We start from the raw sequence: 144,179 nt of genomic DNA on the forward strand, positions 1-144,179 counted from the left end.
TCAAGGGGTGCCAAGCATACCAGGATGGGGGCTCAAGGGGTGCCATGCATACCAGGATGGGGGCTCAAGGGGGTGCCATGCATACCAGGATGGGGGCTCAAGGGGTGCCATGCATACCAGGATGGGGGATGAGGGGTGCCATGTATACCAGGATGGGGGCTCAAGGGGTGCCATGCATACCAGGTTGGGGGATGAGGGGTTCCATGCACACCAGGATGGGAGCTCAGAGAGTGCCATGCACACCAGGATGGGGGCTCAAGGGGTGCCATACATACCAGGATGGGGTATCAAGGGGTACCATGCATACCAGGATGGGGGCTCAAGGGGGTGCCATGCATACCAGGATGGGGAATCAAGGGGTGTCATGAATACCAAGATGGGGTATAAAAGGGGTGCCATGCATACCAGGATGGGGGATCAAGGGGACCCATGCATACCAGGATGGGATGGGGGCCACTTATACCAGGAAGGAGGGGCCATACATACCAGGATGGAGGATATTAACAGAATTGGAGGACATTACCCCAATACCAGTGTCAGCAGCAGACCCCCTCCCCCATAAGAGGGCATCATGACCACATTTTTTGCTTAAAATTGTTTTCCCTAATTTCCTCCATTAAAACCTAGGTGTGTCTTATGATGCAGTGCGTCTTATAGTCCGAAAAATATGGTAAATATATATATATATATATATATATATATATATATATATATATATATATATATATATATATATATATATATAAATATAAAACAGGGCAATAAAGAATCAACAATAAGACAAAAATTTCCTTCCTTAGATTTTTTAGTGTCTAATGGGTGGGAAAAGCCTGGAAAGGTTTAGATTTTTTGCATATGAGAAAATGGATGCCACACTGATAGTAAAAATGAACACAGATCAAAAAATGTATAAAAATTGGATCCAGTAGGCTGATGAAAAATGGCCCAGGTTATGCTACAAGTGTCTGCTCAGCGGGAGCCGCCTATGGGGTGGGAGCCTTCAGGTATTTCGGTATCCTCCACAGACTGAGTCCAGGCTCTTCTCCTCTGCACAGCAGGTAATGGGGATGAAGTGACCGCGGGCAAGGCCGCGCATTGGTATCTATAATCTGGCCCAGCAAGATCCCCACACACAGACTCTATCTTGATAACCGTATCTTTACTCGTATACATTTTTAACAGCAAAGAAAAAACAATAAATGACAACAGTAAATATGCACAGTAATAACGTGTACTGATAAGCTGACCCTCACTGTCCCTACTCACACGTTACCAGTCCTTTACTCCAGAAGGATGTGTCCCCCGTCGCAGGCCTTTGCAGGAAGGCGTCCCAGCCGGAGAAAAAAACAGGAACAACAAATTACGCTGAAAGGAGGGAATACTTCGGCCTCTCGCCAGAGGTCCCGCTTACAGTCTCTCTGATCCGGATAGAAGCTCTGGTGGGTCCCCTTATGTAGTCCACACTCCAGTAGCAGGGAGTGTAACAGCTGAATCCCTCAGCAGTGAAGAAGCTGGGGAAGACCCCGAGGATATGGTGTCAGGTAAAAGAAATCCCGTTGAGAGTCTCTCCTGCGCCACACACGAGGGCCTGCACACCGTCCTGGCTCTTTTCACAGCCCACAGCAAACTCCTCGCGCGCTTTTTTTCTGCTTCCCACTTTGGTCACGTGACTCTCTAGGGCCAGACACAGGAGGCTCAGTCTTTTTCTCTGTCATCACACCCTGCGCAGGTGCAACCTCTGGCCACAAGGTGGCAACATCATCCTGTGTAATCACTTCTGTAACAGGCTCTATATCAATTATCACCGAACAGCCAGAGCCGGCCAGCTCACTACAGGGTCACCGCATGCTCGTTTACCTGGTTGGAGACAGGCTCTGCACTTGGACCTCATCATTCAGATAATTTTGACATGATGTATTAATTTGAAATAATACTTTGATCCTTTTTCAATCAATTCAAGTCAAGTTTTCCCACAGTTACAGTAATGTGTATGGCCACCTGCAGCCAGCAGCTACATAGCTATTTTTTTCTTTCCCAGAACTTTGTATTTCGTTCTATGCGCCATTTATCTCATGTGACGCTCCAGGTCCTCCCCTCCCTCTGACACAGCAGTAGAATTACCAGCAAGATAAAATTCTATTTACTGGCAGCTGCCACGAGGGGGAGCTCAAATCACTGCACTATGTCCATCTCCCAATAATAACACTTTCGTATCCAGTGAGCTCCCCCTACTGGCGGCAGAGAGGATTTTAATTTGATCTGCAACACGTATTTCACAGACATTTAGACTGCGTGTTATACACACAGACACATAAAACTCTCCACAGGACGACATACATACATTCCTATTACCAGCCTATGAGGACATGTTCACACAACCAAGAAAGAAACACAGGAAATTCCATCACTAGCGAAGGCAGAAGCTCTCCAGCTCACGTGACTTATAACTGGTCACATGATCATGACGTAATCGCAGGTCCTATCGCTCACAAGGATGCACTCTAGTATAGCTGAAGCTTCCAGGATCCAACATGGCGGCGTCCACAGTTCATCTCTCACATGCGGCTTTATCTGTGAACCGGTGCCCGCACTGTGTGAGCTGGAGCCGGGGTGGTGTGCTGGCATGTGGGACTTGTCACTGTGTGGTATTGTACAGCCCTCAGGTAAGCGCTATGGGACTCAAGTCTGCAGCTGACAGCATGGTGCTCGTGGAGGAGGAGAACCAGGTGACAGGTCCAGGATACAGAGCCTCCTCGCACCAGGGTAGACGACAGGAGCCTGGGCACACACCAGGGTGGAGGACAGAAGCCTGGGCACACACCAGGGTAGACGATAGAAGCCTGTGCATACACCAGGGTGGAGGACAGGAGCCTGGGCACGCACCAGAAGAGGACAGGAGCCTGGGCACGCACCAGGGTGGAAGAGGACAGGAGCCTGGGCACGCACCAGGGTGGAAGAGGACAGGAGCCTGGGCACGCACCAGGGTGGAAGAGGACAGGAGCCTGGGCACGCACCAGGGTGGAAGAGGACAGGAGCCTGGGCACGCACCAGGGTGGAAGAGGACAGGAGCCTGGGCACGCACCAGGGTGGAAGAGGACAGGAGCCTGGGCACGCACCAGGGTGGAAGAGGACAGGAGCCTGGGCACGCACCAGGGTGGAAGAGGACAGGAGCCTGGGCACGCACCAGGGTGGAAGAGGACAGGAGCCTGGGCACGCACCAGGGTGGAAGAGGACAGGAGCCTGGGCACGCACCAGGGTGGAAGAGGACAGGAGCCTGGGCACGCACCAGGGTGGAAGAGGACAGGAGCCTGGGCACGCACCAGGGTGGAAGAGGACAGGAGCCTGGGCACGCACCAGGGTGGAAGAGGACAGGAGCCTGGGCACGCACCAGGGTGGAAGAGGACAGGAGCCTGGGCACGCACCAGGGTGGAAGAGGACAGGAGCCTGGGCACACACCAGGGTAGACGATAGAAGCCTGTGCATACACCAGGGTGGAGGACAGGAGCCTGGGCACACACCAGGGTGGAAGAGGACAGGAGCCTGGGCACGCACCAGGGTGGAAGAGGACAGGAGCCTGGGCACGCACCAGGGTGGAAGAGGACAGGAGCCTGGGCACGCACCAGGGTGGAAGAGGACAGGAGCCTGGGCACGCACCAGGGTGGAAGAGGACAGGAGCCTGGGCACGCACCAGGGTGGAAGAGGACAGGAGCCTGGGCACGCACCAGGGTGGAAGAGGACAGGAGCCTGGGCACGCACCAGGGTGGAAGAGGACAGGAGCCTGGGCACGCACCAGGGTGGAAGAGGACAGGAGCCTGGGCACGCACCAGGGTGGAAGAGGACAGGAGCCTGGGCACGCACCAGGGTGGAAGAGGACAGGAGCCTGGGCACGCACCAGGGTGGAAGAGGACAGGAGCCTGGGCACGCACCAGGGTGGAAGAGGACAGGAGCCTGGGCACGCACCAGGGTGGAAGAGGACAGGAGCCTGGGCACGCACCAGGGTGGAAGAGGACAGGAGCCTGGGCACGCACCAGGGTGGAAGAGGACAGGAGCCTGGGCACGCACCAGGGTGGAAGAGGACAGGAGCCTGGGCACGCACCAGGGTGGAAGAGGACAGGAGCCTGGGCACGCACCAGGGTGGAAGAGGACAGGAGCCTGGGCACGCACCAGGGTGGAAGAGGACAGGAGCCTGGGCACGCACCAGGGTGGAAGAGGACAGGAGCCTGGGCACGCACCAGGGTGGAAGAGGACAGGAGCCTGGGCACGCACCAGGGTGGAAGAGGACAGGAGCCTGGGCACGCACCAGGGTGGAAGAGGACAGGAGCCTGGGCACGCACCAGGGTAGGAGATGGCATTAGCCTGGGCACGCACCAGGGTAGGAGATGGCATTAGCCTGGGCACGCACCAGGGTAGGAGATGGCATTAGCCTGGGCACGCACCAGGGTAGGAGATGGCAGTAGCCTGGGCACGCACCAGGGTAGGAGATGGCAGTAGCCTGGGCATACAGTGTAGATGACAGGACAGGAGCCTGGGCACGCTCCCGGGTAGATGGCAGGAGCTTTGGCACGCTCCCGGGTAGATGGCAGGAGCCTGGGCAAACGCACGGGTAGGTGATGATTGATATAGAGCTCAGACCTGTGGATCCCATTATTTCAGTGTGATCGGTGAAGATCTAATCAGATGTGTTATGGATCCTGGATATACCGAAGAGCCAAGAGATATTATGCGGGAATCTCTGAGTTCGGTGGCAGATCCCTGGGTGCTATTGTTTCCTTTGTACAAAGTTTTGTGACCATTTAGTAGAATTGTATATTTAATTACAGATCTGTTTAATAAATCCTGAGCTCCTTTTAATTCACAGGATGTGTGTCATTAGAAAATGAGGACCTATTGATTAAAGGGGTATTCCCATCTCCAAGATCTATCCCAATATGTAGTAGGAAATTAGCAAATACCTCAAATTAGAAATGTAGTATATTTCTCCTGATTTGCATTATTACTTACACCATGTGCAGGCATTACAGTAGCTTAGGTATCCATGGTTACAACCACTAACAACAAACTAACTCACTATATGAGTGGTCGTAACCATGGATACCTAAGCTACTGCAATGCCCTACACATGGCATAAGTTACATAGCGAATCAGAAGAACTATACTACATTTCTAATTGAAGGTATTTGCTAATAGAATTATTATTACACCTACTACATATTGGAATAGGATCTTGGAGATGGGAATACCCCTTTAAATCGGATTTTTGTGTTACGTTTTTTGTTTTGTTTTACATTGCACAATCTGTACTAAAAATAATAATAATAAAAAAAAAATCTTTCATTTTTCTCACTGGCCACTGGGGCTATTTTAGACATTAACACTAGACTCATTGTGCTTCACCACAAATCTTACTCTAAACAGAGACTGGAGTAAAATTTTTGGCTTAAGATATGCCACAACTCGACATAATCTATTTCAGTTGGTGTCACCAAGCATTTTGATGGAGCTGGCCAAAACTGTTATCTAAACGACAAAAGTCACAACATTTTTAAAGTGTCTTAATGTAAACACTTTGATGAATCACTGTCTAAATTCCTTCTGTTTCAGGAAATAACACATGTACATAGCCACAATGGTCTGATCCTGAACCTGTCTTTTGTATTGAAGTATCTAATGAGCCTGTGGAAAGGTAATTGTGAAGAGAGGGGGAGCAGGTCAGCTGTGACATTGGTTGTTGTGTGATCGGTGGATCCTGTTATTTGCTGTGACGCACAAGTCTAAAAAAGCCCAAATGGCCAGTGGGAAAAATGCAAGATTACCGTACTAATTTTTTTATGATAAACATTGTAATATGGAAAAAATATTTTTGCAGAACTCTTTGTAAAACACATGCAATACAAAAATGTGAGTTAATAATAATCTTTTTATTTATATAGCGCCAACATTTTCCGCAGCGCTTTACAATTCACAGACATTATGGGCACTCTCGCCATTGGGGCTCCCAGTCTACATTCCCTATCAGTATGTCTTTGGCGTGTGGGAGGAAACCGGAGAACCCGGAGGAAACCCACGCAAACACGGGGAGAACATACAAACTCCTTGCAGATGTTGTCCTTGGTGGGATTTGAACCCAGGACCCCAGCGCTGCAAGGCTGCTGTGCTAACCACTGAGCCACCGTGCTGCCTAAACATTATGTAATTTTCTGATTATAAACTCTCTTTAATATTTATGTGTTATAATTTCAGAAAAAGACAGTGATATCTACACTTAATGGACACACTGAGCGGGTCAACTGTGTGCAGTGGATTCAGAAACCTGACTGCAGTAAGTACTTGCATAATGCAGACTATCCTTTTTTTTTTTTTTTTTTTTACTCTTTTCTTTACAGCTGAAATGAAGGTATGCTAATACAGTTATATGAAAAAGTTTGGGCACCCCTATTAATCTTAAGCTTAATGTTTTATAAAAATTGGTGTTTTGTAACAGCTATTTCAGTTTGATATATGTAATAACTGTTGGATACAGTAATGTTTCTGCCTTGAAATGAGGTTTATTGTACTAACAGAAAATGTGCAATCTGCATTCAAGCAAAATTTGACAGGTGCATAAGTATGGGCACCTCACCAGAAAAGTGACATTAATATTTAGTAGATCCTCCTTTTGCAAAAATAACAGCCTCTAGTCGCTTCCTGTAGCTTTTTTACGGAGTTCCTGGATCCTGGATGAAGGTAATTTTGACCATTCGTCTTTATAAAACAATTCCAGTTCAGTAAAGTTTGATGGTCGCCGAGCATGGACTTTCCTCTTCAAATGATCCCACAGATGTTCAATGATATTCAGGTCTGGGGACTGGGATGGCCATTCCAGAACATTGTAATTGTTCCTCTGCATGAATGCCTGAGTAGATTTGGAGCGGTGTTTTGGATCATTGTCTTGCTGAAAGATCCATCCCCTGCGTAACTTCAACTTTGTCACTGATTCTTGAACATTATTGTCAAGAATCTGCTGATACTGAGTGGAATCCATGCGTCCCTCAACTTTAACAAGATTCCCGGTGCCGGCATTGGCCACACAGCCCCAAAGCATGATGAAACCTCCACCAAATTTTACTGTGGGTAGCAAGTGTTTTTCTTGGAATGCTGTGTTTTTTTGCCGCCATGCATAATGCCTTTTTGTATGACCAAACAACTCAATCTTGGTTTCATCAGTCCACAGGACCTTCTTCCAAAAAGAAATTGGCTTCTCCAAATGTGCTTTTGCATACCTCAGCCGACTCTGTTTGTGGCGTGCTGGCAGAAACGGCTTCTTTCGCATCACTCTCCCATACAGCTTCTCCTTGTGCAAAGTGCGTTGTATAGTTGACCGATGCACAGTGACACCATCTGCAGCAAGTTGATGCTGCAGCTCTCTGGAGGTGGTCTGAGGATTGTCCTTGACTGATCTCACCATTCTTCTTCTCTGCCTTTCTGATGTTTTTCTTTGCCTGCCAATTTCTGGCCTTAACAAGAACTGTCCCTGTGTTCTTCCATTTCCTTACTATGTTCCTCACGGTGGAAACTGACAGGTTAAATCTCTGAGACAGCTTTTTGTATCCTTCCCCTGAACAACTATGTTGAATAATCTTTGTTTTCAGATCATTTGACAGTTGTTTTGAGGAGCCCATGATGCCACTCTTCAGAGGAGATTCAAACAGGAGAACAACTTGCAAGTGGCCACTTTAAGTAGCTTTTCTCATGATTTCATACACCTGGCTATGAAGTTCAAAGCTCAATGATGTTACAAAACCAAAAAAAGTGCTTTAGTAAGTCAGTAAAAAGTAGGTAGGAGTATTTAAAACAAGAAAATGATAAGTGTGCCCATACTTATGCACCTGTCAAATTTTGTTTGAATGCAGATTGCACCTTTTCTGTTAGTACAATAAACCTCATTTCAAAGCAGAAACATTACTGTGTCCAACAGTTATTACATATATCAAACTGAAATAGCTGTTGCAAAAACACCAATTTTTATAAAACATTAAGCTTAAGATTAATAGGGGTGCCCAAACTTTTTCATATAACTGTATATACCACTCTGATGCTAAATTAAGTCTTATGGATACATTTGCGCCAGGAGACTTAGTTGGTGTATACACCAAACTTAAAGGGTTTCTATGCTTTCAAGTAACTTTTCAGAATAAGCTTTCCTCTATGTGACAATGACACTATTATTTTCCGTTATATGACTTGTATCCTGCATGATTACTAGCTTTCCCCTCTGCATGCTTTTTATATCTAATTTGCAATCCACTCTGATCTGTTGGAGGAGACTAGCTGCTATGATGTCTCCCATACACAGCACACAGATGGATTCCTGCTCTTCCTTTTTTTTAGCACACAGAAACAAGCAGCAGCATGGATGACATTATAATGCAGCTGAATCCAATGAATCTAGCTCTGTGATGAGTTAAAAGACTTGTTAGATAGCTCAGCAGAATCTTTGTCTTTCTCTGCTTGTGTCCACTCCCTGCTCCTCTCTCATCATTCCCTCTTCATAGAGTATAATAGGCTGTGTAACATAACCCCACAGTGAACTGGCAGTACTTGTCAGAGCAAGATGGATATGAGCTGCGTTTCAGAGTGGATGACAAGTTCAGGAGACGGGGAGGAGGAAAAGAAATGACTAGTAAGTGGGAAAACAAGCTGTTTTCTCTGATAAGATACATTACTAAAGGCCCCGTCACACTTAGCGATGTTGCAACGATCCCGACAACGATACGACCTGTCAGGGATCGTTGCTGCGTCTCTATGTGGTCGCTGGTGAGCTGTCAAACAGGCAGGCTCACCAACGATCAGGGGAGCAGCGACATCGTGGAAAGAATCTTTCCACGATGTCCTGCTCCTGGTTACGAGCCTGCTGAAGCATGAGCAGGCTGGTAACTATGGTAAACATCAGGTTACTAGGGGCACACGCGCTCCTAGTAACCCGTTGTTTATCATGGTTACCACTGCTACAGTGAGCGGGAGGTTACCGCTCACTTTAGCAGGCTTGTAACCATGATAAACAGCGGGTTACTAAGTGCGCGTGTGCCCCTAGTAACCCGATGTTTACCATAGTTACCAGCCTGATCGCTGCTCCCGCTGGTCACACACAGCGATATGTGCTGACCAGCGGGAGAGCAACGACCAAAAAATGGTCCAGGACACTTTGCAGCGATCAGCGACCTCACAGCAGGGGCCTGATCGCTGCAAAGTGTCACACATAGCGACATCGCTGGTGAGGTCGCTGTTGCGTCACCAAAACCGTGACACAGCAGCGATCTCGCTATGTGAGACGGGGGCTTAAGTTTCTTATATTCACCGATACTATTGATTCATGCAAAGTTTGTTGTAAGTATAGTTCCTTACCCCTTCATCCCTATGCGATTTCCTGTTTTTTGTTTTTTTTTGTTTTCGTTTTTTCCTCCTCTTCTTCCAAGAACCTTAACTTTTATATTTTTCCTTCAATATAGCCGTATCAAGCCTTGTTTTTTTGCAGGAGGAGTTGTACTTTTAAATGACACCATAGTGTACTGGAAAGAGGGGGAAAAAATTCTGAGTGCGTCGAAATTGCAAAAAAAAAAAGTGCAATTCCACAATTGTTTTTTAGGTTTTTATTTACCATGTTCACTATATGGTAAATTGACCTGGCAATATGATTCTCCAGGTCATTATGAGTATACAGATACCAAACATGCAGTTTTATATTTTAAGTGGTGAAAAAATAATTGTAAATTCGTGAGAATTTTTTTTTTTTCTTTTTTCTTCATTTTTTTGGGATATCTGGCTCTGTGAGGGCTTATTTTTTGTGCCCAGAGCTGACGTTTTTACTGATACCATTTTGGGAAAGATACAATGTTTTCATTGCTTTTTACTGCAGTGTTGCCGCGGCCAAAAAAACTAATTCTGGCGTTTTGATTTTTTTTTCGTTACACGGTTTACCGATCAGATTAATTTACATTCTATTTGATAGATTGGACTTTTATGAATGCAGCAATAACATTTTGTGTATTTTTTTGTTTTATTTATAATGAGACAAAAAAAGAGGTGATTTGAACTTTTGTGTTTTTTTTTTTCATATTTTTAAAACCTTTTTTTCTATTCACTTTTTACTGTATTTAAAAGTCCCCTTAGGGTCTCATGATTGACAGCCATGGGCTGACTTCCACAGGAGGATCATAATGACAGGCACAGGGGTCTTCAGCAAACCTCCGGCTGTCATGACAACCCATCTGCACCCCACAATTGAGTCACAGGCGCATCGGTGGGATCTTGAAACGACCCCCTGCTGGCGATGTTAAACGTTGCTGTCAAAGATTGACATCGTCATTTAACAGGCCTGCTAATGGCCGCGGGCCCGCATCAAAGTCAGGGACACTACTTTTGATGTACATGTACGTCAAGAGTCGTGATGGGGTTAAGATTTCAGATGAAATGATGTGCGCACTGTACTTAATTTATAATTTTGGGAATAACCCTTTATCAACTAAACATAGGATAGGGAATAACTTATTGGTCCTATTGCTATGACCCCCACAATCTTGAGAATGGGGCTTAGGATGCTCGGTCCATTCATTCCCTGTGGAACTGACTTAGAAAGCCGAGTGCAGCTCTTGGCTATTTCCCATACAAAATGATTGGTGATAACTTAGTATTTTGGAAATAACCCTTTGTTTGTAATACTAATCTGTCTTTGTTGTATTACGTTTACACTTAGAGCAGAGCAGCCTAGCAGGTTTACCATCTAATGGGTTGTTTTGTCAGGGCAGCCTCTGTGTTTTTGTCCTGTAAAGGAGGGCATTGTTCAGGGCCCTCTTTAAGCCAGAGCGGAGGACAGCTCATTAGCTCTCCCTGACTGACCAGAGAAATTCATCAATTACAGAATAGACCGTAGTGATAACAATCCATTTAGTTTTGTGTAGCTGAACCTTCTACATCACCTACATCACACAAATTACGACCAATATCTATTGTGTCAGTCATGTAACCAGGCTTAAATAGTGAGTGTCTCTAATGTCTGCCCTGTTGTATTCTTAGGTCCTGAAACAGAGCTTGTTTCTGGGGGGTCTGATAAGAAGGTGATTATTTGGAGGACACGTGACTATCAGGTATGTAGAATTTTGAATACTATAATGATGAATAGGATAATATCATATTATATGTGGCTGTGTACTACATGCTATAAATTATGGGAGTATTAGACATCACTGAGGAGTATTGTGATCTAGTCTCTAGGCTACAGATCAAAGGACTTTAAAGGTGACTCCTGATATATGCAACAATTCATAGTGCGACAGAATATCTTATTGAAGAGAGAGGGGAAAAGTTTCATGTCTGCTCCTTATTGATAAGTAACACCATCATCCTTTTCTTAAAAAGAACTTCTGCAGCTGCTTTACTGGTGCACATTATTGTACACACTGCTCCAGCTGAACAACCATTTCTTGAAGAGATTTTCCACTCCTATAGTATTGATGACCTTTACTCGGGGACAGCACGGTGGCTCAGTGGTTAGCACAGTAGCTTTGCAGCTCTGGGGTCCTGGGTTCAAATCCCACCAAGGGCAACATCTGCAAGGAGTTTGTATGTTCTTCCCATGTTTGCGTGGGTTTCCCCCAGGTCCACCGGTTTCCCCTCTGTTGTTTTACTGCAGCACCCCAGTTTTAGGCCTCCTGCTGCCCATGAATATAGTAGGTCCCGGCGGCCCCCACAGTAGTAGTGATTCAGATGGTGGCAGTCACGTGTTGTATCCAGCTGCTTCTTCTGGAAGTGTTGAGCACACGATCAGATACAGGCAGCAGAATCTACTGGGGTAGTCACAATAAATGGAGCTTTGTATAAAAGCATTCAAACATTCCTCTTCTTCGGGAAGAGATAAGCAACGTCTATGAAATGACATTTTTCTCTGTATAATCATTGTGTTCTGAGTGCAGAACGGTATGTTCATACAATATCATTTCCAGAAATGTCAATGCAGAACTTGCAAATAACATTTATTATAGATCCTACAGAAGAAAGGCCAAGATACAAAAGTAGCAATTTATGAAGAATACAAAATCTTCAATAATAATTTTTATTTATATAGCACCAACATATTCTACAGCACTTTACAATTTATAGGATACTTGAACATACAAGAGTTCTACTGATACCAAGAGGAATGAGGGCTTTGCTGAATACGAGAGACACAAAAGGTAAAAATAAAGTGCTTATAATATAAGGTCCATCCATCAACATAAGAAATAAGGTATTCAAATAACTGTGAATGAGTGACCAGCCAGTATCTGTAGAAGTACAGGTAAAAATAGCTATCGAATGCATGGAACAGAGAACAGGGAGTAGTTAGATTAATGAGGAGAGGTGATAAACAAGTCTAAAGAAATGTGTGTTAGGGCTCACTTGAAACTGTGGATACTGGGAGTTTATCGAATTGTTCAGGGTAATGCATTCCAGAAAACTGGTGCAGCACAAGAGATGTCCTGGAGATGGGAGTGGGAAGTTCGGATTATAGAGGATGTTAGTCTTAGGTCATGAGGAGAATGAAGGGCATGGGTAGGCTGCTTGACCAAGATTAGAGAGAAGATGTAGGGTGGTGCAGAACTTTGGAGAGCTTTGTGGGTGAACGTGATAAGTTTATATTGGATTATGTGGCGGCTGGGCAACTAGTGCCACGACTGGCACAGGGTAGAAGCTTCAGTGTAGCGGTTGGTCAGAAATATGATCCTGTTTGCTGAATTCAGGCTATATTGCATAGGAAAAAGTTTAATAGAGAGAGACCGATCAGTAGAGAGTTGCAGTAGTGCAGATAAGAATGAATCAGAATAACAGTAAGATGTTTTGCAGAGTCAAATGTAAGGATAAGTAGAATTCAAGCGATGTTTTGAGGTCCAGGTGACATGAGTGAACAAGTTTTTTTTACTCTTTATTAAATATAGCAAAATAAACTTAAAAATGCATCACACGGTGGGTGAGAAAGGGACGTTGCATAAAGATCACACACATATACAGTGGCATGTAAAAGTTTGGGTACCCCTCGTCAAAATACTGTTACTCACATGTAAAGCGCCATGGAATAAATGGTGCTATAATAATAAGAATTGTGAAAAGTTAAGCAAGTTGAAGCTGAAATGATCTCTAAAAGGCCTAAAGTTAAAAATTACACATTTCCTTTGTATTTTAGGCAGAAAAAAAAATGGGCCGATGCAAAAATTTTGGCACCCTTGGAGATTTGTGTGCTCAGATAACATTGACCAAGGTTTCAGACCTTAACAGGTTAATTAGGTTTATGACTTGTTCACTATCATCGTTAAGAAAGGCCAGGTGATGCAAATCTTCCAGCTTTAAAAAAACCCAGCCTCATCTAACCTTGCACCAAAAAAACAGCAGCCATGGGTTCTTCTAAGCCGCTGCCTAGCACTCAGAAAATGGTGGATGCCCACAAAGCAGGAAAAGGCTATAAGACGATAGCAAAGCGTTTTCAAGTTGCCCTTTCCTCAGTTAGAAGTGTAATTAAGAAGTGGCAGTTAACAGGAACAGTGGGGGTCAAGATAAGGTCTGCAAGACTAAGCAAAATTTCAGTGAGAGCTGCTCGTAGGATTCCTAGAGAGGAAAATCAAAACCCTCGCTTGACTGTAAAAGACCTTCAGAAAGATTTAGCAGACTCTGGATTTGTGGTACGTTGTTCTATTGTTCAGAGACACCTGCACAAATATGACCTTCATGGAAGAGTCATCAGAAGAAAACTTCTCCTGCATCCTCACCATAAAATTCAGCATCAGAAGTATGCAAAAGAACATCTAAACAAGCCTGTTGCATTTTGGAAACAAGTCCTGTGGACCGATGAGGTTAAAATAGAACTCTGGCCACAATGATCAAACGTTTGTGTGGATAAAAAAGGGCACAGAGTTTCAGGAAAAGAACATCTCACCAACCATTAAGCATCGGGTGGATCAATCATGCTTTGATGTTGTTTTGCAGCCAATTGCACGGGGAACATTTCACAGATAGAGGAAAGAATGAATTCAATGCAATTTCAACAAATTCTTGATGCAAACCTAACACCATCTGTAAAAGCTGACTGTCACTGAGTTACCGCAACAGAGAGGTTCCAGAGAACTGCAGCATTCTGGGCATAGTTCACACACACTGGGCTGAAGCTCCTCTCCAGTTTATTAACTTACTGCTTTTTGCCAGTAATGCGGGATTTAATCTGGGTTGCTGGGTTTTTCTGAGATTCTGGTCTCTCAGCTGATTTGGGTTAACTACTCTTCCCTTCTATATAGACTCAGCTCTGACTTCCTGGAGTGTCAGTGATCAGTTTTTCTGCCTGACTTGGAGAGTGAAGGGGGAGCGTTGTGTATAGGAGCTTGGAGGTTTACTTAGCTATCGTGGTTGCTGTTTTGCTGCATGTTTACCTGCTTTGCCTCCTTTTTGGTTTCCCCTCCTTAACTCCCTTTTGTTTCCTCTGTGGCTGAGTGAGCATTTTGTGTGACTGCTATTTCTGCTACCCTGTCTGTATTTCCCTGTCTTGTCACCGTATCTATATTTTGTTCTGTCTTCCTCCCTAGGGTTCACTGTAAGGGCCTGCGCCTGAGTTAAGGAGACGCTGGCGACTCAGGCCTCCTCACCATCAGAGGTACCCCTGATATAAGGCAAAGTCAGGGCCCCCCAGTGTGGCAGGGATAGGTGCAGGTCCCAACACTCAGCCATTTCCCGGTTTCGCTGTTTACAGCGTGACACTGAATTTGAAAATAGGATGGCTTCTACAGATGGATAATGATCCTAAACACACGTCAAAATCCACAATAAACTCTCTTAAAAGGCGCAAGCTAAAGGTTTTACAATGGCCCTCACAGTTCCCTGATCTTGACATCATTGAAAATCTATGGCTAGACCTCAAAATAGCAGTGCATGCAAGAAGACCCAGGAATCTCACAGAACTGGAAGAATTTTCCAAGGAAGAATGGACGAAAATCCCTCAAACAACAATTAAAAGACTCTTGTCTGGCTACAAAAAGCGTTTACAAGCTGTGATACTTTGAAAAAGGGAAGTTACTTACTAGGTACTAACCCTGCAGAGTGCCCAAACTTTTGCATCTGCCAGTTTTCCTTTTTGGATTTTTTTTTTAAAATGAAGAAAAGATGAAAATACATATATGTATTTTTTTGCCTAAAATATTAAGGAAATTTGTCGTCTTAAACTTTAGGCCTTTTAAAGATCATTTCATCAACTTGCTTAACTTTTCACAATAACAGTAATTTTGACCAAGGGTGCTCAAACTTTTACATGCCACTGCATTGCATGTATTTTCAGCAGCACCAATTGAGAAACCATATAATATGGTGTCACATGAATGAAGCCATATGATAGAAAAAACAAAAACACTTGTGCCTTCCAGAGGTAGACTCTAGTAGCTTCAGGTGATCAAAGAAGGGTCCTGTGTGGTCACACGTAAACGTAGAACATCTAAAAGAAGCTTCATCGTTACTGATATTTACCAGGTCCCTAACCTCATTCCAATATGTGTATTGGTCATTTTGTTATTACTGTTAATTTGGCGGGGGTGATCCATATTTATCTATTCAATGTGCTCACCGTTGTAAGAGCGGTTTTCTGTGGTCCAAAAGGGGATGTTCTCCAGCACCAAAGGAAAGTAGTTTTAAAATTTAGCCTTTAATCATATAGGATTAAAAAATGGCAGAATCTGCCCATTAAAACAAAACCATTACATTTTGAGTAGAAAAACCCTTGATCATAGTTGGTCATAGCAGATATGATAAATGTTTTTTCTACCTGAAAGGCGTAAATATTGTTTTGTTTTTTTTTTAAATATGTGCATATTTGCCAATTGTTTTTTTAATCCTATATGATTTGAAGCTCAGTTTTAACTACTTTCCTTTGGAGCCGGAGCACATTACCTTTTGGCCCTTTTGAGAGCTATTTGACCTGGAAGCCAGACCAGTGCATACTCCACGCAACACACCCAGACCATAGACTGTCTACCATGGAAGTCTCCTGGGATACTTATCTCTAACACAAGAGTAGTGAGCTGAATTGACACTTTTTTTCTATATTTTGTATATATCTAAAAGTGGTTTTCTACTTTATTCTTTACTTTATTCTTTTAAATAAAGGTATATTTACCCAAAAAATAGGCTTGACAAAGGTCACAACCGAAACATTGCCACACCATATGGGCGAATAAAGTCCACGTTTTTTTCACCAAAGCCTTTTAGGAGTGCTGCCTGCCTTTTTTGCTTATATTGCCTAACAAATGGATATTTTTGTGGGGGCCTTGCACCCGGATTTAGAATATATGGTGCCGTTCCACTTTTTTGCTATATTTACCAAAATACATCATATAATTGAAAAATTGAAGTAACACCTGTAATTAGGTGGATACCAGTTAAAATAATAAGCTAAGAGCAATAGTATTAGAGCTGTAGTGAGAGTTATACAGGAAGGGCAGGGTAAAATAAATTATTGGCCAAAGAGTCCTGTTAAGATAAACCTGCCCTGGAGTCCACTCTTGCTGGATCGCAGCCTCGTGTGCATTTTGGCACAGCTGATAAGTACCTGTTGATACGTTTGATGTTGGAAAGCTCTAAAAGAATACGACAAATGCATTGTCAATTGAGAATGAGTAAAGTGACAAGTAATTGAAACAAATGAACAGATAATGCCACCATAAAAAGAAAGGTTACATCTTAGTGCTTACGTCCTAGTAATAGTAGTTTGTGACTTAGGTAATACCCTAGTGGGAGAAGAATGATCTGTTATTGTGAATGTGGTAATTTTTACTACGATCCTAGTGATCTTGGCAATAATCCTAATAACATTAATGAGTAAACTATGCAAAGAAGTAGTTTCACTTGTCTGAAGTGAGTTTTTCAAAACCTTGTTAGTTTAAAAAAAATGCTGTTTGAATTGTAATGTAGATTTTTTTCATTAAATCAATAAAAAACATATTTTAAAAGGCATTTGAAGTGGATTTTTAAGTGGATCAGCCTCATATTTCACATAAAAGAATTCCTTTTACACTTACCCTAGGGGTATGTTCACACAGAGTTTCTTTTGCGTCGATATCTCAGTTTGAAAAATCCACTTTAAAAAAAAAAAAAAAATACATCGAAAAATCAGTATTGATGTCAGTAGCAAGCTTGTTCAAACAACATTTTAGGTTGTTTTTTTATGTGGAATTTGGAACAGAATATACTCTTGTGAACATAACTTGATGGTAGGTGTCCACTTTTCTGAAGTAATTTGCTCCTTTTTATCTGACTTTATTATTTGCGCCTGATACTCTATACGTTTTTGCGCCACTTTTTAAGTCCCCTTTTTTTTTTTTTTCTTTTTTTTTTTCTTCTGTATTTTTGCTTATCCTGATGTTTCAGACAGATTAATGAAGTGTGACTTGTACTAAATTATGCATCTTTAGCACATCTCACTCCAGTTTCCCCCCTGGAGTAAGATTTCTGGGGGAGTTCTCAGTTTAGTGTGTTCTTGCGTCTTTTTAAAGGATTTGCGTCTTTTATTGTGGCAAAATGTGCAAAAACTGGTTAAAGACAAAAATAAAGAGCAATTTTTTTGTATTTTTTACCAAATTCATGAACCCCATGTGCCATTGAAGAATTTATTACAAAAAAATGTCTTTGAATGCCACAAGATAAAAAAAAAAATAAAAAAAAATAAAAGTGACTGCAATAAATCGCAAATGATGAATTGTTTTTTTTTAATTTAGTGGGTGCTTTGTTCTTAAATCAGCGTTCATTGGTAACATCCGCTTTCCTTCTTTCCAGCTTGTGCACCGTGAAGTACTGGATGGTCACACTGAGGCCGTGTGTGCAGTTCATGCTGTGTATTGGCCTTCAGACTCTGAGCATGATCTTCTTGTGGCCTCGGCCTCATCAGACTGCACTGTTAGAATATGGCGAAGAAATGGGTCAACAAGTAAGTCACATTAATCAGCTTGTGCTTAACGTTATTCTTTTTCATGAAATTTACTCTTGTAGAGAAGTAATCCGGACATATAAACTACTACATAATGGGAGATGGTGGTAAAGTAGAGTGGCATCATATAGGCAGATAGACAATTAGGGTAGAAATACAAATAGTAGATTCTTAGAATAAAATAACTTAAACAAAACAAAAGTTGTCAGAGTTGTTTGCATTCCATACTTCTACAATATAATAATGGGAAAAACAAAGCAGAGTCCTCATCAGGCCACCTTTGCAGGTTCCTTAGCTCGTGTACACTGTATGTAGTGAGATCATATAGGCTAGAATAAAATCTGCTGCACTTAGATCAGGTGGTAGGTGAGTCTTTAATTTTCTGAATTGCTTTTTGTCTGAATGACCGGCTTGTGCCTCTGTGTATTTATATGAGGATACGGCGATGCATTATCTATGCACTTTCCTGACCTTATATACTTGTATTCTGAAAAGTGCACATACTGGACTCTAACATTCTGTATGTTGTCTTTTCATATGAATGTTAAAGGGGTTTTCCCGTGAACAGAAGCTGATTTTAATCAATAGATCTTGGAATGATAATAAGTTCCACAATTTAATGTATTTAAATAAAATGTTCCTGTGCTGAGATCTATAAATGTGCCCCTGCTGTGTACTGTGTAATGGCCGTGTCTTACTGTGCAGGAACATGGTCTGATCATACCACATCTCCTGGATAGGGGAGGAGAAAAAGAGGATAAAGACATTACAGCAGGGGATCACAGCTGATTCTTTCTTTGACGTAAAACATTGTTTAAAAACAGGCAGGGAAATGTTTTACCTCACAGAAATAATCAGCTGTGATCCCCAGCTGTAATGTCTGTATACTCTATTGCTTCCTCCCCTGCCCAGGAGATGTGCTATGACCAGACCATGTTGCTGTACGGTCAGACACAGCCATTACACAGTACACAGCAGGGGCACATTTATAAGATTATCTCAGCACAGGAACATTTTATTTAAACACATCCAATTGTGGAATTTATTATTATTCCAAGATTGACTGATTAAATTAACTTTCATTTGTGGGAAAACCCCTTTTAAGTTAGTATTTCTCTAAACAATTTATTTGTGCTTTATGTTTGTACTTTTTTTTTTTATATATATATATATATATATATATATATATATATATATATATATATATATATATATATATATATATATATATATATATATATATATATATATATATATATATATATATATATATATATAAAAAATTCATATAGCCAAGAGTGTAACACCCCAAACATGTAGATTTACTGTGTAATTGCCAGCCCACTATGTGCTTCTGTCTTCTGTAATTGTTTCTTACATTACAACTTTGAATATACCAAATAAAATGTAGTAGGAGCAACAGAAAAAATGTCCCTTCTCCCTCCTTATACCTTATCACTAAACTGTCTGTGTAACTATTGCTTTCAGTATATTCCGTAGCTTACTCTCAAAGCAGCAGTAAACGGAATTATAGTTTTTGATAGAGGATTAGGATGGGGCTATGCGGTGACTTTTCACAGCGAAACAGCTCTCACAACCAAATGTTGCTATGTGGCATTGCTTCAGCGCAGTGTAACGCAGGTGAATGGAATCCATTGCGATCCCTAGGGTACTGCGACAAGCAAGTCTAAGAAAGTCGGATCCAGTTGGATTCTTTGTGAATTATTTGTATCAGTGCCCTAGGGCTTGTATTGGGACCATATCCACCTTCGTTAGACGTAGATGTAGCAGACACATAGCAATCTTTGACGGTGTGACCTGCGTCACCTTGTTGCCACAGCTTTTCTGTTTTCCTCAAGCTTATTTTGAAATTATATTATAATGCCTAACCAAAACTGGGTCTAGTCTTCATTTAGTCTTTAGAAAATAATCTGTTTGAAACTTGTTTTTTACGAATTTGGTATCTTTTTTTTTTTTTTTTTTTTTTTTTTTTTTTTTTTAATGGTTCTTACTCCTATCTATGTTAAAATAAAAATAAAAATCTTGCAGTCTAGTAGTTTTCACTCTGCCTTCCAAACCTCATTATAGACTGACGCCTTCTATTCTCTAGATTTCACTCTTCAGCAGTTTTCTCATTAGACAGGTTTACATTGAAAGGTAAGACCTCCTACAGAGTTGCCATTGGAATATCAATGGCGCAACTAGTCAGATGGACCCTGGTGCAAAATTTTAACCTGGGCCTCCATCTACATGTTGGTCAGATGTGTTAGTCCTTGTGGCATTTTAAAACCCATAAAGACGTACATGTTTCCCCCCTCGATAATGTAATAATGTCCCCCATCTTGGACCAATTCCTGGTTTAATGTCCACCATCGTGGGCACCTTCCAGTAATAATATCCCCCATACTGGGCCCCTTGCAGTAGTAATGTCTAATTTTGTGTGCCTCTTCCATTAATAATGTCTCTCATCCTGGTGTAATGTCCCCCATCCTGGGCCCCTTCTTGTAGTAATGTTTCCCTCCCTGGCCCTTTCCAGTAATATATGTCCCCATTCCAGTAATAATATCTCCTATCTTGGTGTAATGTCCCCATCTTGGCCCCTTCCTAGTATATTGTCCCAGCTCCCAGGCCCATCTTGTAATAATGCTCCCTGTTCCCAACACATTTTAATAAAGAAACAAAAAATAAAATAAAAGATTCTTCTTACCTTACTCCGCTTCCATGACATACGGCGTCTTGTTCTGTAGCCGGCAACGGACTTCGGCATGCCTGCTGTGTGCCTGTGACTAGCACACCGACTTCAGCTGCATGAGTTGCCCTGGTGGGTCTCTGCGCCACAATACATTTCAGCTGAATTTCGCCCTCTACAACAGTGATTGTTACGCCCCTCGTCAATGGGTGTCTTCAGCACAGAGGCTCCTATAGTCCTTGTAGCTGTTGTGAAGCACACTATCAAAGGCGGTTAGCAGACTCTTGGGCTTCTCCATATTTATGTACAGAAAATAGAATGGAAAATAATCTAATAAATCTTAAAAAAAAAAAAAACACCTACACCTTTGAAAAAATAAAATAAAGGAAAAAAAAATCAAGATTAATAAAACAAACTAAGCACTTTCTAAATGCAGCCTCCATTGGCCAAAATACTTCAGGGTCTTGGTGTCCATGTTAGATCCATTTAAATGATGATTTATCATCAGAAAAGCTTACTGTTCTATCCCCATATTAATGGGATTGAGATGTGCGCCATATATTTTTTTTTCCTAGGGTTTTGAGTAGCAGCGGTAAGCTGTGATAACATATGCAGAGTCCATGTCTGAAACGAGAGCTCATCGGTCTCTGTGGATTCTTTAAAATATCAATACCCTACTCTGTGATGAGGAGTAATATTCTTTCCATTTATCTGCCTGGTTGAAATTGAGAAGCAGAACAGGTCAGACATGCACAATAGGTTCAGCACTTGAGGCCAAGTCATTAAAAGTTAGCTTGTTAATACTATTCCCGAGCCTTTGGCATTACTTTTCTCTTTGGCTCCTGTAGAAGGGTGCACTAGCCTAATGAATTTCTCACCATGCTCCTTTTTAGCTAAATGTCTGCAAACTTTGTCATTCGGAAATGGATTTGTTCTGGATGTCTGCTTATCGGTTTTGCCTGCCAGTGGAGGTGAGTAGAGTTCACCAACTTTTTATCATTGCTAATGAAGAAAGCGAGATGGCTCTGAAATGACGTTTAGAGTTTACCTTGTCACTTAAAATAATGGGATTTACTCTTTATCTGCCATTTTCCTTTTCTAATCTGAATGTTCCTTTGATAATTTACTTAAAATGCGGATAATTTTATGTATATCTAAAAACATTTCTCTCTTCAAGTTAATAGTTCCTTTTCCCAAAAAACAGCAACTTAATATGAAGGGGCTTTCCTGGCCATTTAATATTGATAATCTAATGAATTCATGTACCCCACTATTGTGGGTGCATAAAAAACATGAGCTACTTAGCTAACATTTTTTTATCCAAAAGCGTAAAAGCCATCCAGCCATGACAAGTTGTACCTCACGTGGATGATCCCCAATTCTAGTGACTCCCCTCTCTATGTGCCTAACCAGGCCTAAAATGAAAAGGGAAAGATTTTAGGAACCAGGCTTAGCTTTAATAAAACCTTTTTGGGGAAGATGGATTGATAAGGGTGCACAGCCTGGGAGGGGTCCATGCACCCCATTGCATACTATAAAAAATAAAGAATAAAAAAAGGACCCGCACACCTTAAATAGTAACTGTTGTTTTAATTTTTATTTCATAAATCAATCATTGACAATGAAAATAAAAAATGTTGTAATATGTCTAATCAGAGATAGCTGCTTCTTTCTCCATTAGGACTGATCATTAAAAGGGGGGGGGGGGTATTCCCATCTCAAAAGGTACTATCCCAATATGTAGTAGATGTAGTAATAATAATATTAGCAAATCCCTCCAATTAAAAATGTAGTATAGTTTTCCTGATTCACTATGTCTCTTTCCTCATGTGCAGGCATTGCAGGACCTTAGGTATCCATGGTTATGACAACTAGCAACTAGCTAATTAACTGTCACTATATCATTGGTCGTAACCATGGATACCTAAGGTCCTGCAATGCCTGCACATGAAGAAAGAGACATAGTGAATCAGGAGAACTATACTACATTTCTAATTGGAGGGATTTACTAACATTATTATTATTACACCTAGTACATATTGGCATAGTATCTTGGAGATGGGAATAACCCAAAAATTCATAATCCAGGAATAAAATTAGTATTCAGAGAAGACAGAATGTTACATTACTGAGCTAGGAGATGGTGGTTACCATAGATCCTATGCACACCGGAGGAGGCCGGGGCTCTGCTTGTCGCTCCTCTCTCCTCTGCCTTCCCGCTACATAGAAGATGACAGTTACTACTGATAACATTCTTTCTCAGTATTGCAACAATTTTCCCCGTGAATTAAGAATTTTGGGAAGGAATGATCAGTCCAGGAGGAGAAAGCTGGATTTCTCTGATAAGATACAGTATATTAAAAGTTTCTTCTTTTAATTTTTATTTCATGAATTAATAGTAAATATAAAAATGACAGTTACTTTTTAAGTATTGAATTAATATGCAGGTGTCCAAATATGCCGGCCAATATTGAAACATAGGCATACAATGTACGTCGGCACATTGCGATTAATGCATACATGAATTCCACTATTGCTATACACGTATTGCTACGTAAAAGCTAGTCAATTACAAACTTGCTTATTTTCATGCAAATTAAAGCAATTTAATAACATTACTGACATAAATTTCCAAAGAATGGAGGCTACTGAAATTACAGTTTGAGTAGTCCCGTGTGAGTGGAGTGGTGCGGTGGTGGATCATGCGCTGAACTCTATCTCCGGGAGTCCTATTAAGAAGGAATAAAGCAGCAGTGCGCAGGACTGACCACCACTCTATTCACACTTGATTCTTCAGAGCCCTTGTTTTCTGGATCGTTGGAGGTCCCATTGGTCAGACCCTCAGTGATCGAGATGTTATCCCCTAATCTGTAGATGGGAAATAACTTCCAAGTTTGAGGATACCCCTTTAATACACAAAATGCTATCTTCATGCTAACGCTGCAGAGTAGTCGTGATCACCTTTTCGTATATTTGTCCTGACTTTTTCTTTCCTTCTCCAGTCCCCATTTTAGCTTGCGGAGCAGATGATAGCCGTGTTCATTTGTATGTAATGCAGGATGGGCAGGTAATTATTCCTTCCACAGATGATATTGGTTTTTGTGTAGAAATTAGCATTATTTTTCACCTTCTTTGATGTATAACCTAGCTCCATTAGTTCTCCCCAGACGATTGCCTCACAAAACCTTCGTCATTTAAATTCTGCGCCTCCAAGCCTTGGCTAATTAGGACGTGTTAATCTGTGACTTTTCCTATTAAGTTTAGGTAGAATATATTTTTTCCTCTCTGAATAATACAAAAGCTTATCTGCCACAGTGGAAAATAAATGTCAGAAATGTGATTAATATATAGTAGCACTTTAGCGCCTCTGAAGTCCTGATTACATTTTGACCAACTAGACAAAACCCCATGTAACTGTATTGTATAAAATGACTCTACAACTCATTCATTCTAAAAGGGAACCTGCCATCAAGTTTCCCCAATATAAACTGCTCTTCAACTTGGTTAGCCTTAAACAGTGTTTCGCATGTGTTTTGTGGCATCGCCACAGGCTGGCATACGGTATAAAAATGACTTTCTACATGACGTCATGCTTCCCTCATGCTTTAGCCCCTCGGGTACGCATCGTGTATCGTTGGTGCTTGAACGCCATGCTCAAGTTCCCACCCCTCATGATTCACGGCTGTTAGACATCCAATAAACATGCGGGGATTCAGAGGTATAGCAAGAGGATGGCAGCAGTTTTGTGCTGGGACACCTGAGTATCTGCTCCTACTGTGACTGCATTGTCACAAGAAAAAAAATGATTTCATGGAATTTAGATGACTCAATGGCACTTTATGCAACTGGAATTTTTATTATTTGGAGAGACTTTCATGCAGATACCAACGCCCCGATTTATCTAAACCGACTTTTTTGTATACCTGTCTTGATGAACAATGCTCTCAAATAGGACGCGCCCAACGCACTAAGAGGCTTGTAGCGCTTGTTGAATTTGGCCCATCTTTCAGCTAGTGTGCGCCAATGTATGACATTTAGTCCAGTCATCTGCGAGTTCCATAAGTATTTGCCATATTTCAAACAAATTTATGCCAGATTTTTGACGAAAAAGTTTTGACCTGAGACAAATTTAATAAGGTGTTCCAAGGCTTACAACCCTTGTTATAGGCACATTTTGGGGTTACTTACTAAATATTTTGTGTTCTGTTATATGCTGCCTTACACAGAGGCTTAGAGGGGCTTACCGTCTCAGAATGTGATGGCATATTACTCTCTGATCTGCAGGGACCCGCACAGATCCTGGCAGGGAAACACTTTGCAGTCCCACCAGCAATCAGAAAATAATGGCATATCCTGGAGTTATCAATCGCTTTCACTTTCTGGCATGGGAATATCCATTTAAAACTTATTTTTTTCAATCTTGGTAAAGCTCTACCACAAGAATATTTTCAGCCATCAAGAAAAATGTGCAGCAAATTGTTAGAAAACTCATAGATCTTATTATGTCTTTAGTTTCAGAAGACACAAGTTCTCCCCGGACATGAGGATTGGGTGAGAGGTGTGGAATTTGCTATTAATGGTATGTAGAATGTCACTCTAGTTGTGCCTAATATTTGGTACCATATGTATCAGGAATAAAGCCTGCCATTAGGTTTAGCTGTTTTCAAACCGTAACACCCAAACCACTTATTCTTTATTAGATCCAGATTTGGCGCAGAGTGGTTCAGATGACCTGACAGAGGTACAAGTGTGCCATCCGTGATACAGCCACATAAAGGCACCTGCACTGTCGCCATCAGAAAGCTGTTCTCAGAAATAAATCTCTTTTAATTGTTATGGCTAAAATGCCAAAAAATGTGATCTGTTTTAAGTACCCTTGGTGAGAAAGCTGTCTTTTGCCTCTTGACATCTGTTATCCAAATGGAAGTGTAAGATGAAATCAGATTTATGTCCCCTCTCACTTCCGCAGAATCACTTTGATTTTTATCTGGAAAGCTGAGTGCTGTACTTGGCTTTCTCTATGGGACAGCTCTTTACTTTCTTCAACAGTCCCATAGAGAATAAATGGAGGGGCAGACGAGCTTGTGCACTGCTGCTCCAAATCAGACCTGGTACAGGTGAAGGAAGGAAATGTGGAACTGGTAAAAAAAAAAAAAAAAAAAGCTACAAAAAAAACAAGCAAAGCTCTTGGCTTACTTAGCCTATCCCTTATAGAATGAATGGACTGACGCTCCATTCACACCGGTGATAGAAATGTACCATTCTATTCATCAGAAGGTGATAACTGGAAACTGCCACTTTTTCCCCGTCTGAATGGAGTGAGAAGTTATTACATCCCTGTGGATAGGTGATAACTTCTTGTATCTAGAATACCTCTTTAAATGCAACCTATCAGTTCATCCATGCTGCTCAAGCTACAGCGTGTCAAAGAAAACATAGTTTAAAGATCTGGCTTCTTCGCACACCGCTTTAGTTGGTTGAGTCTCTCCTGATGGGTCTCTCCCATAAGCGTTTGTCAGTCACCTCTAGCAGTGCCTGGAGGAGCCAGCCGGTGCCGGACAAGTCTCGAATCTGCCTATGATCCGTTGCCGGATGTTTAAGCTTTGTTTTATCTGAAAACACTGGAGCGCTTAAGAGAAAAACATACCTGGCTGCAATCATGCAAGCAGGATCTGATTCATGCTCCCGCGGTTTGGGCAGCATTAATCAACTGACTGGTTCCCTTTAAGTATAACATACACTTGTACACATGGAACATATTTATCAATCTAAATGCAGCAGAACTCTGGTGTAATTTTCTTTCATGATTTTCACCACATTTAGACATTTTCTGTGCCATTTTAGACAATGTGTAGGACTTTGCTGAGAGGGGTGTCACGTACTGGGACGTGTTAATGACCTAATAAAGTGCCAACATTTTGGTTCAAAATTCTGCCACACATTAAGTTAACTAATAGGTGATGTAATCTTTGACTGAAGAGTCTAAAGATGCGCCAGATATATCGACCATGAACCACAGTGATAAGTCATTTTAGGACTGTCTGTATTAATTACTATACCCTATTATTTCTGCATTCTTGGAGTGTTCCTTATTCTGTTCCCATAGGTCGTGGTGATCCTGTGCTTGGATATATTTTTAATAATTACTTAGCAGTTATCAGAAATGTCTTAAAATAATGTCTTTGACAGCATTCTGGCGACTTGCTAATATGTTCTGATTGTTCCTTACCTGAGCTGTAAATCCTTCCTTTCATCTGAAGTGTGTCTTATGGGGGCTGTGCTCTGCTCTCCTTCAGATAATCCCGACTATACAAACTGATGACGCCTTTCATTCTGACCTTTTACTAATGCAGAAAATGGCTTGTTGACTCATCACTTTGTGTTTTGCATATGTTTTCTTGGTTGTCTGTCCTGCTTCTTAGCCGTTTACTGCTCCATTTCTGAGCAACGTGCTAGCAAATTTCTGCACGATTTGCTCGGAACAGCAAAAACTTATCTAGGGAAAAAAAAACCTTAAAAGGCTAATGCATTGAGTTAATATAACATCATCCCTCATAGTGCCAGATCTGCAAGGAGCTGAATGCGGGTCGCTGATTTTGACTTACTGAGATGTACTTTCCTAAGGTGCTAGCCTGGGACACTTGCTGTTCAGAACTGGTGAAACTTGTCTATACATCACTTGGCTACTTGTTTTGTTGATAGTCCAATTAAAATAATGGAAAAGGATTGACAGAAAGTGCAATAATGTGCAATAAAGGAGATTTACCAGAACATTTTCTAATGATGTTCTGGTGTACTACACTAACACAACTTTCCAATTCCCTTCCTTGCTTTTAAGAAGAATGCTTTTCATTCAGTTTTAGTGCTGGATTCGTTCTAGAATTATTACTGTCTGAGATCCATATCCATACAGCACAATGTATAATGGCTCCATTCTTTCTTTGCCAATGAATCTACGTTCCTTTTCCTCCCATATGTGTTACTTGTATATAATCTGTCTCAGGATCTGACACGGAATGAAAAAGCACAATTCCACCTGCTTTGGAGGTAGTAGTGGGCCCCCTTACCTCTTGGGCCCCTGTGCTGCCGCACAGGTTGCACCAATGGTATGCCCACCTCTTATGTGTCTGTCCGTCTATCTGATGTGCTGACCCTGAACCATCTGTATAATCTGGAGACATACCATTTTTTAAAGCCAAAAACAGGAGTGAATACAAAAGAAAGGCGTCATAAGTCTTTCCTTTATAGCTTTCCTTCCTTTTGGATTTAGTGCTAGCTTTGGCTCCAAAAACGTTGTTGTTATAATATAGGACAATGGTTGACATACAGATTGCATGGAGTGATGCAGCAAGGATATACATGCACTTTAATATCTTCATTAAAGGAGTTTTCCACTTTCAGGAAAGTGGACCCCAAACTAAAAAATAATAAAAAAAAAACTGAGCAGGTATTTAACCTCTCTGGGTCCAGCGCCGGCTCCCATCCGCCTCTCCTGCCTGTAGAGCTGTAGAGGTCAGTGGTTGTGCCAAGGTAGACCGCAAAAGCCGCTGTGCTCATTGATTGGTTTCAGTGCTGATACTCTCCATAGACATGATGTTTCCGCAGGAGCCCAAACACTGAGATCCAAGCAGTGTCAGGGAGCCGGTGCTGGACTCATAGGGGGTGAGTACCTGCTCTATTACTTCAGGAATTTCACAGCGTTTGACATTTACTTTTCTAAAACTGGAAAGCCCCTTCAAAGCAGTTGTCTTACAATCACAATTTATCACTTATCCACAATTTGCTAATTGCTGGGTCTCCCACCAGTCAAGAGAATGATGGTCGCTCTTTTTAAATGAGACAGTGTTAACACAAGAAGACTGCCACTCAGTTTAAAGTCTGTGGGACTGACGGAGATAGTGGAGCATCAGTCTCATAGAATTAAAGGGGAGCGGCAGTCCCCACTGTGTTTAATCAGGGAACAAGGAGCCCCTTTCTTGTAATCTCTGAGGCTTCCAACACTGGGACTCCTAACAATCAACAACCTATCACCCATTCTATGAATACATATCCTGTGGACATAGGTTGATTGTGTGACAACCCCTTAAAATATAAGGTCACATGAATATATATTGTCACATGAATAATATGTCAGTATTCAGAAACATGCTAGAAGAATGAAGGCATACATCTATTTGTAGAATAGTGTTAGAATATCAGGGGACGGTCTTGCCCATCTCTCGGTCCAAAAGAGTCATCGCATATTCGTCCATGCCTCAATGACTAGTAGAGCGGTGGTCTGAAAATAAGCCTTTTGAGCCCTGTAATGTCTATTAAGGCCCTGGTTACCCCAATATTCCCACCCTGATAAGGGCAGTCCACAGCTGTCCCTATGCAAAGGATTCCCCAAGTGTGCCCTACGTGCATTCCGACGCATTTCCTCCATTTGGGTTCATCAGGGGAATAGCAATGCACGTGTATATCTGTATAAAAACTCAAGGGCTGTGGAATGTGCATTCGTCAAAGTGGTCCTCTTTTTATATACATATCTCCCCACACACACCAATGGTTTAATGGTCAACTGTTTGTAATAGAATTGATGGGTCCTGTATCTGCGGCCCATCTCTGGATAACTGACCACTGTCAGCGCAAACCTGTTATACACCTATTATTAATGACTAACTGTCGTGCTTGCATCCATCATTGTGGATATGGTTTTCTCCCATATTGGACAGGTGACTTTTATTATGTGTGATTATTTGGTTTCCAGTTGCAAATATATTTGATGTAATACTTATCAAAGGCTATGTTTTAAATCACTGATCTATTTGGTGAGTAGACCAGGAGTTCTTTAGGACGTGGAGTTGGTGCTATCTCCTTTCCCTTTACCTTATGATTATCTTCATAATATTTAGTGTTAAAAGTTGTAAAAAAATGGCTTCTGGTTCTCCATGTATCCCACGATGCTGTTGTTTTTATTTTTTTTTCCTCACAGGCCAAGATATATACTTGGCAAGCTGTGCTCAAGATTCTCTTATCCGTATATGGAAAATTTTTCCTAAATCTGCAATTGAAAATCTCAAAATTGATGATGAAGATGAAGAAAACAACATTAAGCTAAAGGAGAACATACTCACAGTTAAAGAAAAGGGTAAGTTTTATATTGAGGCGTAAATTGTCCTTTTTTGATCCCAATATAAAATCTGAAACAGGGCTGTCTAACTCTACTTAGCCATTTATAGTACTCGTGTCCTTTTCTCCACCTTCGCTGTGTGTTTGTGACTTCCTTCATTAGCAAAGCCAATCCATTGCATGATTTAGTGTTCGAAAAGTGTTGACTTAGCTAATAAACAGACTAGGGCAACTGATGATACAGGTAGGGCCGAAATAGTCGTTGGAACCCTGGATTGAGCTACATTTTTTACAATGGGGTCAAAATACTTTACTTTTCTTAGCATTTTTGAAGAGTAATTTGCAGTAACTCAGATTTGTCAAATAAAAAGTGAGCAATACTATATTTTGTTTTATTTAAAGATGTCTGACTGTTGTCAATTTGTCACACTAGACACACTCCTTCCATCAGACATTTTTACCTACTCCGTGGATAGTGGATATGTTATTAGTGGCACAAGTTCAACATCCAACCCTGACAAGGCACCAGCCCAAGGGTTAACATACACTTCCAGTACTGACCAGCTATGCCAAGCCCCAATTTTAACATCCATGTTCATGGTGGAAGTGAATGTTAAATTGGGAGCATGGCAGGCTGGTCACTGGTCTGTAGTGAAACTTCTACTGGACAGTCACTAACCCAGCCCCAAGTAATTGACCTGTAGTCAGGTTAATGACACTGATGTGAAGCCTACAGAAACTTCTTTACTTTTTCAACTTCAGGTCCTTTTGGCTGGGAATAGGGGACTTTATTACTGGCTCGGTTGTGACTGCCATACACTTGAAAAGTACAAAACTCTCATCCATATAATGTTGTATCCTGTCAGTGCTGAGCAAAGGTTTCAGGCATATGTGGGAAAAATACTGCAAAAAATATTTTCAAAAATAGAAGGGTTAATATTTTTATCAGTTAACACAATGCAAAGTGAATGAACAAGAGAAAAATCTAAATCAAATCAATATTTGGTGTGACCTCACTTGCCTTCAAAAAGGCATCAATTTCTCTAGGTACACTTTCACATAGTTTTTGAAGCAATGGAGCAGGGAGGTTGTTCCAAACATTTTTGAGAACGAACCATAGATCTTCTGTTAGCTACTTATCCACCATGCAATGCCGTCAAGGAGGCATATGATTGGCTCGAAATTTATTCTGCAGCAGGACAATGACCCCAAACACTATTTTCAGTTTGAAGACCAGCGAGGAGTCCTGCAAGTGATGATATGGTCACCACATAACCCTGATCTCAAAATAAAGTCTGTCTGGGATTACATGGAGAGATAGAAGATTTGTGTAAGCCTACATCCACAAAAGATCTGTGGTTTGTTCTCCAAGATGTTTGGAGCAACCTCCCTGCTGAGGTCCTTCAAAAACTGTGTACAAGTGTACCTAGAAGAATTCCTGCTGTTTAGAACGCAAAGTGTGGTCACACCAAATATTGACTTGACTTTGATTTCTATTTTGTTCATTCACTTTTCATTTTGTTAATTGATAAAACAATAAATTATTAACACTTCTATTTTTGAAAGTATTCTTACTTTACATCATTTTTGTCAAACCTGCCTAAAACTTTGCATAGTACCTTGTATATGTGTGTATACAGATAGATAAATAGCTATAGCTATTGTATGTGCCACACCTCCTAACTATAGCTATGGGCGAGTGAACCCAACTATTGATCTCCTAACGCATCGTTTGCGGGTCACTGACTCTGTAGTACTGAGGTTGGTAAACTTTAGAATACAGAATCTTGACATTCAATGTGCGTCTGATTGTATAAACACGCATGAGGCTGATTTTAAAGCATAAAATTGGCTTTTAGGTTTCAATGACACCTCTTCTTTCAACATCTAGTCAGAGCGGCAGTGGAGGTGGCGCTTCTTTGACTAAAGAGGGGATCATAAATTGGGCCAACTGCATTATTTAGAAAATAAGACATTAGTACGTTGTATTACTTTACATTTTGGCAATAACCAAATAACTTTTCATGTCATTGAACAACCCCTCTAATAAACTCTCTCCAATGTTAACCATGGATGGGTTTAGAAAGACATTAGCAATGTTTTTCTGTCCCTGTACTATGCATTTAACTATTTTGCTGGCAGGGCAATTCTTACAATTTTGTCATAAATAAATATAAAAAACATACATCATATTATTCAAGCAAACTGAAGCCAGTTACATGTGAAAATGTCATCCAGCAATTTATGATCATAGGCACCTTCATAAATATTTCCAGGAAAAAATGTGCTGTTGAGTTAAAAAAAAAAAAAAAAGATTCATGTTTGTAGCTAAAATTCAGACCAACACAGAAACACAGATACACATTCCCTCCAAAAAAGTGTAAGGATGCGCTGTGATCTTACATGACCTGGCCACATGCTCTTGTCATTACTTTTATACACCAGAACCAAACGGACCAATAGTTATTGTGATCCAGATGCAGGTAAACCTTTGAGTCAAAGCGTTGTCTGATTAGGCACAGGGTATGCAACAGCTATACTAAAAAAATATGATCTCTAAATATGACAAGTCAAGGTCAAAACCTCTCGGCTTGGCAAAGGAAAAGAAGGATGATAACATGAAGAAAAGCTCCTGTATTGCTTTTAAATTGCCCAATAAGGGATTGTAGGACTTTTGACAGCAATAAATTTGCATGTTTTTTTTCAATTTTGCTTTGAAGTTGCCATCAAGTGAAGAATCATGACAATGTCCTAACCGTGCTCTCCTCTACCACAATTCTATTAACCCGTTGTATTGTTACTAGGTACCCTGTAGGAAGAGACAACTCCAGACTAAAGGGCCTTTTTAACTTGTATCCCCCATAGTGTTCAACACGCATTGTAGATGCGGCTGCTAAGAAGCAGCTTCAGCCGCTATTCACAATATTATTAGAATTGTATTGCAAATTGCTTGTTAATAGCTGCACAATTTCTGCAAAACCATGCAACCATTAATAATAAAAGTAATTTGCAATTACCTTCTGTTACAATGAAAAGCCGCTGCAGTTTTTATGCAGCATCTTCTTAGCAGCTGCACCTCATATGCGCACTACTCGAATGTAGAAAGATACATAGGACCCCAGCCTACCCACAGGGTGATCATCGCAGACATGTAGACATGACTAGCGAATAAACGACAAACGATAATTTGCTTCTTTTGATCTTAAATTTTATACAGACTTAAGAACCTTACGATAATTGCAACATGTGGTTGTATAGGAAACAAGAGCTGATCAACTTGATTTCTGGGAAATTTAGCCTCACATGTTAGCGGACCCTTGGTGTTTTGTGGTTGAAAAAATGTGAATATACAGAGAGGTCGTGTTTGCCATACAAAAGATGATTGAATTTCACATTGCCATTGTGCATTATAACAAATACGTATAAAATTCCCTTGTAGACAGCTTTTTCCAGTGCAATCACCTTCATTGTCAAAGGGAAGATTGTAATCCAGGAGAAGAATAGTCTGGTCTTTTGAAGTAGTCATTGTTATTCCGCAGAGCGCAGGAGCGATACTGTTTCTTCGCAGTTCATTGGGGAAATATTTCACATGTCACTTTATTGATTAGAAGCCATTTGGCTGTGCTGCTCTCCTGAGTATGCCTCCAGCGAGCGCTAATCATTTCATATCAGAACAAAAAGCTTTGTCTTTATTATTTGCATTTGCTATTGACGCAGGACCTGCATTTACATGCACAATGCTGGAGATGTAGTGTTTGCTGATACAATAATGCCCTCCTAATGTTTTTAAAGATCATCTATCACATAATGAAGCTCTTAATTTTAGGCCGTATCTCCAGTGAAGCTTCTACCCCAACTAAGCAGCCCCAGTCTGCCAGTCACTGGGTAAAAGATCACATGCTTTTTGTAAGAGAACCTGAGCCCTTTAAACCGATTAGAAATATAGAGATGGCTTAGGCTCCTTAATTTATGATTGAAGGATTTGTCACTTGCTAAAAAAAATGAGTTAAATGCATTGTTAAATTCCTGATTTCATCTGATTCTGCCATTCTTTTCCATTTTGCTCTGTGTCACTCCATTGCAAATATATTCACGTTTGTTGCTTTGGGAGTGCATTATGTGAAATCTCTGCTTGCAGACTGGGCATTTCTTCAGAATCTTCCCAGGGGGCATACACTTTCACCCCTCCGTCCTAAATGCTACCAATCAACTTTGTCAGCTGATGAGCTGTGATTGGCAGCATCTGAGAGGTAGGGGTGAAAGTTCACACCCCTAGAGACAAATCTAAAGTTATGCACAGTTGGAATGCAAGCAGAGATTTCACATTCTGCTCTCCAAAAGAAACAAACATGAACATCTCTGCAATGGAGTGACACAGAGCAAAAGGGGTAAGCACTCTTAGGTGGGCACTATGGCACTTGCTAACATATCCTTTAAAGCGTAACCGTCGTTTTAATTTTTATTTTATTAATTAATGATATGTACATGAAAATAAGAAACTTTTATAATATGTCTCATCAGGGTAATCTGCTTCTTCCTTCACCAGGACAGATTATATTCATTCTCAAAATTCTCAATTCATAGGTAAAATCTGTATTCAGTGAAGAAAGAATTTCCCCCCTGTCTGTATATAATTTGTAGCAACTGTCATCTCCATCTGTCATAAAGATTTTACCCATGAATTTGAGAATTTTGAAAATTAATTATCAGTCCTGGCGCTGAAAGAAGGGGATTTCTCTGATAAGATATATTACAAAGTTTCTTATTTTCACATATACTATTTTATGAAATGAGGATTAAAACAACAGTTAATGTTTTAGTTCTTTTTATGCTGATACAGTAGATGAAATAGGTATTGAAAATTTCACTAATTTTCTAAGTAAATATATTTCTAAAGATGCTATTGACATGAAATTATCACCAGATGTCAGTAACAACCCATCCAATCTACACAGGCAAAGAAACCAAATCATAATGTCCATAAAGTAAGTTATGTGTAGTAATGAGAAATTACTCAGGGAAAAAGAATTGAACACGCTTTCTGCAATTTAATTAATACTTCGTACAAAAGCCTTTGTTGATGACAGCTTCAAGATGCCTTCTGTATGGAGAAACTAGTCGTATTCATTGCTCAGGTGTGATTTGGGCCCATTCTTCCACACAAACACTCTTCAAATCCTGAAGATTCTATGGGCTCCTTCTATGAACTCAGAACTTTAATTCCTTTCATAAATTATTTCATATTGGATTCCAGTCAGGTGATTGGTGATTTCCGAATGCTTTTTAGCAGCTTTATTTTCTTTCTCTGAAACCAATTGAGAGCTTTTTTGGCTGTGTGTTTGGGATTATTGGCTTGCTGAAATGTCCACCCTTGTTTCATCATCATCATCATCATCATCATCATCATCATCATCATCATCCTGGTAGATGGCAGCAGAGTCATATCAAGAATGTCTCCATACATTTGTCCATTCATCCTTCCTTCAATTATATGAAGTTTGCCAGTGCCGTATGCTGAAAAACAGCCCCACACTATGATATTCCCATCTCCAAACTTCACTTGGTATGGTGTTTTTGGAGTGATATGCAGTGCCTTTTCACCTCAAAACATGGTGTATATATGGCATCCAAAGAGTTCAATTTTGGTCTCATCTGACCAGACTATATGTCAGTATTTCACAGGCTTGTCTAAATCTTGTTGAGCAAACTTTAAGCGCACTTGAACATGCTTTTTGTTCAGCAATGGAGTCTTGCGTTGTGAGCGTGCATACAGGCCATAGAGGTTGAGTGCATTACTTATTGATTTCTTTGAAACAAATGTACCTGCTGATTCCAGGTCTGTCTGTAGCTTTTCACAGGTGGTCCTTGGCTCTTGGACAACTGTTCTGAGAATTCTTTCCACTCTTCTGTCTGAAATCTTGCAAGAAGCACCTGGCCGTCACCGGTTTATGGTGAAATGATGTTCTTTACATTTCCGAATTATGGCCCCAACAATGCTTACTAGAAACTTTAATAGTTGAGAAATTCTTCTGTAACCAATGCCATCAGTATGTTTTGCAACAATAAGGTTTTGAAGGTCTTGGGACAGCTCACTTTTCAATGGTTTTACCCATCATGAGATGTCTCTTGTGAGACATCTTTTTATAGACCATCCGTTGAACCAGCTGATATTATTTTTCACTAAATGGCAGGATTGCTTTCTAATTACTGATAGATTTCAGTTGGTGTCATGTCTTTCCATGACTTTTTACACCTCTCTTTCTTCATGTGTCCAATACTTTTTGCCTGTGTCATTTCTCATTATTACACACAACTTAGTTTATGGACACCTATGGTTTGATTTCTTTGCCTGTGTGTGTGTTACCGACATCTGGTGAGAATTTCATGTCAATAGCACCTTTAGAAATGTATTTACTTAGAAAATTGGTGACGTGTTCAATACTTATTTCACCCACTGTATATGCTTGTTAAACATATTGCCTAAATTTTTTTTTTCTCAGTTTTGTGGTTGCGACCAATGCTCTTATGGAATCTAGCCTTGTTTTTGTCAAACTATATACATACTCCTTTAAGGCTGTGTGTCCACGATGTGTTTTTTTAAGCATTTCCGCAGCGGCAAAAGCGCTGCAGAAACGCTTAAAAAATGCATGTTAGAAGGCCTGCCATGTCCCCCAATGATAATCCGCATGTGCTGTGCACATGCTGCGGAAATTTCCGCTGCGGATTATCATTGCGGAAAAAAACGCAGCACTACCAATTATTTTGCGGAAGTGCTGCGTTTTCGCCGCCATTGACTTGCATTAGAACGCGCCAATTCCGCAAGACTGCATCTGTACTTGCGTAATTGGCGCGTTCTAACGTACGGATGGTACCCAGGTGTAGAGGAGAGGAGACTCTCCTCCACACCCAGGTACCATTAAAAAAGTTGTAAAAAAAAGAATAAAATAAAAAATGAATATATACTTACCTTCCGGCGGCCCGCGGTGCGCTCCTCCTTGCTTCCCGGCACTTCGTGATGGAATGAAGGACCTGCGCTGACGTCAGAGTCATGTGATGGTTCACGCGACGCTGACGTCGGCAGGTCCTTCAATCCACCGCTGCCGGCAGCCGGGACGGTGAAGCAAGACAGCGCGGGCCATCGGAGGGTAAGTATACATTTATTTTTTTATTTTTTGACATTCTCTCGATCACACTATATAAATCCATGCTGTTTGCTTGTATTTATATAGTGTGACCAAGTTGACAAGCACTTTCCAAGTGATGCTAAAATCTCTTGGAAAGCGCTTGTCAACCCGCATGTGGAAATGCCAGTGAAGAACGCTTCACATCCGCTTGTCCCTGGCAGGAAAACGCATGTACAATCCACATGCGTTTTTTCTGCCAGGAAGATGCAGAAACGCTCAGGAAAAAATCCTGAGCATTTCTGCATCGTGGGCACATAGCCTTATATAGTTTTTTTTGGCAGAGTAATCTAAGGTTCCATTCCCATCTCATAATGTGCACACATTGAGTATGTGAAGTGAAAGCTCTTGGCATACAACCCGAATGTAACTCAAGGAGTGTATGTAAAAAAGAAAAAAAAAAAATGCGTTGAGGTTTTTAATACTTTTCAGGCAACTGTAGGTTTTCCTTGCATGTAGGCCCCAGATGTGTTATGGACCTTGCCTAAGAATTATTGTGAACCTTTTACGGTTCGCTTTTTAAAGGTCAATTTACAAAGAATCTGAGAGATTGTACTTAAAGCGGTAGTCGAAAATGGGAAAAGCATGTCTGATTTCCTTTTTGCTTTGGTTGTGCTGTTTCTGAAAAAAAAAAAAAAACAGCCATGTTTTTCTAATATTGGACAGCCCCTTTAAAGAGAGACTCCAAACGCTTTCTTGAGACAACTCCTAAGCTATAAGAGGTAGGGACATGGTTCTAGGAAGACTGCCAGTGTTCCTGAAACTTCAAAATGGGTTAGACTATGCAATTTACCATGATCATTAGTTTGTACATGGGATGCGGAGTACAGAGTGTTGTAGATCATTTTATAGTTTATCATGTGAAAACAAATCAAGGGAAACTATTCTGATAACTATGTGAAGCTGTTTGTGTGACACCAAAGAATCGGAAAAGTGTTCTGTGTTCAGACCTCTGGTTAATTGTAATTGTTCTTCTTGTTTTAGGGGAAGAGTTCAATTATGCAGTTACCTTAGAATCTGTCTTGGCCGGTCACGAAAACTCCGTGTACGCTGTTCACTGGCTGCCATCCTTCTTGAAAGGTAACAGTATTATGTGCTGAAAGGCTACACATACAGATCAATTTGCAGACCATTACAGCTGGTAATCATAACTTTTTTTCCCTTGATTTACATAATTCATTACATAGTGGCAACTTCTTATTTAAAATGGGACTGTACTTTTAACAAACTTTGCATAAATCAATAGTACAGGTAATCATAAGAGACTTTCTAATGTATTTTATCAGGGAAATCAGCTTCTATCACCAATTATCAGACACTTCTTCCCCTCCCAATGCTTCCTGATCTCACCATCAGGAAAGCAGACAAAAGCAGCTCAAGTCCCTCTTGCTCAGAGGAGACAGACTGCAGGTGTCATGTCACAGCTCATTATCCTCTATGGCAGCGGAGGGGGGGAATGCGCAGCAGGGAAGGGAACAGACATAAAAATATTGTGCAGAGCTCTTTAACAAGTGTTTTATCTTACATCAGAGCTTGAGTCAGATCAACACAGCTCAGCTCTGCTGTATAGTATACTTCATGTTGCTGCAGCTTTGTCTTTGTGAGCAAAAAGTGAATGAAGAGCAGGAATACCTCATATCTGTGCTGTGTATGGAAGAAATCACTAACGCTCATCTCCTCCCCCCAGCAAACAGTGGATTACAAATTGCAGATAGAACATGGGGAGGGAAAAAACTGATGAGAATGCAGGCTATAAGTCACTAATGACCTGAAATGGTGTTATTTCTCATGTACACAAAAAGGATACCCTAATCTGAATAGTTAATTGAAAACATAGTTACCTTTTAACATCGCTATACAGCTTGAAACATATCATAAAATTACTTCTTTCATTATACATGTAGTTGCAATGAAAATTATTCAGCCCCCATTGGAAATTAAGTTTATTAGCAAAATTTACAAACTTTCTGCTGTTTGTAATAAACCAATTCAACATAAACAATTGATATAGCTCAACGCAACTAATATAAAAAGTGGCTTCATCAAATTCAACACAAAATGTCATTTTTACTGACTGCCGCAGTCTCCGTGTATTTTGACATTTTAATGACAAGTGTGTTTAGGATTTTGTAGAGCCCTTTTGGCTGTTATAACCTGCTGGAAATGTGATCCATAGTCTGACATCAACTTCAGGCAAAATTCTTATCCCATTCCTGATAGGCAATGGCTTCCAGTTTACTAATATTCTTAGGTTGTCCAGAGAAGTCCAAACAGTTAAGGGAATAAATTGTCTTGCAGAAACAAAGAAAAAGAAACAAAAGATAACAAAGATATTGAATGTATTTAGAAAGAGAGTCGGAAGCAAAGCTCACAAATTTAAAGTTACAGTAAGGGCTCTTTCTCGCGTCAGTGTGTCTGGTCCCACTGTCTCCAACTGTAAAAATAAGAATAAAATAAAAAATCCTTATACTCCCCTGTCCTAAGTGTACCTTGCTGTAATCCATGCTACCGCTCACACAGAGGAGCCGGGAAGAATGACGCGCTCCAACGAGCGGGCCCCGGAGCTGCGCTGAGTTCAGTAAGTGGCAGGACACCGCTCTCTGAGGGCAGCTTTGGAGCCCGCTCGCTGGAGCGCGTCATTCTCCCCCACTCCTTGGCGTGAGCGGTAGCATGGATTACAGTGGGGGACAGGTGAGTATAAGGATTTTTTATTTTATTTTTAGTTAGAGTCAACGGGAGCAGACTACAACTCTCATCATGGTTCCCTGCTGCTGATCATAGTGCAAGCAGGGGACAGTGATGAGGACAGCGTTCAGCACCCAGTGCTTGGGAACAGCGCTAACTGTACCGCTGATTTCCAGGTGCCGGTACGTGTGCTCCTGATGCGGCACACAGGTGGACACGCATATATCCAGCACTGTTTTTTTCCGGTGCTGGAAATATCAGGACGTGTGAAAGAGCCCGAACACTGACGACAGTACCTGTATATGTTTCAACCAACAAGAAGAAAAACTGGTGCTTTATATATCATAATCAGTTAATAATAATAATTATTATTTGGTGGCAGCAGACAATGACGTTTCAGATTGCACAGCAAGGTGCATGGTGAATGCTGAACTTCTCCATTCCTAAACACCAAGATTTACACCACTACTGATCCAAAAGCACAAGAAACATGCTAAAACCATATAAGTAAGACATAAGAGTATTGGGATTCTGTTCTATGGAGTGATGAAACAAAGCTGAAACTTTTCGTACCTATGTATCAGCAGTATGTTTAGAGAATGAAGAATGAACCATACTCTGAAAAAATACACTGCCTACAGCGAAGCATGGTGGTGGCTTAGTGATGCTTTGGGGCTGATTTGCTTACTCGGGCACTGGAAACCTACAGAATATGGAGGACACAATGGATTCAATCAAGTATTAAGAAATCCTATGAGATAATGTCATGCCTTCTGTGAGGAAATTGAAGCTAAGAGGTCATGGGATCTACAAACAGGACAATAATCGGCTTCAGAAGAAGTTCTGGAAGATTCTTGAGTAGATGTCACAGCCTCCGAACTGAAATCCCATAGAAAATCTTTGTGATTTGAAGAAGACGGTTTCACACACAAACCCAAGAATATTAGTAACATTGAGGCCATTGCCCAGGAGGAATAGGCTAAAATTCCTCAGGAATGCTTACAGAAGCTGGTATCTGGCTATGCATTATATTTGTAGCAGGTTATAACAGCCATGGGTGCTCTACCATAAGTACAAAAGATGCTTGTCATGAAGGGGGTGAATAATTGAGACTACAATAGTCAGTAAAAGTGTCATTTTTTATGATTTTGGAGAAACCACTTGTTATATTAGTTGCGTTGAGCCATTTAAAGGGAACTGGACAGGCCCTTCAGAGGCCCACTGCAAATGTCCATAAGCAGAGAAGAAGCCTGATGTCAACGGATGGTCTGAATATCAAGCTCCTTCTTTTCTTTTGGACATGCTCAGTGCGCCTCTGAATCGGGAAGCATACAATTGGCTTCAGTGGCGCAATAACTTGTAGGAAAGAAAGTCGCGTGCCCACAAGGGCATGATAACATGCAGAGTGAGACGACTAGTCTGGGGAACCAACGCCCTGTCCACTAGTCAAAGGTTATTTGCATGTTAAAAACAGACTTTGGAAATACTTTTTCTAAAGGTATGTTAATGTGCCAAACAGTAAAGAGGTCTTGTTAGGCTGGGTGTTTTATAAAGGATTATACAAATGCTGGTGATTTGGGGGGCATAGGGGACCTGTCATGTTCCCTTTCTGTCGTTCTTATTGATTGTTTTATTGCAAACAGCAAAAATTTTGTAAATGTACCTATAATTTTCAGTGGGGGAGTGCAGATGTCATTTTGATTGCATCCGTACATGTAATATGTATATATTTGCATAAATCTAGAAAATCCTCTACATAAATACTTGAAGAGAAAAAAAAAAGTTTCTGCTCCTGTTGTAATAATACAGAACCCTACAAGACTAGGGTCACGCTATAGTTCACCATTCTCCTGCAAAAAAACACATCCATTCTGTGATGGATACTAAGGACTCCGAAAAATCCCATTAACTATAATGAGATCAGTTTGGTTTCCGTTCAGGAAACCATCAATTTAACAGATAAAGTGTAGTGTATTTTTTCTTCAGGCAGAAATGATGGTACTTGTGTTGGAGCCTCCATTAGGAAGATCTGTCACAAGTATGAACCAGTACAAAACCTCTTTTGTATTATGTATGCTACTGCTGTGTTTTGTCCTGCAGGTGGCAGCATTGTACAAACTATGAGCCTCTTATCCGCATCAATGGATAAAACCATGATTCTCTGGGAGCCTGATGAGGAGACGGGAGTATGGCTAGAACAGGTTTGTATCCTATTGTTTATTATTACTTCTTGTGTAGTAACTTTTACTTAGGATTAAGTGAAAAAAAACAAGTCTACCAACATTGGCAAGTCTCGCTTACAGTCTTTCTAATGTGCATGGCAAGATTGAATAAGGCATGGGCTGCAAACATACAAATTTCTGATCCGTAGGACTGACTTTTACATTTGTAAAGATCAATCTAAATTAGTGGTCTTAATAAAATCTGTATGTAAATGATGAATTCAAACGAATTGTATCCTAAGACGTTCCTAATCTTAAGTAATCTGAAACATATGTGCATTAATATGTATGCATAAACCCTAACATCGGGGTCAGACAAGTGTATAAAAAGTCGTCCAAGTTTCATCCCGAAAACTCAGGCGATTTTCATCCAATATTGCCTACCATGTGTGCATGTTTTTTTACGTCTGTGTAGCATTCGTTTTTATAAATCAGTTTAAAAGGTGCATGATCATATACACTTTCCTAGCTTAATAATGGCGATGTATTAATAAGAATCCAATGCTACACAGATGATCCATGTGGGATCCAATTTTTGGGGTTCCCCATAGACTTGAGTAGGCGAGTCTCATCTGAAATATGGGAGATAATGGTACTTAGTCCATGTGAATAAGTTGTCATCTGGACAGCCCTGTTGCATTACATTAGTCAGTGTGCGGTCTGACATACGTCCATATTGTACACTGGTCTGACTGAGCCCTATTGCTAAGGCTTTTCCCATGTACAGACCACTTTAGCTATGTATATGGTGGAGCTGAAACTGGTTCATTATCTTGTAAGCTAAAGCTTTTAATGGCGTTAGTGTTAACCCAGCCCGTGCCTTAGAATGATAATAATGCATTTTTAGCCTTTTAGCTGGCTCTTTAGTCAAGAAGAAATGGCTTCATCCTGACAGAAAAATAGTAATGAACGGTATACAAAGCAACTGCAACCCCTGAGGTGCTTGTGTACTGTGGGGTATTTCTAGATGCCGCTTCCGCCATACTTTTCCATGTGGTGACATTGACTTTTCTGACTGTTCTGGATTGAATTTCAGTTTAGATGGATATTCAATGGATTTTTTTAAAAATTGTTATTTAAAATGTATTCAACGTCTACTTTTTGTTGATGGAGCTGTTGATTATAACTATGAAAATGGCCTATATGTGAATTTCAAATGGTGAATTACCAAAGTAAATGGTAGTAAACTACCGTAAATTTAAAGGGGTTTTCCACTACTCAGACAACACCTTCTCAATCACTATGTTCCCCCTTATAAAGTAATAACAGCTATACTCACCTCCGTTGCTGGTGCTGTTGGATCTGGTTCTCCCGGGGTTCACGTAGCATTATGTCACGCGAGCCCTGTAGCTAGCAGCGGCCACTTCACTCTCCCTGACTTCAGACATCTGGAGGCAGGCTTGTACTAGCCCACAGGAGAATCCCCTACTGTGCCCCTGTGCAGGAGTGGTCCCCCACCCTCTTATTTGAGCAGTACTTGGCACAATGCACTCGAATCACTATGTACAGACAACGGCAGCATCTTATTTATTTAACGAGCAGCCCAGTTTATTTTTTATATAAATTTGTGATTTGAGGATCATGTCACATTTGCATGTAGTTGAAAAGTGAGGCCCTGGAGTTGGCTACTAGTGGACCCTTAGCACCCCAGTCCAACACCCCAGGAACACGGTCTGATCATACCACATCTCCTGGGCAAGGGGGGGAAGCAAAAGAGTATACAGATATTACAGCTGGGGATCACAGCTGATTTTTTTTGTGAGGTAAAACCTTTCACTTGATGTTTTTAAACAATGTTTTACCTCAAAGAAAGAATTGTTTGTGATCCCATCTCATGCTGTAATGTCTGTATACTCTATTGCCTCCTCCCCTACCCAGGAGCTGTGGTATGATCAGACCATGTTCCTGCACAGTCAGACACGGACAGTACACAGCAGGGGCCCATTTATAAGATTATCTCAGCACAGGGACATTTTATTTAAACACATCCAATTGTGGAAGTTGTTATTATTCCAAAATCTATTGATTAAAATGTGATTTGTTCGTGGGGAAACCCCTTTAACCCCTTAACAACATTTGACGTACTAATACGCGTCTATGCCCTGGGACTTAAGAGCCAGACCCGTATTAGTACGTCATGGCGATCGCGCGCGCGCACACAGGCTGTGCGGGCGTGATCGCCGCCGGGTGTCAGCTGATTGTTACAGCTGACACCCGGTACTATGTGCAGGGAGCGGTCACGCACCGCTCCCAGCACATTAACCCCCGCGATGCTGCGATCGAAGTCGATCGCAGCATTGCGGTGGCAAGGGGAGGTGATCGCAGATACTCACCTCCTCTTCCGGCTTCCAGCGCTGTCTGCCGTGGCTTCCAGGATGTTGCCATGACGACCCGATGTCGTCATGACAACATCCGGGTCACCAGACAGCAGGAAGATTTTTTGGACATGCGCAGTGCATCTCCAAACAATCTTCTCCCTGTCCAGCGCTGACAGCCTGCATGACACAGGGATGGTGCTGCATTCCTGTGCCATGCAGGCGATCAGAGAAAAAAAAGTGAAAGTCCCATAGTGGGACAAAGTAATAGTTTTTATGCTTTATCAGAAAGTGAAAAAAAAAAAAAATTGTAAAAATATTTAAAAAAAAATAAATAAATAATCCACCAAAAATAAAAATATAATGTACCCATCAATAAATATTATTATACAAAAAAACAATAAAAGTACACATATTTGGTATCGCCACGTCCGGAACAACCTGACCTATAAAACTGTCTCACTAGTTAACCCCTTCAGTGAACACGGTAAAAAATAAAAATAAAAAACGAAGCAAAAAACAATGCTTTATCACCATACCGCCAAACAAAAAATGGAATAACACGCGATCAAAAAGACAAATATAAATAAAAATGATACCGCTGAAAACGTCATCTCGTCCCGCAAAAAACAAGCCGCCTTACAGCTCCATCAGCCGAAAAATAAAAAAGTTATAGCTCTCAGAATAAAGCTATGCTAAAAAATATTTTTTTCTATAAAATTGCTTTTATTATGTAAAAGTGCAAAACATAGAAATACGATATAAATGTGGTACCGCTGTAAACGTACTGACCCGAAGAATAAAGCTGCCTTATCAATTTTACCACACGCGGAACAGAATAAAAAAAAAAAAAATTCCTGAATTGTTGGTTTTTGTTTATTCTGCCTCCCAAAAATCGGAATAGAAAGCGATCAAAAAATGTCACGTGCCTGAAAATGGCACCAATAACAACGTCAACTCATCCCGCAAAAAACGAGCCGTCACGCTACTGTCTGCCAAAATCTGGAAAAATTATAGCTCTCAAAATATGGTGATGCAAAAACTAGATTTTACAAAAAATGCGTCTTTTAGTGTGTGACAGCTGTCAGTTATAAAAACCCCATATGATTCTGGTATCGCTGTAGTCTCACCGACCCGAAGAATAAGGTAGTCTAATCACTTATACCGCATGAGGAACGGCGTAAAAAATAAACTCTCAGGTTAGGGTTGTGCTACGGTTAGGGTTGTGCTACGGTTAGGGTTGTGCTACGGTTGGGGTTGTGCTACGGTTGGGGTTTTGCTACGGTTGGGGTTGTGCTACGGTTGGGGTTGGGGTTAGGGTTGTGATGGGGTTGGGATTTTTTTCAAAAGTAAGAAAAAAAGATGACGATATGGCGACTAGTGTTGAGCGCAAGTGCTCGCTACTTGAGTTTGCATCGGGTGTTCTGGTATGCATTGAGTATCGTGGGTATTTGAGTGACATGCTCGAGTCTCCGCCCCATATGCTTCACGGCCCAAAAAACTTTGCGGGGATTGCCTGCCATGCACGAGCGATCCCCGCATGTGTTTTTTTGGGTGTCTAATAACCGTGAAACATCCGGGCGGGGACTCGAGCATGTCACTCGAGCACACGCAGTACATGGTGCATACCTGAGTACCCGATGCACTTGCGCTCAAGACTTATGACAACTTATTCAATATGATGACCTAATGTTATCAAATTCTGTGTCGTGCCTCTGGGTTCAAAATGTTCACTATACACCTTAATAAAATCCTTGAGGGGTATAGTTTCCAAAATGGGGTCACTTGTGGGGGAGCTCCACTGTTTAGGCACATCAGGGGCTCTCCAAACGCGACATGGTGTCCGCTAACAAATTGAATGGAAAATCGGCTCAAATTGTTAGCGGACGCCATGTTGCGTTTGGAGCTCTCCCACAAGTGACCCCATTTTGGAAACTAGACCACCCAAGGCACCTATCTAGATGCATAGTGAGCACTTGGAACCCTTAGATGTTTCACAAATTGATTCGTAAAAATGGAAAAGTATTTTTTTTCCACTTTTTCATTTTTACGAATCAATTTGTGAAGCACCTGGGGATTCCAACTGCTCACTATGCATCTAGATAGGTGCCTTGGGGGGTCTAGTTTCCAAAATGGGATCACTTGTGGGGGAGCTCCAATATTTGGGCACACAGGGGCTCTCCAAACGCAACATGGCGTCCGCTAATTATTCAAGCAAATTTTACAATCAAAGTCAAATGGCGCTCCTTCCCTTCTGAGCCCTGCCGTGCGCCCAAACAGTGTTTTTTTCCCAGATATGGGGTATCTGCATGCTCAGGGGAAATTGCACAAGAAATTTTGGGGTCCATTTTTTCTTGTTACCCTTGTGAAAATAAAAAATTTGGGTCTAAAGTAACATTTTTGTGAAAAAAGTTTAAATGTTCATTTTTTTCTTCCACATTCCAAAAATTCCTGTGAAGCACCTGAAGGGTTAATAAACTTATTGAATGTGGTTTTGAGCACCTTGAGGGGTGCAGTTTTTAGAATGGTGTCACTATTGGGTATTTTCTGTCATAAAGACCTCTCAAAGTGACTTCAAATGTGATGTGGTCCCTAAAAAAATGGTTTTGTAAATTTTGTTGGAAAAATGAGAAATCGCTGGTCAACTTTTAACCCTTATAGCTCCCTAACAAAAAAAAAATTTTTGTTCCAAAATTGTGCTGATGTAAAGTAGACATGTGGGAAATGTTATTTATTAACTCTTTTGTGTGACATATCTCTCTGATTTAAGGACATAAAAATTCAAATTTTTAAAATTGCTAAATTTTCAAAATTTTCGCCAAATTTCCGTTTTTTTCACAAATAAACGCAAGTGATATCGAAGAAATTTTACCACAATCATGAAGTGCAATATGTCATGAAAAAACACTCTCAGAATCAGAGGGATCCGTTGAAGCGTTCCAGAGTAATTACCTCATAAAGTGACAGTGGTCAGAATTGTAAAAATTGGCCTGGTCATTAACGTGCAAACCACCCTCGGGGGTTAAGGGGTTAACAAACGTTCGAAATAATGAGAAAAAAAACACCAGAGTTTCTTGTATCATCTTCTGCTTGAAAAACTCTGTGGGTTGTGCACATAGCCAAACAAAAGAGTCTGTAAAAGCTAAACAGAACAGTGCAAGGGTTTTATTTCAGAAAAAGATTTTTATCCTCAAATACATCCACTTAATTAAAAAATAATGTCTCCAGAAATGGACTAAATGCATACACGTTAAACAAATGTTGGCAAGATCTTCTGGCTGTCTAGTTTGTTTGGGGGCCTCCTGGCTGTCCCTTGATAGATGATGTCAGAAGGATGCTACCTATTGGAGATCTGTTTTTTTTCCCTGAAGGTGATAACTTGCTTTCTCCAGGTGATAACTTGCTTTTTCCAGGTGATAACTTGCTTTCTCCAGGTGATAACTTGCTTTCTCCAGGTGATAACTTGCTTTCTCCAGGTGATAACTTGCTGCCAGAGGCGTCTGGCGGCAGCTCTCTCATAGAGAACATAGTAGCGCTCAGCTAAGCCCAGCCTTCCTGAGAATGAAGGACTGGGGAGGGAAGGCTGTTGGTTGACCGATTTGCTCTAATATATGTGGAGGCTTTTACTGTGTCCTAAAAGTAGGCTTACTGATTAGACAGCTCCAGGGCTCTTTAACCCTACAATGCGTAATGGGGGCCTTTTAGGCCCTGGTGCTTACTTTTTTGCTATTATCTGCAAAATTAATTTAGTTAGAATTTTGAAACTCTAGGTATTCCTCAAGTGTGTTGTTGTTGGTAATATCCAGTTGTTCATATAATTTTTTTGATAGGCATTTTGGTGTAACAATGCTTTTTTGGGGAAAACCACATCTGTACGGAACGGGGGTCTTTTAGGCCCCTGCTATTTTTATCATGTACTCAGCAGTGCTTGTGTCTCAAGTTATTTGATTTGTAGTCAGGGTTGCTGGTGGAGGGGCGGGGGTGGATCATGCCATGTGAGGACGTCATGTGACTTTGGGAGGGAGTATTAAGGCCTAGAAGGAAGACGAATCGCTTCTGCAAAAAATAAGTCCTGGGAAAATATCTCAAAAGAGGAACTTTATTCATATATTGGACTTTTACTGCAGGCAGGGAGTCAAAAATCGTATGATGTTCCAATCAGAGAATTATTTGTGGACCCACTTTCTGACCCACACTATAAAGCGACAATGGCTGTGGACAGATATGAAGAAATTAGAAGAAACATTCGATTTGATGATAAGCGAACTCGTGCAGCGAGGTTCCAAACAGACAAATTAGCCCCTATCAGTTAAATCTGGAACATATTTATCAAAAAGTGCACCAAACTTTACAATCCTAGTATTAATGTTACAGTAGATGAGCAACTTGTACCCTTCAGAGGACGTTGCAATTTCATACAATACATGCCCAGTAAACCAGCCAAGTATGGAACAAAAATCTTCTGGATGTGTGATTCTGCAAATTATTATGGCATAAATGGGCTTATCTACTGTGACAAGGGAGTTGATGCACCAGTACAGAAAGATCTAGGGTCTGAGATTGTGAAAACACTTGCTGTACCAATATACAATTCAGGTAGAAACATTACCATGGACAATTATTTTACCAATGTTGCACTGGGCAATTTTCTGCTTGAAAAAGCTGTTACACTTGTTGGTACTATGAAGCCAAACCAACGAGAAATTCCTCAAGCAATGAAACACAATCCACAGCGAGCACTTTGAGAGTGTCTTTGGTTTCAACAACAAAGTGACACTGGTATCTTACAAAGCGAAGAAGGAGAAATGCGTTATATTACTCAGTACCATGCATTATGATTGCAGTATTGACAGCAATGACAGGAAATTGAAACCAGAAATCATCCTGTATTACAATAAAACTAAAGGAGGTGTAGACAAAATGGATGAAATGGTGGGAAAATATTCATGCAAGAGGCGAACAAGACGTTGGCCTGTAGTAATTTTTTTCAAATATGCTTGCTGTAGCAGCCCTGAATTCATTCATTATTTATACAGAAACTCATCCAGAATTCCATGCAAGGAGGAAGAACAGGAGACGCCTATTCTTGAAGGACCTTTGCCATGAACTTGTAATGCTTCACATGATGGGAGTGAAGCAACATGAAATGCTTGCCAAAGCAAACTAAAGAAGCAGTGAAACGGTGTGGCGTGCAGTTTCAGGATATTCCAGGGCCAGGAGAAAGAAAACGAAAGCGTTGTTTCATATGTCCAAGAAACTTAGAGAGGAAAACTGAGCGATATTGTACCACTTGTGGGGAAAATGTCTTTAAAGAACATTCTTCAGAAAAGATAACATGTGAAAATTGTTTGGAAGACCAATAAAATTGAAAAGAAAAAGTTAGAAAAGAAATGTAGCTGCAACTACTTTACTCTAGATTTATATACCTTTGTGTGTTTTTCATATCTTTGTTTGAAATTTGGAAAAAAAAATGTTTTTTGGTGTTTTCTACAAAAAATAATAATTAAAATGTGTCTTATTCATATCTTATTTTGCAATTTTGAAATAACTTTTACAAGTTTATGTGAGTTTCTCCATATGATTTGCAAAAAAGTAAAAGTGTAGATTTGTGATGTCACGCATGCTAGGGTTAAAGGTTCCCTAGTCTTTAGTCAGGTCATTGGAAAGCACAAAAACCATGCAGCTATTAAACACCCTCTGCTATGGCAGCTCCAAAAGACGTTACTGTAGATTGTGGACCCTCACTGGCCGTTGTCAAAAGACAGTGGGCGTTCATTGAGGGGATAACAGTGTTTGCTATTAATGCTTGAAATCTCCCATTTCCCAATTTAAATGGCTAATATAGAATTGTGTTCTTTTTTTGTTTCCTTGATTGCATTTTACTGTAGTTAAATCTTTTTGGATCATGGCATTTTCTAGTGCATTTAGCTAGATTTTTGTTCTTTTCAAGACTAAAACCACTGTAGCCCATGAATGGAATATAGAATCTGTCCCCAAGGGTGCAACACTTAATTCTTCCATTTGGAAGGTTTCAGTCTGCTGCCTGGTTGAATATATTGTGCAGTCATGATTGAGCAGACATACAAGGACAGTTGTTTCATTTCTGTTGGACTCCATTTCAGCATGCTTGCAGGCTATCTTCTGTGAAAATGGGAAGCGGTTGCAAACCAGGCAGAATTAGTTTATGGCATCTAGTGATAGAGCATTGTATGTGCGTTTATCCATTTATAGGCATTCTTTGTGGGAAAGCTCCAAGCCATGTTCTTTGGTGACCTATAAGCAGTGCTCTGACATATCACTCTGGTATAAAAATCCACTTCTTGTGCTGAAATTGCTGTCTATCATTTCTTTTCAACTTCACTTCTGCTTCTTGCCATTCCAATCTTGTGGGAAATTACTAATGCAGCATAAAATTTCCGATTTTACAAGAAGACTTGAAATACTTTAAAAATGTGGGCCAAATATGTAAGATTTGTCTGGGTGATGGTAGTTGCATGTGGAATAGACTCTGTTATACACTCCTCAACAGTGAGATTGCAACACAAAGAAGAAAAAGTCATGGAATTATGGAAATCGCAGGATCGATAGACATATTAATGATATGGAAATGATGAAAACATAGAGACATTGTCAAAATCTTTCAATTTATTCAGTATCGAGTATTAGTGTCAAGAGCGGGAATACCTGCACTTACATGCCTTGTCTTTCTATAATGGTTGTCTGAGGAATATTCTACCACCCTAAATGTACTTGGGCAAACAAATCAAGATCCGCTGCTGCCAGCTGCCTTTACAGTTGCCATCCAGTGATGTCCCAGATTTGCTTGATGGGAGACATGTCTGGAGATGCTGTAGGCCATGGTAGCATGTTCAGACAATGCAGCCTGCTCACAGTAACACAAGAAGGATGTGGTCTGCTTTTGTCATGTTAAAAAACGGCCACTGGGATAGTTTGGACAAAAGCCGTACAACTGGTTCCACGATCAAATCAAAATCACGCCAAGCTGTTGGGGTACCTGGTAGGAAGACTAGGGGAGGTCTGGTTATTGTACGTTATATCATCCCACACCTTGAAGCTGGGAGTAGGACTTCTTCATTACTCTTATTGCCCACATAGTCTCTATATGGATACTGTACAATGATAACTGGAAATTGATCTGGAGACCTAGTGGGCAATGCCATGAGCAAGCCTATACAAGGGAATGTCATACCAGTCATGCTTCTGGGATTATGGTGTCCGGTGGCATAATTTACAGTAGCTGGACCCCTCTAGTCTTCATTCCTGATGCACTTAACAGCTTGAACTGGTGGTGCAACCAGTGGTATTGGCATTTCAATGTTCTGCCCAAGTGCATTCAGAGTGGCAGAATAGTCCTCAGACAACCATCTATAACCCCATGTATGGCATGCCAAAGAGAATACGTGCATGTATTCCTGCACGTGGCACTCACACTTGACACAGAATAAATCGAGATGTTTTGAAAAATGTTTCCATTTTGTTCATCATTTGTTTTTCATTAACATGTCAATGGATCCTGTGATTTCCACAATTTCTACACTTTTTTTTTCTTGATGTTGAAATTTCAATGTTGAAGAGTGTAATTTCATATAATATTTGAAATCTAGTAGTACTAAATGGGAACCTTTCATCACATTGTCCCTTATAGGTATGCGCACCACTGAAGTAATCCCAGTTCTTAAATGGGTATTCCATTATTGATCCAATGTTGATCCTTGATAGGCCGTTTTGAATCCAGATGTTTTAATGTAACATTTAAGGGGTTTACCATATCCAAAATTTTTCACCCCATTGCCTTTTCCTGCATGAAAAAATAAAATCAGCTGTGCTTTTGTGCTACCTTCCCTTGCTCCAGCTCTCGGCCACTGCTACCAGTAATAGTCTACAGGGTACGGTTACATTACATATTAGTTCATATGTTTATTGCGGCTCAGCAGCCAGTGCCATCTACTTCTGCATCCACCTTGAGCCCAGTGATTAGTTGCAGCTGTCATATGTGCTGTAGTGGTCTTTTCACTGCTGTAAACAATCGCCTGGAGCACTGGCGGAGAGTTAGCACTGGAGCAAGGGAGGGAAGTAAAGCTGATTTTGTTATTTTTATATAGAGCAAGCTTGAAGATTGAAGATGAAAAACTGCTGTAGCTAATGGAAGTTTAAAGGGAACCTGTACATGCTACCTTCCCTTGGGCCGCATTAAATAGTGACTGGTTAAGTAGTGATGTTATCCATGTGGCCCTGTTTTTTTACTATCAGAAAGCAGTCTTTTTATCTACATCATATTTCAGATGCCTTTCGAGAGATGCCTAATTTTTTTCCTCTTCTTTTGTGAATTGAAGGTACGCGTTGGAGAAGTTGGAGGAAATACTCTAGGATTTTATGGCTGTCAGTTTAGCCCAGATAAGTCAATGATTCTTGCCCATGCATTTCATGGTGCCCTGCACTTGTGGAGTCAGAATTCAGAGAAGCATGTAAGAAAATTGCGTTTTGTGTTTTTTAATTAAAAAAAAAAAAAGACAAAAAAAAGCGAACGTAAGCATGTACCGAAAGTCATATGATGAATATTGTATAGATAGTTTGATCACTACGTGACTATGGCAGATGTAAAGGAATGTACCAGTGCACTTAGTCACGTCTGTAGCCCCGTTCATTAAGACTGGCCTGCCAATGCCAGTCTTAATGAATGACGGCCATTGTTCTTGTTAGCACATTGCCCGGTGTAAATAGGAGATATGCTGCTGATAACATAATATGTATGAGGACAGAATGATCTTTTAGTGATTGTTCTATCCCCATCGTTCTTCATCGTCTTGGGTCAAGAGTAGATTGTTGTACATGGAAATAGGATCTCAAGAAATTCATGATGGAATTCAAGGTTTGGAGAGTTATGTTGATGTTCCAGAATGTGATGCCATGATTATTATGTTGATTGTTCAAAAATAAATGTGGATTGTTTGTTCATGGAAAAATATAAGACATCCACTGAAAATAAGCCCTAACCCATCTTTCAGAGCAAAAAAGAAGTCTTATTTTCAGAGAAACACGGTAATAAAGTACTGTAATTACAGCTGCGTCCTCATTGAATCCAATAGTGTGTAGAGATGTACTGTGAATGGCGGTGGAGGAGAGGCCAGAATGTGAGTTAGTGGGCTTCTAGAAATAGTGACTGGTGACCAGTCTGCAGCTCAACAATATATCTCACCTGGCAGACAGTAACGGCTTCCAATTAGGAAGTTATTGAATTGGGAGGAAGGATGTGTCTGCAGCAAAAACTGCTGAGCTTTGAAGGGAAAGACTGCACAAAGGTGCTACATACCAAGATCTATGAACACCAGGGCACATTTACTAATCCTGTTAGGTAGCAGAAGACTACACAGTCTCCAAATTATCATTGTATCTCATGCTGTGTGATATATTTGGTGAATTAATGCACCAATAATTTGCTCCCAGACTATGTTGTACAATGTAGCAGTTAAAGCCATTCTTCCTTTCTTGTATTAACCCTTTTCTACAGTTGCAGATTAACTGCACTTTCAGCATTTTTTTTTAAGATTTTTGCCAGCACCTGCAGATCAGTGGGGGTCTAAGTCCTGAGACCTACATTTTTCACTCAAAAGACCATCGAGAAGCATGCAGCTCTGGAGACTGGAGCGCACAGCCCCTATATGGGCCTATATTTACAATGGAGTACGGATTGTGCACCCTTTCCCTTAAATTTAATCCATACTCTGATCTTTGTGAAAACTCAGACAGGAGCTGTGTGCTCCTGTCTCCTGCGCACTTCTCGGGGGTCTTTTGAGTAATCGGTGGGGGTCTCAGGACCCAGACCCTACTGATCTACAGATATTTAAAGTACCCTCATAATATAAAAGAAAATTGCTGAAAATTTAGTTACTCTTTAATAAATGTGGTGGAAGGCGTGTCCACCATTTTCTGGCACAAATTCTAGCATATTTAGCATAGTAAATCTCCATGCCTGGAAATACTTTTTAAGCTTGAAGCCTTGATGCTAGGGAGCACCGAGCCCAGTGGTGATGTGTGGACACCTACTTTAGTGAAATAGTTGAAGATTAAGGCTACTGTTACACTATCAGTATTCGGTCAGTATTTTTCCTCAGTATTTGTAAGCCGAAACCAGGTGAGGAACAATCGGAGAAAAGGTGTAATAGAAACAAGTCACCAATTATGCGTTTATCTCCTGGTTTTCTCTTCCACTCCTGAGAAAAAATACTGACCGAATACTGACCACATACTGATAGTGGGGCCGTAGCCTAAGGCTACGTTTCCAACATTATTTTTTTGACTTTGCTTATTTTCTCTGCTTAAAAAATGCAGCATCTTACAGTTCCAGTAAAGTGGATGGGATTTCTAAAAATGTTTTTTTTTTTTTTTTTTTTTTACGCTACTTAAAGTGACTTGTGCACGTTTGAAAGCCGCAATATGTCAATTTCTCTTACGAGTACGTTGAGTTTTACGTGTGGATTTTCCCCATAGATTCACATTTGAAGAGGAAAATCCACAGACGAAAAAACGCAGCATGTTTTTAGTGCGTTTCTGCTGTGGAATTGCACTAAAAATGCGTACAATCCATGTACAGTGCCTTGTGAAAGTATTTGGCCCCCTTGAACTTTTCTACCTTTTGCCACATTTCTGGCTTCAAACATAAAGATATAAAATTCAAATTTTTTTGGGAAGAATCAACAACAAGTGAGACACAATCGTGAAGTGGAATGAAATTTATTGGATATTTTAAACTTTTTTAAAAAAATTAAAAACTGAAAAGTGGGGCGTGCAATATAATTCGCCCCCCCTTGAGTTAATACTTTGTAGCGCCTCATTTTGCTGCGATTACAGCTGCAAGTCGCTTGGGGTATGTCTCTGTTAGTTTTGCACATCGAGAGGCTGAAATTCTTGCCCATTCTTCCTTGCAAAACAGCTCGAGCTCATTGAGGTTGGATGAAGGGCGTTTGTGAACAGCAGTTTTCAGCTCTTTCCACAGATTCTCGATTGGATTCAGGTCTGGACTTTGACTTGGCCATTCTAACACCTGGATACATTTATTTTTGAACCATTCCATTGTAGATTTTGCTTTATGTTTGGGATCATTGTCTTGTTGGAAAATAAATCTCCGCCCCAGTCTCAGGTCTTTTGCAGACAGGTTTTCTTCCAGAATGGTCCTGTATTTGGCTCCATCCATTTTCCCATCAATTTTAACCATCTTCCCTGTCCCTGCTGAAGAAAAGCAGGCACAAACCATGCTGCTGCCACCACCATGTTTGACAGTGGGGATGGTGTTTTGAGGGTGATGAGCTGTGTTGCTTTTACGCCAAACATATTGTTTTGCATTGTGGCCAAAAAGTTCGATTTTTGGTTTCATCTGACCAGAGCACCTTATTACACATGTTTGGTGTGTCTCCCAGGTGGCTTGTGGCAAACTTCAAATGAGACTTTTTATGGATATCTTTGAGAAATGGCTTTCTTCTTGCCACTCTTCCATAAAGGCCAGATTTGTGCAGTGTAAGACTGATTGTTGTCCTATGGACTGACTCTTCCACCTCAGCTGTAGATCTCTGCAGTTCATCCACAGTGATCATGGGCCTTTTGGCTGCATCTCTGATCAGTCTTCTCCTTGTTCGAGATGAAAGTTTAGAGGGACTGCCGGGTCTTGGTAGATTTGCAGTGGTCTGATACTCCTTCCATTTCAATATGATCGCTTGCACAGTGCTCCTTGAGATGTTTAAAACTTTTTTGTATCCAAATCCGGCTTTAAACTTCGCCACAACAGTATCTCGGACCTGCCTGGTGTGTTCCTTGGTCTTCATGATGCTCTCTGCACTTGAAACAGAACCCTGAGACTATCACAGAGCATGTGCATTTATACGGAGACTTGATTACACACAGGTGGACTCTATTTATCATTACCAGTCATTTAGGACAACATTGGATTATTCAGAGATCCTCACTGAACTTCTGGAGTGAGTTTGCTGCACTGAAAGTAAAGGGGCCGAATAATATTGCACGCCCCACTTTTCAGTTTTTATTTTTTTTTTAAAGTTTAAAATATCCAATAAATTTCGTTCCACTTCACGATTGTGTCCCACTTGTTGATTCTTACCCAAAAAATTCGAATTTTATATCTTTATGTTTGTAGCCAGAAATGTGGCAAAAGGTAGAAAAGTTCAAGGGGGCCAAATACTTTCACAAGGCACTGTATCAATATAGTTTCATGAAAGCCCAGGAAGTATCAAAAACAAAGCAACTTTATCTAAAACGTGATCTACCAAAAGGAGACAAAAACCACAGCATAAAAAATGAGCAAACAAACGCAGTGCAACCTCAAAACTCACCCAATACTCATCGTGGGAACATAGCCTATGGAAGCCCATATAATTAGATCAGAGTTGTATGAAATGGCCAATTTAGATCAGAACGATCATCAACTAGTTTGGTGAAACGTTCCTTTTGACCAACGACCAACTGATAACCGTTCATACTCGTTAAAAAAAAAAAAAAAAGTTGGTGTGTTTGGGGCCATTGACGAACGATCAGTTTTCACCTAATGTGCATGAGGGCTTCAACAACAACACTGGAATCAACACGTGTTCTCTACCTTAGGGTTATTCTGTATGTCTACTGGTTAATATTTGTGCAAATGAGTCATAAAGTTAGAAGCGTACAAAATGACTACCAAAGAGCTTCAAATTAGTCATTAAAACTGTAAGACAAAGGGAGATTTCAGCCTCCACTCCCTACAAGTGATCTCTTGTCCGCTAAGATGATCTTCCTTTTGTGGTAATGCAATGCTAATCAGTGCAGGGCAGATGGCAATCAGCATTGCAGCACATTAGAGCTGATTGCAGCAGAAGTCCAACTGGCACTTCTTTATTTTATTTATAAAATGTCTGAGCTGCCTGCTGTCAGAGCGACATGGTGCTGATATACAGCACAGCACTGCTTCAGCTCTTTTCATTTTCTATGCCCTGCACCTTTCAGCGTGCTGTTTGTCCATGATAAAGTTAAAAGCTAAAAATTGCATTCCTGAAGGGAGAGCTTGTTAAATTGCAGATCACTTTAAGCTGATTACAATATAATTTGCTCTAGAGTAGGCTGAGATGTTAATACTGACAATATATTACCTTCCTGTGTAATTGTAGAGCCCAAAGGTGCTTACTCTGTGTGTACTTAATTTTTCTTGTGTAGATGTTAGAAGCTGTCTGTCTAAAGCCGGCAATACACATTAGATGGCTGTCGGATGAGTGACATCCGACTCTCCCATACACAGGAGCGCTCGTTCGGCCAAGCGCTTCTCTGTTCTCTATGAGAAAGCTGCCGGCCGATGTGTCTCCAGAAGAACAATGCAGCCCAAAATCGGACATGCGCGATCGACATCTTCTCTGACAATCAGTTGGCCGGTGCCCCCATACACATTAGATAGTCAGCCGAAACTGTCCATATTGGTGGGTTCGACTAACATTAGTTTAATCTTTATGGAGGATTTAAAGCATTCACACATCCGTGTTAAGTGTTGGTGTGCTGCCTGATTTTTTTTTTTTTTTTTTTTTTTATTATCCGAGAGCACACAGACCCACTGAGTACATCCTATTCTGATCCTCCAAATCAATGCGAACAGGACTTACTCTGAGTTAGTTGATCCATGTAACTAAATGGGTTCATGAGTTGTCTGAGAGAAAAATCTGGCAGTACTCGGACATTTCACACAGGCAGGCTTGGACTGGCCCACAGGAGAACAGAAAAATCCTCCGATGGGCCCCTGTGCAAGAGTAGGCCACCACCCTCTTATTTGAGCATTATTTATATATACGTGAATCACTTTCCTGATTTCTTATTCTTTTGCATCTTTGTCACACTTAAATGTTATAGATCACAAAACTAATTTAAATACTAGACAAAGATAACACAAATAAACACAAAATGCAGTTTTTAAATGAAGGTCTTTATTATTAAGGGAAAAAAATCTAAACCTACAGGGTCCTGTGTGATAAAGTGATTACCCCCTAAAACTAATAACTGGTTGGGCCACTCTTAGCAGCAACAACTGCAATCAAGCGTTTGCAATAACTGGCAATGAGCCTTTTACAAATCTCTGGAGGAATTTTTGCCCACTCATCTTTGCAAAATTGTTGTAATTCAGCCACATTGGAGGGTTTCCGGGCATGAACCGCCTTTTTAAGGTCTTGTCACAGCATCTCAATTGGATTAAGGTCAGGACTTTGACTAGGCATCTCTGGGAACTCCTTCAAGATTGTTGGAAGACCATTTCCGGTGACTACCTCTTGAAGCTCATCAAGAGAATGCCAAGAGTGTGCAAAGCAGTCATCAAAGCAAAAGGTGGCTACTTTGAAGAACCTAGAATATAAGACATATTTTCAGTTGTTTCACACTTTTTTTGTTAAGTATATACAGTGCTGGCCAAAAGTATTGGCACCCCTGCAATTCTGTTAGATAATACTCAGTTTCTTCCTGAAAATGATTGCTATCACAAATTCTTTGGTATTATTCTCTTCATTTAATTTGTCTTCAATGAAAAAAACACAAAAAGAATTGTCCTAAAGCCAAATTGGACATAATTCCACACCAAACCTAAAAAAGGGGGTGGACAAAAGTATTGGCACCGTTTGAAAAATCATGTGATGCTTCTCTAATTCGTGTAATTAACAGCACCTGTAACTTACCTGTGGCACCTAACAGGTGTTGGCAATAACTAAATCACACTTGCAGCCAGTTAACATGGATTAAAGTTGACTCAACCTCTGTCCTGTGTCCTTGTGTGTACCACATTGCGCATGGAGAAAAGAAAGAAGACCAAAGCACTGTCTGAGGACTTGAGAAACCAAATTGTGAGGAAGCATGAGCAATCTGTGTCTTCCGTGCGCAGTGTCATCAAGAAGTATAAAGCCCATGGCACTGTGGCTAACCTCCCTAGATGTGGACGGAAAAAAAAAATTGACGAGAGATTTCAACGCAAGATTGTGCGGATGGTGGATAAAGAACCTTGATTAACATCCAAACAAGTTCAAGCTGCCCTGCAGTCCGAGGGTACAACAGTGTCAACCCGTACTATCCATCGGCGTCTGAATGAAAAGGGACTGTATGGTAGGATACCCAGGAAGACCCCACTTCTTACCCCGAGACAGACATAAAAAAGCCAGGCTGGAGTTAGCCAAAACTTACCTGAGAGAGCCTAAAACGTTTTGGAAGAATGTTCTCTGGTCAGATGAGACAAAAGTAGAGCTTTTTGGGAAAAAGCATCAACATAGAGTGTACAGGAAAAAAAAAGGCATTCAAAGAAAAGAACAAGGTCCCTACAGTCAAACATGGCGGAGGTTCCCTGATGTTTTGGGGTTGCTTTGTTGCCTCTGGCACTGGACTGCTTGACCTTGTGCATGGCATTATGAAGTCTGAAGACTACCAACAAATTTTGCAGCATAATGTAGGGCCCAGTGTGAGAAAGCTGGGTCTCCCTCAGAGGTCATGGGTCTTCCTGCAGGACAATGACCCAAAACACACTTCCAAAAGCACTATAAAATGGTTTTAGAGAAAGCACTGGAGAATTCTAAGATGGCCAGCAGTGAGTCCAGACCTGAATCCCATAGAACACCTGTGGAGAGATCTCAAAATTTGCAGTTTGGAGAAGGCACCCTTCAAATATCAGGGACCTGGAGCAGTTTGCCAAAGAAGAATGGTCTACAATTCCAGCAGAGCATTGTAAGAAACTCATTGATGGTTACCGGAAGCGGTTGTTCGCAGTTATTTTGGCTAAAGGTTGTGCAACCAAGTATTAGGCTGAGAGTGCCAATACTTTTTGTCCGGCCCTTTTTTGGAGTTTTGTGTGAAATGGATCAATGATTTGATTTTTGCTTCATTCTCTTTTGTTTTTTCCTTGCAAGCAAAGTAAATGAAGAGAATAATACCTAAGAATTTGTGATTGCAATCATTTTCAGGAAGAAACTGAGTATTATCTGACAGAATTGCAGGGGTGCCAATACTTTTGGCCAGCACTGTAATTCCACATGTGTTAATTCATAGTTTTGATGCCTTCAGTGTGAATGTACAATTTTCATACTCATGAAAATACAGAAATCTCTTTAAATGAGAAGGTGTGTCCAAACTTTTGGTCTGTACTGTACACCTTCCAAAAAGTTCAACTTTTGTCTTGTTAGTCCACAGAATATTCTTCTAAAAGTCTTGGTGATTATCAAGATGTTTTCTGGCAAAACTGAAGCAAGCCTTTGTTCTTTTTGCTCAGCAATGGTTTTCGTCTTGGAACTCTGCTATGCATGCCATTTTTGCACAGTCTCTTTCTTATGGTGGAGTCATGAACACTGACCTTAACTGAGGTAAATGAGGCCTGCAATTATTTAGATATTGTCTTGGGGTCTTTTGTGATCTCTTGGATGAGTTGTCGCTGTGCTCTTGGGGTAATTTTGGTCGGCCGGCAACTCTTGGGAAAGTTCACCGCTGTTCCATGTTTTTGCCATTTGTGGATAACTATGGTTTGCTGGAGTCTCAAAACTTTAGAAATGGCTCTATAACCTTTTCCAGACTGATAGATCTCATTTACTTTAATTGTAATTTGTCCCTGAATTTCTTTGGATTGCAGCATGATGTTTAGCTTTTGAGGATCTTTTGGTCTACTTCACTTTGTCAGGCAGGTCCTATCTAAGTGATTTCTTGATTGAGAACATGTGTGACTGGGGAAATTGATCTCAGCTTCCCAAAGATGTGATAAACCACAGGTAATTTATGTTTTAAGGGCGGGGGGGTGGTAGTGGTGATCACTTTTTCACACAGGGTCCTATAGGTTTGGATTTCTTTTTCCCTTAATAATAAAGACCTTCATTTAAAAACTGCAATTTGTGTTATCTTTGTCGAATATTTAAGTTTGCAAATATGCAAAAGAATAAGAAATCAGGAAGGGGACAAACACTTTTTCACACCACTGTAGTTACAGTTAAAGGGGTTTTCCCTGTCTGGGGATAAATTATTTATTTATTTTCACTTAACCCCTTTAAAGCCTGTGCCGTATTAGTATGCAACAGGCTGTAACCCCCAGTTTAGTGAGGGCTCCGGCACTGAGCCCGCACTGAACCGGGCACATGTCAGCTGATTCTTACAGCTGACATGTGCACGCAACAGCCGCTGGTGGAATCGCGATCCACCTGTGGCTGTTAACATGTTAAATGCCGCTGTCAATCTCTGACAGCGGCATTTAACATCGCCGCGCCGGAAGCTCGTCACTTACCCTGCCCATCGGTGACCCCGTCACGTGATCGCGGGTCACCGATGCATGGGCATGACAACCCTGGGTCTGCAGCAGACTCCAGTGGTTGTCATGAGCTGATCGCTATGAGCGCCACCTAGTGGGCGGCGCTCATAGCACAGGACCACCCGGCCCCAGATCCCGAAAAATGGAGAAGCTACGGGTCTTGGAAAATAACGCCTTTTTTTTTTTTTTTTTTTTTTTTATTAGCTAATTTTGGAATTTTTTTTTCACCACTTAAATAAAAAAGAACCTATACATGTTTGGTGTCTACGAACTGGTAATGACCTGGAGAATAATAATGGCTGGTCAGTTTTAGCATTCAGTGAACGTGGTAAAAAAAAAAAAAAAAAACTGTGGTATTGCACTTTTTTTTGCAATTTCATTGCACTTGGAATTTTTTTCCCCGTTTTCTCATACAAGATATGGTAAAACTAATAATGGCATTTACAAGTACAACTCGTCCCGCAAAAAATAAGCCCTCACACGGCCATATTGACCAAAAAATAAAAATCGCTATGGCTCTGGGAACAAGGGGGGCAAAAAACGAAAATGCTAAAAATGGAAAATTCCAGGGTTGCAAAGGGGTTAAATACATGTATTTGGGTCTAAAATATATTTTTGAAATCATGTTTCATTAAAAATGTTGCACTGACTTGCTTTTCCAGGCTCTTAGTTTTCCCACACATTTAATTTCGATGTGGTCTGTGATCATAAATCAGCTGAGAGATGCTAAAAAAGACAGACAGATCACAGAGTTACAAATACTACCATTGTACTGTCAGGCCACTAACAGAGTGTGCAACACGAGGGCAAAGGGTGCAATATTTTTATTAAAATCCAAATATGAAAGTGATTTTTAGCTAAAAATACATTGATTTAAGTAAGAAAAAAATATTGGCCCCAAGTTGCACAATCCTTTTTATTGAACTACACTCTGAGCATTATTCCTCCTATTTACTTCTTTAAATGTATGTTCCATTAATATGCATCTGTTTTCTGAATACTTTTTAGGAAGAGTGGATTCCTATGGTTGTCATCTCTGGACATTTCAACAGTGTTCAGGGACTCAGATGGGATCCCGATGGAGAATTTATAATAACAGTAGGTGCAGACCAAACTACCAGAATCTTTGCTCCTTGGAAAAGAAGTGACCAAACAGAGGTATTTCAATATTTATTCAAAGTGAAGTTTTCTAAAATTCGAATTTGTGTGTGTGTGTGTGTTATTGATTGGCAAACTATTTTTTGTTTTTTAAATAAATTTCAGTGTTTTAACTTCAAGAAACAGAAAGAATGGGTTAATAAACTTCTTGAATGGGGTTTTGAGCACCGTGAGGGGTGCAGTTTGTAGAATGTTGACACCTTTGGGTATTTTCTGTCATGTAGGACCCCCAAAGTCACTTCAAATGTGATGTGGTCCCTAAAAAAATTTGGTTTTGTAAATTTTGTTGGAAAAATGAGAAATTGCTGATTAACTTTTAACCCTTCTAAGTTCCTAACAAAAAAAATATGCTTCAAAAATTATCCTGATGTAAAATAGACCTGTGGGAAATATTATTTATGAACTATTTTGTGTGACACATCTCTCTGGATTTAGGGCATAAAAATTAAAAGTTTGAAAATTTCAAAATTTTCTAATTATTTTTGTTACATTTTCGATATTTTCATAAATAAATGCAAGTGATATCGACTGACATTTATCACTAAAAGTACAACATGTCACAAAACACATTCTAAGAATCAGTGGAATCTGTTGAAGCGTTCCAGAATTATTACCTCATAAAGTGATAGTGGTTAAAATTTTAAAAAATTGTCCTGGTTACGAAGGTGAAAATTGGCTGGGGGTGAAGGAGTTAAAGCTTCCCTGACCTGGTCTTGTTATCAGGAGGGGTCATTATCACTAATTTAAATGCACTAGAGTGGGATAGGGATGTAACAGATCTAATGTTAGTTTTTCTCTGCAGTGTGTATTATACACAGACAGCTCTGCTACATATACCCATATACATAGAGACACAGCTCTGCTACATGCAAATATAGACACACACAGCTCTGCTACATATGCACATATAGACACCTACAGCTCTGCTACATATGCACGTATAGACACACACAGCTCTGCTACATATGCACATATAGACACATACAGCTCTGCTACATATGCACGTATAGACACACACAGCTCTGCTACATATGCACATATTGACACACACAGCTCTGTTACATATGCACGTATAGACACACACAGCACTGTTACATATGCACATATAGCTAAACAAGCAGCTTTGCTACATGCACATTTACACACACACAGTTCCTTTCAGGCTTGTGACTAATCACTTTATCTGAAAGGTCCTGGAGCTAGTCGGGTGGAAGGCCTCCATGTAGGTCCCGTTGGCTTCCTCTTCTGATCTGCATCGATCACATAGATCAGTGTAGGGCAGGAGGAGGGAGAGCAGTTCTCTCTGTGATTGGGAAGGACATTGTGTCTGCGTTCTCCTTCATCACAGGAAGCGGTCTCTGGACTATAAAACACACACCTTTTTTTAGTAAGAGTTTTTCTCTTACTAAAAAAAAGTCTTCTAGTCCTAAAAATACTCAGGGGACCAATGGGAATAAAGAGCAAAAACTGGCTACTTTTGACTTGGTGACTGGTCCTCTTTAAATTACTAGGTTTGTCTGGTTTAATGACTCTGATCTCGCTATATTTCTTATCTGGTTGCTGTGTCTTGATAGTGCCGTATTCTCACAAGTGCTATGCTGTAAAATGTAGCAATTTATATTGTCGTAAAGTCAAAGCCAGTAATATTGCTATTCATTTATGATGAGACTTCTCTGGTGTTGCTTTTTGCACTTGTATTGTGACATCACTACTTGTAGCAAATTAAATATTTATTTAAAATTCCTCCAAAAAGATGAAGTATTCAGCTTGATGATGCATCTTTTAATACCGATCGATGGGCATTAGGCAGACAGTGCAGTGAGTCAAGTGCACACAAGCGTTTTATTGCATTTACAGTTAACTAGATTATAAGATCACATCCTGTGCTTCTTTGGTGTGTTAAATGTATTGTCGTCTTATAGATTATGTTACATCCCAAGCTTCTTCATAAGTGTCCGTTTTATGCAGTGTAAAATTCTTAGTGTAGACCCCATATACACTGCTCAAAAAAATAAAGGGAACACTTAAACAACAGAATATAACTCAAGTAAATCAAACTTCTGTGAAATCAAACTGTCCACTTAGGAAGCAACACTGATTGACAATCAATTTCACATGCTGTTGTGCAAATGGAATAGACAATAGATGAAAATTATTGGCAATTATCAAGACACCCTCAATAAAGTAGTGGTTCTGCAGGTGGGGACCACAGACCACATCTCGGTACCAATGCTTTCTGGCTGATGTTTTAGTCACTTTTGAATGTTGGTTGTGCTTTCACACTCGTGGTAGCATGAGACGGACTCTACAACCCACAGAAGTTGCTCAGGTAGGGCAGCTCATCCCGGATGGCACATCAATGCGAGCTGTGGCAAGAAGGTTTGCTGTGTCTGTCAGCATAGTGTCCAGAGGCTGGAGGCGCTACCAGTAGACAGGCCAGTACACAAGGAGATATGGAGGCGGCCTTAGGAGGGCAACAACCCAGCAGCAGAACCGCTACCTCTGCCTTTGTGCAAGGATGAACGGGAGGAGCACTGCCAGAGCCCTGCAAAATGACTTCCAGCTGGCCACAAATGTGCATGTGTCTGCACAAATGGTTAGAAACAGACTCCATGAGGGTGGTATGAGAGCCCGACATCCACAGATGGGGGTTGTGCTCACAGCCCAACACCGTGCAGGACGCTTGGCATTTGCCACAGAACACCAGGATTGGCAAAGTCGCCACTGGCGCCCAGTGCTCTTCACTGATGAAAGCTGGTTCACACTGAGCACATGTGACAGACGTGACAGAGTCTGGAGACGCCGTGGAGAGCGATCTGCTGCCTGCAACAACATCCTTCAGCATGACCGGTTTGGCAGTGGGTCAGTAATGGTGTGTGGTGGCATTTCTTTGGAGGGCCGCACAGCCTTCCATGTGCTCACTTTGAGGTAGCCTGACTGCCATTGGGTACCGAGATGAGATCCTCAGACCCCTTGTGAGACCATATGCTGGTGCTGTTGGCCCTGGGTTCCTCCTAATGCAGGACAATGCCAGACCTCATGTGGCTGCAGTGTGTCAGCAGTTCCTGCAAGATGAAGGCATTGAAGCTATGGACTGGCCCGCCCGTTCCCCTGACCTGAATCCGATTGAGCACATCTGGGACATCATGTCTCGCTCCATCCACCAACGTCACGTTGCACCACAGACTGTCCAGGGGTTGGCGGATGCTTTAGTCCAGGTCTGGGAGGAGATCCCACAGGAGACCATCCGCAACCTCATCAGGAGCATGCCCAGGCGTTGTAGGGAGGTCATACAGGAACGTGGAGGCCACACACAATACTGAGCCTCATTTTGACTTGTTTTAAGGACATTACATCAAAGTTGGATCAGCCTGTAGTGTGTTTTTCCACTTTAATTTTGGGGGTGACTCCAAATCCAGGCCTCCATTGGTTAATAAATTTGATTTCCATTGATGATTTTTGTGTGATTTTGTTGTCCGCACATTCAACTTTGTACAGAACAAAGTATTCAATGAGAATATTTCATTCATTCAGATCTAGGATGTGTTATTTGAGTGTTCCCTTTATTTTTTTGAGCAGTGTATATTCAAAAACGAGCCAATTCGGCCTTCCAAGACTTGTTTGTGATGGTCGCCAGCAGCCGCAGAAGTTGCCATTTATGGAGAGGATGACTTATAAAGATTTAGAAATCACCTCCTGCGATTCGATGTGCTCCGTGTCATGCAGAAGTATTGCTAGTTATCTGATCACTAACAAAAACTGAAAACCTGACCCTGAGTGGGAACCTTTATATGCAGTAACTTTATCTGCTCATTATGCTCCTGTCTTCAGTTTTTTGACATGGGAATCAGTTACTGTACCTCCTATCAGCCATAGAAGCTTAAAATCTCCATCCTCAAGTATGCAAGGCTATTCTTTTCTTTCTGTGAGCCTACGTTAGCCACACATGTGGGATACTGTAGGCCGAATGCTCCTTCAGATTACCCGGATACCTCACAGCCTCCACTTTAAAGAAGCACTCCTCCCATCAAAATTTTTATCCTCTTAATATATTGCAATCACTTTGCCTTACTGCCCAGCTAATTCGTCTGTTTTCCAGTACTTCTATGACCTCACTTGATTAAAAACGGACTTGCTGAATTTTTCTAAGCTCTTGAAACAGGTAGTCAATTTTCTCTGCATGAGTCATAAGTCACTGCAAAAGTCATTGGCAGGAGTTGAAGAGGGGAATGATAAATGCAGGGACAAGAGACTTCCTGTTTCTACTTAGAGATGAGAAAAGAGATCCATTAGCTGGATAGAAAGGTAAAATGAGCAATTGTAAGTCACAGTGATATATAATATGATGACTGCAATATGTTAAGAGGATAAAACTGTGTTGTGAGTGCTTCTTTAACATTCTTGGAGTTCTTTAACATTCATGCTAGAGTTCATGTCTATTCCGTTGTTGGAGCGTTTGGTAGACCCCTATATCATGGTATATTGAAAACTAATATGCCCACTAATTTTTTCATTCCCAGACATCAGTTTTGGGAATAAGCTTTCATTCTCTATTGAACAGGCAATACTACATAGAATGAATGGAGCTCCATCACTCCATTCTGAAGAAGCATATGAGGACCGTTCCTTGAATAGCTCATAAATTCTAACCCCTTTCCCTGTACATCATGTTTAGGAAGAAGTACCATGGTAATTGTGCGGGAATAGGATCTGTGTCCTGCATTATCACTGTCAAGCTTATGACAGTAAAGTTTATGCTGCAACAACCAGAGTCTGTGTCGGCACTGATCCCTTCTGCTAACCCTCGAGATGTTAATAGTAGCTGCACATATAGATAGTTATGAGAGAAAGGGGCCCCCTTCTTTCACACCTTCTGATCCTGTGAATAAAATTGTCTCATCAAACTTCTGCTCAACCTGCAATAAACAATATCCTCTCAGATGTAACTTCTGTCAATGGAAAATATAGGGGTTTCCAGTAGATCAGAGGCTTTGAAAAAAGCAACATGGATCCCAAAAACCTATAAAGCAACCTATAAATGCCTCCATTCTCTTCTAAACCCTGCAGGGTGCCCAAACTGCAGTTAGCATCCACATATATAAAACAGTTGTAGCGGATAAACTCCCTTAACAATTGATGGGTTGGATATCTCCAGGAGCACAAGCTGGGCGCTAAAATGCCATATTGGCACTTGGACTCACTCTACAACATCCATTGGGCACTAATGTCTTGAAAAAGCCCGAAGGATCACTACACCAGTAGATGAATTCGCTGACTGATGTAATTTCCAAAATTGGGGTCATTTGGGGGGGGGGGGGGTTCTGCTGTTCTGTTATCTTGTGGCTATGCAAATGTAAATCCTTCCCTTGTGAGCCTGGATGTGTACCCAAACTGTAATATATGACTACATATATGGAATATAAGAAAAAATTATGTAATAAATTACAGGTTACTTTTACAGTGGATATAAAAAGTCTACAGACCACTGTTAAAATGCCAGGTTTTTAGTCATGTAAATAAAAATCATACAGATGATGGCAGCTGTCCACTGACTACTATTTAACTCAATATAAAATGTGATTGGGTAATTCTGACGCAACCACATTCCCAATTATAAGAGGGTGTTCACACTTATGCAACCACATTATTTTAGTTTTTATTTTCTCCCTCAAAGTGATTTCAGTTGTACAGATTGTCGGTGACATTAAAAGGAATCTGTCAACAGGTTTTTGCTATGTAATCTGACAGCAGCATGAGATAGGGACAGAGACCCTGATTCCAGCATTGTTTCATTTCACAGAATCGGTTTTCTGCTGCAAATTTTGAGTCATACCCATGTTACGGAGTGTCCACTTTCTGTCTACATTGTATATTGACAGAGAGCTGCTAATCGGTGGTGGGAGCGAAGGTGAGATAGTTGGATAATGATAATCTCTTGCTGATAAATCACTGATTGTATTGAGACAGAAACACAGCCTAGTAAATGACACATCTCTGTAATCGGGGTCACCACTCCTACTTCATGCTGCTCTCAGACTGCATGGTAACAAACTGCTGACAGATTCCCTTTACAAAATGTCAAAAATTCTGAAATGATTATTCTTGGCATCATTTTTTACATGACAAAATCCTGGCATTTTAACAGCAATGTGCAGACTTTTTATCCATTGTACATGTATAATGTTAAGTGCACATTTAAGCTTGTGGGTGCCGACTACCTCTGATCACTCTTTTTTTCATCGCTCTCTGTATATTCTGCAAGTGATGAAACAATCTCAGGTTCAAGTCCCCTAAGTAATAAGTTATTTGAAAAAAAGTAGTTTTAAAAATTTAAGATTTTTAATTTTTTTTTATATATTTTTACAGTCACTCCAGTCTCTCTTCCCAAAACAAAAATAAATTAAAAAGAAAAGAATGTTTTGCATTGCTGTTTCTTAAAGTCCGATGTATTAAAATATTATTAAACCCATAAGGTAAATGCTATAAAGAAAAAAATTATCAAAACACCAAAACTGTTCTTTTTTTTTGCTCAGTGTGCCATCCAAAAAACTGCTCTATGGTACTAACAAGAACTATAGCTCATCACATAAAAACATAGAAGCTATTGTGATCGCGGTCTTAGAATATTTTTTGAGGTATTGCCGTGACCAAAATAATGCAATCTTGCCATTTTTTTTTTCTGTTTACGGTGTTTATCGATCGATTTAATCACTTTTATATTTTGATAGATTGGACTTTTCTGGACACAGTGGTACCGTATATATGTATTTTTTATTTCTTTTAATTTCTTCATGTTTAATGGGGGAAAAATGGCTTAATTTGAACGCTCTTATGTGTTTTTTTTTCCAGATTTTTTAAAACTTTTTTTTTTTTTATTCTTTTCACTATATTTATTAGTCGTCGTCCCCCCCCATGGGGACTTGAACCTGCAATTGTGTGATCGCTTATACTATGTACACTAATACCACAGTATTTCTGCATTTAGTACAAATGACAGTTTGCTTTGAAGCCTGGCCACGGGCTTGGTTTCAATGGAGCTATCTAATAACAGGCACGGAGGTCTTCAACAGACCACCATATGTCATAGCAACCCATTGTTGCCCTGCGATCGCATCACTTGAGTGCCAATGGGTGTCAAAAGTCGCAAGATTTTAGCGCAGCCAAAATTTTGCAACTTTTCAAAGCTTTTTATGCCAGAATACTGGTGTAAAAGCTTTGATGAATCAGGACCATATAATCTATACAGGTTATATTAACAATTAAGTACAGTACAAGTGATAAATGGAATAAAAATTTTTTAAAAACTTAAATCATTTCACCTTATACCAGATTAAAAATAAACCAAAAAAAAATCAGAAATGCCATTTCTAGTCATTGCTCCTCTTCAAAAAAAAAATGTAATGCGAAAGTAATCTAAGCTTGGTACTGCAAAATGTCCGCAATAAAATAATCAGCTCGCCATGCTGAAACACGCCCTCAAGCCTCCATATACGTTACAGGTCTGAGAAAATGGTGACACAAACCACATTTTTTTTCACAACCTAAATAAAAAAAAAAAAATCAGTATTTACCTGGAGAATTATGTTGTCATTTTTATCACATAATAAACACTGTGAAAACAAAACCTAAAAAATAGTGGCTGAATTGCATTTTACTTTTTTTTTTTTTAAAGTACAAATAGTTATGGTTTGTTTGAAGAGGGGAGGAAAAATGAACACACAAAAAATCGTAACTCGCCAAGTCATAAATGGGTTAAGGGAGGGGTAGTGGAGCATTAGCTGCTTTCAAAGACCACAGACATTTAAATTTCACAGCAGAAGGGCACATGCTTCACTGCCCCTCCATTCATTCTCCTTCATCTGCGGGTCTTACAGAGATCTGTTCTGTATGGCACATGCAGAGTGCATTAGAATGAAGTACTTGTGAGAAAAGACATGTGCTGGTCACTGAGAACGCTGGTAATACACCAAGGTTACTTACCGGTAGACGATTTTTCCTCCCTCGCTTCAGTTGTTTACAGAGCATTGAGAGGACCTCCCTAAACAGGTTAGGCATATAACCAACACCCACAATATACATATACACACCACCCAAAACAGTGCACACCAGGGTGTGAGAAACATAGAAAAAATAGGGGGGGAAACCTACGGGTGCTGTCATGGGCTCAGGAAAAACCGGCTACTGGTAAGTAACCTTGGTGTTTTCCCCTCCCCCATGACAGCACACCTTGAGAGAATTTTTGAGAATTTATGAGCACCCTAGGGAGGGAACACCGCCTGAAGTACCCTTCACCCAAAGGTGAGATCAGAAGAGGACAGATCCAACCTATAGTGCTTAAAGAAGGTGGATGGTGTAGACCAAGTAGCAGCCCTACATATCTGCTTGATCGAGACGTCTGCCCTCTCTGCCCAGGAGGTTGCGACGGCTCTGGTGGAAAGAGCCCTCACATTGTCCGGGGCTGGAACCCCTGTGGTCTTATAGGCTAAGCAAATGGCCTCCCTAAGCCACCTAGAGATGGTACCCTTGGACACCCCGTGACCTTTCCTACTCCCTTGAAAGGCCAGAAACAAGGAATAGTCCTTCCTCCACAGACTAGTCATGTGAATGTACTGTAGCAGGGACCTCTTAACATCTAGGCTATGGAACCTGACTTCCCCTGGGTTCTTGGGATTGCTGCAGAACGAGGGTAGCACAATCTCCTGACTACGGTGAAATCTAGATACCACCTTGGGAAGGTATGCTGGATCTGGCCGCGAGGTGACCCTATCCTCAAAGATTTGTGTGTAGGAGGATTAACCGAGAGGGCCTGCAGATCACCCACCCTACGGGCTGACGTTAAGGCCACTAGGAGGATGGTCTTGAGGGTGAGAATCTTTGGAGAGACCTTGTGTAGGGGTTCAAACGGTTCGCTGGTAAGAGCGTTCAAGACTAAATTCAGGTCCCAAGGAGGAACTCCCATGGACCTAACCGGTCCTGCTCTGGCACAGGACTTGATAAACCTCGAGATCCACGTATTCCCAGCCAGATTACAATTAGAGTGCCCCCAAAGCTGAAACCTGAACCTTAAGAGTCCCTGTAGCTAGACCCAGGTCCCACCCCTTTTGTAGAAATTCCAGGATCCCTCTGATCGGAGGTCTGCTCGATAACGGGACATCTATAAACTCTAGGAATTTACCCCAAACCCTGCTCCCCAATAAAGTAGAAACTAAGCCTGGTGAAAACCCCTTGCTACTCAATAGTGACCTCTCAAATTCCATGCCGAAAGATGGAACCCCCTGGACTGGGCATGGAATACTGGTCCCTGCATGAGAAGGTCTGGCCTTTCTGGTAGAATCCAGGGATCTGACACCGACATTAGCCGAAGCAGAGAGAACCAAGGCCTCTTGGGCCAAAATGGGGCTATCCGAATCACCCTGGCACCTTCCTCCCGGATCTTCCTCACCACTACTGGAATCACCACTAATGGTGGAAAGGCATAGGCCTTCCTGAACCACCAAGGAATCTGGAGGGCATCTACGGCATGGGGATTCTCTGCCTTATTTAGGGAGCAAAATCTCTGCACCTTCCTGTTTGCCCTTGTGGCGAATAGGTCTATGTCTGGCTGCCCCTATAACTGGACAATCTGGTGGAAGACCTCCGGGTTTAACCCCCACTCCCCCTGTCTTAGGGTATGGCGGCTTAGAAAATCTGCTTTCACATTTTCTACCCCCTTTATGTGAAGGGCGCTGAGGGATGGGAGGTTTCGCTCTGCTAGACGAAGGGTCCTGTCTGCCACCACCATCAGAGGGCGTGGCCTTGTCCCCCCCCTGGTGATTCACATAGGCTACTGCTGTCTGGTTGTCGGACCTGACCTGGACATGGTGACCTTGGATGTGAGGGAGGAAGCCCCTGAGGGATCTTTCTACTGCCCAAAGCTCCTTTATGTTTGAGGATGCCCCCCTCTCGTGGTAAGCCCAGTGACCCTGTATTGAGAGTTCTGCCAGATGACCCCCCCCCATCCGGAACTGCTTGCATCGGTCGTAATTATCCGATCTACTGGTCTGGACCACTGAACGCCTGCAGTCAGATTTCCCCTGACTGTCCACCACGAAAGGGAATCTACTACTTCTGGGGAGAGAGAGAGCCTTCCTTCTAAATGCCCGTTGCAGGACCTCTGTGCTGACAGGACCTCCCACTGAAGCCGTCTCATATGCCCCTGAGCCCACATTACTGCTGGGAGACAGGCCATCATAGAACCCAGGAGGGACATTGCCTCTCTCAGAGACATCCCTGGAGCTTGAATGGCCTTCGAGACTAACGCAATCAGCCTGCAGATTTTGTCCTCTGGGAGGAAGCAGGCTTGGCGATGAGAGTCTAGGATTAGACCCAGAAAGGTCTGAGTCCTGGAGGGGGTTAGTCTTGATTTTTGGAAATTCACTAACCACCCCAGCTGATGCAACACTTCCGTGACTTCTAGGAGCTGACTGGAGCAGTGGACTTCTGATTTCCCTATTATCAAGAAGTCATCTAAATATGGCACGATCACTATGTTCTTGATCCGTAGAAAGGCTGTCACTTCTGCTATTAGTTTCGTAAATATTCTCGCGGCAATGGAGAGGCCAAAGGGTAGGGCAGCAAACTGAAAATGCCTCGGCTCCCCCTGAATAGACAGGGCTACTCTCAGATATTTCTGATACTCCGGATGGATTGGGACGTGATAATATGCGTCCTTCAAGTCTATTACAGCCATAAAGCAGTTGTGATGTAAGAGCTTCACTGCCGAGCTTACTGACTCCATCTTGAAAGTCTGGTTTTCTACTACTTGGTTCAGACTCCTGAGGTTGATGATGGTCCTTAAGGACCCGTTTGTTTTTTTTAGCATGAATAGTGGGGAATAGAACCCCTTCCCTCTCTGTGGTGTTGGTACTTCGAGAAGGACCCGCTTCCCTACTAACTCTAATACCTCTGTTTCCAGGGCTAACTGTTCTTCCTGGACAGGGGGTAACCACAAAGGCCCGACAGGGGGTCTGGCTGAACCGGATCTTCAGGCCCCCACTGATAATTTTTAGAATCCAGGGGTTTGTTGTAACCGCCTCCCAAGCTGGAAAAAAGTGGGAAAGCCTTCCACCCTCTTCCAGCCTGGCGTCATTGGGAGGATCTCTTTGAACTTGAGGATGGTCCCTCAAACATGTAGCCAGACTCCTTTTTGGTCTTGGCTTCCCATCTCCTTTTGTCTCCCGGAGGACGACCCCGATTAAATTTCCTCCTCCGAAAACTAAATCTTCTTGATTCCCCCGAAAATCCCGGGAACCCTTTGCTTTTATCGCCTGCTTTTTCTAACAGGTCTTCTAATTCTTGGCCAAACAGGAGTCTACCGTCACACGGGAGGGAGCACAGCTTCTGTTTTGAAGGTAGGTCGCCTGGGCAACCTTTGAGCCACAAGGCCCGCCTGGCTGCTTTAGATAGTCCCGCTGCCCTAGCTGAAAGCCTGACCGAGTCTGCTGAAGAGTCGGCCAGGAAGGCCGATGCTGCTTGCATTAGAGGTAGATCCGCAAGAATTGCCTCTCTGGAAACCTTTTTATCTTTAAGCTGGTCTTCAAGCTGTTGGAGCCACACCATCAGGGATCTCACCACACAGGTGCCTGCCACCGCTGGTTTTAGGCCTCCTGCCGCCGCCTCCCACGTGTGGCGCAGGAAGGAGTCGGCTCCTTTATCCAGGTCGTCTTTTAGGACGCCAGAATCCTCCAAGGGCAGAGAAGATTTTTTCGATGACCTTGCTACAGTCCCTTCTACCTTGGGGATCTTATCCCAAGGTCCCGCGTCCTTCTCTTCGAAGGGGTACCTTCTTTTAGAGAAGGAGGGTAAAGCTCCTGATCTCTCTGGTCTCCTCCACTCCCGGTAAATGAGGCCCTGAATCTTACTGTTAACCGGAAATGAGCGTCTCTTTTTCTCTCCCAAGCCCGCAAACATGATGTCCTCCCGGGATTTAGATGCTCTCTCTTCCTCCAGACCCATGGTTGATCTTATTGCCCTAACCAGCCTGTCTGTATTCTCAATGAGGAAGCAGGGTCTACCGCCCCCCGATGAGGAAGAGGACGACGAATCCCACTGCTCCTCGGACTGGGAGGAATCGGAGACGGAGGAAACCTCTCTACGGGGTCTTTTCTTCCCTCTAAGGAACCCTTTCAGGGACCCCTGAACTTCTGCTTGCACTATGGACTTCAAATTTGCAGCGAAATCCTGGGAATTCTCAGCTATGGTTTTGGTCACACAGCCCTGGCAAAGTGGTTTCTGCCACTCTACAGAGAGGGAAGCTTGGCAAAGGGCACACATCCTATGCTTTTGCTTGGCACTACTCTTCTTAGGCTCCTAAAAAAAAAAGGAAGCACATACAGTAAGAGACTTCCCGTTACTAACCAGTGACATTCACGAAGCTCACTCATCCCCGGAGGTCACAAACGGGTACCGGATCCGGAGGCTGTCGCGGAACCAATGATTCCATTCTGGATGGTCCCGAGGCACTTGAAGCCTTACTCCTGCGGCTGCCACTACGATTACTCGAGCGGCTGTCTGTATGCGATGCATCCCTCTGCTTTTTCCATTGCTGAGGGGGGGGGGTAAGCTGCTGCTCCTGGTTATCCTGGTCAGCCATGTTTCAGAAGCGTACCACGCTTCCAGGATAGCCCCCCCCTTAAAAATAGGGCCATCCAGCCTCCTCCGGTTCGTGGGCCCTCCCCCTTCCCCAGGCCGGAGCTCTATCGAAAAAAACCTCTGGCCTGGAACGCTCTGATGGGCGCCGCCATCTTGGATCGGGCGCCGCCTCCTGACGTCACCCAGCGCGCCGCTCCCAGCTTGCCCTGCGCCGTGACGTCAGGCGCGTCACACCCGGAAGCGCTGCCGCACGGCAGGGGGAGGACGGCGCCGCGGTCTCCAGGAGGATAGAGCCTGCCTCACCGCGTGCACCCCGCTCGGCGCTGAAACCCCAGGGGAAGCTGCGGACGGCGTTTCTTGGATACTGAACCCGGTGCACAGGCCAGTGCCCGCTCTTCCACACCGGGACAGCCCCAGGTAAGTCTTCTTTTGTTCCTGAGACAGGTTCCCATCAAGGACAGGAAACCAACTGAAGCAAGGGAGAGGTGCCGCCCTTTTATTTCAGACGGTTTCCTGTCCTTGGTGGGGCGGATCCTCTCTCAAGGTGTGCTGTTATGGGGGAGGGGAAAAAAGTGTTACATTGTGTATGTTAATGGACTGTCATTAAACACATTAGGCAAATGTGCAGAGATATAAAAAATATATATATTTTTTGCTTTCTGCACGACTCGTTTCTTTGGGTTCCCCTTATGCTGACGCACAGTACCATTTTTTATTTACAATTTGCTGAATAACTGTTTTCTGCTTAAGAAAGCCATTCTATTCGGAAGGTCTGTGAAAAAGCCGGCTTTGTTGCTAGGCAACAATACAGCATCAGGAGCGAGTCTTTAACAAACGCAATGTAACGATGTGACGTATTTTTCATTGCAGGGCCACCTATATGGGTCTGCAGTGTCAGATTCTTTATTCTTTTTTTTTGTGACCCAGTAGCAGGAACCTGTTTGTAGTCCTCTTAAAGGGAATCTGTCACCAGGTTTTTCTATCTGACACCAGCATAATGTAGGGACAGAGAATCTGATTCCGGCGATGTAGCACTTACTGAGCTGCTAGCTGTAGTTTTCATAAAATCACTGTTTTATCTGCTGCAGACCTACCAGCTCTCTGTATGCTGACCTCTATAACCCCGCCCACACCACTGATTGGCAGATTTCTGTGTGCACTGTGCATAGGCAGAAAACTACCAATCATAAGTGGGGGCGGGGGTTATACAAAGCTCATGATTATGAAAAAATACATGGCAGCTTATTTACTAGTCCTCTAATGATAAGCTCCTGCTGATTAAAAAATTGTTTTTATCCAAACAAGCAGTCCAGTAAGTGACACATTGCTAAAATGAGGATCTCTGTCTCTACCCTATGTTGCTGTCAGATTAGGGTCAGAAACCTGGTGACACATTCCCTTTTGACAGATTATTTTTTTGACAGCTGACAGCTTTTCCTGTAAATCCTCTTATCAGAAGCTTTTATTGGTGAAGTTCTCACTGGCAAAAGCATAGTAAGGTGCCTCCATGTGGCTCACAATACAACATGTGAATGGACCTGCCACATTTATTTTCCTAATGTTTTTCTTATAGAGAAAATACATCCGAGATGGTGCTCAAGGTGTCAAGCTCCAGTCCACTTGCCCTACAATAAATCTAAAGAAGGGAAAATCACAGCCCCCCGTTGCAAATATTGAAGATAATATTCATCAAATTAAATGCAGCAATGTTTCGTCTCCATATGAGTCTTTCTCAAACTTGAGGAAGACTTGTGTGGAGTCGAAACATCGCTGTTTTTTAACTGTATTTGATTAATAAAGAAGACAGTTTTTAGTTTACTAAATTGGCTTGGGTGCTGTGGTTTCCACATCTTTGGGTTTATTGTGGGGCAAGTGGACTAGAGTTTGACACCTTCATCCCCATCTTGGATGTATTACTACCTGGATAAAACCTATGTTGCACTGCAGCTTTTTATTTTTTTTTTTTTTTTATGAATCTGTTAGGGAGAAATAATCAAAGACGTGCAGACTTATTGTTCAAGTCTAAAGATTTATGTGGGTGTCCTATAAATGATCCTTAAAGGAAACCGGTCAGGTGGTTCATGTCACCCACAGCATGAATCAGAGATCAACTCCATCACTCTGTTTTAATGTGAAATGCTGCGATTTTTCAGAGAAAACCTAGTTGAAAATAGGGGCCATGAATAAGTTGACTGAATAGACAAGTTGTGTAAATAGGTTCCATTGAATTCTGAAAACCTAAAGAGATGAACTGGAATGTAAGTTGGTGTGCATGCAGCATCTAAGCTCACATTCACACTGGCCATTAAAAAGACAAAAACCCAAGATAAAAGCATGATCTACACTAAATAAACAGCAATAGTGCATGAAGATAATATAGGGTGCTTGATTAACATAATTTTGATGAAAAAACAATGCAAAAGCCATCGTACCACGTCACGGTGACTCTATTCGGGACGGTTCTAACCTCTAATATTAAAACCTTACCATTTATCAAGTGACGTGCATGTGGATAAGGGTAGAGAAGGGCTGAAACCCAGCTAGTGGACATGCAGCCATGGGTAACCACATAAATGTAATGTCCAGCTCAAAAATAAAAAGGCCGGCTACACCTTAATATTCACTGAATGCAAACAGACTGAAACAGAAAACCTAAAGAGATGAACTGGAATGTAAGTTGGTGTGCATGCAGCTTGTTAGCGCATGTACAGTTGACAAATGGTAAGGTTTTAATATTAGAGGTTAGGACCGTCCCGAAGAGGGTCACCGTGACTTGAAAGGATGGCTTTTGCATTTTTTTGATTAAAATTATGTTAATCAAGCACCCTTTGTTAATTTCATGCACTACTGCTGTTTATTTACTGCAGGGTATTTGATTATTATGTTTTGTCTTTTTATTGGCCAGTGTGAACATGCGCCTACATGCTGCATGCTCGCCAACTTACATTCCAGTTCATCTCTTTAGGTTTTCTGTTTCAGTCTGTTTACATTCAGTGCCTATAAAGGTGTAGCCTGCCTTTTTTTTGAGCTGATCATTACATTTATTGGTTCCCCATGACTGCGTGTCCACTAGCAGGGTTTCAGTCCTTCTCTGCCTTTACTCCCACGCACGTCACTTGACAGATGGTAATGTTTTAATATTAGCACTATTGCTGTTTATTTATTTACTGCAGGGTATTTTCTTATTATGTTTTTATCTTGAGTTTTTGTTTCCATGAAATTTTGAGTCTGACTCTGCGTGATGGAGTGGTCTCTTCCCTATGTGTGTATGTGGAAGTAACCTGTCAATCTAGCTGAGTCGGGGTAGGAGAAGCCACCTTAATTTATTCATAAATGTCCAGGAGATTTCATGCTGAATACAAATGTTTACTAATGTCTACTAATATAGGCAAGACAGTTGACAGGTCTGCTTTAAAGGGGTTATCCAGGACTGTTTAATTTTTTTACTGCGATAGTTCCTAACTACATGCCTGTTGTGCCCGGTGGCGATCTCTGCCAGCACAGAGTGGTGACAGGCTGCTTCTGCTGGCGATTCAGCAGCTTTCTCTGACGTCATGTCAACAGCAGTGGCTTCTCTTCTGCTTTGCCCTTTTGACAGGGTATGACTGCCGATGTCATGCTCATTGACCGCCAGCTCCCCGCTGCCTAACTGCGTGGAGGTGGCTGTCAATCAGCATCATGTCAGCAGTCCTGCTTCCTCGGCAGAGCAGACCAGAAGAGCTGCTCTGTTGACATGGAGCAGTTGAATCGCCAGCAGGAGTAATCAATGACCACTCTGACCAGTACCGGGTAGAAAAGGCAGGTAGTTGCCTCTGTTAGCAACTATCTGCCTGTGTTAGTTTTTAGGCCATAGTAAAAAGAAAAAGAAACTCCTTTTGGAAGAAGAAAGGTGCAGTTCTGTTTCCATTTAAATATCAATTTGTGATCCTTTTTTCTTTTTACATAGGTAACTTGGCATGAAATCGCAAGGCCTCAGATTCATGGCTATGACATGCAGTGCATTGCAATGATTGGAAGATTCCAGTTTGTATCCGGAGCAGATGAGAAAGTTCTCAGAGTGTTCTCTGCAACAAGGAACTTCATAGAAAACTTTAGTCGCATTTCTGATGTGTCAATGGAAAAAATTCTTGTAAATGCAAGTACCATCTCCATTTATTAGAAATCTACGTAACCTTAAAATGTCACATTGTGCACGATTTCTAACTGAGTTGTGTATTCACAACCATTAGTGCAAGGGTTTCTGCATTCTATGGATGCATGTCATTTTTGTAAAAATGTGGCAGTTGTGTGCAGTCATTGATGGATTTTGGTTGTCAATGATATTAATAGGCTTCTCATAAAAGGGACGTAAATTGACGATGTATAAATAAACCTGCAACTGCTGAAAAATCACTTTTCTTTGCTGGAAATTGTCACGTTCAATTGCTGCAAATGCCCTGTGTGTTATTTACCGTCATTTATCTAAATCACAATATAATGGCCACCAAAGATAGAATAAATTGTAAGAATTAGACACCATACAGTTGGATTGATTGTTAAATAAGAAACTTGTCTTTAAAATGAGTTATTGACAAGTAATTTTAAAAAAATGCTTAGTCCTGAAAGCCCCAAAAAGGCCAGTTGTTAAGGAGTTAATGAAGAGTTTATGTTTATATGTATGTGTATATATATATATATATATTTCCATCCAGAATAATTTTGTGGTTTGACGTGGTCATGGGAGGGGAGCACTAGTGACCTTTGAGGAAGCACCTCAGGGGTTTGGTTTCTTCAGAAGATTTGTTGAAGACATTTTTCTTGCTAAAAATCTGTTTTTTTAATGAGTTGGGTCTTGAAGAGGTTAACTTGACTTTGCTTCATTTTAGAAGTAAGATGTGGTTACAGCAAAGCTTTTTGGATTTTGTTCTTACAATCGTCAATCAATGCTTTGTTTTGAAAATTCATTCTCATACTTTGATTGAATTTTTTTGACATGTGAGCCTATATAGGCCCCAAAAAAACTAATAAGTGGTAAAAAATAAATCTACACTGTAATGTTACTTCTTATGACATATGGGTGTTGAGGGTACATTGTGTACTGTCATGACTCCATTTTTCCATGTCAGTAATGTTATATGGAATTATCATAAAACTTCTTCACCAAATTTTGGATCTGTCAGACAGCTGTTTTTTATCCATGCGATATACATAATTGACGAATGGACCACCGTCATCCTAATGTGGCTTTAGAATAGCAAACTACCCCCTTGAAATAACAAATGAAAAAAAAAATAATTAAGCTAATTTTCTTGGCTTAAAGGGAATCTGTCACCAGGTTTTTCCTACTCCATATGAGAGCGGCATTATGTAGGGGCAGTGACCCTTATAACAATGTATCACTTACTGTGCTGCTTGCTGCAGTTTTGATAAAATCCTTGTTTTATTTGCTTGTGGTCTAGCAGTTCTCTGAATGCTGAGCTCTGTATAACCCCGCCCACACCACTGATTGGTAGCTTTCTATGAACACTGTGCATAAGCAGAAAGCAGCCAATCAGTGGTGGGGGCGTGGTTGGACTACCTATTCGCAGGTTTACTAGTCCTCTGCTAATAATCTACTGCTCATAAATCAATGATTTTTTTAAAATTACTCTAAGCAGCCCAGTAAATGATACATTGCTGAAATCTGGGTCTCTGCCCGTACATCATGCTGCTCTCACATTAGGTGGCAAAAACCTGGTGACCGATTCCCTTTAAAGTCATGTACTTTGAAGCCATTCCCCTATGTCGTACTTTGTCATTCCTTAACCAGGGAACTTTAATACATGTCAGTTCACTAGATCCTGTGCTTCCTATGAAGTATACTGTCTGTAAACCAGCTTCAGTATCTATTTCCTTGAAGTCACCTTGTAAAGTGATTACCTTCTTACATATGTGACTTCCCATTGACCTTCACGTCTCATCTGCTTCATTTACTAGACTAAATTGTTTCCATTTGTTTAGATTAATTTAATTGAACACTGAATGTGGAGTTCAGGAGGTAGCCATTAAAGAATTGATGTCATAACACCATATGATACTTTATTTGAGTCCAGCATCTTGTGAAATGAAAAATGAAATTGCCTAGCTAAATAAATAATGTAATATAATCCATTCCATGTGATGTCACCACATTATTCTTTCAGCGTGGACTAAACCAGAAACTGTAAAATGAGCAAATGTCACTGTTATTAATGGGATACAAGGCATCTAACCACTTTGTGACAGTACTGTCACTATCCTGCTTCTCTATGTAACACGCTGCATACAAATAGTGTCTTGCTTTCCTTGTTTAGGAACCATCATTATCCAAGATTCAATATTATACAATTGTCGTAAGATGAACTATTTTGCTTTACCGATTGGGAGTTACTGCAAGTCATCCAGAGGATCATTCGCTGTTCTGCAGACTCATGAGTTTGAGTCTCCTAACATTGCTTGCTTGTTCCTTCCATGTTCAGAGCTCGCTCTAGTAACTTGCATTTGGAAAAGGGTCATTTTTGTCCCATACGTTGATTTGGTGAAGGACACATGCAGACTGCCCAGATCATTGTACTATGGTATCTCATCTGTTAATGGTGGAGTAGGGCTATGAAGGGTATTTAAAAAGAGACTTAGTTTGTGCATTAAAAAACAATGTTCAACCAATTTGACAATGATTAAGCAGGTAATAATGATATTTATACCGTGGTTCTATAGGTGCTTTCCTTTGGTGAGAGAACATCACTTGTACAGGGAAGTGACTGATTCATAGACATAGAGACAGAAGAGGGCCCAAAAAATCTGTTAAAGCTATAACTTAGGGTTACTAGCTGGCTGTTTTGCCAGTTTATGGGAGTGGATGAGAATGGAGAGTATATATTGTAAGTAGGTAAAGTGTGAATGGGAAACGGTTAAATAAATACATTTCCATTTGACTCAGCTGTCTTCCTGAAAATTAGAGACCTAATTTGTAAATGGAAATACTGTCACTTGTTTTGAGCAGCAAGAGAGTTTATTCTACCCCTATGTGCTCATGTCAATGTGCCTTAAATATGTACTTTGCATCTTCAGAGAGGAAGAGGACTTGACCTATAGGGCCACCTATTGGACGTGGCAATCCTAAAAGTCAATATTGACCCTTTAAGCCTTACCTCATGACTTACGATAAAAGTCAAACCAGAAATTCTATTTGCAGACATATGTTTCAGGGTGTTGACACTCGTCAGTGCAAAGCAAGAGATTTGATTTGGCAGTATGGGAGGCCTCTGGGGACTTAGGGGTAACATCTCTCTGTGTGGAGAGTCACATCCCTGATATGCCAGGGAAAGTAGACTTTTAGGCCATGCAATACACCTCTGGGAAACTAAGTATACAAACTGACTCTTCAGAGAGGAAGAGGACTTGAACTCTAGCGCCACCTCTTGGAAGTAGCAATTCTAAAATTCAACATTGACCCTTTAAATAAGCACTTCCTCTAAGTTTTTCATTCATTAAATCTGTGTATACATACAAGTAACGTAGTGTGAGTGTAGACTCACACACTGCTGCTTTCTCCTGTGTCTAGTGCTGTTCTTCTTTTCTTCTCAGTGACGTCACTGCTCTGCAGACTGTTCGGGTCACGCTGCGCTCTGCATGCGCTGGAAGTGACTTTTACCATGTAAACCTATGGAGCGTTGGAACGAGGCTCCATAGACTTTCATTGTAAAATAGACTTCCGTCTCATGCATAGAGCGAGTCGGCTAGTCGCAATTGAAGTGACGTCACTGTGAAGCAGAGAAGAATGGCGCTGGACACTGGGGAAAGCAGCAGTGTGTGAGTCTATTAATACACTCATACTACATTACATTCATATATACACACATTTAATGAATAAAAAAAACTTAGTCGGAGTGGTTCTTTAATGAGCCTTGCCACATGACTTAGAATAAAAGCCAAATCAGTGCAAAGGAAGAGATCTGGTTTGGCTGTATGAGAGGTCTCTGATGGGTATCTAAGGGATAACATCTCTCCTTGTGGAGAATAACATGCCTGATCTCTTGCTTTGCACAGAAGAGGGGCAATACTCCGAAACACTTGTCTGCAAATAGAGATTTTGATTTTCTTTTATCCTAAGTCATGTGACAAGGCTCGTTAAAGAGTCAATATTGTCTTTTAGGATTACTACTTCCAATAGATGGCCCTAAGAGTTCAAGTCATCTTCTTTGAAGTGATAATTTTCAAATTTAAATTCTCAGAGTAGTATTGTAGTATTGTATGGCCTATAAGTCTCCTTACACCGGTATGTCAGGCATGTCACTCTCCACAAGAAGAGACCTTACCCTTTTAAACCCCAGTGTGTATTAAAGCATAGAGTTTTTATTAAAGAAGCATTCCCAATAATTTTCTATTCCCTATACCCACGTAAGTGTTTATATAATGTAGTGTAAGTGCGGTAATATACTTACCTATTGCTGTTTACAGCACTGCTCTGCTTCTCTTTTCACCCATGTGACTAAAATTCTGACTCTCCTGATCAAACAGGGGTTTATGTGTGAGCCTGAAGTTGCTTTTTAACGTAAGTTTATGGAACGTCAGAACAAGGCTTACACTGTAAAAGTAACTTCTGGCTCGTACATAAACCCCTGTGTGATCCGGCGAGTCATGTGAGTGAGAAGAGGAGCGGTGCTGGAAACTGGGAGGATTGTGATTAGCAAGTCGATTGGTAAGTATTTAATTGCACTTTAACTACATTACATCCACATTTAGACAGCTTTTAAAGAATAAAAAGAATCCTGAGAGTGCTTCTTTAAGTGAACATGCAAGATATATGGATACACGTCAACACATGCTGTAACCTGGGAAAAGTACTAGATAAGTAATGAGAGAGCTGTTAAAGGGGTTGTCCGGTCTAAAACGGCAAATCTGGAGTCTTTGATTGCAGTCTTGTGAATCCTCGCATAGCGCGCTCTGTGTGCTGTGAGGGTTCCCCAGTGTCAGCGCTGGGAACCACAAGAATGTGATATGTATACTCCCAGCCAAAATCCAACTAAACTGTTTCCGACGCGCTCAACGCAAGTGTATTGTGCAAGCCCAGACACAGCCTAGTCGGATTTTAACCAAGAGTATGCATATCACCTACTTGCGGTCATGTGACTTCCGTTCCCGGCACTGACACCAGAGAATCCTCATAGCGCACATAGAGTGACTGCAGACTTGTCGTTTCAGACCAGACAACTCTTTTGAAGTCCCTTACATTTCGCTTGCTCTTTTGCATTATTTCAGGGTCATCACCGTATCGTAAAGTGTTGCCGTTTTTCTAGGTCCGGATATGCCATTATTTTATTTTCGGTGATGATCTGACCTCTAAGACCCACTTCTCCTCAGAATGAAGAGGTTTTATCTCTGCATCATCTTTACTACTTTTCCTACTTTTCCCTGCACTGCAGCTCCTTGACCACCTGCAGCACCGCCATGTTCAAGTATTTAGGACCAGCTGCAGTCCCTGCACAGCCAGCTGGCCAGGAGTGCTGTTTTCTAGGGAAAATTTAGAAGGGGATGCAGTGGTAGACTAGCGCTGTGGCTTTTTCATTCTCAGGATTGGCAAGGGTCGTAGAGGCGAGACCAGGTAAATATAAGGAGATGACATATCCTCGCAATATGCCATCACTTTACAAGATCAGAATACATCTTTAGACTTCATTCAGGAGCTTAACATTAAAATGAGTTCTTGCTTTCATGCAAATGAATATATTCCTCTTTATTGTTTAGGAGTTCCCAGAATGTACTTTACCTTACTGTTTGATGTGTGAAAACAGTATGCTGTACCCTATTGATTTTCCACTTCTGTGCTGTTGCAGGACCACTCCAGCCTTCCTGAAGGTGCCACTGTGCCAGCTTTAGGTTTGTCCAATAAAGCAGTCTTTCACGGTAAGATTGATGCTCTCATTCCCCAGGGCCCAGTGCGTGTTACTGTAAAAGCCAGTCTCTGATAACAGAACTCTGCGTTCTAGAGATCCAGTGCTTTTCCCAGATGGCGTTCGCTTGAATGACAAGAGACTGTTGTCCTAATTAGCTACTGCAACGACAATGACTCTTTTTTTTTTGCTTGCTCTTGCATTATTATCTTTTTTCCTTTTGATTTGTCATTAGCTTTATATCATTATCACATTGTTTGGGCCAAGCAGTTTCATATTTTGAACTTTATTGAAGAAATGAAAAGCAATTAAGCTTCTGACAATTATTCATGTACCCTGCTACAAACCCCCCCGAAAAAATCCTGTTCTATTATGAGAATATTATTCATTTATCGAGATACAAATTTTGGGTTTGTATGTGGATTATCAGACAATGTACAATAAGCTATGTAGGGGCATAAAATGATTAAAATAGAAAAAAAATGTAATTCTGAAAAACCAAAAACTTCTCAATAGAGCCATTTTTTGTCTTTTCCCGCATCATCCGTATTTTCTGCTCCCTTCTGTTTTGCATAATATTATTGTGTGACATCAGCACGGTTTATTTGGCGCAACGATTAAAGCAACATGGTTGACGTGACTCTGTTAGGAGTCGCTTATTATTTCATCACTGTGCATGACCACACTAAATTGAATACCAAGAATACTGACTTTGCGGGAAAAAGGCTGATGATATTATTTATCCCATACAAATCCAAATGTTTTTTTTTTTTACATATTGAAAAATGATTCCTTTTTCCAATCATGTACTATTATAATGTTCCCTCTTAGGAAAGTAACAATACAGTACAGAGTAAAGAGACATCGCTACGCTAAGGCTTTTCTAACGGCATAGAAATGTTAAGGCATCCTGCCAATTCTTAGTGTTCATGGAATCCCAAAAGGCGGCTCATTGAATCCACGACATCTTGTTTGGAGTATAGACCTTATACAACTTGCATAGTAAAGGTTCACTGTTACTTATGTTAGGTTTAGTCTGTTGTTCTAGATAATTTATAGAACCGATATACATTTTTCTACTTTTTTCTATATCATTATTACAACTGATTAGTGTATGATCAGCTATTAACTTGCTTTTATCAAGGCGATTTGAATGCACCATCTGTACAAGAAGAAGCGACCTTCAGCAGTGCGTCTGACCAGTATTCGCAGCCTTATTTTCAGCCTCATGTACTTACAGGTCAGTGAACAATCACTATTCTTTTAAGTATATCGGAGATTATAACATTGTGTAATATGAATTAAATATTGACAGTATCCCAAAGACATCCCATAGTGTATGCTACTAACGGAAAGAATGTCTTTTATGCAATAAATGATATATTCACTTTTTATTGTGTAGTAAGTACTAGAGCTTTGTTGTACTGGAACAACCTGTGTTTTTGGCTTCACCTTATTGGATTGTTTGAATGAAACGGGTATGCAGTCCAGTTATCATGATCCATGATGTAAGATTAAAGGGAACCTTACACCTGATTCATGCTGCCTACACCACAGCAATATGAGTCAGTCAGAGCCTGGCTACATAATTGTAGCCAGATATGTTTTTTTCTTTAGTGCTTCGGTGTTTCCGACTGGGGCAGCCGCACAGGGGTCCAAGAGGTAAGGGGGCCACATCCAAGACCAATGCAGCAAGCAGTTTCTGTCACACATTATTGGACTACAAAGGGTCCATATACTGTTCTTGCACATGGACCCCTCTCTGTTTGTGCCCCTGGTTTCAGAGAAAATATAGCTTGAAAATCCAGCTGGGGACCATAGTCAAAGACTAGACTAGTCTGGTGCCGCCCCCAACTGGCCTTTCCAAGCACTGCTCCAAGTGATTCACAGGTCTCTTTCTATGGGAGAGTCCTGGTCAATCACCTGGAGCTTTGAAAGGAGAAGCCGACGGGGTGGTGCCAGACTAGTCTGTTCTTTGGTTATGATCCCCACCTCAGTTTGGGCATCATGAATCAGCTGACAGGTTCCCTTTAAGTTGCACTCACTGCTTTGCATATGCACTGATGTAGCAGCCCTGGGGCACTAGGATGGCGTGGGTGTGAATTCAGGTTTCCTCTGTCTACCCTGTATGTATGTTCAGGGAATTAGTGCAGAGAATAAAGAAATACTCCTCTCTTCGAGTGTCCTGCCCTTTTTTTTTAAGCAATTGGTATGGAGATCTGGTACCATCTCTTTACATACAAATCCCTTAACATGAATGTGTCATACTTCTGGAGCCACTCCAATGGTCTACACTGGCTCCGGAAGCTGTGTCTACCTCTTTCAAAAGTCACAGCACCTCTGCCACCTGTATTTGGCTGAAGCGGTCAAGTGACAAGAAGAGTCCGTCATTGGAGAAACATTCGATAATGTGCGCTACTGTTCACCTGACCGCTGCAGCCAATAACAGGCGGCATCGTTGCTGTAACTTTTGACAGGGCAGACACTGCTTCCAGAACTGGCGGAGACCTTCGGAGCCGTCTGCTCTGGATCCGTATGGATGTTGTTTTGTTCTGGTTACAATTGAAACAAAAAGACCACTTACCAATAGTTATTAATTTGCTGTGACAATGAACTCGGACAACATTTTACAGTAATTATATAGTGTTATCATTGTGATAACTGGTATTATTAATTTTAGATTGATTACATTTCTATGTAAATATTCCACTAATGCCAACAAAAATGTAAGTGCACTGTTTGCCCAATATAACGTTCGTAAATACAATCTGTTTTCTGCAGAACCCCCAACAGAAGATCACTTGTTGCAGAACACACTGTGGCCTGAGGTTCAAAAGTTGTACGTTTTTTTTGGTGAAATCTTGTTTTTCAGCGTTATCTGCTCTCTCTTGTTACAGAGCATGTCTAGCTTCCATTCCTGCAATAATACAGTACTCTATAGAGGGTGTTCTTTAGAAATCCCTTGTCTACTCACAATATGGCTTTATGTTAAAGAAAACCTGTCCGCATGATTTTGTAATGTAAAGTAAAGACATGGCTGTAATGGCGCTGTAATACTGCAATAGGACTTGGTACAGCCAGGTTCATTGATCTATGTCTTAACTTGATGCTGATTGGCTTGTAACTGTTTATCCATTATATTCGTGTCTTTGTATAAAAAGACTCTGTATACATATTATATTCATGTATCTAGTATAGATTTTATACTTACGAATCTTTGTTATTATTTATACTTTTCAGTTCTGATGAAGGCCACATAATTGGCCGAAACATCAAATATTGTTTATACAGTGGATGAACCTGTATTAATAAAATACACATTACGTACTTTGCATCAATTCTGGAGTGCCAAATTTATTTTTACATTATATGTGGAGTGGAATCCTATTCGCGCACCCATATATAGAAGAGTGCCGTGCAGCTTATTTGTTTCTAGTAAACCAAGTAGTATCTGGTGTAAGCTTAAACTGCATAGTCTGGAGATGCGCCAGTTTATCGAACAGCATGGACCACTGTTATAAACTGGCACATTTTAAGACTCTAGGAAATGTTGATTAATCTGCCCCAACGTTTTTCTTAATGCGTTCTTTGTCTTCACTTTCTAGGTATGGACACGGCTATGAAATTTTTGCTGTAGCTTGTAACAGTGCTGGAACAATCATTGCTTCTGCATGTAAGGTAGAAATAAGCATTTTGTGCTGAGGAGACCATTCATCTCCCCCCCCATGTATAAGTTAGGTCTACATGTATCCCATTTGTAAATTTTATGTCTCATTATAAGAAGAGATTTCCGATTCTGCTGCTGGTACTTTGTGCTGTGAACTCTTGATTTGTTCGGATGGCTCAGGCTGGCACAGGTTTGACCCACTTTCATTTTTTTTTTCTTTACCTCTATTTAGGCTTCCAAAAAAGAACATGCAGTAATTATTCTGTGGAGTACCACAAGCTGGAAGCAGATCCAGAGCTTGTCGTTTCACAACCTGACTGTTACTCAGATGGCATTTTCTCCCAATGACAAATTCCTATTAGCAGTTTCCAGAGATAGAAATTGGTCCCTGTGGAGGAAGCAGGAGGAAATTCCCACAGAGTCAGGTAAGTAGCAGATGGGCTCTTGTGTGCTCTGCTAATTGCTTATCTGGCCTAAAAAAATATAAAATGTGTCCGTGGCATATAAGTATATTTTATGAATGTATTACTTCTAACCTCTGGTTACAGGATCATTGGCTTCCTTGATGTGATGTATTCACCAATTTACCTTGCAGCTTGGTCCCTATATAACCCCCATTCAGTAAATTTAGTGTAATGTTCTCTGTAATCTTATATATGTGCAATGTTCGTCCATCAAACTAATCACTTTCTATCTTCAAATATTGTGAATTGGTCATGTGACACCATAGTAACTTGTAAAAAGTCATGCTGTAAAGGTGTATACATAACCCCAGCCTGAAGGTTGTCTTATTGAGAAGGAACCATTATATTATAGTCTGTTTTCCCATTGCCCAGCAGGCACTATTAGCAGAATACCAGCACTATGTTCAGATGAATGGACTGGTTATAGAGGATGCCACAATGCCCATCAACCTCTGTATGGCATTCAGTCTCTGCCCAGGCGCCTTGTTCTGTTTTCATCAGTACCTAGAAATACATCCATCACGCTGATTTTTTTTACCTGCTTGGAATGTCGCAACATTTTTGCGCAGTACAAAGCTGAGCAAAATTGTTTTGACTTTTATACACCATTCTGGGCCAGTACCTCAACTTTTTTAAAAATGGGCCTTGTTTGGATGGGGCATGGTAAAGCGCACCCAACAAAATTATCCTAATTTATACCACAAAAGTGGTATAAATTAAGACTGAAACATACACCTAATTTCTGGTGGTGGCAAGCAACAGATGAAAGATGTGGCAAATTAATTAGGACTACTTCTTAATAAATGTGGCACAGCTTACTTTTTCATTAAGACATACAAAATACCAGTCTTAAAGAATCGGGGCATTTGTTTTTAATGGAGCTTCAACAAAATTGTGCTTCAACTTTTATCTCTCCTTTTCCTTAAATAGCCCTCCAGTTCAGATTGTATGCAAACACTGACAAGAGCACATCTGTCCATTCTCGAATCATTTGGTCGTGTGACTGGACTCCAGACAGCAAATTCTTTGTTACAGGAAGCAGAGACAAAAAGGTGTGTTCGGAAGCATTTGTACCTGGATTAGACTGTAAGGCTAAGTGCCCACGATGCAGAAATGCTGCATATTTTTTACGCTTCTCCCTGGCAGGAAAAACACATGCGGATTTTACATACGTTTTTCCTGCCAGGTAGAAGCGTTTGTCAAGCGTCTTTGCATGCATTTCTGCATGCGGGTTATCAAGCTCTTTTCCAAGCGATTTTAGCATCACTTGGAAAAATGCTTGATAACTTTGTCACACTATATAAATCCATGCAACCGGCATGGATTTATATAGTGTGGCCAAGTAATAGTTGAAAAAATAATAAAAAATGGTAAAAAATAAAGATTATACTTACCTTCCGATGGCCCCCGGTATTTTCTCTACTCCGTCTGGTCTGTTGTATGGGTCGCGGTGGTGTGAAAGGACCTGCCATGACGTCATTTAGTCATGTGACAGGTCACGCAACCGCCGTCAGCGGTCCCTTCTTGGGCAATTGAGCTTTTTTTCCTTTCAAAAATATCATCAAAGTGGCCTCGAAAAACCTAGCTTTCTTCAGTCTTGTGCAAGCTTCGTACTCCGCGTCTATGTAATTGGATTATGGATTTTATTAGTGGAGGAGGGGTCTGACTTGAAGTCTCTTCTGAGTGCTCTGTTGTATAGCGCACTGTGTCCTGCATTATGACATTGTATTGTGAGTGAAAGATGCCAACACAGCAGCAGGAGAAGAGCTCATCTTCTGTTTGTACAACGCTCCTGCTCTTGCTGCTGTGGCTGCATGGCTCACTCTCTGTGCGATGTCACAATACAGTGCACTAAACAGGTGAGCACTCAAAGATGGCTGCTTTCTGCATTGTAGCATCACACTATGAAGAAGAGATGCCACCAAAAGAGCAAGAGTGTAGCTCATCCTATGTATAGCCAATGTTTAGGCTTGTGCACCATCCCTCTCTATGTAATTGGAGTATGGATTCTGTCTGCGGAGTGGTTTGTTCCTTAGGAGGGTGCATAATCCAGAGTGCGGTCATGCACTGATGTACAGTCCCCTCTGAGATTTTGCATTCTGGCATCACACTATGACTGAGAGACACCAGCAGAGCCACAAGAGAGGAGCTCATCTTCTGTTTATCCAGCTTTTCTCTCTCCTACTGCTGTGCCAACATCCTTACTCAGAATCCAAGGTAGAGTGCTCCAAGCAGTCGAGCACCCAGAGGAGACTGCCTCCTGCATTGCACTATGAGTGAGCAGCACGCTGGATAAACCAGATGAGCTACTCTCTTGCGGCTCTGCTGGTGTCCCTCAGTCATAGTGTGATGTCAGAATGCAAAATCTCAGAGGAGACTGTACATCAGCGCATTACCTCACTGGGGAGCAAGCACTCTCATGAGATGCCAACCTCTCCGCAGACAGAATCCATACTTCAATTACAAGAATGTTGTACAAGCCTAAGCCTATAGAAAGCTCTGGGTTTGTATGCCACTTTGTTCATGTGTTTTAATACTTAAGTCATTTACAAGCTTTGATAAGTTTCCATGCTGGACCTAATAATGAAAAAAATATAAAGTTTAGTTACTCTTTACACTCTTCTACACTTCGCCTTTAATGTTAAACTGAATTATGCTACTTGGCCATACATATGAACTTCATATTAAAGTGTCTTAAATTCCCTGCCATTCTGGGCCCCCATTGTATTTAAAAACTTTTTGTGGGTTAAAAGAAATAAACACCTATTCCCCACAGCTTTCAGATATGCAGAGGCTGGTTAGTGACTTCTTCAGGTTTGGCTGTCAGCTCCATTCATATAGAATGTGTTAACGTATATGTGTAAGCACAGTCTCTGACTATGTCTTCTCCTGTATTGCTTTGTTGGTATGCAGTGACTTATGGCAACATAAATATGCCATGAATGTGCTGCCGGCCTTTAGCCGCTAACCATTGTTGCTTTAAACAGCCGGTAGAGTGGTAATCGTCTCTGTTGTTCCCACCTCTGTTTGCCAGGACAGAGAATTGCTCTGGAAGAATTGAGCGGCTGCTTAACTTAATAACTGTTATGTAATACTTAATTTCCAATGTGTGGCCAAACCAACGTTTCCTTGGCAATGTCAATGGTTTATCAGGGAAGCATCCTGAAATAGGTTTGTCCATTCTGAGACTACTCCTTTAATTGATAGTGCTACCACACCTAGAGGGCACTTACTGCATACTGAATTATTATGGAGTTTACTGCATGAGCAATATTCTGTTAGCTCCTGCTAGTGATTGAAGAATTTTATAAAGTATACAGGTTCTCCAAGAATGTGATAAAAATGGCCCCTGTGACCTATTTTAAACTGTAACCTGTCCTAGTAATGTGTCACGATAGGTTGCAGACGGAAAGAACACCGCTCAACATACATTTCTGAACTGACAGAAGAGCAACATAGTGAACAAAAACACACCTCACTCAGCCACCATAGCAGGGCTGTGAGATGTGAAGAAAAACATCTTCTACTCATTGCTCAAGTCCCACAGGGGTTTTATATCCAGCATCATCCTCCATGCATATTTGTATACCTTTTCTGCATTGTCAGTCTGACAGCTTTATAGCAGGGCACCGAGACTGACTGAGCAGAAAGGGTATACAAATATGCATGGAGCAGTATGACGCTGGAGACAAAAACTCCATATGACTCAAGAAGGGGGAAAACATTTATTTATTCTCGTGTGACAGCCCTGCTCTGGCACCTGAGTGAGATGTGCGTGTTTACAATCCTGCTTTTCTGTCATTTGAGACACGTCTCGAGTGATGTTTTCAGTCTGCAATCCATCCTGAATCCTGACTAGGATAGGTTGCAGTTTGAAATATGTCACAGGGTCCATTTCGATCACATTCTTGCTGAACCTCTTAAGGAGAACCTGTCGTCATGTCAAAAATTACTAGTTTTTGCTCTACCTTCAATTCTGCTGCTCCCATTAGTAGTCAGTCGTTTTTTTTCTTTTTAAATCTACAATACAGTTCCAGAGATATGGCTTTTTCTTTCCCAAGGGGGTGATGCTCACAGGGTAATAAAGCAGAGCAACCTAAATCTACACCTCTAGAGAATGTTGTGATCAACAACCCTTTGGTACAAACCATAAAAGTTAGCACTAAATTAAAAGGTCCATATTTCTGGAACCTTATGGCAGGTTTAAGAAAAAATAAACATTGGATTAGTCATAGGAGCAGCAGGAATAGGTGACAGGTCGTCTTTAACTCCATGGCCTTGCAGGAGGGTTTGAACTTTGCAAGAAAACATCTGATTGTAATAACGATAACGTATTAAATGAATCGCCACAGAATTTTGGACATAATGAGATAATTAAAAATGTTTTTCAAAGGTGAATCTTCAATTAGGGTTATTTTTTTCTGATTATTGTGATCTGCAATTTCCAGCTATAGCATAACCTATAATATTGTGTAAAATATCTAACATTATATTTGAACAGAGTAACCTGTGAACAACATGTATCAGCTCTGCATAGATCATGTGATAAGTGTATGATTGCTTGTGGTCCCAAAGCTAGTACACCCACTGATCGAAAGAATGGGGGTCCTTTGTCCCCTGCTTGAATGAAGCAATAGTCACACATGTACACTGCAGAATTCATTGCCTATGGGACTGACTGGGGTAGCCGAGAACAGCAGTTAGCCATCTTCAGTTCCATAAACTTTGAATGGAGCAGTAGCGTGCATGCGTGACTTCCACTCCATTCAAATGGGGGTGGCAATTATCTCATGTGATCTGTGGGGGTCCCAACAATTTGTTCATCAATCTGGATAGGTGATAATTATTTGTCATAGGCAGACTTCTGTACGTTTGTGTGGATGTGTTGAGCATAATGTTTTTTTGCAATGTTAATCATTATTTCTTTCTATATATCCATTATTTCCTCCGTTCTACAAATGACCTGAGACTAACATCCCCCATAATCGTAACCTCGCACCTCCGTCTCCAAGACTTCTCTCGTGCTGCGCCAGTTCTCTGGAATGCACTACCCCAAACAGTCTGACTGATGGTTAGCCCATGTCTTCAAGTGTGCTTTAAAAACCTCTCTCTTTAAACAAGCCTACCACCTCAACTCACTAAACTAACTTTCACCTGTTCCCTCTTTCAAAATATTATTCAGAATCTGTTCCCTACTATTCATCTGTCTGCACACCCTCCATGCACACAATAACTGTACTCAATACTTGATTATTGCACTTAAACATACGGGCTGATGACCGGATTATGAAGCCTTATATGAAAATCCCTATTATAATTGCTAGACCTGAAATAACAAGCACTTTTCACCTATTTTGTCCCCCCGTTTCCTTGTAGATTGTAAGCTTGCGAGCAGGGACCTCACGCCTAATGTAACTGTTTAAACTGTCTTACCTTGTATTGAATTTACTGTCTGTACATGTCCCTCCTTAATTGTAAAGTGCCACGGAATATGTTGGTGATGTAGAAATAAAAAATATTATTATTATTTAGGTGATTGTATGGGGTGACTGTGAGGTGTCTGATCACATGGATGAGAAAAGCTGCGCATCTGTCAAGCCTTGCTCTACACCTCTGGATACGGGAGACTCCGTCACTGCTGTCAGTGTGAACCAAGTAATTGCTTCTCAAGGAAGGTAATCATGTAAATAGATGATGTGGTTTTCCCTTCCTTTATGTATTATTGATGAGATCCTGCAGTATAAAGCATATGGACGTCTGTATTAGGGCATTCGGATGTCAGAGGGTGTATCTCAACAAGCAGAGTCTCCCTCTATCAGAATTGGGCTATTATCTAAATGGCTCCATGTATTTACAATATCCATCCTTCAGCAGCTGCTAAATGTTAGAGAGTAAATGTTTGGTTGGCTCTGGCTTTCCTTGGCAAAACCCTCTGTTTGCCGGGGGCTCAGCTGATCGCTACAGTGGCTTCCATATCTGTGATGAGACAAGCAAACATGCTTTATAGATTGTATTTTCTGTGTGCTATGTGCATTATTTAGATATGTTTAAAGGGAACCTGTCACGTCCTAGCTACCCTTTAGACTGCCCCCATAGCGTTGTTAGTGATGCAATGTGCATCACTAACAAGCTGTTTTCATGAAAATTGGTGCAGCTATAATGATTCTATAACATTTAATATACATAGATCCTACCTGCGTTTTCAGTCATAGGGGCGTGCTTGTCATATTCATGCGCCGGAAACATAGTGCGTCATAGCGCATGCGTAGTGAAGCTGGTAATCACACAGCCTCACTGCGCATGCGAGGGAAATAGAGCGTCATAGCGCGTGCGCAGTGCATCTGCAAACTACACAGCTTTACTGCGCATGCGCTATGACGCGCTATGTTCCCGGCGCATGCGCAGTGAAGCTGGTAATCACACAGCCTCACTGCGCAGGCGGCCGGACATATGCAAGTGCTCCTGCGCCCCACAATATCAGCGCTTGCCTGGAGCAGGATACAAATACATGGGTGGCGCCAGCAGTGAATGAAAGCTTTTCCCGCCAATGTCTGAATATGACAAGCGCGCCCCTATGACTGAATGAGCAGGTAGGATCTAAGTATATTAAACATTATAAAATAATTATAGCTGCATCAATTTTCTTGAAAACAGCTTGTTAGTGATGCACATTGCATCACTAACAGCGATGTGGGGGGGCAGTCTAGAGGGTAGCTAGGATGTGACAGGTTCCCTTTAAGATTACACTGGGAACCTTTAAGTGACATCATTTTTTCTTATCTAGCTATATCATTTCTGTTGGGTTAGACTGTGGCAAGATTAATTTGTACAAATGGCAGTACATCATTACTCCTAATGACTGGATAAAGGCTTATGAGATAGACCAAAGGTGAGTGTTTTTTTCGGTTAGTTCTTCAGCACTTGTGTTTTGCCTTCATTGAGTAGTTATAATATAGCACCCTCCAAAGAGAAGCTGTCATTGTCTACATCAGGTGAGAGGAACCTTTTTTTTTCCTGCCATTGGCCATTTTCATAATTATGTATGGCTTGCGAATTATGTAATAAATATCAACTTGAAAATTATCCTGCTATACAGTTGGTACGGAAAGTTTTTTTTTTTTCTCATTAAAGTACACTCTGCACCCCATCTTGACTGAAAAAAAAACAGAAATGTAGAAATTTTTGCAAATTTATTAAAGAAAAACTGAAATATCACATGGTCATAAGTATTCAGACCCTGTGCTTAGACACTCATATTTAAGTCAAATGCTGTCCATTTCCTTCTGATCCTCCTTGAGATGGTTCTACTCCTTCATTGGAGTCCAGTTTTGTTTAATTAAACTGATAGGACTTGATTTGGAAAGGCACACACCTGTCTGTATAAGACCTCACAGCTCACAGTGCATGTCAGACCAAATGAGAATCATGAGCTCAAAGGAATTGCCCAAGGAGCTCAGAGACAGAATTGTGGCAAGGCACAGATCTGGCCAAGGTTACAAAAGAATTTCTGCATTACTCAAGGTTCCTAAGAGCATAGTGGCCTCCATAATCCTTAAATGGAAGAAGTTTGGGACCACCAGAAGTCTTCCTAGACCTGGCTGTCCAGCGAAACTGAGTAATCATGGGAGAAGAGCCTTGGTGAGAGAGGTAAAGAAGAACCCCAAGATCACTGTGGCTGAGCTCCAGAGATGCAGTAGGGAGATGGGAGAAAGTTCCACAAAGTCAACTATCACTGCAGCCCTCCACCAGTCGGGCCTTTATGGCAGAGTGGCCCGACGGAAGCCTCTCCTCAGTGCAAGACATATGAAAGCCCGCATAGTTTGCTCAAAAACACATGAAGGACTCCCAGACTATGAGGAATAAGATTCTCTGGTCTGATGAGATGAAGATAGAACTTTTTGGTGATAATTCTAAGCAGTATGTGTGGAGAAAACCAGGCACTACTCATTACCTTCCTAATACAATCCCAACAGTGAAACATGGTGGTGACAGCATCATGCTATGGGGGTGTTTTTCAGCTGCAGGGACAGGACAACTGGTTGCAATTGAAGGAAACATGAATGCGACCAAGTACAGAGATATCCTGGATGAAAACCTCTTCCAGAGTGCTCTGGACCTCAGACTTGGCCGAAGGTTCACCTTCCAACAAGACAATGACCCTAAGCACACAGCTAAAATAACAAAGGAGTGGCTTCAAAACAGCTCTGTGACAATTCTTGACTGGCCCAGCCAGAGCCCTGACCTAAAACCAATTGAGCATCTCTGGAGAGACCTGAAAATGGCTGTCCATCAACGTTCACCATCCAACATGACGGAACTGAAGAGGATCTGCAAAGAAGAATGGCAGAGGATCCCCAAATCCAGGTGTGAAAAACTTGTTGCATCATTTCATTCCCAAGAAGACTCATGACTGTACTAGCTCAAAAGGCTGCTTCTACTCAATACAGAGCAAAGGGTTTGAATACTTATGACTATGTGATATTTCAGTTTTTCTTTTTTAACAAATTTGTAAAAATTTCTACATTTGTTTTTTTACAGTCAAGATGGGGTGCAGAGTGTACTTAATGAGAAAAAAAAATTACTTTTTAGAATTTACCAAATGGCTGCAATGAAACAAAGAGTGAAAAATTTAAAGGGGTCTGAATATTTTCCGTACCCACTGTATATGGTCAAACATTTATTTTATTATTATTAGGGTTGAGCGAGTATGTTCTGTCCGAGTATGCTCGGGCCGAGCTCCGAGTATTTACAGCTGCTCGGTGATAAGGTTAAATCGCTCCCGTGTGCATGATTTGCAACTGTTTGACAGCTTAATTACATGTGAGGAATGTGTAAGAAATAGACATTCCTCACATGTAATAAAACTGTCAAACAGTCGCAAATCATGCACACGGGAGCGATTTTACCTTATCACCGAGCAGCTGTAAATACTCGGAGCTCGGCCCGAGCATACTTGGCGAAAGGGTTAATAGAACATACTTGCTCAACACTAATTATTATGTATTTATTATGCTTTGCTAATATAGCGCCATTATATTCCACAGTGCTTAGCAGACATCACTGTCCCCATTGGGGCTCACAATCCACATCACATTCCCCATTCAGTATGTCTTTAGAGTGTGGGAGGAAACCCACGCAAACTTGGGAGGAACATAGAAACTCTTTGCGGATGTTGTCCTTGGTGGGATTTGAACCCAGGACCCCAGCACTGCAAAGCAACAGCGCTAACCACTAATTAATTAACTCTCCCCTAATGATACATGTATAGAACACTGGGAAGTCACATATTATACACTAAGACTGCAATATATTCATCACATAGGAGACACCGAGACTGCTGTACATCACATAGGAGAAACAGACTGCTGCATATACATTACATAGGAGATACTGAGACTGCTATGTACATCACATAAGAGACACTGGGACTGGTATATACATTTCATAGGAGAAACTGGAACTGGTGTAAAGATCACATAGGACTCTGGGGCTGCTGTCTTCATCAGAGGGACTGGAGCGCAGAGCGCGCTAACTCTGCCCGCAAGGAACGTCCTGACATGGGCACTGGCCAGCTTCAGGACGTAATCCTTCATTGCATGCGGTAGTGAATGCTGAGTGTTCGTGTTTCAAGTGTAGGGAGGAATTAAAGGGCTGGCAGCTGGCAAAACGGAGCAGATAGTCGAAGCACTGCAGTCCCCAGGAATCTGCCATGGGCTGGAGAAAGTGACAGTACCCACTTCTGGTCTACATTCTACTTTCAGTAAGCATTTGCATTTCAATGAAATAACCTGTCATCTCTCTTCTATTCTTCATGTGACTAATTTGACAACTGAAAATTTCTACAGTTTGCCCAATCAATATGGTGTGTTGCTACACAGTCTGTCATTGCCAGCACTGATTGCACAGTGTCAAATTGTTTGGAGACATGCCCTTTTGACAAGGCCAGTGGTGATGTCCACTTGAGCAAGGAGAAGTTAATGAGGAACATGACAAAGCAGTGATCACAGGCTCCTTTCCTACTCTGCTTCATCAGCTGGAAGTTAAAGGAGAACAATTTTCCCCACCTGTTGCCAGTAGCCAGCACAAGACTTTACCACTGCCAGTACCCAAAGTTTTGGAGGAGCACACAGCACTGACATTACATGTAAACTGCTGTGTTCTTCCTCTACACATTAGGAAACTTTTGTGATTGCTTCAGCTAGGAAAGGAAGAGGTAGCATCATCCAACACCTTTAGGAAATATCTGACTGCCAAGTTCAAGAAGCATACAACGGGTAATAATGTGGTTGCTATGGTCAATATATATATTTTTTCTTGTGTGTGTATACACATTTGTTTGTACATATAGAGTGGATATAAAAAGCCTACACACCCATTTTAAAATGTCAGGTTTTTGTCATGTCAAAGAATTGGACCATGAAGAATAATCTCAGTGCATTTTCTACCTTTAATATTATCCATAATTTGTACAAATCCAGTAAGAAATAAAATTAAATCACTTAGTGGGGGAAGATAAAAATAACAAAGCTGAAATAATGTGGTTGCATAAGTGTGAACACCCTCTTATAATTGGGGATGTGGTTGTGTTCAGAATTAGCCGATCACATTTATCGTCATGTTATATAGTAGTCAGTACACAGTTGGCACCATTTATAGTGATTCTGATTAACCCCATATCTAGCTGTTCTAATAGGATTTTCTTGACATTTTCTTAGTTGCAGTTTTCAGCAAAAGCCATGGTCCATAAACAGCTTCCAGCAAAGGGGTCTCATTGTTGAAAGTTGTCAGTCAGCAGAAGGGTACAAAAAATGTCCAAGGCATGAGATACCATGGAACTCAGAAGACTGTCAACGGTCAAACTTTTAGGCTATAATTCCAAAAGATATGTTTGACCCAAAGCCAACACTGACCATCACCAAAAGAACACTAGCATGGTGGATACAGCATTATGCTTTGGAGCAGTTTTTCAGCAGCTGGAACTGGGGCTCTGGTCAAGGTGGAGTGAATTAGGAACAAACCCAAAATACAAGTCAATTTTGCAACAAAGCCTCTGCTAAAAAACTGAATATGAAGAGGAATTTCACCTTTCAGCACAACAATGACCCTCCAAATCAAGAAAAGAATGATTTCATCTAAACAAGATCAAAGTTTTGGAATGGCTCAGCCAGAGCGTAGACCTAAATCCAATTGGAAATCTGTGGGGGGTGTCCTGAAGAAGGCTGTACACAGGAGATGTTCTCTCAATTTGACAGACTTGGAACGCTACTGCAAGGAAGAGTGGGCAAAGACTGCCAAATCTAGATATGCCATGCTGATAGACGTCTACCCAAAGAATGCTGCCGTAAATTCAAAGGGTAGTTTAATATTAGTCTAAGGGTGAACATTATTTTAGTTCTTTTATTTTTGTTTCTCTACATGAAAAAAATTCATTTTATTTTTCAACTTAATTGTACAGATTAAGGGTGATATTAAAGGTGGAAAAAGTTCTTGGTATGATTTTTTTTTTACATGACAAATATTATATATATAATTTGTGTGTTTTAAACACACACTTTTACTTCTTTTTAGTAAACCTAATAGGCTTTTTATTTTTTTTTTAGTTGGTAAAATGGCAGAATCTGTACATGAAATGACAAATTGGGATAGCGATACAGTATATTCAGCTGGTGCACATATCAGTTTATCTGGTGCATGTCTAGAAATATGACAAATCTTTTTATTGCAATGTAAGATTATCCCCTCCCAAAAAATCATTAAATGATAATTGAGAAGTGTGACCCGACACTAATGTGTTGAAAGTTAAAATTGATGAAGAGTTTGCAGTTTAAATTATTGACAAGCGAAGGGATAAAATGTCATTAGTGTTGTTAATAACCTTGGCAATTCCGGCATGTTTAATACCTGCAGGTTGTGACAAGTCAATTTCTCCCGGTTGGCAGAAGTGAGATAAAGTAGACTAATTAGATGTAAGATGGTATTTGAATCTTGCAGCCCAGCTGAGTTTGACATTTTCCTGTTGTCACACAGATCCTTTCCTTATTCCATTCTATCTCTTTCAGCCTTTGTCACACTCTGACTGTCAAGCAGCTCTGCTGGAGAAGCAAGCCAGGTCGTGCTGGACATGATGATCCGGACAATGCAGAGTGGTTGCAGCTGGCGAGCTGTGGAGCAGATCATGGTGTTAAGATATTCAATGTTAACAAGAGTATATTCTCATTATAAAAGCTACTTGGAGAAACGAACATAATTTATAAATGAGCTAGCACGGCCGGTGCTGATAGATCATGGCTTCAAAGAAGCTAAGTGTCATTTTAGTTACAATTCCAGGGCTGGTGGATTCTTTATTAAAAGTAGCAATAAATAATCTCTGGGACAACTGACATTTGCATGCTGTCACTCAGGCGTTTGCTTCATATATAATATTCCATGCAAAAATGAATCCAGGAATCATGATCTTATCTGTCCTGAAATTGTCTTAAAAGTTAAATTGTGTGTCCCATTTGTACCACTACTCGGACAACCCTTCTTAATCCATATGTTTGGCCTCAGTAGAATGATAACACTTACAGTATATTCACCTCCGGTGACTGTGCTGTTCCAGTGGTGTCGACACTGGCTCTCCCGGGGATCACATGACATTGTTAGGTCACATGATCCCTGCAGCCAATCAGTAGCCTCTTCACTCTCTTCTCCTTTGGATCAATCACATTTAGATGAAGTGAGAGCTGCTATTTTGTAACTTCTTCCGGTTATATGTGATATGTATGAAGGTGGGAGAGAGTGACATGGCAGCTGATTGGTCACAGGGATCGCCTGACATAGCAATGTCACATGATCCTTGGGAGAGCAAGTGTTGACACTGCTGGAACAGTGTCGGCATTAGAGGGGAGTATAAGTGTTATTGTTTTATAAGAGGGAATCATACGGATTAAGAAGGGGTTGTGTAAGTAGTGGACAACCCCTTCAATAATGTCAATGGGAAGAATTTTTACAGCAGTCTTTACACTTTGTTTCTGAATATCATAAGCAAGTATATAAAAAAAGTACCATTTTCACAATTTAAAAGGAAATATTTTTTTTTAGTTTTACTTCTTTAATTTACTTAGAGAAATGAAAATACACTTTTTGTGGAGTGTGCATGGTTTTACATCGTTGGAGTAAATTTCATCTGACAGTTTAAAAGTTTTCCAGGTTTTTATTTCCTGAAAATAAAAAAAACTGAAATGTAGGAAATATTTGTCTTCTTTCACTAAGCTACAATATATTCCATAGCATTTTGCAATTCAGTGTTCAGAAATTAAAAAAATAAGTGTTACTTCTCCGCTGGTATCTCCAGAACCTCCACTCTTGTAGGCCCTGCCGGTTCTACAGTGAGTATGAGCCATATCACAGTGTCCCTGCAGCTAATTACTGGCCTGAGCTGCAGAGTTAGCATGTACAGCATGTGACTGCTTAGATCAGTAATTGGCTGCAAAAGTCATGTGAGTGGGTCCTAATGGATCTCCTGCCATAGCGTTTCATTTCATTTAAATGTCGACAGATAGTTCATGCTGAAACTGATGCATCCTGAGCCTGCAGGACAGCTTAAATTTCTTTGCAACTTGGTTGGGGCTGCTCATCCACCATCCAGACTATCTTGCGTTGCGACCTTTCATCAATTTTTCTCTGCTGTCCATCTCCAGGGAGATTAGCTACAGTGCCATGGGTTGTAAACTTCTTGATTACGTTGCGTATCGTGGATAAAGGAACATCAAGATCTGTGGAGATGGACTTGTAACCTTGAGATAGTTGATATTTTTCAGCAAATTGAGTACTCAAGTCTTTTTATCTGGTTTTAGGTGTGATTTTCATATTACCCACACCTGTCAATTGCCACAGGATAGTTTGAGCGAGCATCACATTCTTGAAACAAAGTTGTTTACCCACAATTTCGAAAAGGTGCAAACAATTTTGTCCAGCCCATTTTGGGGGTTTTGTGTGAAATTATATCCAGTTTGCCCTTTTGTCTCTCTCTTTTTGCATTTGTTCCCATACACTCAAAGGAAATAAGCATATGTATAACAAAACGTGAAATTGCAATAATTGCTTGGGAGAAATACTTCATTTTCTGGTACAATTTCAAGGGGGAGTCAACACTTTCGGCCATTTGTAGGAATAACCTTGGCACTCGAATGTATATTCAAAATAGTGAAAATTTATTGCAGTCCATAATATACAATACAAAACGTTTCGGTCAATAAGGACCTTCTTCAGTTGACAGTATACAGACTGTAGTAGGATTGGTAGACAAGAGCTGGTATCGTAAGTGGGTCCATAAAGGACTGCCTGGATCAGAGGAATGGACAGGTATGGCGTCACAATGCGGTATCTACCGCTGGTTGTTGTGGATACCGCGTTGTGACGCCATACTCTTGATGAGCTTCAAGAGGTAGTCACCGGAAATGGTTTTCACTTCACAGGTGTGCCCTGTCAGGTTTAATAAGTGGGATTTCTTGCCTTATAAATGGGGTTGGGACCATCAGTTGTGTTGTGCAGAAGTCTGGTGGATACACAGCTGATAGTCCTACTGAATAGACTGTTAGCTGCTTTTTTCTTGCCATAGTACAAATTCTAAGTAAAGAAAAACGAGTGACCATCATTACTTTAATAAATGAAGGTCAGTCAGTCCGAAAAATTGGGCAAACTTTGAATGTGTCCCCAAGTGCAGTTGCTAAAACCATCAAGCGCTACAAAGAAACTGGCTCGCATGAGGACCGCCCCAGGAAAAGAAGACCAAGAGTCACCTCTGCTTCTGAGGATGTTTATCCGAGTCACCAGCCTCAGAAATCGCAGGTTAACAGCAGCTCAGATTAGAGACCAGGTCAATGCCACACAGAGTTCTAGCAGCAGACACATCTCTACAACAACTGTTAAGAGGAGACTTTGTGCAGTAGGCCTTTATGGTAAAATAGCTGCTAGGAAACCACTGCTAAGGACAGGCAACAAGCAGAAGAGACTTGTTTGGGCTAAAGAACACAAGGAATGGACATTAGACCAGTGGAAATCTGTGCTTTGGTCTGATGACTCCAAATTTGAGATCTTTGGTTCCAACCACCGTGTCTTTGTGCGACTCAGAAAAGGTGAATGAATGGACTCTACATGCCTGGTTCCCACCGTGAAGCATAGCATGGAGGAGGAGGTGTGGGGGTGCTTTGCTGGTGACACTGTTGGGGATTTATTCAAAATTGAAGGCATACTGAACCAGCATGGCTACCACAGCATCTTGCAGCGGCATGCTATTCCATCCGGTTTGCGTTTAGTTGGACCATCATTTATTTTTCTACAGGACAATGACCCCAAACACACCTCCAGGCTGTGTAAGGGCTATTTGACCAAGAAGAAGAGTGATGGGGTGCTACGCCAGATGACCTGGCCTCCACAGTCACCAGACCTGAACCCAATCGAGATGGTTTGGGGTGAGCTGGACCGCAGAGTGAAGGAAAAAGGGCCAACAAGTGCTAAGCATCCTTCAAGATTGTTGGAAGACCATTTCCGGTGACTACCTCTTGAAGCTCATCAAGAGAATGCCAAGAGTGTGCAAAGCAGTCATCAAAGCAAAAGGTGGCTACTTTGAAGAACCTAGAATATAAGACATATTTTGAGTTGTTTCACACTTTTTTGTTAAGTATATAATTCTACATGTGTTAATTCATAGTTTTGATGCCTTCAGTGTGAATGTACAATTTTCAAAGTCATGAAAATGCCGAAAAATCTTTAAATGAGAAGGTGTGTGCATACTTTTGGTCTGTACTGTGTGTATATATTATATATATATATATATATATATATATATATATATATATATATATAATATACACAGTACAGACTAAAAGTTTGCGCACACCTTCTCATTTAAAGATTTTTCTGTATTTTCATGACCATCAATATGAAGCAGTTCTAAAAAACTGGTTATACAACTAAATATTAGGTTAGTGATTCACAGGAATGCTAAATCCTAAAAAAGAAAAAAAAAGTAAATATTGTGAGCTTGTAAAGGCAAATGCAGACACTATTTTTTTTGGAACAGCCCAATGTTAATTATTTTCTGTAAATTAGTTAAACATTATATACATTTCTCTTCATGTTTTGAATTAGGAAACCGTGTGCAATGTGCCCAATGCATAGAAATAAAATCTAGTATAACGATTTTGTGCTTAACTCGTGTTTTTGAACAAACTGCTATTATTTTGAACACTACTGTATAAGGCAAACTCCCCCAGTAGAGAGGTGCCTGAGCAACGTTCTCCATTTAGTAGTGTTGTGAAACTATTGAGTTGCTAGGTCCCTGGACACTGAAGCCGCACCTGCGGTACCTCAAGCCACACTTTTGCGGTACCTGAACCCTGGAGCTGCACATGGGTTACATGAACCCTGGAGCCGCACGTGCGGTACCTGAACCAGCACCATTTTTTCCTGGTTAGACTTCCAGAGTCCGTACTGTCAGAGCGTGTTCCATTGTCCGAATCCTGTCCTGCCTGGGACTCCGAGTCAGTGTCTGTTCGGCCCAGTGACCCAGAACCCATGTTGTCTGAACAGTGTCCAAATCCTGTCCTGCCAGTGACTCCGAGCCCGTTTCCATATATGCGATCCTGACCCCTGAGGTCAGCAGCTGCAGTACCAAATACTGCCTAGGAGCAGTACCTGGCGGCTACCCGCAGCTCAAGCCTAACTCCACAATCAGAAGCTCTAGCGAAAACCAGGTAGTCGCTTAGCCACGCACCTCCTAGGTAAGCCCAGCCCGTGGCATAGTGGGTCCATGATCCACATGGGTGACAAATACTATACACTGAACAAAAGAGAATGGACAGCACCTCAAAAAACATACGTTGATCTAATGCCTCTCGGCAAAAATATATAAAACTCAACATGAGATTCTTAGTTTAACATTCTGATCAAACTGTATGAAGCCCCATTGCCATGTCACGGCTAACCTCTTAGTAGGTCCTAACGTTTCCTGCTTTGAAAGAGTGGCACCATGCTCCAACCTGCGTCGCAGCAACAATGCACCAGCAGGGCGGGCGGTCTGGTGCCTCACAGCACCCATGTTGCAAGACTGAGTCCCCATGACTCCAGAACGTGCTACCCCCGAGAGGCATTAGATCAACGTATGATTTTTTGGAGGTGCGGTCCATGCTCTCTTTTTCTGCATGACAAATACTATAGTATTGACTGAACAGAGGAGATGTGAATCCAGCTCTGGGTCAGATAAAAGACTTTTTAGAATGCTCAACTACCAGTATATTTACAAGTCTCCGATTGTGAGCTAATTAGAAACATCACAAAAATTGCACAAACCTCAATTTATTATTTATTCACACTCATAAGTGAAAACTACAAAAATGGATGCTATCTATAAAAGATAGGAGTTGTAATCACGAACACTAATACCATATGAATTTACTGTATTTTATTCATATCACGTTGAAATCTCATTTTAAATAGATCCATAGTAGAGGATTTAAAGGGACAGAATGACTGTTCAAACCAATTACAAGTGCTTGATGCACCCTGGGCATAGCCAAACATTTAACTGCACCTTCCCACCTGCTTGTTTTCCCTTAATCGCCACCACCCTCTCCTCTTCTTTCACAGGTTTGGCTTTATAAAGCAAGAGAAAGGCAGCGGTAGATGTAAAACAAGCAGATGGGAAGGTGCAGTTAAATGTTTGGCCATGCCTAGCACCTGTACTTGGTTTGAACAGTCATTCTGTGGTCACAAACTCCATTTAAATGTGCAGAATGCCTGACAATAACATAATTATTCACACACAAAGAGAAGCGAATGCGGCACCACCTCTATTCCAATTTGAATACCCTTCCAGAGTATATGCTCCCAGATCAACGGTGGTGCATCACCAAGTGGATAATCATACAAGTTGAAGAGGAAAATAAAGGTAGCACTGACCGATATATCTGCCGGAAGGCAGCGAAATGGCCGTCGTCCTCAATCACACTCCCCCGCATATCTCTTGGGTTTGCTACCCCAAGCCACTAACCAGCATGTCTTACTGGTAACAGTAAAAGTATTTCTTCAGATATATCGGTGAATGCTACCTTTATTTTCCTCTTCAACTTGAATAACATAATTATAGTAATAAACATATTCAAATATTTGCAAATTACTGGACTATATATTTCCTATAACTCTTGAAAGGGAATTTGTCAGGTTGGATAACTCTCTTAACCTGCAGATATGGGGTTAATCTTTCAGTACAGTGGCCAGGCTCCTTCATAATGCTTCTAACCAGCAGATTAACCTTATATCTGCAGGTTAATAGCATTATTTGACCTGGCAGGTTCCCTTTTAGTCAAATGACAGATGTGTTAAAGTAGCTCATCCCAACAGAATTGTAGCTATGCACCCTATTACAGAGTAGAATTAAAGTTAGGAGCTTACTTATATTAAATGCACTGCTGAGCAATTCACACTGCCCCATCTCTTTAGAAAGCTTAGTACCAACTTTCTGTCCCTCTTCCTGTTTTTTCACTCAGCGTTCCATTCTTCCTTCCTCTCCCATCTCCATAAAATATACAGGTGCTTCTCACAAAACTAGAATATCCTCAAAAATTTAATTTATTTCAGTTCTTCAATACAAAAAGTGAAACTATATATTATGAGTCATTACAAACAGAGTGATGTACTTCAAGTGTTTATTTCTGTTAATGTTGATGATTATGGATTACAGTCAATGAAAACACAAGTCATTATCTCAGTAAATTAGAATAATTAACAAAAAACATCTGCAAAGGCTTTCGATGCATTTAAAAAGGTCCCTTAGTCTGTTTCAGTAGGTTCCACAATCATGCAAAGACTGCTGACTTGACAGATGTCCAGAAGGCAGTCATTGACACACTCCACAAGGAGGGTAAGCCACAAAAGGTCATTGCTAAAGAAGCTGGCTGTTCACAGACTGCTGTATCCAAGCATATTAATGGAAAGTTGAGTGGAAGGAAAAAGTGTGGTAGAAAAAGGTGCACAAGCAACCGGGATAACCGCAGCCTTGAAAGGATTGTTAAGAAAAGGCCATTCAAAAATTTGGGGGAGATTTAAAAGGAGTGGACTGCTGCTGGAGTCATTGCTTCAAGAGCCACCACACACAGACGTATCCAGGACATGGGCTACAAGTGTCGCATTCCTTGTGTCAAGCCACTCATGACCAATAGACAACGCCAGAAGCGTCTTACGTGGGCCAAGGTGAAAAAGACCTGGACTGTTGATCAGTGATCCAAGGTGTTGTTTTCAGATGAAAGTAAATTTTGCATTTCATTTGGAAATCAATGTCCCAGAGTCTGGAGGAAGAGTGGAGAGGCACACAATCCAAGCTGCTTGAGGTCTAGTGTGATGTTTCCACAATCTGTGATGGTTTGGGGAGCCATGTCATCTGCTAGTGTAGGTCCACTGTGTTTTATCAAGACCAAAGTCAGCGCATCCATCTACCAGGAAATTTTAGAGCACTTCATGCTTCCCTCTACCGACAAGCTTTTTGGAGATGGAAATTTCATTCTCCAGCAGGACTTGGCACCTGTCCACACTGCCAAAAGTACCAATACCTGGTTTAAAAACAGCAGTATCACTGTGCTTGATTGGCCAGCAAATTCGCCTGACCTTATCCCCATAGAGAACCTATGGGGTATTGTCAAGAGGAAGATGAGAGACACCAGACCCAACAATGCAAACGAGCTGAAGGCTGCTATCAAAGCAACCTGGGCTTCCATAACACCTCAGCAGTGCCACAGGCTGATTGCCTCCATGCCACAACACATTGATGCAGTAATTGATGCAAAAGGATCCCCGACCAAGTATTGAGTGCATTTACTGAACATACATTTCAGTAGGCCAACATTTCGGATTTTAAAAACATTTTTCAAGCTGTTGTTATAAATTATTCTAATTTACTGAGATAATGACTTTTGTGTTTTCATTGGCTGTAAGCCAGAATCATCAACATTAGCAGAAATAAACACTTGAAATAGATCACTCTGTTTGTAATGACTCTATATAATGATTTTCACTTTTTGTATTGAAGAACAGAAATGTATACAATTTTAGAGGATATTCTAATTTTGTGAGAAGCACCTGTAATAGTCTGTGTAACCTGACAACTCACTGTGGTAGCAGTCGGTCTTTTCTTAAGCCAGACAGCTAAACTATTTTTTCAGAAAAGATGGTGAGTTCAGAAGGCTATGGAAGGGGAAGAAGTGGCTCATAAATGATGAATGAAGCAAATTTCTCTGAAAAGATATATTACAAAGTCTTTAACATGTCATGTACTAATATGGAATGCGGTATTGCTGCGTACCACCATGCTAATGTATTTTTAATGCATTTTGAAGGGTTATAAAAAAAAAAAAACATGTTATCCCCTTTCCACAGGATAGGCGCTGACATGCTGATCGCTGGTAGTCCAAATATTAGGACTTCCAATAATGCAGATATCAGGGTTCTTGAATGAAACAGAGGTGTGCATGCTTTATCTCTGCTTTAAATTCATTCATCGTCTAAGGGACTGCCAGAGAAAGCCAGACGCTCTAGTTTGCTTTTTTCGCCAGTCCAATTGACAATATGAGGAAGGAATGAAGTCTCCAGCCTGAGTTGTAGTGTATGAGATCTGTCCAAGTTGCAGGAGATCTGCCCGCCTGTAGAGGGTGAGGATTAACTCGACAGAAGACAGCAAAAGACTTATTCCTGTTTGTCAACAGAGTATCAGCCAGTATAGTAAAGAAATAGCTGCTCAAATGTGTGCAAAGTACTGGAAAAGCTACTGCAGGAGATTGCAACAAAAGAAAGGTGATCGTGAGAGTGGTTCTGACCAACATTGTGATCACGTGCTGTGCTGCCAAGATTGTGAAGAAGTTCTTGAGGAGCTGCTGAGGAGAACTGCCACATCAGAACTGTTACATTTTATCTCAACGCTTTGCCAAGTGTCAAGTATAAACTGATTGCCGCATCACAATCTAAACCTTTTTTCTGCTATATGAATCCTCAATGTGCCTCTTCTGTATTACTGAACTTTTATTTCAGACTGCATCTTTGTGGGTCGGACAGCTTGGTTCTCATTTTGCCAGTAAATCCAGCCTACGTTCTTTATATACTATCTCATCATTCTCCTTCTTACGTTACAAGTAAACATAATGGCTGTTTACATCTTTCATCAATCCTCACTTTTATATGTTATGTTCCCCGCTCCTCCAGCTGATGTCTTCCCCACTCTGTTCCACTCTCCCATGTACTATGTGTCTATCACTTTTCCCTTCAACTGCACCTGTCATATTTTGTTCTAAGGCTCGCTCCACTATCTCAATTTGCCTCAGTTCTGCCTGTGCCCTTCTCTTCAATGTCCTCCTATGTGATCTGTGTGCATCCCCTTCACACAGAGCACAGGAGGACATTGAGGACAGGGCTCATTTGTTCAGTCCCGCTGTGTATAGATACATAAATACACATAACACATAGATATACCCAGTGACATTTTTGTGATGCATTTGTTCAGACGAGCAGATGATTTTTTTTCTTGTTTATATTTGTAACCGCCACACTTTTTAATATAAGGCTTCACTTTATGAGGTCTTGTTTTTTGTGAGACAGGCTGTAATTTTTTTTAAGTGTCATTTACCGTTTTGCCAAACATGTACCGTATGTAATAGTTACATTTGTATTCACTTTTTTATTAATAGGGGAAAAAAGAATGACACCATTTATTACGGCATCTATGAATTAACACGAATACTCTGTATTGTTTAGGTTGTTACAATTACAGGACTATCAAATATGTCCATGTTGATGGTTGGTTTGTGATATTTATTATTAAATTTATGTAAAATAAGTCATGTCTAACCAACATGTTGTGGTTCTATGAGGAGGTAAGTGCAAATCTGGATGTTGGTAATGCGGCGGATGTGATTTATCTGGACTTTGCAAAGGCATTTTATTCTGTACCACATAACAGCCTTATACTGAAGCTACAGAAGCAAGGACTTGGGGGAACTACACTGCTCAAAAAATAAAGGGAACACTCAAATAACACATCCTAGATCTGAATGAATGAAATATTCTCATTAAATACTTTGTTCTGTACAAAGTTGAATGTGCTGACAACAAAATCACACAAAAATCATCAATGGAAATCAAATTTAGTAACCATTGGAGGCCTGGATTTGGAGTCACCCCCAAAATTAAAGTGGAAAAACACACTACAGGCTAATCCAACTTTGATGTAATGTCCTTACAACAAATCAAAATGAGGCTCAGTATTGTGTGTGGCCTCCACGTGCCTGTATGACCTCCCTACAACTCCTGGGCATGCTCCTGATGAGGTTGTGGATGGTCTCCTGTGGGATCTCCTCCCAGACCTGGACTAAAGCATCCGCCAAATCCTGGACAGTCTGTGGTGCAATGTGACGTTGGTGGATGGAGCGAGACATGATGTCCCAGATGTGCTCAATGGGATTCAGGCCTGGGGAACGGGCGGGCCAGCCCATAGCTTCAATTCCTTCTTCTTGCAGGAACGGCTGACACACTCCAGCCACATGAGGTCTGGCATTGTCCTGCATTAGGAGGAACCCAGGGCCAACCGCACCAGGATATGGTCTCACAAGGGGTCTGAGGATCTCACCTCGGTACTTAATGGCAGTCAGGCTACCTCTGGCGAGCACATGGAGGGCTGTGTGGCCCTCCAAAGAAATGCCACCCCACACCATTACTGACCCACTGCCAAACCGGTCATGCTGAAGGATGTTGCAGGCAGCAGATCGCTCTCCATGGCGTCTCCAGACTCTGTCACGTCTGTCACATGTGCTCAGTATGAACCTGCTTTCATCTGTGAAGAGCACAGGGCGCCAGTGGCGACTTTGCCAATCCTAGTGTTCAGTGGCAAATGCAAAGCTTCGTGCGCGGTGTTGGGCTGTGAGCACAACCCCCATCTGTGGACGTCGGGCCCTCATGGAGTCTGTTTCTAACCGTTTGTGCAGACACATGCACATTTGTGGCCTGCTGGAGGTCATTTTGCAGGACTCTGGCAGTGCTCCTCCTGTTCCTCCTTGCACAAAGGCGGAGGTAGCGGTCCTGCTGCTGGGTTGTTGCCCTCCTACGGCCCTGTCCACGTCTCCTGGTGTACTGGCCTTTCTCCTGGTAGCACCTCCAGCCTCTGGACACTACGCTGACACACACGGCAAACCTTCTTTCCACAGCTCACATTGATGTGCCATCCTGGATGAGCTGCACTTCCTGAGCAACTTCTGTGGGTTGTAGAGTCCGTCTCATGCTACCACGAGTGTGAGAGCACAACCAACATTCAAAAGTGACCAAAACATCAGCCAGAAAGCATTGGTACTGAGATGTGGTCTGTTGTCCCCACCTGCAGAACCACTCCTTTATTGAGGATGTCTTGATAATTGCCAATAATTTCCATCTATTGTCTATTCCATTTGCACAACAGCATGTGAAATTGATTGTCAATCAGTGTTGCTTCCTAAGTGGACAATTTGATTTCACGGAAGGTGATTTACTTGGAGTTATATTCTGTTGTTTAAGTGTTCCCTTTATTTTTTTGAGCAGTGTATATGCAGATGGGTAAGGAATTGGCTAAATGATAGGAAACAAAGAGTTGTCATAAATGGTACGTTCTCTAAATGGGATATAGTCAACAGAGACGTGCCACAGGGATCTGTGCTAGGACCGATTCTTTTTAATCTCTTTATTAATGACCTTGGGGATGGGATTGAGAGTAAAGTGTCAGTCTTAGCTGACGACACCAAACTATGTAGGATATTAAAATCTGATCTTGACATTACAATATTGCAGAACTATCTGGATAAGATGACTGAATGGGCAAACACTTGGCAGATGAGGTTCAATGTAGATAAATGTAGAGTAATGTACCTAGGACAGAGTAATCCTATTGCTACATATACATTAAATGGGAGTATACTCGGGACTACAGAACAGGAGAACGATTTGCGTATTCTGGTTACAAGTAAGCTGAAAAGCAGTACTCAATGTCAAGCAGCTGCCACAAAAGCAAACAAAATTTTATGATGTATAAAAAGAGAACTAAAATCCCACGATCCCAACGTATTGTTACCCCTTTATAAATCACTGGTGAGGCCACATCTGGAATATGGGATCCAATTTTGGGCTACACATTTTAAAAAGGATATTCAGAAGTTACAATCAGTTCAAAGGCGGGCAACTAGATTATTACAAGGGATGGAAGGCCTTTCATATGATAAGAGGTTGAAAAAGTTGAGTCTGTTTAGCTTATAAAAACAACGCCTCAGAAGGGATCTCATTTACATGTATAAATATATGCGGGGTCAGTACAAAGGGCTAGTACATAACTTATTCCTTCCAAAGACCATATTAAGGACCAGGGGGCACTCATTGTGGTTGGAAGAAAAGCGATTCCGGCACCTAAACAGGAAAGAGTTCTTTACAGTCAGAGCACTCGGACTGTGGAATGCCGACCACAAGAGGTAGTAATGGCAGGCACTATAACAGCTTTCAAAGAATGGCTTGACGATTTCCTCGATACACATAACATTGTGGGTTACAATTAAATTAGACAAAATCTTACTCCTATAGTCGTACATTAGTACGATAATAGTAATTTACATAACTAGTATCATAATTAGATTTGATCCAGGGTTCTAGGACTGATCGCCTTTTTTTGGGGTCAAGAAGGAATTTTACCCATGATGCAAATTGGCTGAAGGTGTCCTGGGGTTTTTGCCTTCTGGATCAACAGATTTAGGTATAGGGATTTTAGTAATACCATTATTAGAATCATAAGAGTAATCCAAAATATAAAACTAATTTAAAAATTATAAACTGATTCATTTTTAATTGTGAAAGAGCAGCAGTAATAAAAAAGTTAATAATAATACATTGGTGAGGCCTAGTCCCAGTTAGTTAATAAGTTAGAGAAGTGTTAGTGTAGGGAGTACGATTGGTACAATTTGGGGAGGAAGGTTGAACTTTATGGACCTAGGTCTTATTCATCCTACATTACTATGTAAAAATATGCAAAAAGAGAAAAGGGTTCTCCAGCGATGGCAAACAGTTAAAAATCCTTCTTTATTGTAGAAATATTAAAATATATACTCCCCTCTGTGTATATGTAAAAATATGATTTCTGTAACTGTATTTTACTATTTTTTTTATCATTTTGTAGGACAAAAAATCTCTTGACTTTTATTTTACCTTTAGTATACAGAAATGAAGGTGTACTGGTAAAAAGAGATGTAATATTCCTGTAAAAAAATACCATTTAGCTCTTTTAGACAGAAAAAATCCTCCTATATTTAGCAGTGCAGCCTGTGGCTCATTGTTGAAGCTTCTGCCCTCCTGTGCAAGAGGTTGTCACTTTGAATCCTGGGATAAACCACATTTAAAAAAAAGCAAATACTCAAATGAAAATCTAGAGAGAAGGAGAATCTACATAGAGAGAAAGTAGATTGCTCACAGCAGTATCTGTGCTATCGGCAGTGCAACTGGTTCCCACTCTCCAATGGGCCCCTATGAAACTGAAAATACATATACGAGTGTTCAGAGGCATAGCTCTTGATTCAGTTCAGGGGGGAGGGTGAAACATCTGAGTGGGTCCCTAACCAGGTAACCTTGATTACATCTATGGTGGCAAACCATATGGTGGGTATAGAGGAACCCCAGCAGATAACAATGCTGTAACTGAAAAAAAATCTCCACACAAAGACCAACACTGATATTAGCGCCATATGGTAATCATATAGTGGTAGATACCAGTGCTGCATACAGCCATGGTTGAAAGTGTTGGCACCCTTGAAATTGTTCCAGACAATGAAGTATTTCTCCCAGAAAATTATTGAAATTACACGTTTTGTTATACACTTCTTTGTTTTTTTGTGTTGTTTTTATACACACAAAGGAAATAGAGAAAAATAGGCAAATTGGACATCATTTCACACAAAACCCCAATAATGGTCAGTAAAAAATTGTTGGCACCCTCAATTTAATGTTTGATTGGCACACCCTTTGAAATAAATAACTGCAATCATTTCCTATAACCATCAACAAGCTTCTTACACTTCTCAGCTGGAATTTTTTTACCACTCTTATTTTGCAAACTGCTCCAGGTCTCTCACATTTGAAGGGTGCCTTCTCCCAACAGCAATTTAAAGATCTCTCCACATGTGTTTAATGGCATTTAGATGCGGACTCATTGCTGGCCACTCTTCAGCGCTTGTTCCATCCATTTCCGAGTGCTTCTTGAAATATGTTTGGGGTCATTTTCCTGCTGGAAAACCCATGACCTAGGATGTAAACCCAGCTTTCTGACACTGGGCACTACATTGGAAGCCAAAATTCTTTGGTAAGCAGATTTCATGATGCTTTGCACACAGTGAAGGCAGCCAAACAAACCCAAAACATCTTTGAACATCCACCATATTTGACTTTAGGTACTGTGTTCTTTTCCTTGTAGACCTCATTCCATTTTCTTGTAAACAGTAGAATGATGTGCTTTACTGAAAAGCTCTATCTTGGTCTCATCTGTCCACAAGATGCTTTCCCATAAGGAAGGCTTACTCACGCACATTTTTTTGTAAAATGCACTCAATCTTTTTTATGTCTCTGTGTCAGCAGTGGAGTCCTCCTAGGTCTCCTGTCATAGCGTTTAATTTCATTCAAATGTCGACGGATAGTTTGCGCTGACACTGATGCACTTTGAACCTGCAGGACAGCTTGCATTTCTTTGGAACTTGATTGGGGCTGCTTATCCATCATCCGGACTATCATGCTTTGCAACCTTTCATCGATTCTTCTATGCCGTCCACTTACAGGGAGATTAGCTACAGTGCCATGAGTTGTAAACATATTATGTTTCTGGAGATGGACTTGTAACCTTGAGATTGTTGATATTTTTCAACAATTTTGGTTCTCGAGTCCTCAAACAGTTCTCCTCTCTCTGTTCTCCATGATTAGTGTGGCACACACAGACACACAATGCAAAGATTGAGTAAACTACTCCCCTTTTTTTCTGGTTTCAGGTGTGATTTTTATATTGCCCATACCTGTTACTTGCCACAGGTGAATTTGAACAAGCATCATACGGTTGAAACTAAGTTGTTTATCCATGTTTTTGGAAAGGTGACAACAATTTTGTGTTTTGTATTTGATTTAATTGTACAGGGTGGGCCATTTATATGGATACACCTAAATAAAATGGGAATGGTTGCAGATATCAACTCCCTGTTTGTGGCACATTAGTATATAGGAGGGAGAAAACTTTTCCAGATGGTTGGTGACCATGGTGGCCATTTTGAAGTCGGCCATTTTGGATCTAACTTTATTTTTTTCAATGGGAAGAGGGTCATGTGACACAGCAAGCTTATTGAGAATTTCATAAGAAAAACAATGGTGTGCTTGGTTTTAACGTAACTTTATTCTTTCATGACTTATTTACAAGTTTATCTTTGTTTACAGCCATTGACATGTTACAGAGGTTAACACTAGTGATGAGCGAGCATGTTCGCTACTGCTCAGTTCTCGCCCGAGCATCTCACTGTTCGACATGCTCGGCGCTCGCCGAGTATTTCCGGGGTTGCTCGGCGGGAGCTTGGGTCTCCTCCCTGCATGTTTGGCGCTCTTTAGAGAGCCAATGAACATGCAGGGATTGCCTGACACTTACTGTAATGCCGTAGCCATGTTGGTTGTGACATTACAGTGATTGGCTGGCTGCACAGCGTCATCAGGTCTATATCAGACCTGGCGCCGCCATGCTTGTCACAGTCACTCCAGAATCAGACAGTGTAGGGAGAGCTGCCGCTGAGCTAGGGAGAGATTTGCTTGTTTCTAGTTAGTGTAGGTGTACCGAACTATATTAGAGACACATATCCATCTCAACAAACAGTCCTTCTGAGGACTAATCCATCTGCAGAGATATCCGCCAGGCAGTGTATATAGGCAGGTAGGCAGTGTATATAGCAGACTGCAGTGAATATAGCACAAGAGGCTCCATTCCAGTTCTGCCTTCTGCTGCTGTTAGATATTTCTAGACAGGGGCCTAAGTCTCAGGGGCCAGGAATATTTTTTTTTGGATCTTAATCCTCATTATTTGCTTAAAAAGCAATCCAGAGAACACTGTTTTTCTGCGCCATTTGCTTGTTGGCACTTCAGAATACAGCCAGGTCCTTTCCATATTACAGCGCTAAAAATCCAGCTATTTAAAACTGTGTTTTCTCCATCACACGTATCACATATACGTTTTCAGAAAATACTGCCATTTCTGGCCTCCATTAATTTTTTTTTCAGTGTGTCAGCAAAGTTTTTGACACCCGTTTCCTGTTCAAAATAGTTACCTACAGGCCAGGTATTTAAAACTGTGTTTTCTCCGTCTCACGGATCACATATACGTTTTCAGAAAATACTGCCATTTCTGACCTCAATTAAAAATTTGTTTCAGTGTGCCAGTGAAGCAATTGACACCAGTTTGCTGTTCAAAATAGTTACCTACAGGTCAGGTATTTAAAACTGTGGTTTGTCCGTCACACGGATCACATATAAGTTCGCTCCAAATTTAGTCATTTGTTGTGAGCGTGGAAGATAATGTCCTCCATTTAAAACGGGCAAGGCACGTGGCAAGGGACGGGGAACTGGACGTGATGGTGATGATGGTGCATGCAGAGGCCGAGGCCGTGGGCAAGTTGAAATTGTGCCACAACAAACACCCATATCTTCTCACTCGACCTTCCTGTCCCAATTAATAAGGGACCACAGAACACCACTATTGAACACAGAGCACTGTCAAAAGGTTATTGGTTGGAAAGCAGATAATGCTTCCAGTCACTTAGCCAGCACCACCACCACCTTGTCTTCCACACGGTCAAGTCTCAGTAGCTGTGAGTCTGGACCGCATATTACTCCTTCCTCCGACCATGCCAAGTGCCCAGAGACAACTGATCCCACACTTGGACACTCCTGTTCACTTTCCCATTTATAGATTCGGGCCTCTCGCCCGGTCCACTTGAAGCAGGGCAAGAGGAGATCGCATGTAGCAGTGCCCAAATATTTGAGCATCCACGGTCACACGAAGGCGTCAGTGGGAAAGTGTCCCAAGAAGTAGATGATGGTGAGACACAATTGCCAGAAAGTCAGGAGGAGGACCAGGGTGCGGAAGTGGAATACGAAGTGGTGGATGATATAGTAACTGGCCCAACCTGGCAGGAGGACATGCAGAGCGAGGTCAGCAGCACACAGGGGGAGGGAGGCTGAGCACCCCAACAGGCAGGAAGAAGCAGTGTGGTGGCCGCAGAAATTCCAACATTTCACGACTGCTTGCGCTCGAAATGTTGCCCTTTTACGCTCGTGGAGACGGAACCATTCCGCAACCTGATGGCGGCAGCCGTCCCTTGGTACTCGGTCCCCAGCCGCCACTGTTTCTCCCGGTGTGCCGTCCCCGCATTACACAAGCACGTGTCACAAAACATTAGCCGTGCCCTCAACAACGCAGTTACTGGGAAAGTTCACCTAACCACGGACACGTGGACAAGTGCTTGTGGGCAGTGACGGTACATCTCACTGACGGCACACTGGGTTAACATAGTGGAAGCCGGGACCCATTCGGATCTTGGGACGGAACACGTCCTCCCGACGCCGAGGATTGCGGGCCCTAGGTCAATCAGGGTTGCCCCCACAGTCTACAGTTCCTGCACCTCATCCTCCTCAGTCTCCTCCTCCTCTTCAGCCTCCATCTCTGAAATGACCACATCAGTCACAAGCTGGAAGCACTGCAGCACTGCCTCAGTCAAGCGGCAACAGGCTGTGCTGAAGCTAATATGCTTTGGTGACAAACCGCACAATGCTAAAGAGTTGTGGACAGCTCTGAAAGAGCAGGCAGATCTGTGGCTCACACCGCTGAACCTACAGCCAGGCATGGTCGCGTGTGACAATGGCCGGAACCTGGTGGCAGCTCTGAGGCGAGCTCACACACATACCATGCCTGGCCCATGAGCTTAACCTCGTGGTTCAGCGGTTTCTCAAATCCTACCCGGAGCTGCCTGTGTGCCCATTTTAGAAAGTCACCTACAGCTTCTGCCGCCCTTGCCGTGTTTTAGCAGCGTTTGCAACTTCCGGCTCACAGACTGGTAAGTGATGTCCCCACGCGTTGGAACTCTACACTTCAGATGTTGTGAAGGATTTGTGAGCAGAAGAGGGCAGTTGTTGAGTACCAGCATCAACAAGGCCGTCGGTATTCAGTTCAGACTCCACACACAAACTCCAAAACTTTGAGGACTCCACCAAGATGGTGAGCGGCGATGACGCCATAATTAGCGTCACCATCCCCCTTCTCTGTCTTCTGAAACGCTCTCTGCTCACAATCAAAGAGGATGCATTGAAGGCGGAACATGATGAGATGGAGCAAGGAAACATACAGGGTGATTACACACAGCTCAGCCTCATCTCATCCCAACGTGGATTGGGTGACAATGAGGAAGAGGAGGAGGAAGAACAGGAGCTAGTTTCATGCGCTATAGGCGGTACTAACTGCACAACTGTCATACTGTCTGTTCAGCGTGGATGGCCTGAGGACAGAGAGGAGGAGGAGGAGAGCATGGTCAGTCATTCTCTTGGTGAGGACATGGAAGTCTTGCCTGTTAGCAGTCTGGCACGCATGGCTGAGTTTATGTTACGCTGCCTTTCCCATGACCCTCGCGTTCACAAAATTTTGGGTGACAGTCATTAATGGTTGGTGACAATTCTAGACCTACGCTACAAGAAGAACTTTATATCTCTTATTCCTGAGGCGGACAGGTCTACAAAAATGGGGCAGTACCAGAAGGCCCTTGTTGCGGAACTAATAAAAAAAATTCCCATTTGAAAACGCTGGTGGCAGAGGTCAAAGTTTGTTAGACAACCAAGGAGTACAGTTGAGAGAGACACAAATGCAATCCAGTAGAGGCAGGGGAACACTGTCAAAGTTCTGGGACAGTTTTCTCAGACCCTCCCATCGCACAGGCCCTGAGGTGCGGGGTACTCTCACAAGGAGTGAAAAGTTTGGGAAGATGCTGAGAGAGTACCTTGCCCACCGTACCAACATCCTCAGTGATTTCTCTGTGCCTTTTACTTATTGGGTATCCAAGCTGGATACGTGGAATGAACTGGCTCTCTACGCCTTGGAGGTCCTGGGCTGCCCTGCCACTAGCGTTTTATCAGAGCAAGTTTTTAGTGCCACTGGTGGAATTATAACTGATAAGCACATTCGCCTGTCAACTGAAAATGCTGACAGGCTGACTCTTATAAAAATGAACAAGGGCTGGATTGGGCCAGACTTCTCAACACCACCGAATGATAGCAGCGTAACATAAACTCAAATCCAGTGTTATTTTTTGGGAGGTGTATTCCTATGTACCTCTTCACACCCACACATGGGTATATGCTTCCTGATTTTGGCTATTTTCTCTTGTCCTCCTCCTTCTCCTCATCCTCCACCACTATATCACCAGGGTGACCATGGTCCGTGATGCAACACCCACAATAATTTTTTAAAAGAGTGTTTATGATGCCCGTAACAAAAAAATTATACAGTATGTTCATGTATACCCCCCAGGGGTAAATGTTTGTCAGCCCATACACTTAGTGCATGGGCATTCCAAGTATAGGAGACCCGCTCCTTTCTAATGGGAACATTTTTTTTATGAGGCCCTCTAAGTCTCTTCCAAGGGACATTGGAGTGCCTCCTAATTTTTGGCAGCCCTTGCATTCACTGCATAGGCCAACACTATGGGAGACCCTCTTCTTTCTAATGAGAATTTGTCGTTACTGTGGCCCTGCTCTATGTGTCTTTAAATTCTTACTGGGGGTTTTCCTAAAATTGGTCAGCCGTTGGACTCACTGCATACCCTATAACTGTATAGCAGACCCTCTCCTTTCTAATGGGAACATGTCGCACTTGTTACTGTGGCCCTGCTCTATTTGTCTTTAAATTCTTAGTGGGGTTTTTCCTAAAATTGGTCAGCCGTTGGACTCACTGCATACCCTATAACTGTATAGCAGACTCTCTCCTTTCTAATGGGAATTTGTCATTACTGTGGCCCTGCTCCATGTGTCTTTAAATTCTTAGTGGGGTTTTTCCTAAAATTGGTCAGCCGTTGGACTCACTGCATACCCTATAACTGTATAGCAGACTCTCTCCTTTCTAATGGGAATTTGTCGTTACTGTGACCCTGCTCCATGTGTCTTTAAATTCTTAGTGGGGTTTTTCCTAAAATTGGTAAGCCGTTGGACTCACTGCATACCCTATAACTGTATAGCAGACTCTCTCCTTTCTAATGGGAATTTGTCGTTACTGTGGCCCTGCTCTATGTGCCTTTAAATTCTTAGTGGGGTTTTTCCCAAATTTTGGCAGCCCTTGCAGTCACAGCATGGGCATTACCTGTTCCGTTATAATGGGAACATTTTTTTTACTGAGACCCTCCTCTATGTCTCTTCAAAGGGGTATTGGGTTGCGTCCAAATTTTTGGCAGTCCTTGCAGTCACTGCATACGCAATAACAGTATAGGAGAACCACTTGTTAATAATGGGAACAACAAAGCATAGCCTGCTGATGGCTCTCTAACAATAGCGAGGGCCGACTGCTGGCCTTTTAAGAATAGTAAGGGCTGTCTGATGGCCCTATAAAAATAAGCTTTATGACTTTCAGAGTCCCACCATCATAAATAAAACAGGCTGTGTCTGATGATGTGCCAGATAAGGTTGTAAAATGTTAAAATGACATTTCCCGGTGAATGCATTTGTCTTAAAAAAGAACGTAAAAACAACAACAAAACAATAGGATCTTTCTTTAGTATAAAAAACAGCCTCACCAATTTAACCTCAATGTAATCACATTGTTCAGCTCCTGCACCTCCTCCTCCATCTCCGAAATGACAACATCAGTCACAAGCTGACAGCACTGCAGCACTGCCTTGGCCAAGCGGCAACAGGCTGTGCTGAAGATAACATGCTTAATGCTTAATTGACAAACTGCCCAGCGCTGCAGAGTTGTTGAAAGCTGTAACACAGCAGCCTGATCTGTGGCTCTCATCGCTGAACATACAGCCGGGCATGGTCTTGTGTGACAATGGGCAGAACCTGTTGTCGGAGAAATGACAGCTGGAGTAGATACGGTTTACCTCTATGCCAGTCCTTTCACCGAGCTAAAGAATATGGCTGTGGTGAAATACAACTCCCACTGAGAAGCTGTTTCAGATTGAAAAACATTGTACCCACTGAAGGATTTGATTCTGAGGGCTCACCTTTCTCCCCAGCTCAAGAGCATCAGAGCAGCTGCAAATTTAGCGCTATCATGAGCTCTCCTGAGGTAGAAGCCAGGGCACACCAGAGCATAATCTGGTGGGACAGTCCAACCCTATCGAGAAGTAGTCCTGGCTAAGAAAAGTGTGGGGGAAGGTTCCCGGACACTCTATGGCTGCTTTTTTAATGTGAATCGGACATGCTTATGCATGTTATTTCTCAAACCACATTGCAGATCAGGCCATTGCCCAACTCTGTAGTCATGAAATTAAATGCGCAAAGAAAGATGTGTGTGTGTCAAAGCACCACCGACAAGTGCGAGTTGATGTTGGACAGGCTGCCATTGCTTCTGCAAAAAGCTGCATTAGAGGACTTCCTGGGAGAAATGACACCCAGAGTAGATACGGTTTCCCTCTATGCCAGTCCTTTCAGCGAGCTAAATACAACTCAGCAAAAAAAGCTATGGACTGGCTCCGTGCCGTCCCTGGTCACATTCACCTGTCCACGTGTTTGTGGTTATGCGGTCCTTCCCAGTAAGTGCACTGGGGAAGGCACGGGTAATGTTGTGGGACCCGTGCTTGTGGAAGGCGGAGACGATACTGGGAAAAATAGTGGCGGCTGGGGACCGAGTATTGATACCCGGTCGCCACCACCATAAGATTGTGGACAGCTTCCGCCTCCACGAGCCTAAAAGGCCACATTTCAAGTGCAAGCAGCTGCCCAGAAATCTGGCAGTTTAGTATTGCGGCCTGTGGTTGGGCGGGTGGGTGGCTGGCTGTATATTTGCGCTTGCATTCCAAGTAACAGAAAACTAAGCAGATGGTGGTCTCTATCATCATCATGGCCTCACCTCGGCACTATGAATTCTCCTGAAGGAGAAACCAGGGCCCACCGGAGGAGTCTCCAGTTTTCTGGTGGGTCCGTCCATCCCTGCGGAGAAGCTGCCCTGGCTAAGAAAAGTGTGGGGGAAGGTTCCCGGACACTATGGCTGCTTTTTTAATGTGGATCGGACGTGCTTATGCATGTTATTTCTCAAACCGCATTGCAGAGTAGGCCATTGCCCAACTCTGTAGTCATGAAATTAAATGCGCAAAGAAAGATGTGTGTGTGTCAAAGCACCACAGACAAGTGCGAGTTGATGTTGGACTGGCTGCCATTGCTTCTGTCAAAAGCTGCATTAGAGGACTTCCTGGGAGAAATGACACCCAGAGTAGATACGGTTTCCCTCTATGCCAGTCCTTTCACCGAGCTAAATACAACTCGGCAAAAAAATCTATGGACTGGCTCCGTACCGTCCCTGGCCACATTCACCTGTCCACGTGTTTGTGGTTAGGCGGTCCTTCCCAGTAAGTGCACTGGGGAGGGCACGGGTAATGTTGTGGAACCCGTGCTTGTTGAAGGCGGAGACAATACAGGGAGAAATAGTGGCAGCTGGGGACCGAGTATGGACACCCGGCCGCCGCCGGCATGAGGTTATGAAAAGCTTCTGCCTCCACGAGCCTAAAAGGCCACATTTCAAGTGAAAGCAGCTTTAGAGGATTTCCTGGGAGAAATGACAGCTGGGTAGATATGGTTTCCCAAGTCCTTTCACCAAGCTAAAGAATATGGCTGTGGTGAAATACAACTCAGCAAAAAAAGCTGTGGACTGGCTCCGTACCGTCCCTGGCCACATGCACCTGTCCACATGTTTGTGGTTTTGCGGTCCTTCCCAGTAAGTGCACTGGCGAGGGCATGGGTAATGTTGTTGGACCCGTGCTTGTGGAAGGCGGAGATGATACTGGGAAAAATAGTGGCGGCTGGGGACCGAGTATTGATACCCGGTCGCCACCACCATAAGATTGTGGACAGCTTCCGCCTCCACGAGCCTAAAAGGCCACATTTCAAGTGCAAGCAGCTGCCCAGTAATCTGGCAGTTTAGTATTGCGGCCTGTGGGTGGGCGGGTGGGTGGCTGGCTACATATTTGCGCTAGCATTCCAAATAACAGAAAACTAAGCAGATGGTGGTTTCTATCATCATCATGGCCTCACCTCGGCACTATGAACTCTCCTGAAGGAGAAGCCAGGGCCCACCGGAGGAGTCTCCAGTTTTCTGGTGGGTCCGTCCATCCCTGCGGAGAAGCTGCCCTGGCTAAGAACAGTGTGGGGGAAGGTTGCCGGACACTATGGCTGCTTTTTTAATGTGGATCGGACGTGCTTATGCTTGTTATTCCTCAAACTGCATTGCAGATCAGGCCATTGCCCAACTCTGTAGTCATGAAATTAAATGTGCAAAGAAAGATGTGTGTGTGTGTGTGTGTCAAAGCACCACCGACAAGTGCGAGTTGACGTTGGACGGGCTGCCATTGCTTCTGCAAAAAGCTGCATTAGAGGACTTCCTGGGAGAAATGACCCCCAGAGTAGATACGGTTTCCCTCTATGCCAGTCCTTTCACCAAGCTAAATACAACTCAGCAAGAAAAGCTGTGGACTGGCTCCGTACCGTCCCTGGCCACATTCACCTGTCCACATGTTTGTGGTTAGGCGGTCCTTCCCAGTAAGTGCACTGGGGAGGGCACGGGTAATGTTGTGGGACCCGTGCTTGTGGAAGGCGGAGACGATACCCGGAGAAATAGTGGCGGCAGGGGACAGAGTATGGACACCCGGCCGCCGCCGGCATGAGGTTATGAAAAGTTTCTACCTCCACGAGTCTAAAAGGCCACATTTCAAGTGACAGCAGCTTTAGAGGACTTCCTGGGAGAAATGACAGCTGGGTAGAAATGGTTTCCCAAGTCCTTTCACGAAGCTAAAGAATATGGCTGTGGTGAAATACAACTCAGCAAGAAAAGCTGTGGACTGGCTCCAAACCATCCCTGGCCACATTCACCTGTCCACGTGTTTGTGGTTTGGCAGTCCTTCCCAGTAAGTGCACTGGGGAGGGCACGGGTAATGTTGTGGGACCCGTGCTTGTGGAAGGCGGAGACGATACCGGGAGAAATAGTGGCGGCTGGGGACCAAGTATGGATACCCAGTCGCCGCTGCCATAAGATTGTGGACAGCTTCCGTCTCCACGAGCCTAAAAGGCCACATTTCAAGTTCAAGCAGCTGTCAAAAATTTGGCAGTATAGTATTGCAGCCTGTGGGAGGGTGGGTGGCTGGCTGCAGACTTGCGCTTTCATTCTGAGAAATGGGGTAGGGACAACTGAACGCTGCACTGGGACAAGGACGTGGACGGTAATTGCTGCAAGTCTGCAATGACAAGTGCATGGCGGGAGGCATCTTCGCATGTGCCAAGGATCACTTACGATGGGCACACTTTTAGGCAGTGACCTGGGAGTCAGAAATGTTTCCAGAGGTCTTCCCCATGCTGTTACCATGTCTTTTCAGCACTGTATGCATGTGTCTGATGATGTGTCACACACCACAGGGCCAGATAAGGTTGTAAATGTTAAAATGACATTTCCCAGTGAATGCATTTGTCTTGGTTGAAAGCAATGCAAAAGTGCAAAAACGCATCAAAAACGCTACATGTGACCATAGCCCAAGGTGTGGAGGAGTATTTTTGATTTTGGTTATTTATTTTGCCTTATATACAAGTCATTACCCTGGAAAGGATGTTTCTTAACATATTTCCCAGAAAAATCCATTTTGTATTAGTTTTTGTATGTTTTATTGTGAGTCCGTAAAAGTGGCGTAATACTCTGGCAACGTTGTTGAGAGCAGTGACCTGGGAGTCAGAAATGCTTCCAGGGGTCTTCCCCATGCTGTTCCCATGTCATTTGAGCACTGTTCCCATCAATTTGGGCAATTTTTAGGCCCTCTGCAGACTGCCGGGGGGAGCCACCTGAAAAATGCTTGAGTTTCCCATAGATCCACATTGGGCTCGTTGTTCGGGTCGAGCACCCGAGTTTTCCAATTTGCTCGACCCGAGCAACGAGTACCCAAGCATTTTAGTGCTCGCTCATCACTAGTTAACACGTGAGGAGCGGATAGAAATTGTGTTGATGTCTGGTGAACGCAGTACCCGGGTCATTGCAGCAGATTTCAATGAAAGACACCCTACGAGACCACCCATCTCCCATGCTACAGTTAGCAAACTGCTTGCCAAATTTTGTGAAACAGGTTCATTGTTGGATTTGCCAAAATGTGGACGCAAGAAAACTGTCACTAATGAAGAAACAACAGTGGCTGTCCTAGCTTCATTCAACAAGAGCCCACAGTGCAGCGCTCGCCGCATGTCACTGGAGAGTGGCATCAGTCGAACATCCCTTCGGCGGATATTAGCTACTCACAAATGGCACCCTTACAAAATCCAGCTGCTGCAGCATCTCAGCGAGGATGACCCAGATCGGCGCACTGAATTTGCAGAATGGGCAAAACAAAAATTGAAACAGGACCCTCAGTTTACACAGAACATTATGTTCAATAATGAGGCAAACTTTTTTGTGAATGGTGAAGTTACCAAACAAATCCACCGCTATTGGTCTGACACTAACCCAGAGTGCATAGATCTCTCCAAGACTGTTAGAACACAAAAATTGATGGTATTGTGTGGTATATGGGGTACAAAGAGAGTGGGGCCATTCTTCATCAATGGAAACCTCAATGCCACTGGTTATCTGAAATTGCTACATGATAATGTGCTGCCCTCTTTATGCACTGAAGATGGCACATTCCCTGAGTTTTTCCAACAAGATGGTGCACCTCCACATTATGGGTGTCAGGTCTGAGCATTCCTACATGAACAGTTTCCTGGGAAGTGGATTGGTCGTCGTGGGCCAGTTGAATGGCCTCCAAGGTCTCCCGATCTAACCCCCTTAGACTTTTATCTTTGGGGTCATCTGAAGGCAATTGTCTATGCTGTGAAGATAGGAGATGTGCAGCGTCTGAAACAACGGATACTGGAAGCCTGTGCTAGCCTTTCTTCTGCGGTGTTGCTATCAGTGTGTCAAGAGTGGGAGAAGAGGGTTGCATTGACAATCCAACACAATGGGCAGCACTTTGAGCACATTTTATAAGTGGGTCACAAACTTGTAAATAACTCATGAAGGAATAAAGTTACGTTAAAACCAAGCACACCATTGTTTTTCTTATGAAATTTCAATAAGTTTGATGTGTCACATGACCCTCTTCCCATTGAAAAAAATAAAGTTGGATCCAAAATGGCCAACTTCAAAATGGCCGCCATGGTCACAACCCATCTGGAAACATTTTCCCCCTCCCATATACTAATGTGCCACAAACAGGAAGTTGATATCACCAACCATTCCCATTTTATTTAGGTGTAACCATATAAATGGCCCAACCTGTATATAACGTATTGCTTTGTTCCCATTTTTTATCATCTTGTACATTTTTATAAATGCTGCCTACCTTTCTGGATTAAATATATAAAATTTAGTAGCTCTGCTCCTCTTGCTCTGTAAACTGCACCCCTGAAGTCATATGCTACCTGTAACTTGTGTCCAGTTGGCCCTATAACGATTGGTGGTAGCAGGTAGTAGTTCCTTTTGTTATTATGGAGCTGGCAGTGACCGTATCGGGGTATATATATATTCCATGTGTTGGAATCGGAGGTGTATATACCATACGTGCACTGTGAGTTCCCTAATAACCGGTCTAGTAGTGGAAGCAGCTGTGGCCTCGTCCATCACTCATCAGCCAATTGCGTATTGTCCTGACGATTGGAGGCAGCGGAGTTGTGTTTCCCTGACAAACTGGTGACAGCAATGGGATCTGCGTGATCTCTCCGGTGTCATCTATGAGAAAATGGTAACAGTGGTGGGATCTGCGTGAACCCCCCCCCCACGGCTGCTATCTTTGACATTGAGTGTTTATAGTTTTATTTTCATAAAATTATTTTTATTGATTTTTAAAGGGAGGGGAGTACAATACACACAAATGGTTATTATTAGTGATGATTGAGCATGCTCGGGCGAGCACCTGTTATCTTCAGCGTGCTGTTATCCTCATCCCCAATCCCGATATGCATGGCACTCCTCATCCCCAATCCTGGTATGTATGGCATCCCTCATCCCCAATCCTGGTATGCATGGCACCCCTCATCCCCAATCCTGGTATACATGGCTCCCTCATCCCCAATCCTGGTATGCATGGCACCCCTCATCCCCAATCCTGGTATGCATGGCACCCCTCATCCCCAATCCTGGTATGCATGGCACCCCTCATCCCCAATCCTGGTATGCATGGCACCCCTCATCCTCAATCCTGGTATGCATGTAACCCTCATCCCCAATCCTGGTATGCATGGCACCCCTCATACACAATCCTGGTATGCATGGCACCCTTCATCCCCAATCCTGGTATGCATGGCTCCCCCACCCCCATTCTGGTATGCATGGCACTCCTCACCCCCATTCTGGTATACATAGCACTCCTCACCCCTATCCTGGTATGCATGGGCCCCTCATCCCCAATCCTGGTATACATGACTCCCCTCATCCCCAATCCTGGTATGCATGGCACCCCTCATCCCCAATCTTGGTATGCATGTAACCCTCATCCCCAATCCTGGTATGCATGGCACCCCTCATACCCAATCCTGGTATGCATGGCACCCGTCATCCCCAATCCTGGTATGCATGGCTCCCTCATCCCCAATCCTGGTATGTTTGGTACTCCTCATCCCTATCCTGGTATGCATGGTACCCCATCCCTCATCCCTATCCTGGTATGTATGGTATCCCTCATCCTGGTATGCATGGCCCCTCATCCAAATCCTGGTATGCATGGCACCCCTCATCCAAATCCCGGTATGCATGGCACCCCTCATCCCCAATCCCAGAATGCGTGGCACCCCTCATCCCCAATCCCAGAATGCGTGGCACCCCTCATCCCCAATCCCAGAATGCGTGGCACCCCTCATCCCCAATCCCGGTATGCATGGCACCCCTCATCACCAATCCCGGTATGCATGGCACCCCTCATCCCCAATCCTGGTATGTATGGCTCCCTCATCCCCAATCCTGGTATGCATGGCATCCCCTCATCCCCAATCCTGCTATGCATGGCTCCCTCATCCCCAATCCTGGTATGCATGTAACCCTCATCCCCAATCCTGGTATGCATGGCACCCCTCATCCCCAATCCTGCTATGCATGGCTCCCTCATCCCCAATCCTGGTATGCATGTAACCCTCATCCCCAATCCTGGTATGCATGGCACCCCTCATACCCAATCCTGGTATGCATGGCACCCTTCATCCCCAATCCTGGTATGCATGGCTCCCTCACCCCCATTCTGGTATGCATGGCACTCCTCATCCCTATCCTGGTATGCATGGGCCCCTCATCCCCAATCCTGGTATACATGGCACCCCTCATCCCCAATCCTGGTATGCATGGCACCCCTCATCCCAATTCTGGTATGTATGGCCTCCTCATCCCAGAAACCTGGTATGCATGGCACCCAATCCCTCATCCTAGTATACATGGTACCCCTCATCCCTATTCTGGTATGCATGTGTAAAGTGCCCCAGCGAGGTAGTCGTGGGCGAGCTGTAGCCCCCTCTCGCTATGGCACCCTACAGACAATACGTGTCCTCCCTCTGAAGTGTGGCTGTGTATGTAGTGCTCTTCACTTACTTCAAGCCATCCGATCGCGGCCGTCTCCAGGCAGTTTTCTTCTGGGACCAGGGCAGCAATCATTTCAGAGGACACGAGGTTCTTAACCAGAACTTGGACTTTACTTGGGGAAGAGGAATATATACAATATTTACAGTCAGATATAATGGATAAGGCCCGACAGGCAATCATCTCCCTCACAGGCGCCGTTAACTGCTTCAGCCCTGGTTCCCTCTTTAAGCGGAGCATCTCTGTGGCTATAATTCCTGGCCCTAGAGACTCCTCTGTATTAACAGTGAACGGATCCGATATCTCTCCCCCACGTCTTGGCTTGGAGTACTGTTTAGCTTCCTCTGCTGCCTGCAGACCAGAAGTGCCCCGTGTCCTCACTACGCTTTGGTGAGTTTCTACGGCGAGCGAACAGGACTCGTGCTCTTGCATGGGGAGAACTGCGCACTGGGTTCTCACTGTCTGAGGGTTCGGAGCTCCCGTCTACCCTAGCAGCCACTATAGTAAGGCTGTCTCATCAGGTCGCAATCCCTTCTTGTACTACTGAATCACTTCCTGATTCAGGAAATTAAAACAGAGACTTTCCTAATATGCCCACCCTCAGTGAGCTGTCATCACAGAACCTTAACCCATCACTGTCTATAGCTCGGCTGGCAGACTCAACCTGACATCTGCACCCCGAACAGTGGCATCTTGTGGCTGTTTTCAGGTACTACAGCCCAGAAGGAACTATACCAGGAACAAGCTCTATATCTCTCTAGGCTTGATAAGGGCACTAAGTTCCCCCTCTGCTCTACCAACTGGACCACTAAAGCTAACCCCCTTAGCTTGGCCTACCACAGTTGGGGAGGTCTGTCTTCAGGAACTCTTCCTTTTACTCTCTCAGTCTCAAGGGAAGGCTACGCCCTTCCCCACTATTTATGATTCTATAAAAAGAAGACTGAGAGGAGACTTAATAGCTGTCTACAAATATGTCAAGGGCTGTCACATTGTAGAAGGATCATCTTTATTCTCATTTGCACAAGGAAAGACTAGAAGCAATGGGATGAAACTAAATGGGAGGAGACACAGATTAGATATTAGAAAAAACTTTTTGACAGTTAGGGTGATTAATGAGTGGAACAGGCTGCCACGAGAGGTAGTGAGTTCCCCTTCAATGGACGTCTTCAAACAGAGGCTGGACAGACATCTGTCTGAGATGATCTAGTGAATCCTGCTTTGAGCAGGGGGTTGGACCAGATGACCCAGGAGGTCCCTTCCAACTCTACCATTCTATGATTCTATGATTCTATGATTCTATGATTACATTCCCCGACACTTTAATGTTGGTCGTCCCTGACCACACTAGGCAATAAACATCAATCAACAGTTATAAAATTACATTACTAAATTTTACTAAAACATTCTTAGTAAGCGACTGGTCCTGAGGTCATCTTCTTGGATGGAAGACCGGCCCTTCTCGGTTAAGGGCCCTGGAACAGCAATTCAGGACAGTCCATTATCAACTTTTTCAGAGGCACCGGTCCTTCTTGGTAAGGACCCTGGAAACGAAGTGTCCATGTCCACATTTTTAAATCAGGTCAACTCTTCAATAGCCCTTAATCCCCTCCTGGGGCTACATTCTGAGGCACACAGTCACAGGTAACACCCTGTGAGTCTCTTTTCTTCTTGGCCCTAGCGGGGGTCACCGGTTCTTCCCGCCAGGCCGCAAGTCTCTTAGATTTGGAGGATATCCATCCTCAAGGTGTGCCTCAGCATTTTAAATTCCAGCAGAAAAAGGCGCAACAAGCGCAACAAAAAGAAAAATAAAGAGTAAAAACAAAAAAAGCAGCTCTCTTAGGCACACAACTTAGTGCTGCTTAAGGCCTTCCTGGCCTGGGAGGTAGGGGAACAGTCCTCATATTTTTTTTTTCAGGAAGAAAAAAAACACACAGGCCTTCTGGCCATGAAGGTATAAACAGTCCTTCCTAGAATAACAAAGGCGAGGCGCCTTAAACTTTGTTTCCTGAGACTCGACTGGTCTCCAGCCTTTAAATAGGGGTTCCTCGGAACTCGACCCCTCAGAATAGCCTGCTGGACGAATCGAGTAACTGCAACTGCCCAGAGGACACCTTGGTCACTGCTCAGGTGTCTCCTGGAATTTCTCCATCTTCTTCCAGACTCCTCTCAGGCAGAACCAAGCCACTTCCAGCTGAAGTTATCACAGGTACTACCTGCACATCTGCATCAGGCTCCCAGAGTGAAGTCAAGGCCCAAAGTCCTTCTTGAAGCTCCTCTACCATCTTCCTCCCCTCGGCATACCACAGCTCTATGCTTCTGAGTAATTCACCGCAGCTTCTTTGGGTTGGCAACTGAGCAGCATGCAATAGTTGCTGGCCTGCGTCCGGCCTTACTGAACGGGATGGAGCTGAGGCTTGCATAACTTCTGCAGTGGGCTCCACCTCTTCTTGGTATTCTAGAGCGGTCACGGACTCTCCATTCCCCGGAGCGGTGTACACTGAGTGCCTCCCTTCAGGCTGAGCCACAATAACTGGGGATGGTAGTATCTCTGGAACTACTTGATCGCGGTGATCAGGTCCCCAGGGCAGACAAAAGACTCCAAGTCTCCGCCAGTACGCGTCCACTGCATACGGGTCCCCATATTCACTCTCACCGCTCATGTCTTCCATCTCTTGATCATCACCGCCAATGCTCATTCTCAATACAGGCTGGGCTCTTGCCTCGTGATCACGATGTGTCATCACAACTAATATCTTCCCCAGCTCCTTACCTCTCATGGGCTGGGACGAAAATGGCGCCGGTCGCTCTCCGGTGACGCGCGTCCTGCGCGTCCAGCTCCGCATCTTCCTGGGCCGGCCTTCTGACGCGACCGCCGCATCACTCATCACTCTTGGCCGTTCCGCCTTCGGCCGCGCCCCTTTTCTGTGCGCGCTGATACTCACGGGGCCGGACTTCACTTTACGCCGCGCCCTCTCCCTCACTGGACGTCCCATCCTGGGACGCATCTTCACCGCTGGGCCCATCCTTCTTTGGGCCGGAACTCGTAGGGGCTGGACATCTTTTCGCGCTCTCCGGCGCTGTCCACTCCCACGATAGGCGGTTCTTCTCCCCGACTTTACCGCCGTTGTCACCATCTTGGAATCCATGCTTCGGGCCGCCATCTTGGGCCGCATGCCTTCCAACACCTTCTCCTCAGTGTTCTGCGTCGGCTCTTCCCCGCTTTCTTCATGCGAGGAGCTCGCATCCTGCCGACTACGCCAAATGTAAGGTGCCCCAGCGAGGTAGTCGTGGGCGAGCTGTAGCCCCCTCTCGCTATGGCACCCTACAGACAATACGTGTCCTCCCTCTGAAGTGTGGCTGTGTATGTAGTGCTCTTCACTTACTTCAAGCCATCCGATCGTGGCCGTCTCCAGGCAATTTTCTTCTGGGACCAGGGCAGCAATAATTTCAGAGGACACGAGGTTCTTAACCAGAACTTGGACTTTACTTGGGGAAGAGGAATATATACAATATTTACAGTCAGATATAATGGATAAGGCCCGACAGGCAATCATCTCCCTCACAGGCGCCGTTAACTGCTTCAGCCCTGGTTCCCTCTTTAAGCGGAGCATCTCTGTGGCTATAATTCCTGGCCCTAGAGACTCCTCTGTATTAACAGTGAACGGATCCGATATCTCTCCCCCACGTCTTGGCTTGGAGTACTGTTTAGCTTCCTCTGCTGCCTGCAGACCAGAAGTGCCCCGTGTCCTCACTACGCTTTGGTGAGTTTCTACGGCGAGCGAACAGGACTCGTGCTCTTGCGTGGGGAGAACTGCACACTGGGATCTCACTGTCTGAGGGTTCGGAGCTCCCGTCTACCCTAGCAGCCACTATAGTAAGGCTGTCTCATCAGGTCGCAATCCCTTCTTGTACTACTGAATCACTTCCTGATTCAGGAAATTAAAACAGAGACTTTCCTAATATGCCCACCCTCAGTGAGCTGTCATCACAGAACCTTAACCCATCACTGTCTATAGCTCGGCTGGCAGACTCAACCTGACATCTGCACCCCGAACAGTGGCATCTTGTGGCTGTTTTCAGGTACTACAGCCCAGAAGGAACTATACCAGGAACAAGCTCTATATCTCTCTAGGCTTGATAAGGGCACTAAGTTCCCCCTCTGCTCTACCAACTGGACCACTAAAGCTAACCCCCTTAGCTTGGCCTACCACAGTTGGGGAGGTCTGTCTTCAGGAACTCTTCCTTTTACTCTCTCAGTCTCAAGGGAAGGCTACGCCCTTCCCCACTATTACACATGATACCCCTCATCCTGGTATGCATGGCACCCCATCCCTCATCCTGGTATGCATGGTACCCCGCATTCCTTTCCTGGTATATATGGTACTCCTCATCCCTATTCTGGTATGCATGGCACCCCTCACTCCCCAATCTTGGTACGCATGGTCCCCTTACCCCCCATACCTGGTGTGCATGGTCCCCTCACTCCCCAATCCTGGTATGCATGGTCCCTTCACCCCCCAATCCTGGTATACATGGTCCCCTCACCCCCCAATCCTGGTATGCATGGTCCCCTCACCCCTCAATCCTGGTATGCGTTGTCCCCTCATCCCCCAATAATGGTATGTGTGGTACCCCTCATCCTGGTATGCATGGTCCCCTCACCCCCCAATCCTGGTATGTGTGGTACCCCTCACCCCCCAATCCAGGTATGCATGGTCCCCTTACCACGCAATCCTGATATGTGTGGTACCCCACATCTTGGTATGCATGATCCCCTCACCTCACAATCCTGGTATGCATGGTCACCTCATCCCCCAATCCTGGTATGCGTGGTCCCTTCACCCCCCAATCCTGGTATGTGTGGTCCCCTCACCCCCCAATCCTGGTATGCGTGGTCCCCTCACCCCACAATCCTGGTATGCATGGTCCCCCCACCCCCCAATCCTGGTATGTGTGGCCCCCTCATCCCTTTCGCGCTGTACACACATACAAAAAAAATGAACAGTTATACTCACCTTTCTTTTCTGTGCTCCAGCGCTGCTGCGTCCTTTTCTGCCGGAGGCCAGGGGAGGAGTGCGGCACCGGAGCACCGCTCTGTCTGGTGCCATTTTGCTGAAGACACACTGCAAATGTGTCTTCAGCAAAATGGCGCCGGATAGCGCTATGCACATGCGCCGATCCAACGCCTCACTCCTGCCCCAGTCTCCGGCTAAGAGAGGCGCCACGGCAACGCTCCTACCGGTCAGGTAAGTATGTATGTATGGCGCCGGAGATCGCGGTATGCGTTCAGTGCCTACGCATACAGCGATCTCCGGCGCCATACACTCCTCTTACCTGTAACGGCTGGATGCATGCTTCTGTCTGGAGCCAGACTGCGCGTCACGCATGCGCAGTCTATCAAGGCTTCAGACAAAGACACGCATCCCCTGTTATATTGTAGATGAAAGGGGGCATTAATAGTTTAAGACATGTATTTGAAACAGTACAATAGAATTGAACTTTGTCTAATAACAAACAGGTTAGCAGCTGCAGCTCTGCTGTATTGCAACAATATTCCAACCCTGGCTGCCTGTGATATTGAAGCTAAAGCACTGAGAGGAACCTGCAGATGTATCAGTTAGGGCTCGTGCTGATGACTGTAGTTTCGGTCTGAGTGCTGTCCCCAATTTCCCCTTTTCCTCATCTGTACTTTCTAACTTCACTCCCCTAACTTTGTTAGCAGTCTCATTATTGACCCCAGCTTTTATTTTGCCTTAACCACACAGTGTAACATGTTGTCTTGTAGGATTGTAATACTGTATCTAATTGTTAGCTTATGGTTTATTGCAAATTCCATAGTTTGTCTTTTAAAGGTATAATCAATTTCATGCTTGCCCCGACAGGGTTCACATGACTTATTTGGCAGTTGTCCTGCAGTTTACTTGATTTTCTAAGCATAATATGTGCACACACAATTTGTTGTGTATACCATAAGTTTCCAAAAGTAATGCTTTTTATGTTGATTGAAAATTGTTGTTCTTATTTTCCTGGTAAACCTTAAAAAAAAATGTTTATATATTTTAGACATCTGTTGTAAGCCACAAGTTAAAGAATGTCTGTAATTGTCTGCTGGGGTGACCCCTGTTCCTAAATTATTGCCTTTGACTTAATTACCTGTCTGTTGGAAGGACAAGTTGCCTACCACTGGGGATAAGTGACGGAGTGATGCAACAGTGATTGTTGTCATCGTAACAAGTGGATTCTCCACAGTTGGAGCAACCAAGCACCTGAGCAGGGCAGAAAGGTGAAGGACGCTAGATTCACGATCGGTAGGAGCTTACAAGTATGGCTATGGTTGACATTATCAGTGTGAAGCTCCATTTATTGGCTGCATGGAAGCTCTTGGTATAGTATGTTTTTTACTTACAAACTTTTCTCTGGTATTTTAGTTGTGGCCAAAGGGAGTCTTTGTCACTTAAAACAAGCAGCAGGAAAGTGCTGTAAAACATTCATATCACCTCTACTCCTATTTACTTTCAGATTTTTGTCCTATAATGTCCTATTTTGTGCCATATCATACAGCAGCCATAGCAGTATTATAGAACTGTGCAGTTTGGAGGGTCCCACTGATCACTGCTCTTACTCTCCCTTCTCTGTATTGTATTGCCATGTGTACTGTGTTGTTTCTGATACATGACTTTGCTGTCTTAATCCAGTGTAGATCTTCTCAGATCTCACAAGAAGTGGACACCACCCGGCACTCTGACTGTGCTCACTAGGTTTCATCATAAATTGAAATCCTTGAAGGACTCAAATCCAGGACCTGTTCAGTGGAAGCCACTGGCTGCACTGCTGTATACAGGATACTTCCCAACTTTCCAAGAAGAAAATGGGGAACAGATCATGCGGCACATGTATAGGGTGCTGCAGCAAAATTTTAGGTCATGCCATTAACCACATCCATAGCCACATTTACTAATTCATTCAACAATGGCCACATTAAGAAATTAGTAGAAAGTGATGTATGAATACTTAACATGCATTTGGATTTTTTTTTATTTGGGTTTTGTGTTTTTCTATACATTTCATTCCACTTTTATTTTTTTTTCATCTTTACGTTCAATTTATGGAAAAATAGATGGTATAATTCAAAGCTACAACTCGTCCTGCAAAAAAACATTCTCTCATACAGCCATGTCAACACAATAATAAAAAAGTTATGCCTCCTGAAAAAAATGGAAGAGAAAATGCAAAGCATGAAAATGAAAATTGGTTGCAGAGGTGAAGGGTGAAAGGGTAGTCTGGGCTTGGACAAAAGTCTATAGGCACACTATGTGACTGCAGATTACTGAATCGTAACAGTCCGCGGTGCACTGGTGGTCATATGACTGTATATATGCGATTTGCATACTAGTGATCACACAACATCTAGACATATGGAGAGGTAGGACATTAGTGATAGGGACCATCCTAAATGGGGTCACCTTTTTGCGGTGGGATTGCTTTATGCTTTTTGATAAAAAATGAAATGTTAACTAAGCAAATCACATTACTTTAATTATAAAACAATAGTGGAGTTCCATTATTCATTAGTCACAATGTGCTGTCGGATAGTGTATGTATTCATTTGAATATTGGCCAAATAGAGTATTTGTACACATGTACGTTAATTTAATATTGAAGGTGTGCAGGCTTTTTTGGGACTTTTTTATGCGGAAAGTGTTGTTTTAAAGCTTGTGAACCCTTCAGCAATTTGCATAAATTTGACTTACAAATATATCAGATTATCCCATAAGTCCTAAAAGTAGATAAAAGAATGATATTAAACAAATGAGTCTAAAATATTAGACTATCATTTTTGATAAAATAAAATGATCCAACATCTCATGTCTGTGAGTTGAAAAAAGCATGTAAAACGGTAGGGTTAGCAGTAGGGATGAGAGAGCACTAAAATGCTTGGATGCTCGTTGTAATGCACATGCCCGGACTGACTGGCGTGTGCTTGTTTATGTAGTGATTCCACTGTGCCATGAACCGGAGAGTGCCTGGAGGGGCGTAACTAAGTATCTGCCCGATCCGACCAAGGTCGCACGACGGCATACGACGCCAGTGCACCAGGGAGGAACCGAGCAGAGGAACCAGGGTCTACTCCAGGTCAGACTCCGGACACGGCTGTTGACCCACACCGGGGAATACAGGGACAGGCAGACTAGAGCGCAGGCTGGGTAGGGTCCAGTACAGACTGGGAGACAAATTCGAAACCGCAGACGCGGTGGACAGGGCCGAGCAAAGCGAAACCACAGATGCGGTGGACAGGGCCGAGCAAAGCGAAACCGCAGACGCGGTGGACAGGGCCGAGCAAAGCGAAAACCGCAGACGCGGCGGACAGAGCAGAGCAAAGCAAAAACCGCAGACGCGGCGGACAGAGCAGAGCAAAGCGAAAACCGCAGACGCGGCGGACAGAGCTGAGCAAAGCGAAAACCGCAGACACGGCGGACAGAGCTGAGCAAAGCGAAAACCGCAGACGCGGCGGACAGAGCTGAGCAAAGCGAAAACCGCAGACGTGGCGGACAGAGCTGAGCAAAGCGAAAACCGCAGACGCGGCGGACAGAGCTGAGCAAAGCGAAAACCGCAGACGCGGCGGACAGAGCTGAGCAAAGCGAAAACCACAGACGCGGCGGACAGAGCTGAGCAAAGCGAAAACCGCAGACGCGGCGGACAGAGCTGAGCAAAGCGAAAACCGCAGACGCGGCGGACAGAGCTGAGCAAAGCGAAAACCGCAGACGCGGCGGACAGAGCTGAGCAAAGCGAAAACCGCAGACGCGGTGGACAGAGCTGAGCAAAGCGAAAACCACAGACGCGGTGGACAGAGCTGAACAAAGCGAAAACCGCAGACGCGGTGGACAGAGCTGAGCAAAGCGAAAACCGCAGACGCGGTGGACAGAGCTGAGCAAAGCGAAAACCGCAGATGCGGTGGACAGAGCTGAGCAAAGCGAAAACCGCAGACACGGTGGACAGAGCTGGGCAAAGCGAAAACCGCAGACGCGGTGGACAGAGCTGAGCAAAGCGAAAACCGCAGACGCGGTGGACAGAGCTGAGCAAAGCGAAAACCACAGACGCGGTGGACAGAGCTGAACAAAGCGAAAACCGCAGACGCGGTGGACAGAGCTGAGCAAAGCGAAAACCGCAGACGCGGTGGACAGAGCTGAGCAAAGCGAAAACCGCAGATGCGGTGGACAGAGCTGAGCAAAGCGAAAACCGCAGACGCGGTGGACAGAGCTGGGCAAAGCGAAAACCGCAGACGCGGTGGACATAGCTGGGCAAAGCGAAAACCGCAGGCGCGGTGGACAGAGCTGAGCAAAGCGAAAACCGCAGACGCGGTGGACAGAGCTGAGCAAACCAAAAACCGCAGACGCGGTGGACAAGGCTCTGCTCACACAGAACAGACTAGAAGGGAAAGGCAGAACCAGATACCCACAGGGTACTTGCAGAGAAGTAGCGAGTGGACCACAAACTCACAAACGGAAGTACAGTGACAACGAGCAGGAGTTAGGTATGAGTACAGACTGCAGAAAAAGGAAAGGAATGGACATAGAGAAAAAACAGGTAAAAGATAGGAGAGAGTTCAGACTGGAACTGAGTGTACGGAAGAGACCGACACTGCAGCGGGATACAGGAGCGGGTCTGGGAATACGGCCCCCAGAGAGGCGGGACGAACAGGCAAGGAGCGTGTTCAGACTGGCCTGGAAATACAGCCTCCAGGAAGGCGGAACGAACAGGCAAGGAACGAGTACAGACTGCAGGTTAAGGTACACAGATAGGACACAGTACAGACATGGAAACAGATACTGCAAGACAGGTAACATAGACAGGACCTGGCATGTCAGAGACAAAAGCCAACTGACAGGGCAAGATGCTCAGGCATCAGTTAATTGGGGCAGCTGGTTTAAATACCAGGTGATAGACAGCAATAGGCTGAGGACGCACAAGGGGTGTGCCTGCAGCAGGTACAAAAAGCAGGAAGTGATCGGGCGCCGCCCTTAAGCAGCAGACACAGAAGCAAACAGACAGCATGGAGGGAAGCCAGAGAGACACCCTGGACTGGAGATCAAGTGCGCGCTCTTGCACAGTGGGAGATGGACCACTATGCAAGGACGCCGCCAGGTATGTTACAGTACCCCCCCTTACGCCCCCTCTTCTTCAGGCCTGCCAGAATGTTCTGCAGGGAATTCGAGGGCCAATCCTTTACTTCAAGGAGATCACTTCCACTGTCCACTGGAGAAACTGGTCTCATCTGGGTAGCTAGGATGCTACCTCCTATCCAGCCATCCTCAGCAACAGACGAAACGGGTGGAGTACCAGGAACAGCACGCAAGGAAGTCTCTCTCCACTTATTATCAGGTAGCACCCCAGAGGGTTCAGGAGACAACTGGAAGTCCTCCGCCGGGTTGGAGGAGTGCAGAGACTCGGGGGTAACCTCTGCTTCGGGGTACATCTTGTCACCTCGCCCATTTCATCCTGTGAGTTTATCAGGTACAAGGTGTAGAAAAGTCCCTGTTACCTTGTTATCTGGTGGTACCCAGGAGGATTCAGAAAACAACTGGGGGTCCTCCGCTGGGTCGGAATAGTGCAGAGACTCGGGGGTAACCTCTGCTTCGGAGTACACTAGGTCGGACTCGCTGGATGAAGCGGGCGAGGTATCAGGTACTGAGTATAGGAGAGTACCTGTCCATTCGTTATCAGGTAGCACCCCGAAGGGTTCAGGAGACAACTGGAGCTCCTCCGCCTGGTCGGAGGGGTATAGAGACTCGGGGATAACCTCTGCTTCGGAGTACACTAGGTCGGACTCACTGGAAGAAGCGGCCGAGGTATCAGGTACCGAGTATAGGAGAGTCTCTGTCCATTCGCTATCAGGTAGCACCCCGAAGGGTTCAGGAAACAACTGGAGGTCCTCCGCCTGGTCGGAGGGGTATAGAGACTCGGGGGTAACCTCTGCTTCGGAGTACACTAGGTCGGACTCACTGTAAGAAGCGGGCGAGGCATCAGGTACCGAGTATAAGAGAGTCTCTGTCCATTCGATATCAGGTAGCACCCCGAAGGGTTCTGGAGACAACTGGCGGTCCTCCGCCTGGTCAGAGGGGTGTAGAGACTCACGGGTAACCTCTGCTTCAGAGTACACTAGGTCGGACTCACTGGACGAAGCAAGCGAGGTATCAGATCCAGGATATAGGAAAGTCTCTGTCCATTCACCACCAGGTGGCACCCCGAAGGGTTCTGGAGACAACTAGAGGTCCTCCGCCTGGTTGGAGGGGTGTAGAGACTCGGGAGTAACCTCTGCTTCGGAGTACACTAGGTTGGACTCACTGGACGAAGCGAGCGAGGTATCAGGTACAGAGTATAGGAGAGTCTCTGTCCTTTCGCTACCAGGTAGCACCCCGAAGGGTTCAGGAGACAACTAGAGGTCCTCCGCCTGGTCGGAGGGGTGTAGAGACTCGGGGGTAACTACCACTTTGGGGTACCCATTGTCAGGCTCACAGGACGAAGCGGACAAAGTATCGAGTACCGGGTGTAGAGAAGTCTCTCTCCATTTGTCATCGAGTGGTATCCCGGAGGATTCAGGAGGCAACTGGGGGTCCTCCGCCAGGTAGTAGAGGTGCACAGACTCTGAGGTAACCACAGCTTTGGAGCATCCTTGGACATGCACACCGGTTAAAGTGGGTGAAGCATCTGATGCCGGGTGCAGGAAGTTCTCCTGTGTGGAGTCTGGATGGGCAGAAGTCTCTTCGGGCAGGAGAACTGGTGCACTACCCACGCACATTACCCATTGGGGCTTCTCCGGGATACAGGGAGATGAAGCTTCATTAGGGACTTCAAGGTTGGGGTCAGGAGGTCTCAGGGAGGACAGACCCTGGCGTGACGGCTTGCCTCTACGTCTAGCACGTCTGGACTGCCTCTTGAGGTTGGGAGAAGTATTCCGGAAAGCGTAGTCACCCTGTGAGGATTCTGGGTGGGCAGTAGTCTCATTGGGCTGCAGGACTATTGCGCTACCCACACACATTACCCATTGGGGCTGCTCTGGGATATTGGGAAGTGAAGCTTCAGCAGGAGCCTCCGGGTTAGGATCATCGAAGACCATTAGAAAGGCCACCAGGAAGGCCATTAGGTCCAGGAGGATCGGATCCTGTGTTTCATATAGGGGGTTGATCCATTCCAAGGCATCACCCGCCAGGTAAGACATAATGAATGCCACCTTAACCCGATCGGTGGGAAAACAGAGGGTAGAACTTGAAGTGTAGCATGCATTGCTCCACAAATGCACGACTTTGTCTTGGATCCCCATAATAACGTAGCGGATCCGCAGGAACGAGAGCAGATAGATCCATCTGGACGGGTGCATAATTCGCCTGGAACTCAGCTAAAGGGAAAAAATTTTTTTATTTATTTATTTTAATGCATGTATTCGCTGGAAAACTTCTCAGAGAGCGAAGGCCGTGGGGCTCAACGGGAACCATGGCCTGAGCATGCTGTAATGCACACGCCCGGACTGACTGGCGTGTGCTTGTTTATGTAGTGATTCCACTGTGCCATGAACCGGAGAGTGCCTGGAGGGGCGTAACTAAGTATCTGCCCGATCCGACCAAGGTCGCACGACGGCATACGACGCCAGTGCACCAGGGAGGAACCGAGCAGAGGAACCAGGGTCTACTCCAGGTCAGACTCCGGACACGGCTGTTGACCCACACCGGGGAATACAGGGACAGGCAGACTAGAGCGCAGGCTGGGTAGGGTCCAGTACAGACTGGGAGACAAATTCGAAACCGCAGACGCGGTGGACAGGGCCAAGCAAAGCGAAACCGCAGACGCGGTGGACAGGGCCGAGCAAAGCGAAACCGCAGACGCGGTGTACAGAGCTGAGCAAAGCGAAAACCGCAGACGCGGCGGACAGAGCAGAGCAAAGCGAAAACCGCAGACGCAGCGGACAGAGCAGAGCAAAGCGAAAACCGCAGACGCGGCGGACAGAGCAGAGCAAAGCGAAAACCGCAGACGCGGCGGACAGAGCAGAGCAAAGCGAAAACCGCAGACGCGGCGGACAGAGCTGAGCAAAGCGAAAACCGCAGACGCGGCGGACAGAGCTGAGCAAAGCGAAAACCGCAGACGCGGCGGACAGAGCTGAGCAAAGCGAAAACCGCAGACGCGGCGGACAGAGCTGAGCAAAGCGAAAACCGCAGACGCGGCGGACAGAGCTGAGCAAAGCGAAAATCGCAGACGCGGCGGACAGAGCTGAGCAAAGCGAAAACCGCAGACGCGGCGGACAGAGCTGAGCAAAGCGAAAACCGCAGACGCGGCGGACAGAGCTGAGCAAAGCGAAAACCGCAGACGCGGCGGACAGAGCTGAGCAAAGCGAAAACCGCAGACGCGGCGGACAGAGCTGAGCAAAGCGAAAACCGCAGACGCGGCGGACAGAGCTGAGCAAAGCGAAAACCGCAGACGCGGCGGACAGAGCTGAGCAAAGCGAAAACCGCAGACGCGGCGGACAGAGCTGAGCAAAGCGAAAACCGCAGACGCGGCGGACAGAGCTGAGCAAAGCGAAAACCGCAGACGCGGCGGACAGAGCTGAGCAAAGCGAAAACCGCAGACGCGGCGGACAGAGCTGAGCAAAGCGAAAACCGCAGACGCGGTGGACAGAGCTGAACAAAGCGAAAACCGCAGACGCGGTGGACAGAGCTGAGCAAAGCGAAAACCGCAGACGCGGTGGACAGAGCTGAGCAAAGCGAAAACCGCAGACGCGGTGGACAGAGCTGGGCAAAGCGAAAACCGCAGACGCGGTGGACAGAGCTGGGCAAAACGAAAACCGCAGACGTGGTGGACAGAGCTGAGCAAAGCGAAAACCGCAGACGCGGTGGACAGAGCTGAGCAAAGCAAAAACCGCAGACGCGGTGGACAAGGCTCTGTTCACACAGAACAGACTAGAAGGGAAAGGCAGAACCAGATACCCACAGGGTACTTGCAGAGAAGTAGCGAGTGGACCACAAACTCACAAACGGAAGTACAGT

At 42.8% G+C, this 144,179-nt stretch overlaps 1 protein-coding gene across 3 annotated transcripts; it reads left to right on the plus strand.

Annotated features, from left to right (window-relative positions):
* The first annotated feature begins 2,446 nt into the window (after nt 1-2,446).
* On the plus strand, nt 2,447-105,024 carry ELP2 (elongator acetyltransferase complex subunit 2). 3 transcript variants are annotated; one of them, XM_073678609.1, is made up of 22 exons: nt 2,449-2,663; nt 6,241-6,319; nt 11,050-11,120; nt 17,812-17,962; nt 21,545-21,622; nt 23,654-23,718; nt 25,164-25,230; nt 29,626-29,781; nt 37,928-38,023; nt 41,729-41,829; nt 52,520-52,651; nt 62,476-62,625; nt 79,202-79,390; nt 85,089-85,158; nt 86,290-86,385; nt 87,927-87,984; nt 88,751-88,823; nt 89,045-89,237; nt 90,207-90,328; nt 94,809-94,951; nt 96,061-96,165; nt 101,336-105,024. In XM_073678609.1, exons 1-22 carry the CDS (start codon nt 2,532-2,534, stop codon nt 101,496-101,498), a joined length of 2,490 nt encoding a protein of 829 aa, XP_073534710.1. In that variant the 5' UTR covers nt 2,449-2,531; the 3' UTR covers nt 101,499-105,024. The 3 variants fall into 3 exon arrangements, with proteins under 3 accessions (XP_073534712.1, XP_073534710.1, XP_073534711.1); XM_073678610.1 differs by lacking the exons at nt 2,449-2,663; nt 6,241-6,319 and adding an exon at nt 8,570-8,659; XM_073678611.1 differs by lacking the exons at nt 21,545-21,622; nt 23,654-23,718; nt 25,164-25,230 and having other exon boundaries at nt 2,447-2,663.
* Nucleotides 105,025-144,179: the final 39,155 nt, after the last annotated feature.

This window comes from Phyllobates terribilis, unplaced genomic scaffold (genome assembly GCF_046119375.1).
Source record: "Phyllobates terribilis strain yellow unplaced genomic scaffold, ASM4611937v1 Scaffold_4__5_contigs__length_816908805, whole genome shotgun sequence".
Classification (NCBI taxonomy): Eukaryota; Metazoa; Chordata; class Amphibia; order Anura; family Dendrobatidae; genus Phyllobates; species Phyllobates terribilis.

Bases quoted from the DNA above. Each gene is read 5' to 3' on its own strand.
- ELP2 (XM_073678609.1), top strand. From the start codon at position 2,532: ATGGCGGCGTCCACAGTTCATCTCTCACATGCGGCTTTATCTGTGAAC. The intron at 85,159-86,289 runs GTAAGATTGATG...GCTTTTATCAAG, and splicing joins CAATAAAGCAGTCTTTCACG to GCGATTTGAATGCACCATCT. The intron at 86,386-87,926 runs GTCAGTGAACAA...TGTTTTCTGCAG, and splicing joins TCAGCCTCATGTACTTACAG to AACCCCCAACAGAAGATCAC.